Source organism: Benincasa hispida, chromosome 12 (genome assembly GCF_009727055.1).
Source record: "Benincasa hispida cultivar B227 chromosome 12, ASM972705v1, whole genome shotgun sequence".
In the NCBI taxonomy this organism is placed as follows: Eukaryota; Viridiplantae; Streptophyta; class Magnoliopsida; order Cucurbitales; family Cucurbitaceae; genus Benincasa; species Benincasa hispida.
The window spans coordinates 17,911,984-18,056,162 of NC_052360.1; the positions used below are offsets into that span (position 1 = coordinate 17,911,984).

At 33.9% G+C, this 144,179-nt stretch overlaps 6 protein-coding genes across 11 annotated transcripts in view; 2 read left to right on the forward strand and 4 right to left on the reverse strand.

Moving 5' to 3' along the window:
• The first annotated feature begins 3,029 nt into the window (after positions 1-3,029).
• On the forward strand, positions 3,030-6,939 carry LOC120067110 (gluconokinase). 2 transcript variants are annotated; one of them, XM_039018529.1, is made up of 4 exons: positions 3,030-3,143; positions 3,238-3,280; positions 4,561-4,640; positions 6,348-6,939. In XM_039018529.1, the coding sequence occupies exons 2-4, from the start codon at positions 3,240-3,242 to the stop codon at positions 6,785-6,787; spliced, it is 561 nt and encodes a 186-aa protein (XP_038874457.1). In that variant the 5' UTR covers positions 3,030-3,143; positions 3,238-3,239; the 3' UTR covers positions 6,788-6,939. The 2 variants fall into 2 exon arrangements, with proteins under 2 accessions (XP_038874457.1, XP_038874456.1); XM_039018528.1 differs by having other exon boundaries at positions 3,054-3,280.
• A 6,025-nt stretch (positions 6,940-12,964) lies between these two features.
• On the reverse strand, positions 12,965-15,601 carry LOC120067423 (boron transporter 4-like). Its single transcript, XM_039018989.1, has 4 exons — positions 15,431-15,601; positions 14,282-14,377; positions 14,052-14,183; positions 12,965-13,300 (listed from the first exon to the last, which is right to left on the reverse strand). Exons 1-4 carry the CDS (start codon positions 15,599-15,601, stop codon positions 12,965-12,967), a joined length of 735 nt encoding a protein of 244 aa, XP_038874917.1.
• A 20,627-nt stretch (positions 15,602-36,228) lies between these two features.
• LOC120067183 (serine/threonine-protein kinase TIO) lies at positions 36,229-69,075 on the reverse strand. Of its 3 annotated transcripts, XM_039018658.1 has the most exons (24): positions 68,868-69,075; positions 68,636-68,711; positions 68,228-68,318; positions 68,075-68,149; positions 67,509-67,601; positions 67,011-67,085; positions 66,788-66,880; positions 65,107-65,170; positions 64,681-64,765; positions 51,603-51,675; positions 51,448-51,516; positions 51,271-51,351; positions 50,425-50,521; positions 50,196-50,345; positions 44,010-44,148; positions 42,956-43,127; positions 42,045-42,143; positions 41,426-41,965; positions 40,165-41,319; positions 39,690-39,923; positions 38,378-38,521; positions 38,161-38,241; positions 37,658-37,846; positions 36,229-36,833 (listed from the first exon to the last, which is right to left on the reverse strand). In XM_039018658.1, exons 2-24 carry the CDS (start codon positions 68,650-68,652, stop codon positions 36,588-36,590), a joined length of 4,062 nt encoding a protein of 1,353 aa, XP_038874586.1. In that variant the 5' UTR covers positions 68,653-68,711; positions 68,868-69,075; the 3' UTR covers positions 36,229-36,587. The 3 variants fall into 3 exon arrangements, with proteins under 3 accessions (XP_038874586.1, XP_038874587.1, XP_038874588.1); XM_039018659.1 differs by lacking the exon at positions 68,636-68,711; XM_039018660.1 differs by lacking the exon at positions 68,868-69,075 and having other exon boundaries at positions 68,538-68,652.
• A 1,943-nt stretch (positions 69,076-71,018) lies between these two features.
• On the reverse strand, positions 71,019-71,465 carry LOC120067424. Its single transcript, XM_039018990.1, has one exon. The coding sequence runs from the start codon at positions 71,463-71,465 to the stop codon at positions 71,019-71,021; it is 447 nt and encodes a 148-aa protein (XP_038874918.1).
• A 15,636-nt stretch (positions 71,466-87,101) lies between these two features.
• Positions 87,102-98,486, reverse strand: LOC120068295 (ADP-ribosylation factor-like). Of its 2 annotated transcripts, none has more exons than XM_039020015.1 (7): positions 98,271-98,486; positions 97,185-97,275; positions 93,951-94,066; positions 90,167-90,226; positions 90,019-90,084; positions 87,405-87,606; positions 87,102-87,310 (listed from the first exon to the last, which is right to left on the reverse strand). In XM_039020015.1, exons 1-6 carry the CDS (start codon positions 98,325-98,327, stop codon positions 87,418-87,420), a joined length of 579 nt encoding a protein of 192 aa, XP_038875943.1. In that variant the 5' UTR covers positions 98,328-98,486; the 3' UTR covers positions 87,102-87,310; positions 87,405-87,417. The 2 variants fall into 2 exon arrangements, with proteins under 2 accessions (XP_038875943.1, XP_038875942.1); XM_039020014.1 differs by having other exon boundaries at positions 87,102-87,316; positions 98,271-98,485.
• Positions 98,487-143,942: 45,456 nt separating this feature from the next.
• LOC120092894 (65-kDa microtubule-associated protein 3-like) overlaps positions 143,943-144,179 on the forward strand; it is a 5,273-nt gene continuing 5,036 nt past the window's right edge. The window contains exon 1 of one of the 2 annotated variants that reach the window (XM_039051137.1): positions 143,943-144,136. The gene's annotated coding sequence lies outside the window, so the exon portion shown is untranslated. Of the gene's footprint in view, positions 144,144-144,179 lie in introns of both variants that reach the window. The other variant, XM_039051136.1, reaches the window with a different exon arrangement.

Consider the following 144,179-nt stretch of genomic DNA (forward strand, 5'->3'; position numbering starts at 1 on the left):
TTTGTAGGTTGACTTGCTTAAACATGGCTTGCCTGACCCTTAGTTCTCGATCTTTAGACTTAGAAGCTCAATGTATAGATTAAATAATGTACTTTGTTGAGAGGTTATTTATTAAAGAATTTGTCACTTTTGTGTTTGTTGAAAGTTGAGTTTTGTATACAAAAGCAATAGTTGAGATTTTATTTTATGCATGTACATGTGAAAGAGAAATATTGTTGTAATTTGTGAGGGGTATTCATAGTTGAACTATGGATTTTTAGTGAATATATTTAGTTGATAGATCTTAAATGTATAATGTTTATTTATTTAATGTAATTGTATTGTTGGAATACAAGGTAGAAAATGAGAAATATCGATTGGGGCATTTAATTTGAAAACAAAAAGACATATACTTGACACATAAAAAACGTCAAAGAGTATCATACTATACTTGACACTTGAATAAACTTGACATACCACCAATGTCAAATGTATTATCTTACTTGACACAAAAATTGTATCAAGAAATATATTACTTGACGTTTTTTTTGGAGTCAAGTTATCACACTATACTTGACACTCAAATAGTTGACGTTTTTATAAGTGTCAAGTATACCCTTTACTTGACATTGGAAAAACGTCAAGTAATCTAATTTCTATAGTAGTGAATATTAAATACTCTAACATTGAGGAATACATAGGATACTTCTTTTGGTTAATAAATGAATTCAATATTGAAATATTAAATGTGTTGAAAATTAAACTTTTTGTTTCTTTTTTTAAAAAATATATATATATAGATATACACAATATGTGACATTTGGGAATAGTTGTTTGTTCTTTTGTATAGAATATTTGGAATTAGGGAATTAAACCTCTTATCTTGATGTTGATAGTACATGTTTGATGTCAATTGAGCTACATTAATTTTAGTAAGACTCTTTTTGTTTCTTAAAGTGGTCTTTACATGTACAATTTTAGTTCTTATATTTTCAATAAATCTTAAATCTATTTCCATCACTAGTTTATTATTGATTTTTTAAAAATCTTTTTGTTATTTATTAGAATTTTTTTGATAACTTTTAAAAATAAATTATCATTATTATTTAATCAATTCTGATAAAAACCAATTTTGAAAGGCTAAAATTTAAGATAATTTATTGAGAGTTTAAGGACTATAATTAGATATTTAAAAGGATAGTAACTATAATTAAACAAATCTCAAATTACATAAACTAAAATGAATTTTTATGGTTTGATAGTGATGGAAGGTATAGGCAAATGTGTAGGGAGATTTTTTAAAACATATATAAGAATATGTTTTTTTAATAATTAATATATAAGAATTTGTTAATAAAATTTATACCTTCTTTGAGTAATTAGGTCAAATTAATATTTGAATTATATTAAATTTTGACTACCATAATATACCAATGTTTTTCCAACAAATAACATATTTTTAAAATTTCAGTGCACATATTTATTTATTGTGTTTTGAAGCTTGATTAGGCAAAATAAATAATAATAATAATAATAATAATAAAAATGATATGTTATAGGTTAATTTTTCATCAACCTGAAAATCAGTGATATCATCCTATTGATTCTCTTCAATAGCTTTGGGTTTGTTGAACTTTATTGTTTTTTGTTTTTATAATTAAAAATAATGACAGATCCACTTTGTAAATTGGAGTTTGTGGCTTCTTCATTTGAAACAAAAATGGTAAATCACATTCTTGGATGGATTGTTTTGATTGGTCCGAGAAAAAATATTTTTTTTAAAAAAATCATTTTTATTTAAATTCGTTTGATAAAAACAGTTTAAAAATTGACTTTAAAAGTGTTTTGAAAGTGAGAGAATCACAATATGAGAGAATCAAACTTCTGACTTCGAGATTGATAGTATATATTTTCATTTCAATCGTGTTATGCTCAATATTAGCCTAATACCAATAATTATAGGTATTTTTTTTTATTTTTTCCTCTCTTTTTTCGATCATCAAGTATTTTAGTCGAAATTGACTAACAACGGTAGTTGGAGTTGGTTGTCGAGGGACATGTGGTGAGGTAGAGGAAGATAAATGGGCGTCTGGAAGGGAGGACCGTAATCCATGGAGGAATGGCTGGATACTCTCCGATGGGTATGAGTTTGTAGTCTCAAACTTATTATCTATTTACAATCCAATCCTTTCCATTTCCATCCTATTAATTCAATAGTGGATCTAAGAATTTATGTTACGGGGACATAATTTTATATAAGGATAGAAGTATAGGACATGAAATTTTAGATATGTGTCTATCTAGTGCTTGAACTTTAAAAATTTTCTAATAGGTTCCTGGATTCTTGAATTTTGTGTCTAATAGATTCTTAAAATATCAATTTCGCATCCAATAGCTCTTTTACATATTAAAAATGTTAAAAAATGAATTTTAATTAGACATCAAATTTAATTTTGTACCTACTAAATATGATATTGGAGATTTTCTAAAAATTAGTATATCTATTAACTAAAATTTTGAAATTTGAAGGCTTAATTTTTTTTCTAATAAAATGGTTAATTTTTAAACACTTTTAGTATTTTTTTTAGATTTTTTAGATTTAAAATTCAAATTATTTTGTTCTATAAGATATTTTTAAGTGACTTGTTAGAACCAAAGTTGAAATTATAAAAATTTATTAGTTGCAATTTTTAAAACTAATATACTAAATTTATAATTTAACCTTCATATAAATGTAACTTTAAATGCACTAATATATGATATTGAGATTAAGTAATATTAACTAAAACATTATTATAAAATTTTATGGAATTATTCACATAAATATATAAATAAAAAATTAAACTTATATATCTATAGAAGTTTTTTAAAGTAGAAATGCCTTTTGTTATTCAATCAAGTAGATGTTGAAAAATTAGAAATATGTTTATTAATAAAAAAAAAAAAAAAAAGAAATTAGAAATAGGTATTAGTCAATTAAGTGGGAAATTAAAACAAAAAGAAATAAAAGGAAAAATAAGGGCCAAATTGGTAATTTTAACAATAGATATTAATTTTGTTCTCGTCTTCAATTCTCAACTGCCATCTCTCACCACTTTGCCCAAAAATTTCATCATTCTCTGTCCATCACCTGGCATAAGGATTCTAGCATCCAAATTTGAATGGTATTCTATTCGATTCTTCAATTTCAGGTCTCATAATGGTAAGTTTCATTCAAAATTTGAGTTTATTAATCTCCGATTCTTCTTCTCATTCAAGCTATGGCGATCGTGCTCATGGGCGTCTGCGGTTCTGGAAAATCGTAAGTCTCCTCTCACTCTCTCCGACCTATGTCGATTCTTCGTCTTCTCTGAATATATCGACTTTGTAAATCGATCGATTGATTGATTCAATTTAGAGTCTAGTAGTGGAGAAATTAGTTAGTTATCAGCAGAGATGCATTTTGAGTCGCTGATTGAATTTGATGCTCAAGATCTGGAATCCTTTCCGTAGAATTCGCCTATTCTCTGTGATCGAATGGACCCTGTTTCCCCTCTTTCCATGATTTGATGAGTTGTAGGCCTTAATTGTGAGATGAAAATATGGATAAAATGTCGTTGGGAAATTATAAGAACAAAAATTTCAAAAAATAAATATAAATTAAGGCTCAGTTTCGGAACATCGATGTCATATAAAATATCTAGGTCTTGATTTTATAGAAATTTCTGTAAAAATTTTGAAAAAATTTATAGAAATGGATGGAAATTGTTATAATTAGTTAATGGAACTTTGATTGTGGTTAAATTAGACTATAATTAACTATTTTTAATCATTATTTCTATAAAGTAAGACTACATTTAGATTTATATTGTATCATTTCTATAGTTGAGCTAGCATAGCTAATTGCTACGAAAAACTTGAAATTTTGAAATATCTATGGAAATATCGAAATATCAATGAAAATTTCAAAATTTTGAGAAATTGGAGGAAAATCGAAATTTCGAGAAATTGAGGGAAAATTGAAATTCCCCCTTACCGAAATTTTGAACCTATTAAAATCTTGAAATTTTGAGATTTCAATCGAAATTTCAAACTATGACTAGGGTTAAGGTTGTTATCAAATGTATGAAAATGAGCCAATTTATTTACAAATATAACAAAATATTACTGTTTCTAATAGACATCTATCCGTGTCTATCAGTTATCACTTATACTTATAGATATCCATGAGCGAGTAATAGACTGACATTTTATTATATTTGAAAATAATTTCAGCAGTTTTGTCATTTAAAACAATAATCTAATAAACTAGTAAATAAATATTTTATGATTTTAAAATAAGTTATAACATGTTTATTATTTATATTATAAAAAATTATTTTAATGACAAAACTGCTGAAAATATTTATGAAATAATAACAAAATTATGAACTGTATCTTTTATGACATAGATAGATACAAATAATAGTCTATCACGGTATATCGCAAATAGACAGTAAAATTTTGTTATATTTATAAATATTTTGATTCATTTTTATATATTTAAAAATCGTCTTTCTCAAAAATCATTTAATACTGGATGGTTGTGTGTGTGTGGTGCAGTACTATTGGTGAGATGCTGGGCAAGGCCTTGGATTTCACTTTTCTTGATGCCGATGATTTTCATCCAATCTCTAACAAGGGTACCACAAGCTCATTTCTTCACTTGTTTTATTTTGGTTTTGGTCCTTCAACTTATTTCTTTTTTCTTATACTTTCCTAAATCATTTTCATTCTTAGAACTAACATTTAGGAACGTTTGAGGTAAAGAGTTAGTTATTATAATCCTATATTATTATAGTTAGATTATAATAGTTTGTGTTTGAGATGTAGATTATTTTAGTTTGGATTATAATAGTATGTATTTGAGATGTAAACTATAATTAAAAAATAATTAAAAAATGATGAATGTAACTGTAACAAATAGTAAAAACGGTAACAAATGAGTGTTGATGGAGTATACAAAATAATATGTACTATAACAAGAAATGATTATTATAGTCTTAGAATAGTCATTGCATTAAACACATCCTTAAAGTTTAAATTATAATTTTGGTTCATACGAATAAAAAAATATATTAGAATTTAATCTCTATAGTTTTTAAAGTTAGAATTTAGTTTTTACGGTATGATAAAGAGATTAAACTAGAATTTAATTTTTATGATTTGATAAAAAAAATTTCCTAAATAAATAATTCTTATGATCTAATAAACCTCTTGTGTATGGACTATTAAGAGGAGTGAGGATTAAATTTTAATTATAAATTAGAGAGACTTAATTCTAGTTTTCTCCAAATCATATGGATATGGACTACATTTGTAATTTAACCTTTTATTTATTTAAAATTGGACAAAAACATGATTTTTTTTATTCATTTACTTAGATGATTAAGTATACAAAATCTTGACAATGTTGAGCGTTCAATTGATATAAAACATGTAATCTCGCTAAGAGAGGTTTAACTACACTTTTAGTTTTGAAATTTGTTCAATATTTGTTAAATTGTTATGGAAAATTTCAAGCAAAACTTTAAAAACTAAACTCAAAAAAGTTATCAAATGAGACTTAAAAGAGTATTATTTATTTGTTTTTTTCTAATTTTTTAGTCAACTTAAATATTAGTTAAGATATTGTTGACATTTTTCAATTTAGCTATTCATTGTTTAATGAATGTTTAGACTGATGATAAACTTACCTTTTATAAATTGTAGGTTAAATTACAAATTTAGTCTCCAAACTTTTGATATTTTTTTAAAAAATTCATAGATATGTACAAAAAAAAAAAAAAAAAGAATTTAATGTTTATACTTCTTTTAGATATAAAATTCAAATTTATAATCTAACAAATCCTAATTGAAAGTTAAAGGATCTATTAACACAAAATTAAAAGTTTAGGAAGTTATTAAATACTTTTGAAAGTCAACGTCTAATGATCAAATAAACATAAATCTCAAAATTCAATAGCTAAACTTGTAATTTAACTTAAATTCTATTTATTTATCCAAATTTTAAGAAAGCGGTAGACATTCTGAGTAATTCATTAAATTTTGTTCAGTTTACTAAGCATAAGTGTTCATCATCAATCAATTTTAGCATTCACAATATGGACTAAATTTGAAAATTTTAATTAGTAAAGTACTAAACTGAAACTTTGTAAAACAGAAGTAAATTGAAAAAGATGCTTAAACATTATGAACAAATAAAAGTAATTTTCAAAACTTCTATAGATTTTGGCTTCGAGTATTTTTTTTTTTTCGCAAGTGTTCTAATTGAAAAACAACTCTTCAAAAGTCATTTCAAACTCACCCTGAGATTGAAGCTAACATTTGTATATCACCATTATGAGCAGAAAAAATGTCGAAAGGAATCCCTCTCTCGGACGAAGATCGGATACCATGGCTCGAGAAGATTCGAGATACCTTGAGAGAAAACATAACATGTAGAAGAAGTGTAGTTCTTGGTTGTTCAGCTCTACAAAAACACTATAGAGAGATTCTGAGATCAAGTGATCAAAATTATGAAAAAATGGAAACAATGAAATGTGTGGTGAAGTTTGTTCTATTGGATGCTCCAGCTGAAGTGATTGCTTCAAGATTAGAGAAAAGAGCCAAAGAAGGGAACCATTTCATGCCTTCAACTCTTTTGAAATCCCAATTGGATTTGTTGCAAATTGATGATAGTGAAGGTATTATAAAAGTTGATGCTACTCTTACTCCACAAGCAATTGTTAGTAATATTATTATGTTGGTTTTTGGATCTTTGGTTTTAACTAACAATGAGAAATCATAGTTTTGATTTTCTCATCCTCTTCCTTCTTACAAATTTCTTGTTTCTTGGAAAAAGGAAACAAAAATGTGATTCGCAATTGAAAACTGAGATATTTAAAGGATGTTTGAAGTGCAAAGAGAGTTGTGAGGTTATATAATCTACGGAGTTGAATAGTTTGTGTTTGAGGTACAGTATACTTTAATATGGATTCAAGAAGCCTAGAATTTTTTTAATGCATTTAGGAAATATATTTTTGAAGTGCTAGTTTAACGTGAAGTTTTAATTTGATTGTTTTGTTCTATTTTTGTACTATAAAAGTAGTAATATGTTAAATATCATATTTTACAAATAAAAATGTAAAAGCTTGTAACTCCAGTTTTAAAAAATGTATGAGATTTTAAGTTACGATGTTCTATGTATCCATTTGGTCATTTTGGTGATGTGTCTATCCACATACTCTTTTGTTCTTTTACTCACACACACAAAAAATCATTTTTTTCTTAAAAAATTGTGTCTTATGGCACAATCTCATGGGGTGCTGGTTGGACAACACAAGAGATGAGTGTGACTCGATTGCACCTAAATTTTTTTTCATGTGTCAATATTGTTGAACATGCATAATGTTGGGTTTTATGTCCTAAAACTCGTGGTATGTAAACAATGGAGCTTATTCTGAAAATTCAATAAAGGTGTTATTGAATAGATCTATTGCTTGAATAGAGATCCAATAAACCTAAAAGTCCCTTATTTGATGAGTACTTGAACTTTGTGTGGAGACATAAAGGCGGATCAGGTTTGAGTAAATAGTCAAAATGATCTATAATACATGGATAAGATTAGGTACCTTATTCTGGTAACACTAATGGATACGACTTGCTCTGTAGTTGTTACAAGGAGTTGTAAAGTGCTACAAACGAAGTGATCCTAATTCGTTCATGTTGGACATAAGGAGGGGGTGTCCTTGTGCAAAAGAGTTTGTACAAGATCGGACCACGAAATGAGTCACTCTTACTCTATAACGTTGTTTATTGTTTAAAACTGACTATTTCAAAGCGATGACCTAGGTAACTTGATCTTAATCCTGAGCTAACTATGAACTCCTGGGATTGCCCTTAGATTTGCATAGGTGAGGGTTGGCTCAACAGCGCCAGCTCAATATGATTGAAATGACCGGATAGATAGCTGGGGACATAGGGTGCAAGAGGGAATTCACTTCTACCCACTTTAGGGATAGTAAAGAGGTTGTTCTTTTAAGTGCTGATTCTGGGGCTTGTCATTGGATCACAAAAAAATTGTTCATTAAGGGATTAGTGGGGACTTAGGGGACTTAAGGAACGAGAGGTAATTTCGGAAGTAAAACAAAGATTTGACCCAGCCGTTATTACGAACAACCTGTGAAGGGTTAACTTACTAATCATGGTTATATCGAGTGGACATAATATATCAGGGGAGTCAACTATGGGCTTTAGTAGAGTGGCCCATTAGTTAACGAATGGGGATTAGATCGGTCTAATAAGTTTAACCAATTAATCTCGGATCGTTGGAGCCCATGATTTATAGATCCATGAAGTCCCCCTACTAGCTCGGAAATGGGTTAACTCTAGAGTAGCGTGATAAGTTAATTTGAAACGTTCAAATTAGAATCAAACGAAATTGAAGAAAATATATTTAAATATGATTTAAATATATGAAGATGAATTTATGTAAATTTAATATTGGATATTAAATTAATTAGAATTATTTAAATTATTAACATAATTATTTATTAATTTTATTAGAAAATTAAATTTTGATTTTAAAAATAAAATATGATTTTAAAATCAAAATGGATTTTTAGAAATTGGAAAATTACACAAAACTTGAAAAATGAGTTTTCAAGTTCATCTTCAAAGTAGCTTACAAGAAACCCACCACCTCTTCCTTGATTTACCCCAAGCATGAGCTGCATCCCATGCAACACTTCTCTTTGCATGATAGTCTGTAATATATTGAAGAGATTAGAGTGAAAAATCAAGGAAGAACCGACTGAATTTTTGCTTAAAAATTCGGATGAAAAGATGTTCTTCAATGGGTTCTGTTCAACTTTCTTCATATTCCATTTGATTCTAGCTTATTTTGAGTCCCACAACTCAATCTAGAACATCAAGAGGATAGTAGAGAAGATCTTGTAGTGGTCTACACAAGGATTCGGAGGATTTTGAGTCCCACAACTCAATCTAGAAATGGAGATTTTGTTGGTTCGGCCAAGGTAAGTTCTTGAAACCCATTATACTCTGTTTTTAACATGTTTCTTTTCAATCAACATTAATGAATTAGAATGCTTATGGATCCTGATTTCTTCCACTGCGTGATGATGTCCATCCAACACATAATATGTGAGAATGTGTTTGGAATAACTTTGGGAAAAAATATTCTTTAATAAAATTGATCTTTTAATTCTACCAGCACCTAAGAAAAAAGAATGTGTTAATTTGAAGTGTGTTTAATATAGTTTGTTGAGTGATTTTAGATGATCAAAAAGTAATTCTAGTAAAACAATCCTTTGAGAAAGTAGTTTAAAAAATAGATTAATTTATTATTATTATTATTATTATTATTATTTTGAAGAAGCACTTGAGATGGATATATCATATGTTATTTTAAAAATTAAAAAAAAAAAAAAAAGAAGTCCTTAAATGATAGACAACTTTACATTATATTTGCCATAAACATTACATGGACAACTATATAGTATATTTTTTTATAACAAACATATAATAAATTTCTTATGACAATCACATTAAGCACACTAAAACCAACTATGACTGATGTTCATCATCCATTTGAACTTGGATTTGTCATACACTCTCTTGTTATTTTTCTGTCACTAAATATTGTACAATAGCCTTCAATCTATTTCGACTATTTCAGGATAGACCTGCATTACAACAAAAATGTTCACATTATAAAATATTAATTAATATGTTCTTCCAAGCATGCATACATCTAATTATATAATTATTTCACACCACCAAATATTTTTACGTTAAATTATACCAAATATCGTTCAAACTTCTGGGAGGTTTCAATGTATATTATCGTCTATGTGCACTTAACCCTAAACTTTTGTTGTTTTCATAGAGATTTTCGTTTCAAAATCAATATATGAAATGTGACATGACATATAGTTGATATATACAAAAATTGTAAAGCACATATGACTTTGTTCATAAAAATTAGCATGACAAAAAAATTGATTTTATGGAATGATATCATCAACGATATTGATTTTTTGAGTTGAAATGAAAGGTAAGAATGATTTTAATCTTATATATAGGTAGAAATGAGCATGATGTTAGTTATGTTTCTAATTTTTACCATCAACCACACTCTTCCATGTCATTAATTTTTAAGGGGAAAAGAGTCTTTCCTCTCGTATATTTTTTAAAAATGTCAAAGTCCTAAAGTTAAACCGAAACTTTTAAATCCTGTTTGGTAACCATTTTTTTATTTTGGTTTTTGTTTTTGAAAATTGAGCTAATAAACACTACTTCCACCATTAAATTTCTTCCTTTATTATCTACTTTTCACTAATGGTTTAAAAAACCAAGCTAAATTTTGAGAATTAAAAAAAGTAGCTTTCAAATAGTTGTTTTTATTTTTTAAATTTAGCTAAGAATTCAACCATTGTACTTAAGAAAATGCAAATCTTTATAAGAAATGTGGATGAAATGCTTAGTTTTCAAAAATAAAAATAAAAATCAAATGATTACCGAACAAGACCTTAAAATTCTATGAGAATAATTAAAACATGCCTCAAAGTCATTTATGAGTATGGGATATAATTTAACTAATATTTTACTATCACAATCTCAAATTGTGATTAAATTTCAAAAAGTTAGATTTAATTGTGATCTATTTCATACCTGACCATGTCCATCTTCATTGAAGCTTCTTGTTCTAATCTTCAACTCCCCTCTATTGTTGTTAACACATATAGTATTTCAGCATCACACATCTCAATATCATCACTATCTTCAAATATACGAGTAGAATCCTTTCCTTATTAGAAATCAAGAATCCAATATTATATTTTCATTCAAAAAACGAAAAAAAAACTTTAGATTCTAGCATATATATTATATAAAAAGGACAGATGATCAAATATCAACTTGAGCATGACTCAACTAGGTAAAAACAAGTACCTTGAAAGAAAAACTAAATGAGGTCTTCGGAGATCCTTTATTTCTTCATATTCAGCGGCGTTGAGCTCTCGCAAGTATCCAACTATAGGGAAACAAGATTTCAACTATAGGGATCCAACTATAGATTTTTCTCCCCTCACAGTTCTAGTTTGATGTTTTAATCCTGTAATAAGGTCAAACTCTATTTGACTAAATGATACTGATAACTCTCAAAAAGAGTTATTGGTAGAACCAAGAAATCGGAGTCAAACGGGACTAATTTGAAGTTATGAAACTACCACTATCGTAAGGTTGCAACACACTCTAAGGTAGAATGTGCAGCGTTGCAACGCTGCAAATCCGGAATTAAAGAATAAATTGATTATTTGTTGATTATTTTGAGTCTTAATACATGTGTTTCTAGTTCTTTCTAGCCGCTGGGGACCCAATTGCATCTAGGAACATGTAGGTTAGTTGAGGCACGAGTAGTTCAGTGATTTTATAAATTTTCCTTTGTTTCGATTTGAAGTCGAACTAACGACATCGATTCTCGATCCGAACAAAATGGCACCATTGTCGAGGATCAAACCCGAGTCACCCACGTGACAAGCGGGAATACTCACCACTATACTCACCATTTTGTTGGAATCGAGAATTGATGTCGTTAACTCGTTGTTAACATATCTAGTATTTCAGCATCACACATCTCAACATCATCACCATCTTCAACTATTTGAGTAGAATCCTTTCCCTATTAGAAATCAAGAACCAATATTATATTTTCATTAAAAAAAATGAAAAAAACGTTAGGTTCTTACATATATATTATATAAAAAGGACAAATGATCAAATATCAACTTGAGCATAACTCAACTAGGTTAAAAACAAGTACCTTGAAAGAAAAACTAAACGAGGTCTTCGAGGATCCCTTTATTTCTTCATATTTAACGGCATCGAGCTCTCGCAAGTATCAAGATCGGAGTAGTTTGGTAAGAATGTATTGTCTTATGGTAATGAGGAAGAAGAAAGGTAAGGAAACAAGATTCCAGCTATAAAGATCCAAGTCACTCCATAGCAAAGAAGAAGATACATAAGTTGAAAGAGAGTGAATATTGCTATATGTTTGAATGGCACTGACTTCACAAAGGAAGCATGGGCATTTTCTAGCACCTTGCCAAAAAGGTATTGAAATAATAAAATTAGCTATCCATCAACTACCAACATATTAATCTCAATCGAATTCGAAAAAGTTAACTTAGCATGTTGAGTTAGATTTACGGGTGACACTCGACATGACACGATAAAAGGTATAGGTCAAAACTCGATTAGACAAATGAGACAAAATAATTTGATCATAAACCTTAGACTCAATTTTACTTATCAACAAGTAATAAAGACGATTCAAGAGCTTCCCAGACTCTCCCAAGTCTCATCCATTAGATCTAAATACAAGAAAATAGCATAAAGATATATATCTCCCAACATAACCCTAACAACTTATATATTCACCACTCAACACCCCTTTAAATAACAATATTCTTTCAGGTCCACGACATTCTTCTCACGTATTCACACCAACTTACATATTCACCACTCTCTCGCTTCTTGTTTAGTATACAATAAGAAAATATTTGAGTATATCTCAAACTACACCTTATATCTCAAACTACACCTATCTTTGTGCAGCATATCCAAGTGTCTAATCACAAGTTATCATGTGACGATATATATATATATAATTTGTCCTTCGTAATTATAGGAGATGCATGGATATGAGTGTAAGACTCAAGACTACGTCCAAGTATTACTCATTAATTAGGGGTCTACCATTATTACTTGTTAATGTACTTCCTTCCATCACCTGTTTTCCTATCATTACTTGTTAGTTTAATTAATTAATGTATCATACCAACGTGAACTTATTGCGACAAATATATGAAGCCCTATATACATACGTTGATATGATTAAACTTATAATTTAATCGAAGACGTAAAGACAAATAGTAAAGACCGAGAGATAGAAGAAGAAAAGGTGTTACTTGTAACGTCGACTGGGCATGACGAAGAGGAGCAAAATCCTTTCCCAAAATTGGTTTCCAGGGAGACTATCAATGGCCATATAAGCAAAATATCCCCAAAGCACAGAAGTTGGGATGCTCTTGACCAATGGAATTGCAAAAATTAATGCAGCCACTAGGACTGATTGTAGCAGATTGCTCACTCTTTGCTCATTTACTCTAACTGGAAGATAACAATCAATGTGCTTCTCAAGATGACCAAATTTCTCTTCTTCATTTTCATTTTCTTTGTTGTTATTTTCTTTCATAACTGCCTCTTTTAAATCTTCTAGTTCTTTCACCACTACATCCATCTGCACATGCACAACATATATCTAAATCAAAATCAGAAGCACGGATACAGACACGAGACAGGTAGGTAATTATTAATTTCTTAAAATGTAAGCATGAAGAATATGTTCATATTGTATATATATATACTAATTGATTTGATGCTCCATAATGTAAGATACGTGAAAATTTTAAAGTACTACGAGGGGAGTGAAAGTTTTTTCCTACTCCCTTGCATGTTTTTTTAAAAAAAAAAATATAGAATTGGACGCACTAACGTTATATGAAGTTCAATAACAAATCTAGAGTATAAACAAATAGAGTATGATAATTAGGATGTTCTCTTTCAAACCTCAAATAATGTCCGAAAGTATACATGATCATCACGAATTTGACATGAACACCCTATCAAAAAGGACATTATAAAAAAATAATGTTTCATGAAAAGTTAATTATGGGGATGTTTTCTTATAAAATGGGTTAAATTATATGCAAATGCATTGAATTTATGTATGCCCTATACTTTTGAAAAGTTTTATTCTATGATTTGAATATTAAAAATCTTTCCAAGAGTATCTTTGGAGATGATCATCTTTAATTTCCATTAAAGTGAGCCTAAAAAATTTATATAATGTTGTCAAATCAAACATAGTTCAATTAACATGTGAGTGTATGGTTAGTAACCACGAGGTCTGTGATTTAAATTTTCCTATGTACTCTCAATTGTACTAAATTTTGTATAATTTAACCTAAAACGAGAAACAAGAACACTACCTCTAGTGGACTAGCAGCTGGGCTACCATCCATTTCTATGAACATATCTTGCATTTGGACATAGATTTCTGAGTTGGTAGCTTTCTTTTTTATGCTTTTCTGAGCACTTTCAACCATCTTTTTTCTTATCAACTGCAAAATAAATAATGAAGAGAAAATTAAGCTAATTAAACAAAATAACATATTATGATATATTATTACATTTTTGTGCTTAATCTTATATTAATTACCTGCCTCTTAAGAACTGCAAGGCTTTTAGTATGCATTGGAGATTGTGGTAAAACCCCATTTGAGGGAGGAAGCCCAAGTAATCCACAAAGTAAAGTCTAACATCATATTTATCATAGAAATAATATTGAAATTATTATTTTATTGGCCTATTTCTATTGTATTATTAAATGAGGGAATTACACTAAAAGTAAGAGCTCTACTATTATTTATTGTACAAGCAAGTAATTTTCTAGTAAATGGGATATTTTTACCCTACTTAGTGATGTAACAACATATATATGTTTAGGTTATAAATTTAAAAAAAAAAACCTCTTGAACTTTGTCTATTTTTTAAAAAAATATCCTTATAATTTCAAAAGTTGCAATATGTCGCTTTTGAACCTTTCATAAACATTTTAAAATTACCATTAGAATAGAAATTCTTTAGAATTTTAGATAAAAATTAAGATATGGAACAGCGTAGTGGGTGACCCTCTAATAAAGAAATTAAATAGGTGATTGAGAAGATCACAATTTCTTTATCATCGGATCATCACTACACCAGTCTATATGTATATCTATTTATTTCATGTATTTGCATTTATTAATATTCATGGGTAGGAAATTCGAGGGGTTGTGAGCTGAATTTAAACTACATAGATGAAAGGTTATGTCATGATTTCTTTGTGAACTCTTCATTTAGTATAAATAGGATTGTATTTTTCTCTTTTGAAAGAACAAGTTTAAAAAAAGTTCTCATAGAGTTTTCTTTATATTCTTGTATTCTTTTAAACAATGTATCTTTGTGTTTAGAATGCATGTTTAGAATTTTCAATTTAGTTTGATGAATTTGATGGTGGAGAGTTCAAAATCTTGGAGATAGAAATGAATTCTCATTTCTTCTTTATCATCGATCATCTATCCAAGTAAAGATGTTTAACTTCCTTATCGGGTTTTTATCATTTTGTTATTAAGAGTTATTCTTCTTATTGTTGTGGAACCACTTGAATAAGGAAATTCTCAAACATAGTTGAAGTAGTCCCTTAATTAGTAAATGCTTATAAGTGATAATGAAAGAGTCAAGGATAATAAACTAGGATAATAGTGAAACAAATCACAAAGTTCAATGTTGAATGATATATATAATATATATAGAAAGTGTTGTTTACCATAAATCCAAGCAACAAGATGTCATAGTGATATGCTGAAGGGTTCTTAAGATTAAACTCCTTTTGTTGTGCCAATTGAGAAGCAACACTATGATCAAAAAAGTAAAGCCCTGCAATCATCACAGCAGGAAGAAGAGCTGCAAAAATGTATGAAGGAGGGATTTTCCCCATATCCTGGGATAAAAACATGTTCAAGAAAACATATGTTTAATTCCATTAATTAAAATGAACCATATATATTTATATGATATGATATGAGTTTCAATTTTATATACATTACTTGTTAGATTTAAAAAGAAACCATTATTAGGACAATGACAATCTAGTGTGTATCTAATAGGTTTAAAAACTCTGAGATCCTAAACTAACAACGATCATGCTTGTGAGTGATTTTAAAATAGTTAAGATGACATGTTTGGAAGTGACTTTTGAAAATGGTAAAGTGGACACGATTGTCTTTTTCAAAAACCTCGAAAACAATATACTTTTGCATGATATATGTTGGGAGCGATTTTGAAGTTTTAAAAAATCATGTTGGAACATGTCTTTTAATTATTCAAAAATAAATTTAATGGAAGAATATATATATTTTTTTTTTTGGTTCTTAGGTTTTGGCCCGAGTTTCTATTTAGTTCTTAGGTTTTGAAACGTGACATGTTTAGTTCTTGAGTTTTGAGTTTGATTTCCAATTTAGTCCTTAGATTTCAAAATGTTACAATTTTACTTTTGATGTTTGAGTTTTGTTTCAATTTGGTCCATAAGATTCAAGATTTACACTTTTAATCTCACTTTTTTTTTTTTACTAAATATTTACTTTTAGTTTTTAGTATTAACGTCTACTAGTTAATTTAAAATAATTAAATTAATTAAGTGTCATTATTTTTCATCATAACTAAAATTGAATTTAAAATTTTTCATTTCTAATAATCTTTTTTATTTTAAGAATTAAATTTCATTTCTCATAAATTTATAACCTAGGGATCAAAAAGGTATTTTTCCTAGATTAATGTTTGGTTTTACACTTTTAAACGCTATATATTTTCACACAAACAAAATTAATTTTGAATAATTCAAGGCAAGTTTGAGAATGATTTTGAAAATGACTCATGTAATATGTGGCAAATATTTGAAAACCACTCACAAACATATCCTTAATCGTTCAAAAACTAATTTCTATTATATGAAAATAGTGTTTAATTAAAAGGGTAAACTTAAACATTAAGTTGATTTCAAATTATTAATAATCTCACATGTTTTAAGAGTAACTTAGAACGAGAAAAAAAGTGATTATATTCATTTTAAAATCATTCCAAAAACATACTCTCGAGATAAAAGAATGTACCTTGACCACAGTCCAATGATATAAAGAAGCAGATTCCCATGGCAAAGGGCTTAAAAGTCTTCTAGGAACTCCAGAAGGAAATTATGTTGGAGCACTGAATGATAATGCAGTCCACACTAGAACCATGAGAGGAACTCAACCACCCTAATATGAGAAAAAATGTGTTTAATTAAAATGAGAAAAGTAATGAAGAGCAATATAATTTATAAAAAATAATAATAATTTTAATTCTATGATTATGGTTTAATTTTTTTAGTACAGCCAAAATAGGGATTAACTTGAACATCTGACTTTAAGAGAATGAATACTAAACCATATTCACTTTCGCTACTATTGGTATAGCTTACAATTAGACAATTAGTTATTGGAAGGAACCAATAACAGCTATCACAATAACATATATTAGGTAAGTACTATTACACCGAAGTCCTATAGGTGTAGAATAATGACCAAAATAGTTATTTGTATTATTCTATTTAAGCTTAAGCTTGAGGTTTAGTTGAAAAATGTCGTAGCCTTTTAAATAATTGACAGCCTTTGTAATTTTAAGAAAGTTAATGGTACAATATGAAGTAAAATAGTGTTCGATAAGTTTCAATTTAACTTGATCAACAAGATACATGATTGATAAATTAACACTAATTAATTACCCTTGTTTAGTTATGATATTTTTTTTAGCCAAATTTAGTTATTGATGACTAGAGTAGATACATTGTTTTAGTTGTTTTTATATTTGGATATTGACATTAATATGTATATCTAAATTTATTATAAGAGAGAGTTAAAAATGCATATGATTTGAATTATGAATTATTTTGTTTGCTCTAAAATATTAGAATAATTATAAAAAAAAATGTGTTGACATAGTTGAAATGTTTTGGTGTACCTTCGGATTCCTCTTATCTATATTTATTTAAAAAATATATATACTATAATAAAAAAAAATAGTTGTTCTAAAATCCATAATCGATTAAGATTTTATTACAATTTAAAAACAAAATCATAAACAAAAGATAACAATAAATTTTCAAGGCACAAAAATTTTCAAGGCTAAATCATAAAAAATAATCCAATTTCATCCCCAGTAAAAATATTGAATTTGCAATATTATTTGACGTAGATTCTCTAACATTATTCCAATATTAGAGTAGAAAAGTCTTTAAAATGTTAAACAAAAAGTTGATATTCATACTTGATCGAAGTAAGCGTCGTAGTCTCAGCATCACAGTACTTCAGATTACCGCTTTATTGATGTTCTATCTACATTCTAAAGAACTTCTACTCTTCAAGAGTGTTGTTTTAAAATGTGTGTGAAAGGTTAAAGATAATAGTCTAACAACTAAAAGCCCAGTGATACTTTTGAAACAAATAAGCAAAGTTTAATTTAGGAGTATTTTTCATGTAAAAAAAAAATACTTTTAGTCCCCAAGCTTTCATGAAAGTAACAATTTAGTCATCCAACCTTGGTTTGTAATGATTTAATCCATGTACTTTCAATTTTATGACAATTTAGTTCTTAAATTTTAGAATGTAACAATTTTTAATCCTTGTGCTTTCAAATTTATAACAATTTAGTTTCTAATGTTAAAAAGTTCATCAAAATTAGATGACAATTTTATTATTTTATAATGTTGACTTTGCATTTTGTAAAAATATTGATTCTCTAATTAGCCTATCTATCTATTTATGAAAAAAATCTCATAAAATCGTAAAACCAATTTCTACCCTAGGGACTAAATCTTTAAAAATTTTAAAATACGCAAAGACTAAAAGTTATTATAAAATTGAAAGTATAAGTACTACATCGTTACCAACCAAAATATGGGGACTAAATTGTAATTCTATGAAAGTTTATAGACAATGAGATTTTTAACCTATTTTCAATAATGGGTGAAGCAAATATATATAAAATGATATTATTGAGAAGAAGAAAAAAACCTAGGTGCTCCCTTTGTAACACCTGTCTTGTGCATCCCAAGGATTGTCCAATAAAATTTTAACACGTGACAAATAATTTTTTTAAAACAAAGATATTATATATATATATATTGTGTAAGAAAGGGAGATGCATATAGTTAAGTGCAGCCGATTACATCTAATCATTACCCAATTGAAAAAGTATTTGTTGCATATAACCATTTGTGTAAAGCCAATGAAACTCATATTTCTCCATATTTGGATTCTCTGCTTTGGGAATTTTGTACTCACTTACCAATCCCTGCAATCATTCAACTCTTCAAAACTTAAACATTATATCATTTCAACGGTAAAATTCGATAGTTAAACTGAACATAACTCATGTTTAAAGAATTTTTTTTCACCCCTTCAAATCAAAGATTCAAATCTTCAAAACTCCAACCTCGTTCCATTAAAAAAAAACTCTAAGATATGATAGATAATGTAGTTTGAATGATTTAAAAACAATAATTTTTAAAAGGAAAAATAATTAATTCGAAATTTGGAAGCTGAGTGTAGTTATCATGTTTCAAAATTTTTTAATATTGCATATAAAATCTCAGATAAACACTAAAAACATGCATAAATATTTGCTTTTAAAATTTGATAATAAAATTCTTCAAAATACTACTTTTTTAAGTATTACAAAAAAAAAAAACGACTCTCAATGTATTTCTACAATGATATGATACGATACTCTATTATTAACCTTAAACATAAATCTTTTTTGCTTTACTTTTAGTTTCATTCAAAATGTCTCATACCATTAAAGATAGTTGTCCTAATTTATATATCGCTCTTATCAAGTATGAAACATAAATTAACAAAATTCAACTATTTAATTCAATAAATCTTAGGAACAAGAAATTTGAATTATTGGTGAATAAAAATATTGAAACATATATAGGTTGTTTTCAAATAAAGAAAAATAAGCTAACTTATTTACAAATATAGTAAAATGACCGCGATAAATTTCTATCGCTCGGTGATAGAAGACCATCGATGTCTATCGTTCAATGATAAAAGTGAAATGATCACGATCTATCATTGATAGACAATGATATTTTGCTATATTTGAAAATATTTTCGATAATTATACCATTTAAAGCAATTACTCATATATATATATATATATATATAACTTGCTTTGATAGCTTCTTGAATGAACAAAGCAGACATCAAAATGGCAAAAAGTTCTCCAGCAATTCTTATAAATCTGTTTATTAGATTACAAGCGTTGATTATCGCCAAAAGCATCAATAACATAGCCGTCCATACGCAAACCCTATCAATTATAATCAATCAATCAAACCAAATATTGATCTTTATAATTAACCATTTGGTTTCTTTTTCTTTTCTTTTTTTTTTTTTAATTTTTTAGTTTTTTAACTTATATATTTTTCTTCACTTTTTCTTCTATAAATAAATATTTAATTTTTAGCTAAATTCTAAAAGCAAAAATTGATTTTTTTAGGTCCATTTTGTTAAACATTAGATTTTTTGACTTTTTGTTTTTAAAAACTAAGCCTATAAACATACATTTCATCTCTAAATTTCTGGTTATTTTATCAATGTTTTATGATATTTTCAAAAATCAAGCCAAATTTTGAAAACTAGAAAGATATTTTTTAAAAAAATTTGTTTTTGTTTTTGAAATTTGACTAAAAATTCAACTCTTGTACACTAAAAAAAAGTATAGAACTTTGTAACCAACGAAAAAAATGGGTTTAATTTCAATAAATTCATAACAAAAAAATCGAAATAGTTAAAAATAGACGTTACATCTTAAGTAAACCTAATGAAAGTTTAGGGATACTACCATAATAAATCATTGGGCATAAAATGAAAATTTATTAACCTAAATGCACACCAAACATCAAGAACCAAAAATATTTTTTTTCCAAAATTAAAATTTTATCCCGTCTCTTAAGCCCCCAAAAATTGTTATGGAGTCTTCTACCTATTGATTGAAAATTTTTAAAAATTTAAACTAAATAATACTCTAAAGAAAAAACAAGTAGTAAGTAATTAAAATAAAGAAATTTTTTTATCACTGCAAATTGTGGAAGAATATTCACAATTCATCTTGAATGAAAATTATTTAAGAAAAGTAATTTTTGGGTCTCTAAGGCCTCATTTATTAATTATTTTGTTTTTTGTTTTTTTGTTTTTTTTGTGTTTTAAAATTAAGTCTATGTTCTTTTTCTTTTTTTACAATAATTTGTATCTTTATTAAGTACCATGGTTGAATTCTTAGTCAAATTCGAAAAATAAAAACTACTTTTATTAGTTTTCAAATTTTGGTTTAGATTTTTAAACCATTGGTAAAAAGTAGATAATTAAGAAAGAAATTTGGAGGTGAAAGCAATGTTTATAGGCTTAATTTTCAAAAATAAAAACAAAAAAATCAAATGATTACCAAACGGAACCTAAGTTTTTTTGTCTACTTTTTCTTTTAGTTCCTAGATTTCAAAATGTTACACTTTTATCTTGGAGTTTTGAATTTATTTTGATTGGATCCCTAAGCTTCAAAATGTTACATTTTCAAATCAATACTCCAATCAAAATGCAATTGAAAAATGTAACTTTTAAAATTCAAGTACAAAAAATAATATTATAAATTCAAAGACTCGAGAGTAAAAATGTAACATTTTGAAACTTAAGAACCAAATGAAAATTAGACTAAAACACCCATGACCAAAAAGGTATTTTCCTCAAAATTATTATTATCATTTTACCAAGCTTGATAAAAATTGACTTGAAATTAATTAAACTAACTAAAAGAACTAATTTGAAGATTTATTAAAAGTTTAGATACTAAATTTAGACATTTAAAAAATGTATGAAGATTCAAATTAAGATGAGACAAGCTAAAGTGATCAGCTTAGTTTAACGGTAATTGACATATTTAAAATTGTTATCAAAGCTAATATGTCATTGTATCCTACAATGACACACGATACGATATTTTTTATTTGTAATATATCATCATAATATGTGATCAATGTCAATTTAGAACTGACATCTAAGACATAAATTGTTATAGTAGATCTTCGATTCGTGATCCAACTATTTTTTGTAATTTTCAATAAGTCCTTACCATCCGGCCCAAGCGAGGAAGAGTTCTCTTCCCAAATCTTTCCTAACTTTTGCAAAGTTGAACAAATAAGTGTACATAACAATGGTGGGTTCTGCAACTCCTACAAAAAGAAGAGGTTGGCCACCAAAGATGGAATGAATAATGCCACAAATGGCTGTAGAAGCCAAAGTTTCAACTGTGCTTAACCTTCCATCTGTTAAAAAAATAAAAAATAAATAAAATAACTCACATTTAGCATAAGGATTTATACCCACATGTTGTCAATAGAGACGTTGAGATCTCGATTTTATAAAAATGTCGATAAAAATTTTGATAAAATGTGTTATGATGTAGTAAACCTTCAAGAATTAAAAAAAAAAACTAAATCAATACATAAACCTTTTATACACTTCTTAAATCAGTTAAAATGCTTGTTGTAATATTATATTCATGTTAGGTTATATTTGCTTGCTATTTTTTTGAAAAATTTTCAATTTTGGTTCACTTTTCATCGATATTGAATCTATGGATATGTAGAATAATCGATGGAAATATCAAGATTTCAATTGCTCGCCAAAAGCAATGACGGGCAACGTGGAAGCAAAAAAGATGTACATAGTTGGCGCCAAAATCCTTTCAACACAAGAATACCAAATGTGAGTTTTTTTTTTTTTTTTTGTTAAAATATTGGATATTCGTAATAGATAGAACAATAAGTAAAAAATTTTTAAAATATAGTAATCTTTAAAATATTTGCAAATATAGAAATATTTATTAATCAATTTTTGAATTTTTTTCTAATTTCTAATTTTGCGGTTTCTTGTTTTGTTGCATGCCTTCTTCCTTTTTTTTATTTTTTATTTTCTTTCATTTTCTCTAATTTTTTCTTTCCTTCCTTTTTTTTATTTTCTTTCCTTTTCTCTCCTTTTTAATTTTATTTTCTTTCTCCAATTTTTTGTTTTTTTAATATTCTTTCCTTTCTTCGATTTTTTATTTTTTTAATTTTCTTTGTTTTCTTCGGTTTACTTTTATTTCTTTTGTTTTCTTTTTTTTCTCCAGTTTTTGCTTCCATCTCCCAATCTCCTCATCTCTCCAAACATTACATAATACATAAATAGCAATAGAAAATATCATTAGTAATAATTATCAATGATATCCTTTATGACTATCAATGTAAAAGGATATCATTCTATATACCTATAAGCATCAATAACGACATACAAACACACTACATGTATCAATAAATTAATCAAAAGCCCCCGATTATTTACAAACAAGTATAATATAATATCAAATTCAAACAACAAAAAGCATCAAAACATTACAATGGTCTGCTCTCGATTCCTTACTCATTCTAACAAATGTCATATTATATTCCCATTAATCTTTATTACACTCCGGCCTCCCAAACAACCTCTAAGATCAACAGTCCATTTAGGGAAATAATTACGCTAGATACCAAATAACTTGAACCTTCGCACACACATAGTAGTGTCGTGAGGAACACAATTCAGTTTTGTCACAAAAGTAATTTCGTGGAAAAACCTTGCTACCTTTCTAACATTTTTAATTAAGCATTGGACTTCACACATAGATCTGTTGATGTCATTCTCTAGGCATGAACATTCCTCTTCATTTTTAACAAGCTCATCATGGATGAAATATTCTTAAATCGACCTACAAATCTAAAGATTTGGTTGCCGACTACTCTAACAGATCTGGAGAAATCACTTGAAAATACGTAACACACTATACAGATATTATATGTAACGTCCTAGTAAAGTCAAAGACAGCAAAAAAGCAACAGAGAGTAAATCAAGAATCAAACCAATAGCTTAAACACCAAACCAAATGTTTGTAGCTGCAGTCAATCTACCAAGCACACCAACCAACTCCCCCTTCTGGCTTGAAAAAAATATCATAAAGAAGGCCCACCCTGATTTTGATCAACAGCAGCATATCTCATCAGATTCATCAGCACGGTAATCTCACACTTTCGATCAAAGGCATGACCAATAACATCATTGAGCATTCTAAATTCCTCAGACAATTAATGCATAAGATGATGTTCAAAAGAGGACGTGACAAACTCAGCACTTAGTGTTGATAGAAGTATAATCGTGCAACATATGCATTCAGAATTAATAAACACTCTAATTACATTTAATTTGAGTTCTAAAAGCATGCAAAATAAATTTAAACACATACATTTGAAGAATTCCTCCAGTTCCAAGTTGCTTCTCCTGAATCCAAAGTTTCAAATCTTCAATGAACCACCAAGAGATCTTCTCTACTGTTCTCAGTCTTGAATTTGAATGGTGGAACTTAAGATTGAAATGAAATGAGAAGGGATTACAGAGGATTTGTGATGAAGATGAACTTTCGGCAGAAAACTCACTTTTCCAGCAATTCATCATCTTTCATATGAAAACTTTAGATGTTTTTAATACATCCAATACATGCAAAAATGAAATAAGAATCCAATTAACACTTAAATTGAAAGAATTTATGGACTAGATGTTTGAATATTGTCAAAACACATCAAATTATCCAAATTATCCAATATCTTGATTTCCATTTTTCATTTTAATTAATTAAACTTAAAAATCATAATTTAATTTCTGAAATTGAATAAAAATGAAATTAATTTGATTTTAATTAATTAAACAAATTTAATTAATTAAATAATAATTTAATATCAAATATTAAATTAATCAAACGCCTAATTTAAAACATGGATTCTATTCATGTAATTAATATTTAAATAATATAAACTCTCGAATTTTGTTTAATTTCGATAAATTAAACATTTAATTATATCAAATATAATTATACAAACCCTTTTACTCTAATTTGCAATTTGAACACTTCAAATTGAAATCATTTTAAATTCACTCAATTTACTAATTCAATTTGTTCATATTTTATGAGTTAGTAGAGGGACCTTATGGACCTACAGATCATGAGTTCCATATTTGAGATTAATTGGCTAAAACTCTTTAGACCGAATTAATCAATATTCGTTAACTACCGAGTCATACCACTATAGCTTGTTAGTTGTACTCTCCGTAGATATATTTGTGTCCACTTGATTTAACCATAACCAATAAGTCGACCCTTCACAGGTTTTTGTAATAACGGTTGGGTCAAAATGTTGTTTTATCCCTGAAATTACATCTTGCTCCTTAGGTTCCACTTATCCTCTAATGAACAATTGGTTTGTGATCCAATCACTAAATCGGATCCCTTTCAGGCCAATGAGAGGGTGGGGCCCTTGTTCAAGACTTGGATTCAACACTTAAGAGAACAACCGTCCTCCTATCCCTAAATCGGGTAGGCATGAATTCCCTCTTTTGCCCTATGTCCCCAACTATCTACCTGGTCTTTCCCTTGAAAAGGGAAGCTTATTGAGTCGACATTGTTGAGCCAAGCCTCGCCTATGCAAATCTAAGAATAATCCTGAATAAACCGAAGTTCATAGTTAGCTCTGGATTAAGTTCAAGTTACCAAGGTCATTTAAGTGGTCTTAAACAGTAAATGACGTTATAAAGTAAAAATGACTTATTTCTTGGTCTGATCTTATGCAAACTCATTGCATAGGATGCCCCCACTCCTCATGTCAATACATGAAAAAATCAGGATCATCTCATTTGTAGCATTTTACAAAAAATTGTATCAATACAGAGTGAGTTGTATCCAATAGTGTTACCAAAATAGGGTACCCAACCTTATTCGTATACTATAGATCGTTTTGGCTATTTACTCAAACTTGATCCATCTTTATGTCTCCACATAAAGTTCAAGTATTCATATAGTAGCCATGGATTTTAGTTTATTGGATTTACTCTTTATAAATGTAATTTACAAATTCAATAACAATTTACTATGAAAAGGTCGAGCTTTTAGGATAACAATATTCCACAAATCAGCCAGGGATACGCAATAGGTAATTGGAGAGCTTTTGAACCCATGTGCCTCTATAGTTGTCCAATGACAAATGCCTCATAGTCAAAAGTAGCACATTTTTCAATTTGAAATAATAGTGTAGCCATAGAAACTGATAGAACAGGGTGATGTGACGAAGGACACCATTTTGCAATCCCGATGCAAAACAACACAACATATTTTGCACTGAGATTAGTAGAAGTAAGTTGTCTAGCCTTGGGCCAAGCCTTTTTCAACCCTCCAGTCAGTTCAAAAACTAATTCCCTCATAGAAGGACGTAACTCTTGTGTGTTGGGAGGAAAGTTACCTACTAAATATTATTGATAAACATGTTTTATGTTAACAAAAAAATTAATTATTATTTTGTAATATTATAGAATTTATAGGATAAATTGAAATGTTAGACCCTTTGTTTGGAGAAAGAATTTAAGTATTATGGTTTATAATCTGAATGCATTCTCTATAGTTTGATAAAAACTTCAAATATAGTCCCTACGGTAGGAACTACTTAAGAGAATTTAACTATCATAGGGACTATATATGAAATTTTATCAAACCTTAAGGACTAATACCTTAAAACTTTCTATTTTCTGTTTAAAAATACCTATGAAATTTCAAAAGTTTGAAAAAATAGGCTTAAACCTAAAAAATAAATAAATAAATAAATTTCAAAAATACCATCATCATTAATTGTTTCAAAATTATTTTAAACTTACAAAATTTTATAAAATATCTTTAAACTTTAAGAGAAGTTAAAAAAAATATCCTACTATTAATATATAATATGAACAGAAACCAGGAACACGCATAAATACTTATAATTTCTCAAAATTACATTAATATCCTCATTTAAAAAAATTAAAAATGTTATTTAGTGTATTACACATCTCATCACTTCTCTAACAAGGGATCCGACGATACAACAAAACAATATGCACTTGAATAATAATAATAAAAAAAATAATTGTTGAACCGAGCAATAGCACCAAAGACTTGCATACAAAGAGTGTGACATTTGACATGGAGTTAGATCTGGATGGATTCGAACCATCACCCTCTCAATTCCCGTGAGCGCTCTCCCATTTTTGAGCTTACAGATCTATTATTTACCAAGTATCCATCTCAAAACACACACTTACAATACTACTAGTAATAATAATAAATAAAATAAAATAAATAAACACTTGTTACAAACTTACATAAGTTTGTTATATATATATATAAACTGAAATAAAATATATACAACAATAAAAAAAAATCAATAAATCAATAGATTTTTTTAAAAAGGTATTTTCTTAAAACCAAGATCCTCAATCCAAACGGAACCCCAATTTCCATCCCTCCCGCATTGGATATCAATTGAAGACCCATCTTACTGTCTTCCTCATCATCCATGGCCATTCTCCCCCGTCCATCTCTCCTTACCGATTCCCCTCTCAAATCTCTCCCAAGCAGTCACCCAGTTCACTCTACACTCCCAAGAAAGTTAGTTGGTCGTTGGTCGCTGTATCTCTCACACTTCACTCGTTCATTAATAGCTGTGGCTGTATTCTTTCTTGATCGAATTTCAAGTTCTACTTATAGAAAATGTGTTATACAGAACTAAATAAATTAAATTTATAAGTTATAAGAAAACAAATTTAACTCTGAGTTATACTGGAGAACCCTAGCTAACTCGGTCGAGTTGGTCCAAAAAATTGAACCCAATCCAAAATGAACCTAACCAACAGAGGCTTACATTCTCAATAATCTAACAAAAATCCAATCACAATGTACTCTTCACACTATTTTGATAAGCTGATCGTTCTAAATTCTTTTGTTACCTATAAAAATTAAACCTTCAAGAGTTTCTTTTCAAAAATCAAAACGAAATGCCCTATGGACATTATTATTCCGAAACCAGCGACTTCATAATTCACACCATTGCAACATAGTGGAAGGTACTTAGAAAATAAGTTCACTTTCCATCGAACTTTCATACTTTCGTTATTTGAATACTCTCTCTTTCACCGTTCTTTTCAAAGTAACAAAGTCACAGGAAAACAAAAGTTACTTAAGCAGAATAAACATGTAACAAAGACAAAATGAAACCAATAAACCTTAGCTTAGCTTAGCTTCATAAATCAGTACCTTAGCTTCATAATAAATCCACAAAGATGTTCCATGTCTACATATCAAAAGAACATAAATAAAAAACTGTGCTTCAAATTACAAGAAGCTTCTAAGAAATCTAGAATAACAAAGAAAATACTTCATAAATAAAATCTCAAGAAAAATCAATGCACTATTTGCGCAATCCCTAAAGGAAATCTTCTCTACAAACAAATTAACATATCATGAACATGACTATACTCTGATTTTCATTGGATATTAAGAAGTATTGTATTATACGGAACTAGAAAATAAATGATGAATTCAGATGCAGATAAAGATCAAAAGCATTATATAGACCTTCCATTTAAAAAAGACACGGCAGAAACGGGTTGAGGCTTCTTCCAGATTCCAACCTCCTTCCAACCCACGAGCAACCGTTCTCCAGGGCCAAATAGCTTGCCATTCCGCAGCGCATCTTGGCTATCGAGCAATTAGTGATGGAGTCTTCCAAATCTAATAATAAACATCTAAAGAAAACTAAACTACAGACATACATAAGTTCCGACGTACGCACATACTTCAATACTGAAAAACCTTACAAAATATTCACTCAACGGGAAGCTCGAAAGTACCAAAACTTTACAAGAGCAATATGTTCTTATTAAACCAATACTAGACAAGAAAAAGATTCCGAACATAATTTAACTGTAAGCAGCTAAACAATAAGTAGATCAACACAAATCGTTTTAACTTTTAAAATGGAAAATTTGTATGAATAGCCCAATATTTGAACCCAAAATATCAAATGAATTTTTTTAAAAAAAAACTAATGTCAAATGACCCTCTGTTGACGCCATACCTTACCAGATTAGGAAATTGCCCTCCCCTTTATCTTCCATACGCTTTTATTAAAATTGCTTCAAGTGTAACGACTTTCTTATATTGCTCATTCTATCTTCTATAATTCGAACGATCTCGCTGCATTTGAAATCCATCAAACATTCCTTGCAAAACCATCCATCAGCTGCCGATAAATCGAATCCTTGGGTAAGTAAATTTAATCTTTGTCGTGCATGTTGTGTCTGTTTAGGTTTTGGGTTGGAATCAGTCAGCCATTTTGAGGTTTAGTAGTCGGTTGTATCTTTATGGTTCTTGTTTATTTTTTGGATTTCAATGTGTTCAGTGGCATTGAGGATGAAGATGGGTTATAATTAGAGCCAAATAAGGTGAAGGACATTGAAGAACATGTTCAATAAAGGTGAGCGAGATCGGCGAGAGCATAATTTGAGAGAGCGATATTTACGAGAGTGATATACGCGAGAGCAAGATAAGCTAGAGCAAGACAAGCAAAAGTGTTACTAGTGAGAGTGAGCCTAGCAAGACCTAAACAAAATGTATGTTTACTGATTTTTTTTAAGAACCTGTTAACTGATTGATTGAATGTTTATTTCATGCAGAAGCAATTTAAGATGTCAAAAGGTTTCAAAATACGTGAAGTTGATCGATTTTCTGGACAAGTAATGAGTTTGGCTGATGTTGCAAATGTCAACAAGATTGTGAAAGAGAAGCTTACTCGACGACAGTTAGCGATGTTCAAGGGAACAATTTTTTGGTGATTCGTAGACATTGACATAGTATTCAACACCCATTTGTCCACTATATGCTGTTGTGGGAAGTGAAGAAGAAGAGAGTCGACCCGATCAGCTTCTTCGTTAGAGGAAAGGTCGTCACATTTTCAAAAGATAATTCTTTGTTAATTATTGGTTTGTGGCAGTTCCCTATACGAGTTGTTCGGAGTAAGGAGTCCTCACAAGAACTTGCAAAAAAGTACTTTAGTTCAGTCAATTTCAGACTCATTCCACATCAATTTACTAGAAGAAGAATACGAGAAGTTGGAGTTTGAAAACAATGATGATGTTGTTAAGATCACCTTAGTGTACTACACATAGGTTGCAATGATGGGAAAGAACAAGTAGAAAAGTGTAGTTGAATGTAGCCTATTTTGAGGACGTTGAGGACATAGATGGTTTCCATTGCACGCCACGCTTTATCGTAACTTATGTTTTAATGTTTCAACAACCATGCAGCAAAAGAAAACATAATCATTGAGCACTCTAATTCATCAATTTTAGCTTTAAACTAAGCATGTTCATCAAGCGAAAAGAGGATTTCGTAAATACCTATGAAGATCTTCTTGAATCTTCAAATTAACCTACAATCTTCTCCTCTTTCGATCGTGAACCATCACAAGGTCTTCCCTACTATCCTCTAGGAACCTTAGATTGAGTTGTGAGACTCAAAATGAGTTGGATTAAGGGAAGATTGAGGGAGAACACACTGGTTTTCATTGAAGGTTTGAAGAACATTTCTCTAAGATTTCTCAGCCTAAACTTTTTTGTGCATTGCCTCATTCTCTAGCAAAAACGGATGATTTTTTTCATACTACCCATGCAATCTGATTGCATAAACGGTAGGCACCTCTTACTTGAAGGATTAAATGGAATTTGGGGACTTGTGTGGAGAAAACCCACTTTGACTTGAAATTCAATTTTAAAACACAAAACCCACTAAATTAGGGGGAAAAAATTGATTTTGCGTTTTCAAAATTGATTTTAAACAATTAATAGGATTCGTTAAAACCCTATTTCAATCTAATTAAATAAAAAAAAATTAATTTTTCTAAATTTGAATTTTCACAAAATTCAAATTTTCAATTTAATTAATTAAACAATTTAATTAATTTTACTAATTTAATATAAAATATTAAATTAATTAAACACCAATTTCATTACCATTAATACATATTCATGCAATTTTGATATTTAAATTGGATTTAAATATCAACCTGTTCTCCAATTTCAGTTAATTCAATAATTAAACAAGTAATTATATCGCACATAATTACGAATTCCCTTAATTCGAATTTAAACGTTTCAAATTAACTCATTATGCTATTCTAAGGTTTATTCTGTTTGTGAGCTAATAGAGGGACCTAATAGACGATCATGGGTTCCAACAATGCGAGATTAACTGGCTAAACTCTTTAAACCAAATTAATCCCCATTTATTAACTATCGGGTCATTCCATTGAAGCCCAGTTTGCACTCCCCTCACCCAAAATTTCCTCTTGTTCCTTAAGTTCCACTGATCCTCTAATGAACAATTGGTTTGAGATCCAATCATCAAACTGAATCCCTCTTGAGCCAATGAGAGGGTAGGGCCCCTTGTTCAAGATCCGGAGTCAGCACTTAAAGAAACAACCTATCTATTATCCCTGAAAGCGGGTAGGAGTGAATTCCATCATGCACCTTATGTCCTCAGCTATCTACCCAGTCTTACACCTGAAATGGGAGGCTTATTGAGCCAGTACTGTTAAGTCAACTTTCACCTACGCAAATCTAAGGATAATTCCGAATAAACAAGAGTTCATAGTTAGCTCAGAATTAAGGTTAAGTTACCTAAGTCATCGCTTTGAAATATTCAATCTTAAACAGTAAACAGCGTTAGAAAGTAAGAGTAACTTATTTCTTAGTCCAATTTTATGAAAATTCATTGCACAGGACACCCCCACTTCTCATGTCTCTACATGAACAAATTAGGATCACTTCATTTGTAGCACTTTACAATGATTGTAACAACTATAAAGTGTGTCACATCCAATAGTGTTACCAAAATAAGGTACCCAGCCTTGTTCATATATTATAGACCATTTTTGCTATTTACTCGAACTTGATCCACTCTTATGTCTCCACATAAAGTTCAAGTGCTCATGCAATAGCCATGGATCTTTTAGTTTATTGGATTTATTTCTAAAACGAAATAAGCAATTCATATATTCAATAACAACTTTACTGAATCAAACTTCAATAACAACTTTTATTTACAAAATAAGTTTATCATTTACAAACCACGAGTTTTAGGACATAAAATCCAACAAACTCCCACTTGGACAAACTCCAGCGGTGACAAACATATGTATATATAATGTTGGGTTTTTTAGTTTTAGAGAAAAATACAATAAACTAGGGCATCACATACTCATAGTTTGCCTTAGGTATCACATATGATAGTTTTCCTTAGGTATCACATACCCATTGGTTTTTCACCATCTTGTCCTAGGTTATACAACTCACAGTCCTAGTCTCACTAGGTGACCCTTAAATACTTTAGCCAAGAGAATCGCTATAAATATATCAGCATATAGTCTACTTCTTATTCAGACAAAATTAAGGAATGCATCTTATATCCACAACTTCTTGTTACTCGATGCTCTTATCAAGAACTGATTACTTGAGTTTCCACTAAACCCAAATTATGGCTAGGCTGTCATACAATCCTCCCACTACATCGAGGCACCCTCAACTCTTTGAGTAAGATGCATCTGACTTGTCTTAACAACGTTTGTTACAAGGTCAGCTCAATTAATAACTCTTATTGATATTTATTTTGCATTTATGGAAATTAGATATAATAAATGATGATCTCTAAAATTTAGCATTTGTCGACACAAATATTTGATTTTCTTCTAAATTTGAAGAAGTACACCACTTTCTTTTTTAATGATATTCCAATACCTTAGGGTTCGACACTAACACATGTGCCGATCTTTTCCCATATTTCTGAAATTTGTGAACACCCTTTACATGTCATAAACAGCCTTTATGACCTCTTCATATCTCATGTGGAGTATTAAAAAACACCTTAAAATGGAATGATGCTAAAAAAAGTATATAACAATCACTACTGTGTATCCCCAAAACGATTAAGGCAACTAGGTGTAAAAAGTTTATTATTGGACTCCATGTTCTATCAAAAAAGTCCTGGAAATCTCATATTCTCTATACTCTATATCTCGATTTGATCGAACTGTTTCGATTTATTTTTACCTAATAGATTTTATACACCTTGAATCTTTCAAGTGTTTTAAATTTATGATTTCGGTAAACATAACTGTACGTTGAATAATCATCACTGAAATATTCATTCCCTTCCTTATGCTTTGACATTCACCAGACCATGAAGATCTAAATGTATGAGCTTAGGGTTCTTTAGTTCTTAAAATTTTTGGTCATCTTATCTCCAAGATAAGTCACACTATGGTTTGTCTTCTAACTTATTTAGATGACCACTTTTAACCTTGTCATTAATCCTATTAAGACTTACATGACCAAATTTTAATTGTCAAAGATATCCTGAAGAAACCGTTGCCTTTTTGTTTTTCAGCCATTTAAATATCTAAATATTTGAAATGGTTTTATCTTAGTTGGTTTTAACATAGAATTTGCTTCATAGTAGAACAAATATAAAATATTTCTTTTGCTAATGAATATTTTTTTTGCTAATGAATCAAACTTCAATAACAACTTTATTAATTTACAAAATAAGTTTATCGTTTACAAACCACGAGTTTTAGGACATAAAACCCAACATGTATATGTCACACTTTGCCCCTTAGTGAGAGCATAGGCAGTTTTCCTTACACGCCACGTTTTGTCGTAACTTGTGTTTACGTTGTACTCTTTCCTCATATCCTCAATGATGTGACGAGATTTATAAACACATCCTACACCTATAAACTTTTCTTTGATTAGCTAACCAACTACCACGGTCGTTTCTTGTCTATGGTCATGATTCAGAATTCCAATAGAACATATATCACACCTGAACATATATCACACCTTAAGATTTTCTTGCACGAAGGCTCCACCTACAAGTCTCCCCTATTCATTTGACAGTGAACAATGACTTGCTTAACTTCCTGACCTTATATTCAAAATTATTGTTGATGGACAGAGTACATACTTTCATTTTCAAGTAATTTGTATTTAAAAAAAAAAAGTTAACAAACTTCAAATGAAGAGGTACCAAGCATAATCAATTCTCTTCTACGACATGAAGACATAGATTGTGGAACCACCAAAGTCACTGCATGACCATTCACCTCTGTAGGACCACAATCTATTTCATTCAATCATGTCAATTGGTCATTATCATCCACTGAAGGACCACGCTTCTCTACAGGACCACAATCCATTGAATTCAACTATGCTAATCTCCCATTACCACATACTAATCAGTTACACTGAGTTTCTCTTTCCAAGTTCCATGAATTAGTGCAATCATTGTCTATTGATAATGTTGATGGTAGAACATTCTTAGATAATAGAATATCATCCTCTTCCCGATTAAACTCCCTTGTATTGTCTGTCTACACCTGTATCATCATAATTCATATTCACATTTTCGTCATGGTTCGATTTTAACGTCACAAATAGCTAAACTCTACATAGATCTTCTGGAAATAGAAGGAAGCAGACATCACCATTGTTCTGTATGTACCGTGGAGGTACTTCATAGTCAAGCTTTTATTTAACTCTCATGATAACATCAAACTCTGAAGGCCTTACGTCTATAACCTTGGGCTTTAAGTTCTTCATACTTCAATGTAATAGGCACAATGGTCCCTATCAGCTCGCCTCCAATATACAAATTTTGGTTCTCATCCCAATCACCTCTGTAACGAATGAGTAGACACTTTTCTACCATCATATAAAGCAAGAGAACATTTGTCATTAAGTTGTACAAGCAAGTGAATATCAATCCAATATATAATTTCAATTATGACCTCGCTTTCGTTTTCTCTCGCTCTCTCTCACTTTTTCTCTCGGTGTCTCACTCAAACCCTAAACTAACTTTTGGTAATGATCTCTCACTCTCACTCTCCCACTGGTTTCACTCAAACCTTTATTCTCGCTCTCACTCTCCCACTACACAATTTCCCTTTCGTAATATGCTCTTTCAATACTTTTTCTGAGAGAACACAGCTCCAACAAACACCTAAAGAACTTGCCAACACCTAAATAACTTTTAGTTCTAAATCTAACTTTATCCAAACCGTAGAGACCAAATTTGCAATTTAACCTAATTTATAATACATTGCATAATAAATATTTTATTTTAAAAAAAATTAATTAAATTTATAATATGACATATTGTATTTCTAAATGTTTTTATCTTTATTTAATATAATTCTACATTTTAAATTTTAAAATTCAAATTCTAGATTTAATGAAAACATAAAAATGTTGTTTCTCAAAATTTGCATTGTTTGGATACATAATCCGATAACAATTTTCAAGACCAAAATTCAAGTTGTCTTATTTGTCAACCAAACAGACCCTGGATTTTTCAGAAATGACTTTTTTTTAGTACAAAAAAAATTGTTATAATATGATTAAAAAAAGTATTATACATAAAAACATGTGTAACATATATAATAAAATATACTTATTTTTACAAAGTTGACATTATATAATATAACTTTTTCATTTTGGTTGTAACAAATATTACATGTTTGATTATATATATATATGAGTTATATTATATATCCTCTAAAATTATGGTTGTAGTATACATCATCATACGTCTAAACATGAAACGTGAAGCAAACGAATTATATTGCAAAATATCACAATTGTAATTTGTAAGTAACCTAAATGGAAATTAGGCTGGTATAATGAACATTAATTTGCAAAAAAAAATATATAGTTTTTTTTTCCCTTCTTTTTGTAAGTACAATTGAGATTAGGAGAATCAAACCACGAGGTTCTGAATTGCTAATATATCCATTCATCAATTGAGTTATACTTATTTTGGCAAAATAATATGTAGTTAATGAAAAATTTACATATGATAACATAATCTAATAATAGAAAAAATCAAAACCAATAAGCTCGTTGACATATAAAAATATCAAATAAGTCAAGAGAAAGTAAAAGTCAAAATGCACATAACTCAATCCACATATAGATGTATTAACAACTAAGAGATCTATATTTCGAACCACTACCCCTATTAGTACAAAAAGAAATTGAAAGTAAAAATTTGCAGGAAATCGAGTCAATCTAAAGCTAATTTTTTAAAAAATAAATATTGACATGTGTGAAATATGTTAAGAAACAGGCTATTTAGTATAATTTCCAAAAAGATAAAATCAAATAAAAAATAAAAAGTTTAAACAAGGAAAAGTTTCCCCATAATTAAAAGAATAATAACACTCCATTTTTTCGTTTTTTTCTTAGACATTTTGATTGAAAATACAATAAGTGGCATGGTAAGAAGCTAGGCCACTCTACTCTTGGTGATTTTTTAAACCAAATTAGTTGGTTTCATTTGATCAAGTTTCGAAACCTGAATTAATAATAAACCTCAAAACTGATTAGGAACCTTACTAGAAACAACTACAAAAAGAAATAATGAGACTTTCTAGCACAAAATCTCCAGAAAGGCAACTACAACCCAAACAAATTGGTTTAGATTTGAGTTGGATTCAATCAATGGTGTTGAAAATGTCTATCTCTACTCTACCCATTCAGAATCAGCTTTTAGCCACCCAAAATCAATGCGATTAATCATATGCTAAAAACTTATCTGAGATAAGTCTAAGGTGATTCACAAGACCATACTTTTCCTAACAAGAAAAAACATTTAACAAACATACCCAATCGACTAGTCTCTAACAGGCAACTTTGTTACAAATGTGTCTTCCCTTCCTCACATTGCACAACTACGAGTGGAATCAAGGCTAAAAATAGTTATAAGAGTACCTATACTATACAGACTGTACATTCAAGCTATGGCTCGATAGACGCATAAAGAATATAACTGACCTTTACACTGTAAGCTTCAGCTTCAAGCATTCTTGTAAGCTTTAAAGAGATGGCAAGGAGATTGGTAGAAGTTCAAGTTTCAGCAACTTTGCTGACAATTACAGAGGCATATTTGGCGATTATTGACTCTGGGGATTGCCGAAGCTGCCCAATCACAGGAAATAGTTTTGATGAAAGAAGGAACTGTCGGCAGGGAGCGTGTGCGCACATCTTTGCCAAGGAAAACAAGGCTATCTTGAGAGGAGACTCATTTGCTGCATCTTTTCTGCTTGGATTCAAGGCTACTGCCGAACAGTCAGCCACCAACTTCAACAAAGCCTGTATAATTCCGTTGTGAATCATTTACAGGTCAGGAAGAGAAATGAGTGGAACTATAGCTCTGAAATGACTATATTTATCAGTAAACCAGAGTATTGATATATCATAATTTCATTGAAAGTCTGGCTCTATTGACAACAATGCTCTTCCATAAACATCAGAAGAATTTGTGTTTCAAAGCACTAAGAAAACAAAATGAATAAATGATGTCAAAGTCCAGGTAGGTTTACTTAAAATTAGATCAATAACAAAAGTTCCCCATGTAATTGGAGGCAACATTTCCATCGAGCCTGTAAAAATGATGTGATTTGAAAGATTACTTGATTTGAATAATGTGGAAACCCCCAAAACATCAAATTCCGAGGGAGATTGACTTGTGTTTTCATAATCGCTATTCTTCTTTTTTAGGTTATTTGAAACATTATAGGCACAATGGTCCTATGGCTAAAATGTGAAATTTTAACCAAAATCCAGCAAAATCAGTCTTAATTTGGATTTGCAAGATGGGTTTTTTTTCTTTTTGTCAAATTTTCAACCAGGATCCAACTCTGACACATGTACATATTTCAAACTTCTACAAACTTAAACGAATTACGTACTCTTAAAGTTGGAAGATTTGGGTAAATACACAAATTCATTGACTATTAAGTTCATAAAATATCTTTAAATAGGTCTAGTCAATGCAATCTTGAGAAAACTTTTGAATTTGGCTCTTTCAATTTCCAAGTTTTATACTCTACTTGTAGCAAGGACGGCAACTTTATTAGGAGGAAAGTAAACAATAAAACAAAGGTATAAATAGACTAATTAAAAGCTTTGCAGACCTGCATCGCCCCTCTGGAAACGACATCCTCGCAGAGCATGCTGGAGTTGCGAACAAGGTTACTTAGTGCACCTGCTGCATTTGCTTTTGTTTTGTCTTCCTCCGATGATACCAATAAATTTGCTAGCTGAGGTATTGATCTCCTGAGTTCTCCATACAACGTATCATCATGGTAGGCAGCATTTCCAATCTGAAGAAAAGCTTACGTTGCTCTTACATAGCTTACGTTGGATCACTGTATCAAGTTTTAAAACTAAAGTACTCTAGGGATTTTAGGTAAAAGATAAAAATATGTGGTTTTGGTTCAAGAATGGGAGAGAAGAAAACAGAAATATTAAATTAAATTTCTAAGATAAAAATGTGTACGCCAAAGTTCAGTGTTTCAAACACACTAGCAATTAATGAGTAAAGAAAGTGCATTTACAAATTTCAAATGAAGATATTAAAAGGATTTCAGCCCTATTAAAAAGCTAATAGAGAGTATTCGAAAGGAATAAAACTTACAGCAAAGCATGCAAACTTCCTCGTCCGTTTGTCCGCATCAGAGCATCTATCAATTAGAAGATTGATTATTTCATATCTTGCCTGCAAGTTTCACATAATAGGTTGAATATATTTGAAACAAAGGGTGACACAATTAAATAAAAGTCCACAAAGGGTTGAATATAAGTCCACAGAACACAACCACAAAGGTAATAGTAATCTGCTTCTCAAAACGTACCAAGGAACCATAAAAGTAAGAACTATGCCTACACATATTTCCCAGGGCACTGCAAGCCTTTGCACGTATATTTGGATCTTCATGTGCAAGGAATTCCTTTAGGAACTCCAAAATAGATGCTCCATTGATGTATTCGTAAAATGCCTACAATGCAAAAGTCATCAACATTGTCAAACAGGAGGTTTTCAGATCAACCACCAATGTTGAAAAGTATCATATCAAGTATTATTCAATAGGATCCCAAGGTAAACTATTGATCAGTCACGCCTGAAAGACTTAAATTTTTACAAAAACCCTATTTTAAAGTATTTAGCGGAGCCACAAGGACAGTATGAAAGAAAAATCTTTTACCTAAAAAAACATCAAGTTATACATAGTGGGAAAGAAAGATGTTTGTCAATCAGGGACCTTCCTAGAGTGGATGTATTTTATATATCATAATTGCTTTCTGTTAAATCACCGATCAACCTAATACGGTAAAGTTAATCTTTTATCAATACTTTAACATTCTCCATCATTTATGGGATTGAAAATTTACAAGAGATCCAAGAAGTGAATATTAATATTAATTGAGAAGAAAATAACATTAGAGAGATCTAAACACAAGATATCTTCCTCTAATATTATATTAAATTACTAATCAAACCAAAAGCTTAAGCTAATGGGCAACAGTAGATTTAACCATCATCAACACTTTGACACTTTCTTTAATATATGAATTATGACGTTTATAAGAGATGATCCCAATTTCTGCCATTATTATGATATTCCAATCAAATTGGTACTACCATTTCATCTGGCATGCATAATTTTTATTTTCCAATGGTGATGGTCGGCCCCAGAAGGGGGCCACAACCAATAATGTGGGACTACTGACATGGTTAAAGCTTATGTTATACTATTCTCTAGGTAACATCTTACTTAATTGGAAACCCTTTTTCCGTTGGGGGAGGGGGTGTTGTAGGCTCGATTTTTTGTTTGCTCTTGTATTCTTTCATTTTTTTTTTTTTCCAATGAAAGTGGTTGTTAAAAAAAACATTTGTTGCAACCAAAAGTATGCCTAGAAGTTGATTTCTTATTTTTGCAAGATTCTGCTAACCTGACTCACCCAGCCCCTTCTAACAACAACCATGCACCTCAAGCATAGATTATTAAGAGCGGCTGATTTCTTTGAATTAAGGTCCCCTTAAGTGGGCTTTGCTATGAAACACACCTAGACCCAGGCCTATGAACACTTCAAAAGAGTGGCCAACATCATAGAATCAGGATGTTAGCATGTACTGGAGCACCAAAAATGAATAAAGATACTAACCTTATCCATACGTGCTAGATCAGATATAATCATTAAGATATCCAGTAAAATCTCCTTTGCATTTGAAGTGTGGAGCAGCCGTCTCATCCTGTTTGCATCCAATAGACCTTTACCTACAAGTTGAACAGCCAGAGGTCGATGACTGATCATTTTAGCAAGAAAGGCAACAGGCCTTCCAATATCCTTGAACTCCGAATAGTCCAAACATCGAATGACAATACCAGGCACTCCCACCTAAAAAATTAACAAGAAATAAATATAAATATTCTCAATATTGGATGGGATTTTTTTTTATCAATATACTTCTTCTGGTAGAACAACAAAGTGAAGAATCAGGAATGCTGAATGAGTTTTTTTTTTTTTTTCTCCAAACAATGTATTTTTCCAATGCAACAAAAAATACTACAGTAGACCAGGCATCACCTCAAATTTCAAATATGAAACCAATTTTCAAAAACAATGTGCAAGATCTAACCTCTATAAGAATTTTAATATATTTTCCCAAGTCGTCCTCTATAGCTTTCACCAGATCCTTGTCATCCATGCAAACTCTCCCCCCTGGTGAACCCATGTTGAGAAGGAACCCACTGTTCACAGAAGCAGTGGCAGACGGCAAGCCTGGAGCATTTTGTACAGCAACAAAAGGAAATGCAAGAAGATCAATTACCACGTTTATTATGTCTCTGACTCCACTCTTGCCTCCACCTGGCCCAGCCCAACTCTTAACAAGCTTGAGATGAGCATCAGATATCAAGTCAGACATGAGCTTGACATTATCATTCCTAATCAAAATCTGACGGAAAGTTAAAGACCCGCCTAAAAGACAATGTGATATTGATGAAACTGTCCATGCAAGCCCAATAGGTGACAACCCAACTTGATCGTTCTTGATATCCATTCCTTGAGGAGCACTTGAACCATTTTTGGCTAGCATAACAAGCAAGTAAGGTATATTACTAGCACACAACTGTTGAACAGCTAAAGGTCCACCCCACCTCAGCCTAGCCTCTAATAAGCCAACACATCCATCCATGCAGCCATGCCAGTGTGAAAGGAATTGACGAAAGTCATTTGTATGTCCATCATTGCTACCTAGTGATGAAATTTTGAGATAATCGCATAGTGTTGCCGTTCTGGGAATTAGAGGAATAGACATTTCAGACACTGAAGACTCAACTGAAGCTCCAATTTCAAGCGAGAGAATGGATGCAAGAGCCAACATGCCAGATGCACAATGAGGTAAAACAGTATTCCTTATCTTATCATCAGAAGAAAAACTATGGGCAAGGACTGTAAGTCGTGAGAGCTGTCTTTTTGGAGAGGTGGTCAACATAAATAATGCAGAATTTCTCCCCATTGCCTTTAAACATTGAGCAACTGTAGCTAGAAGGAGGCATGAATGCATAACCAAGGAAGAAGGATTGACTAGTTTGCACTTCAAGTTACTAATATCACCTGTTTGTGAATCTTTATTTGAAACTGAAATACATAAAGATAATACATTGAATGCTTCTGCTACTATAGTACCATCCCCTCCGCCACTTACAACAGTAGTTACCGGTAGAGAACTTGGCAAACCACAAAGAACGCCTGGAACTATTGCATTATGCAGGCAGCATCTGAGGAGAATCTACAATATAAAGGTAATGTACCTAAAATTCTCTCTTGTTTAAGTAAAAGAAACCTAAAAATATGTTCATCACAACTAAAGGCTCTAAAATATTTGACATAGATACCTGAATACAAGAAGACAAGGCAGCTTCATGTCGTTGATGGAGGCAATAGTAAATAGAAACCTGTATTGCATTTGATCTAAGAAATGCCCTGGTCACTGCATCAACAACTTTTGTAGAATCTGATCCCTGTAAGGATCCCTTTTCATGATCCCTAATGTCGAGCCGGAGTAGAGAATGACTTCTAAAAGCATTCAGGGGAAATAAATAAGTGTTCTCCTTCACAAAAAGAATTTCGAATGACTCTATCAATGACCAAAGAGCTCTACAAGCTTCACAAGCAGCTCGCAGTAGAGTCGAAGAACCTGAAATAAGGCTTGCTCCTGAAGTAGCCAAGCAGAGACACAATTGGTCTACCAGACCAGATGTCTTGGCATGATCCAAAATTTTTCTCAATATTTCATTAGGAGCGCAAACTACCTCAGGACCTGAACCGGAAGAAGATGCTTTAAGACCTTGAGCTACTTTAGATAACAGAACAGCAACACAAGCAGTGGATTCACACACAACTTCTCCAGATAAATCTCCACTAGAACATATAACCTACAAATTTAACAAAATTAGAGAATTGAAAGCAACTGAGTTACTATTTAAGCATTAATATTCATTGAATAACATAAACCTGGGAGAATATTTCTGCCAAGGTGACCCAGTGTCTAAAGCTCAAGCTTCCCATGACACCTCCAGACTTACTCACCAATGTTCTAACAATTGAAAAACTCTGCAATCAAAAGCAATTTAAGTTAATTGACCCTGCTTTAGATTAGGAATGAAATACATATTTCTAAAGAAAAAGCTTAATTAAGACTACATGGCACAAATGGGTTTTAAAAAAAAATGAATAAAATCAATAAGTAAATCTACATGGCACAATGCATTTAACTAAATCATCATAAAAATGTTCTAGAAATCTAATTGTTATTCAAAATATAATTGTTAACATAAAGTTTGTTTAGTATTTAAGCAATTCCTAGATAGGTAAACAAAAAGATTCATATTCATTCTACACACCCTTATATCATTTGAGGAGCATAAATTGTAAGAAATTGCAGTATTGGCTTAGTTATGGAAGTATTCCGGTAATAGAAAGATGACCCTCAATAAAATATTTCTCGAAGTATTAAGTAATGGAGAGGCAACCCCTCTATAAAAGCACGCTAGCAAAAAAGAGAAGAAATTGTTTGTTTGAAAAATAAGAAAATTTGTAATGCATGTTGATGACAGAATTAAAGAATGGTAATAAATTTTATCAAAAGCAAACACTCGAGACTTCGAAGAGGCAATTGAATAGAATAGAACAAACCATCACCATCATTAAGATCCTAAAATTAGGAAATTTGCAATGCATGTTGATGACAGAATTAAAGAATGGTAATAAATTTTATCAAAAGCAAACACTCGAGACTTCAAAGAGGCAATTGAATAGATAGAACAAACCATCACCATCATTAAGATCCTAAAATTAGGTCATCTAAACATGCAATGAATAGATGGAGATCTAACTAGCTCAAATGAAACTTCAAAGAAATATACCTTTATTATCAAATCATTAACTTCAACCGATTTCAGGTTTACAATAATGCTAGTGAAAACAAGAAGTTCATGTGTAACTTCTTCAAATTGCCCAGTGCATTGAATGACTCCAGCAGCTACTAAGTTTGAAAGGATTCTCAATGATTGGCTTGAACTAAGTACAGCTTGCTCCCTGATAAGATTTAAAACAGAAAAATAGACTGAATTAGGAGAATGAAAAGTTGCAACAAAAAGATTTGCTAACATAATGTCATAACATAAAATAGAAGCAAGACTACCATGAAACTATAATTGAAAAGTGATACCATTGTTATTAGACCCAAAGACCAAGACAACCTCCCCACCAAATCAAGTGGGAACCACATCCTCCTCAACACCTTCCCCAGAAGAAATTTTTTCCAGATTTTTGCTAACAGAAACCAAGAACCTAATCAAAGATAAGAAACCAAAATCCCACATCACCCACACTCTTCTCTGCAACTGTTGAGCTAAACTCGCATATCTTCCTTTCAACCCTCAGGACAAGTGGTTTCCCGCCTAATCTACGGTATTCTTTTAGTTTCCTCTCTCTCTTTTTTATCACCCACACTCTTATAGCTGAACGGCATCTCTTTAATTATCCCCAATTAGAACTTTATTTTCAGATTTCTTTAGCATATTCTGTCCCATCAATGAAATAGTTTCCATTGCCTATCAAAGAAAATGGGCACTATCTACACACTGCAAAATATAACTCGGAATTTACTATTTAAGATACTCTGAACAAAGGAAATAAGTCAAATTAGAAAAATTGGAAGTTGTGCCCCGATATGACATTTTTCATTCCCTCATTGCGGTGAAACCCAGCAAAGCAGACAATTTAATAACAAACAGTATCCTAAAATTTAAGAAAGCTTTTATTGAGAGAGAATATATAAGAATGATGTACATCCCAATAATTGACCTAATTTGAGGCATTAATCCTCTTACTCAAAAGATCAATATTGAATAAACACAGAAAACATGAAAACATGAAAATTTGGAGTAAAATGATAGAGAATTTATGTTGCATAACCTGCAAAAATTTTGGGACATTTCAGACCATTTTTGTAATTGTCGCAAAATGTGGCTTAATGCTTCAGTATCTTGGCTAATAACTTGTGCACCTTTCACAGTGCGCGAGTTATCTTCCAATTTGTCCAATGTCTGACAACCTGAATAAAAATAGTAAATACAAACAAATCCACTTAAACAACATTTATTTTAGTTGATTCAAAGAATGGAAACATACCAACAAAAGAACGCTCAACATGAAAACTAAAATTTTCAATAAAGAAAAATAAAATCATATGTATAGTAAGCATAAAAGATATTAATTATCAGCCGGATTTTATAAAGAAAAATCAGGATGAAGACAACCTGAAACAAAAACAAATGAAAAAACAAGATAAAGACAATGAAACAAAGACAAATATAAATCGATAGGTAAGAGAGGCTTGAGATTTATATCTATTGAAAAAATAGGGAAAAAAGAAGATAAGATTTAACGTGGAAAACCCTAGACCAGGAAAATTTTATTAATTTTTGTTACACCATACAAAGCACCTAGACTCAGATATAAATAGCTCAATGACAGAAACCCTAAAACAGTAGACACCATGTAAAAGACAAAAATGCCCTTAGGGCAAAACCAACATTTTCAACACTCCCCCTCAAGTTGCTAACACATGTGTCAAAATTCTGTCTTAGTAAACCTTTGATGAGAACACCAGCAATCTATTGACTTGAAGGAATATAAGAAATACAAATACTGCCACTGTCCAGTTTCTCTTTGATGAAGTGCCTGTCAATCTCCACATGTTTAGTTCTGTCGTGTTGTACAGGATTGTTGGCGATATTGATAGCAGTCTTATTATCACAGTAAAATTTCATGGGACCATGGACTATCCTGATTAAGATTAGACAACTTTTTTCAACCATATTTCTTCACATATTCCCAGGCTCATAGCTCTGTATTCTACTTCAGCATTACTCCTAGCAAAGACGCCTTGTTTCTTACTTCACTAGGTAACCAGATTTCCCCACACGAAGTTACAGTACCTCGAAGTGGAATTTCTATATGCGACAAATCCTGCCCAATTTGAGTCAGTGTAGACCTCAAAGCACCTTTTGTCATGCTTCCTGAACACCAAGCCTTTTCCAGGAGTAAACTTCAAATACCTCAGAATCCGGATAACAACCTCCACGTGTCTCTCATAAGGAGCCTATATAAACTACTGCATATGATATATCAGGTCTGGTCCGAGAAAGGTAAACAAAATGAAACTTCGACAGCATCTCCCAGCTTGCTATTAACTTCCCCAAGCGTATCTGCAGGTTTACACCCAATCATTCCTGTTTCTTTAGAGTATACTTCCGTTGAGAAACAAATTTTCCTTCTTTTGATCTCGCTACTTTCATCCCAAGAAAATTCCTCATACTACCAAGGTCTTTGATCTCAAATTCATCTGCCATCCTCTGTTTTAACTTGACAATCTCAATAAAATGATATCATCAACATAGACAATTAGAACAGCTACCTTCCCTGATGTCGATCTCTTAGTAAACAAGGTATGATCAGAATGCCCTTGGACAAACCCTTGGGATTCAACAAAAATAGTGAATCTATTGAACCAAGCTCTCGGAGACTGCTTTAAGCCATATAGATATTTCTTTAGTTTGCAAACTTGATTATTAAACCGTGCTTCAAAACCTGGAGGTGTGCTCATATAGACCTCTTCTTCTAACAAACCATTTAGGAATGCATTCTTTACATCCAGTTGATGTAAGGGGCAGTCTCTGTTTACGGAAATTGAAAGGAGAACTCGAATCGTGTTAAGCTTCGCCACTGGAAAGAAGGTTTCTGAGTAATCTACCCCATATGTCTGAGTAAACTCTTTTGCAACCAGTCTGGCCTTGTATCTTGATCAAGAGTTCCATCATATTTGTATTAACAATGAACACCCACTTTCACCCGACGGTTTTATGGCCTTTAGGAACAACCAAATCCCAAGTTTTATTTGTTTCAAGCACTCTCATTTCTTCTATAACTACAGCTCTCCATTTGGGAACTTCCATGGCCTTATGCACACTGCTTGGTATCATCACAGTATCCAGGTTGGTAGTAAAGGCCTTGAACCCCGAAGATAGATTACTGTAGGAAAAGAAACCCTGCATAGAATGTTTGATACATGATCTAGTTCCTTTTCGTAGGGCAATTGGCATATCAAGAGTAGCATACTCACCAGGTTTTTCTACCTGTTTATCAGTACAAGGCTGGTGGTGAGAACCACGCTCATCCTTCTATTGCATGCTTTCAGTTTTTTGTGTATCACCTAATAACTCATTACCATCACCAATCTTGACTTCATCCGAGTTCATCACATTAACTACATCACCCTCAACCACATCACCCCCAAGACACTCGTTATCATCAGAAGTAGAGGTACCTTGAGATGGTTCCGGTTTCTGACTCTTGGACAACTTTCGGTGGAGCAACAAGGGGAACTATTTCCTTTATAAGATTCTTCCTATACTAGGTTATCCAGGGCACCTATTTCATAGGAAGGACAGGATATGGTCTATAGGATCAGAATATGTGGATGTGTTAGCCTCTTCACTAGCAGTCTCCCCCTGAAGAGGACTAACGAGAAAAAAGGGTTTATCCTCGAGGAAAGTGGCGTCGATAGTGGCAAAGTACTTCTGGGAGGAAGGCTGAAAACACTTATAGCTCCATTGATGAAGTAGATATCCAGAAAACACACACTTCTGTGCATGAGGAGCGAACTTACTCTAGTGAGGGTCGTGAGATTATGAACAAAGACGGTACACACCTAAACACCCTAAAGGAACATCTGGGAAGAGACGAGTGGACAAGAACGACTTTTTAAAACACTCAAGGGGTGTTTGGAATTTAAGCACACGGGAGGACATTCGATTGATGAGGTGAACTGCAGTAAGTACAGCATCCCTCCATAGATATGAAGATAAGGACACAGGAAGCATGAGAGATCAAGCCACCTCAATAAGGTGCCGATTTTTCCGCTCAACCACCCCATTCTGCTGAGGAGTATAAGCACAAGAATTTTGATGGACGATATCCTTCGAAGTCAAAAACTCACGAAGAGTCTAATTAACAAACTCCCATCCATTGTCACTTCGAAGAATGGTTATTTTAGCATTAAACTGAGTTTCAACGGTAGTGTAAAATTATTGGAACACAGACGTCACTTCAAATTTGTCAGTAAGGAGAAACACCCATGTAAGACGGGTGTGAACGTCAATAAAGGTGACAAACCACCGTTTATCAAACACAGTCGTGACGTTAGACGGACTCCAAACATCACTATGTATCATCAAATGGAAAAGGTTGGGAAGGTTTATAAGGTTGAGAAGTAAAAGAGACCCTAGGTTGTTTCGCACGAATACAAACATCACAAGATAAAGAAGAAACATTCACATTACAAAATAAATGCAGTATTTCATATATTATGAAAGCTTGGATGTCCAAGTTAAAAGTGCCATAATAAATAATGTTTTCAGAAACAATAAAAAACGATAACAAGCTAATCCTAGACAAACTCCTAGAGGAAGTATCATCAGAAAGAAAATAGAGTCCCCTATCATGTCGGGCAGTGCCAATCATCGTTCCCGAGCTCAGGTCCTGAAACGAAACATCATCTGGTGAGAAAATAACTCTGCAGTTTAAATCTCTAGTTACTTTACTTATAGACAGCAAATTGTAAGAAATCTTCGGCACATGCAATACATTCCTGTAAAATCAATCCTTGAAACGGAGAGAAGTGACCTTTCCGAGCAACAAAAGCAAATGATCCATCTGCAATTCGAATTCTCTCATTTCCAGCACTTGGATAATAGGAGATGAATTGATCAGATGATCCAATTAAGAGATCAGTCGCTCCAGAGTCAAGTATCCATGATTCATTTAGATAAAGAAACTAAAGGCCTGAGAAAAGTATCTGATTAGACAACAGTGTCGATCCAAACAGTACCTAAATTAGCAGAACTAGTCACCTGGGATGCAGCATCAACAGTTTCACTTATGAGAGCACAGCTGGACTTAGACTTGTCATTTGATGGGTGATGTTTGCCATTTGGGGGTCGACTGTATAGTTTCCAGCATTGGTCCTTCATGAGCCACGATTTCTTGCAGTGCTCACATATCGGAAGAGACTTTCCATTCTACTTGTCACTATCAGATCCAAAGGACTTGACCCTAAAAGAAGCAGAGTCCATAGTAGAAACAACGGAACCATTCATAGCACTTGTCCTGCCCTCCTCTAATCGGACTTCAGAGCACATCTCTATAAGGGACGGTATCGGTCTTTGTCCCAGAATCCGACTCTGAACCGTGTCAAATCTCGAGTTCAAGCAAGCCAGGAAATCATAGACATGGTTAGCTTCCTCAATCTTTGAATACTAGACTCCGTCAACCGGGCAATTCCAGACAACTTCACGACAAAAGTCCATCTCTTGCCATAATAGAGACAATTTATTGAAGTAGGACTTCACATCCATGGTCCCTTACTTGCATTCATGGACTTGTTTCCGCAGCATATAAAGTCGTGAAGCGTTCTGCCTTTTCGAATACAAATGTCCCGAGCAGTAGCAGAATAAAGTCGGGGCTTTCCGATCTGAGGTTCCATGCTGTTTATCAATATCAAAAGGGGCTTTCCGCTTCCCCATTCCAGATCCGCTCCTAAGGGTCCCCAGGGTTTGGTCTTGGTATCTCCCCAATCAGATATCCGAATTTATGTCGCCCCTCGATGGCCATTTTAACAGATTGAGACCAGGAGAAATAATCCTGGCCGTTTAGTTTCTCTCCGATGGTTATCTCTGCAGAGATTCCCCCATAACCAGACAAAATATTCGCAGTAGGTAAAGTAGAGTAAGCAGTTACCAGGTTTTCCGAGTATAACGAAAGGCCAGAAGACAAATCTGGATGGGAATTTGTCGGATGATTCGTTGTGGTCCCACACTATGCCCCAAGTGCTGCAATCTATTGTTGGAGGCTAGCAATTTGTTGTTGAATTCCAACCAAAGTAAAGCCCAGTGGTCCAGGGTCTACCACGACTGATTGACCCACTTGGAACAGAGGCTGTAGGGTGCTGTCCGATAGGAACAGAAGAAGAATACTGACCAATAGGCACAGCATGCTAGGCGGCATGGATCTAAGGTTGGATCAGATATTGTAGGTCAGCGGTGTGGATCTGGTGTTCTGGACGAGTCGCAACTTGGAGGCCACTGGAGAAGACAGTCAAGCTCGTCGAATGCAGGACTGGAGCCGCGCTGGAAAAGGGGGCAGATGGGCTGAAGTTCGTCGAAAATCGAACCGGAGCCGCACTGAAAGAAGGGTCAGACGCCCTGGGATAACGCCTGAACGGATCGACACGCTGGAGATCGACGCTGTAACTCGTCGGCGAGCTGGCTTGGGTCGTCTGATCTGCAACCGACGGTGCGCTGGAGTTCTGAAGCGACATGATCGGCTGGTGCGCGAAGGCTGTGCTGATCTGCTCTCCAAACGGCGGCTGGATCTGGTGCGGCGCAGTTGAGCTAATCCCAAACAGCTGTTGTGACTGGATTGGGTTGAGAATCATCCGAAGGTATTGATTGATGGCGGCTTGAATTGTGGCGGTTGTTGATGCTTTTGCCATTGTTTCATCCTCTCCTAATGTTGCTGATTGAATTTCTTAAAGTGACCTAGGATTTCGTCACCTTGCTCTGATACCATATTGAAAAATAGGGAAGAAGAAAGAAGACAAGATTTAACGTGGAAAACCCTAGACCAAGGAGAAAAAACCACGATAGAGAAATTTTTATTAATTTTTATTATACCGTACAAAGCACCTAGACTCAGATATAAATAGCCCAATGACAGAAACCCTAAAACAGTAGACACCATGTAAAAAGACAAAAGCGCCCTTAGGGCAAAACCAACATTTTCAACAATATCAGCTATCACTTAGTAAAAGAACTGTGATATTTTCATATGCAAGCTTTAGTAGGATGTTAAGAGTACAAATCAACCTATAAGTAAACAAACCAAGAAGCAACAACAACAACTAGGTCCCAGGAAATTAGTGTTTCAAATAATACAAGACAAATTTTGTGGAATAAGAGATCTTTTGACCATTGGAACACAAAAAGATGAGCGTGTTCATTGCCTTAATAGTTTTAACTTACAAAACAAGTTGCTTCATACCTGAATGTTTAACATCATTGGGACTTACAAAACCTGGGAACTCCTCAAGATGGGAATTATTTCCCTTTAACGAGTTTGGATTGTTAAGTTGAGCATTAGGGGTGTTTACAGTGCTCTTCTCCTGGAAACCAGCTGGGGCATCAATTCTACCTTCGATATTGTAAAATGATGGTCAAATTTCAGTGGTTGATGAAGATGTTAATTCTAATAAGTATAGATGTGAACTTACCCCCAGGACTGGGAACATTTGAAGCAAGACTAGCATTTCCTTCTCCCCTCCAAGTTGGATTGCAACCTCTGGTTGTAACAGATGTAGCATGCAACTCCTGGAAACAGTTTTAGGATGTTATAGCTTTCGTAATTTCACATTCAAGCATCTATTAAAGATTTTACACAAAGAGACGTCTTATCATAATGACAAGGACCACTGTGTAATAGTAAAATGCTAGTTGGTAGTAGGTCAACCTCATCACCGGCTTGGCCCAACCCAAAGAATCAAAGGCCCAACCCCAAGCCCTAATTTGGATCGACCCGTCGAGCTAGCCTAAAAGCCCAATCCAATATAACAATATATTTTTTACATATAATTACTAATACTAATTAATAAATAATAATACCTTTAAAATTTTAAAAGGTCAATTCAACAACTAACTAAATTTCATCTACACATGCATGAAGGTTAAAACCAATAAATGAAGGGATTAAGTGCAAGGGTGGGTGGGAGTTGGTAAGTGAATATGATTTTAAAATCACTCTATAAATAAGTCTCTTCAAGGTTATTTTTAAATTTAAAATAAAAATTAATAATATAAAGAGTCAGTTCGAGCCCAATCCAAAGAGTCAGTCGAGCCCAATCCAATTTTGGCTCATCGAGCAAGGTCCATGGATTGAGCTATGGGCCTATGTATAAGAGGTTGGGTTGGCCCAAGTCTGGTACAATGTTAGTTGGCAGTGGCACAATTTTAATACTCTACATATGTCGTGTCTTGCCAAGATCTTGAAGCAAATGCATGATATACTGCTTCCCAGATCATATCTATAACCAAGTTGTTGTAACCAACAAGAAATTCATCACCTTCATTTCCAGCTCATCTGAAGTTTCTTTAACAAAAGGATGTTCCAGAAGTGCAGGCCATGTGAGTCGATTTTGAGGTACCTATCCCAAATTCAAGCACAAATCAAGTAAAAATGTGAAGTTGCAACACATTAGAAAACTGGTCAATTGAATCAGGCATTGAAACTTCAGAAGAACCTTGTTGAGCAGTCCTTTCAAAAAGGTCTTGAAACTTGAACTCATATTATCAGGATATTTAACTGGATCCTGGTTTATTGAATGTAAAATTAGCTAGCACTTTAAATATTTTGGAAAAAAAACATGGATAAATATTAAATCGTGAGATAGAATACCTTTACGATGTGCCGAATCAATGCATACACAGAGTTAGTGTAAAATGGTGGTTGGCCAACAAACAACTCATACCTGTTTCAGCCAGTATTCATTTTCCGTGAACTTAAAATGGTGTAGAGGCGAGGAAAACAAAATCACAGAATAAGGCACAGGTAATGTATAAGGTCATAAAATCCTTAAAGAAGGTGTTTTTACTAAAGTTTTCTACCAATGGATGGGTTTTCGATACATATTCCAACATTTTGTTTGTCATGGACTCATGAGAGAAGTGAAGCAACCAGTACCTAACCAATCCATGGAGTTTTAGAGCCATCTTAAAACTATAAAATTTTTCATTTTCCATGTGCATGGATAAGGGCCAGAGGGCCTATTGATTAAAAATTAATTTACAATTAATCTACACTACCTAAATATCATTCGTTATAAGTTAATTATTTTATTAAGTACCAACTTAATTTAATTGAATTAATATACTAAATCCTGATTAATTATTATATTTATTTTAATTAATTTTGATTGATTAAGTAGTTTAAATTTTATTTACTATTTTTTTTTTTTACTATTAAATATCAACTTTGATTCACTAATCAACAACTTAATTTTGTATTGACTTATTATACAAGTTAGTTAGAACTTCTTAAATTTTGTATGTTAATCTTTATAGAAGCAATTAATTCATTAAATGCACAATAATGGACAATACTCGAAAAAGATTCACATGCAAAACTAAATACAAATATCATCTCGTCACCAATAGCTAGTCCTAGCATGATATATACATGCAACCATAGGAACAAATAACCGCCTCTAGATGTTCAACATATTTAAAACGCAAGGTTTTCTGCCTTAAGTTGTTTCATACCATCATTCATCCCCATCAATATATACATGCAACCATAGGAACACAATTTGATTAGGCCTTCACAAGGGAGAATAACCGTGTAAACTATCAAGTTCCCAATAATTGTATTGTTGGGCATTTGATCACTATCTTCCATAAATATTGCATGAACGTCAACAAAATCAACGACGGAACTTGAAATTGGGAAATCCATCATTTGCCGTTATGAACCAATCTTCTACTTCCTAAGTACGGGAATTACCCCAAGTAGAAAACAAAGACTGCTTTTCTCCATTATGTATGGCTTTGTAATAAAATGCAGTATGTGAACGTGATAGACCTTGAGCTTAACCATAAAAGAATGCACAAGGACGATTGATGCAGTCTTGTAGTATCTTGGGTTAATCTTGTAGTATCTCGGGTTAATCTGGCATGTTTTTTGGGATATTTAGTCATTCTTAGGTTAATTAATTTTTACCGTGGGCCTTTATGTTTAGTTCTTTAAAGAGTTTTTATTTCGCGTTAATGCTTTAGAACCAATCTTGGTTATTCTGTTTTCTGTCCAGCAGATTAGTTAAAGTTTTTCTAACACTAATTAGTTGGTTAGTTGGTCTTAAGCTCTATAAATAGCTTGCTGTATTCATTTGCACAGATCAGTTTTTTAATAAAATTCACTTCCAGACTTCAGTTTCTATCAGAACTGGTATCAGAGCTCTTCGAGAAAGGGACTCTAATGGCAGGTAAGAAATCTACCACTGCTTCTGAGAAAGATAAGGCTGCAATGACATCCCCACCAGCTTTGGTCTTCAACCCAACGCTTTTCTGTTGGTTGAGAGAGGCCTTGAAAATATGGAAATTTCATGGCCACCATTGGCTGCACACTTGGAAAGAATTCGCTTGCTGTATTCATTTGCACAGATCAGTTTTTTAATAAAATTCACTTCCAGACTTCAGTTTCTATCAGAACTGGTATCAGAGCTCTTCGAGAAAGGGACTCTAATGGGCAGGTAAGAAATCTACCACTGCTTCTGAGAAAGATAAGGCTGCAATGACATCCCCACCAGCTTTGTCTTCAACCGACGCTTTCTGTTGGTTGAGAGAGGCCTTGAAAATATGGAAATTTCATGGCCACCATGGCCGCACACTTGGAAAGAATTCGCTTGCTGTATTCATTTGCACAGATCAGTTTTTTTAATAAAATTCACATTCCAGACTTCAGTTTCTATCAGAACTGGTATCAGAGCTCTTCGAGAAAGGGACTCTAATGGCATGGTAAGAAATCTACCACTGCTTCTGAGAAAGATAAGGCTGCAATGACATCCCCACTCCCAGCTTTGCTCTATGCATTTGTCTCAACCCGACGCTTTCTGTTGGTTGAGAGAGGCCTTGAAAATATGGAAATTTCATGGCCACCATTGGCTGCACACTTGGATGAAGAATCGAATCAAGATTGGATCAAGTTCATCCACCAAATCAACCAAGAAACCAAGATATTGAACAACCTATAGGAGAACATCAGGAAGAAAACCCAGCAAAGATTGGACAGATTGTACAGCAGAGACAAGCCATCCTACAGATTGTACAGCAAAGAAATCACAGGGAACGAGATCCACCAAGAGAACAAGATTGGGATTCATCTAGCGAAGAAGAAGAATTTCTACACTGAGGCCTTCAACACGCAAAAAATCACAACTTCAGACGCCATGAAGGTTATGTACAAAACCATCAACCCAATTGGAACTCCAGCGATTACAAAATAAAGATTGATCTTCCAAGTTTTAATGGAAATCTTGAAGTAGAAGACTTTCTTGATTGGATCAAGAACGTCGAAAGCATCTTCGATTACATGAACACTCCCGAAGAAAAGAAAGTCAAGCTTGTAGCCTTGAAATTTGAAATTAAAGGGAGGTGCATCCACCTGGTGGGATCAATTACAAACAAACCGCAGAGCATTTGGAAAGAGGCCAATCAAACTTGGCCAAGAATGTCAAGCTACTCAAAGAGAACTTTCTGCCAATCAACTATGAGCATATACTCTTCAACCGTACCACCATTGCAAGCAAGGATCAAGGACAATGAGGGATTACACGGAAGAATTCCACAGATTGGGAGCTCGTTTGAATCTGTCCCATGGTGAAAGGTGTTGAAATATGATGTATTTGTCGTCCTAAGGGCACTTTAGTCCTTTTACTTTGTTTCTACAGCATGGTTTTTTCCTTAGTCTTTTTATATCTAAGTCTACGGTGTTGGGTATGTGACAAAAAATCAATAAAAATCTCTCTATTGTGATTTTTTCTCCTGGTCTAGGATTTTCTACAAAAAATTTTGTCTTCTTTCTTCTCCTTCTATTTTCAATATGGTATCAGAGCAAGGTGATGAAACCCTAGCTGCTATGGAAATTCAATCACCCTAGCCGGCAATGAAAATACATCAGAAGCAACCAATACCGCTACAATTCAGGCTGCTTCGACCGGTTTCTCCGATCCATCCTCAACCCTACGCAGTCACAACAGCTGATTGGAACCAGCCAAGCCACGTCAGAAGGGATCCCTCCAGCCGCATAGGTTCTTCCAGCCGTGCAAGGGATCGACAACATTCCTTCAACCGCACAGGTGATCGGTGCTGCCCAATCACACAAATCCACTGTTGGTCCTCTTGCCGTGCAGCCAATTGGGATCAGTAACACTTAGAGCCAACAGCCGGTCGCGCCTTTTTCCAACTTTGGCACCAGGTCCTTCGAGCCCCATCCGGGGCTGCCCACTCTATCCGACACCATCCCAACCATGCCACTCCAGTCGTTGTGATGTAAGAAGAATAGGGGTTAATTGGGTAATTAGATAATATTCTAGATTAATTCCATTTTTACTCCCACTTGTAGTAAAACATAGGAACTTTCCCCTCTGGTATGAAATACATTATTCATTCTAATAAAAGATCAACAATCTTGATTCTTGGAGAGAATTCTCTTCTTTTATCTCCTAGGCTACATCAATTTGGTATCAGAGCATCTGTCTGAGCCAATATTAACTGTCGCCAATGGAATTTCGGGAAACTCTTGATGACGTTGATCACAAGAGGGAGCTTCGTGAGTTGTGCTCGTTGCCAAACAACACACATCTAATTAGGGGAAACCCTTGAAATTCCAAGAAAGAAAGAAGAAACCAAAGATTTTTCAAGATTTTGCAAGAATGGACTATTACCGACCAAATATGGCGTCCAAGAAAAAATACAACAATTGGTATGGGCAGGAAAATCAAATTTACTTCGCAAAAGAGTGCTGGAATTTTGATTCAAGTGATTTTGAAGAAGAATTTCAACAATTTTGCCCATGCTCGATTTTCTCAAAGAACCTATCATTATCCACATTGGAAATTTGATTCTAGTGATTCTAGTGATTCTAGTGATTTGATGATGTATCAAGGGCAGTTTGGGATGGAATAAGAAGGCGACAATATCGGAAAAGGTCCCAAAGATCCAATCAAACCCATTTTTCAAGATATCAATGTAAAGATTGGGAGTTAGATGAATTAAATAATCATCAAGAATGGATTTTTACAGCCCAAGAGAAACGTTCAAGACTCAAAATTACTCTTTTGATTATGAAACACGATCAAGAAAGGTTGATTCAAGAGAATCAATGGATGAGTCCTATACCCATCATGAGATTAAAACATATTCAAGAATCCAACAAAATGACTACCTAGATCCTATAGCATTGGAGGAAATAAAGAAAACAACAAAAGAAATCCAACATTCATTGGGGAAAATGACTCAACATATTGACATCTACACCCCAACTTGAGGGGGAGTGTTGAAATATGATGTATTTGCCCTAAGGACATTTTAGTCCTTTTACTTTGTTTCTACAGCATTATCCAGAGTCTTTTTATATCTGAGTCTGTGGTGTTGGGTGTGTGACAAAATTAATAAAAATCTCTCTATCGTGGTTTTTTCTCCCTAGTCTAGGGTTTTCCACGTAAAATCTTGTCTTCTTTCTTCTTCCTTTTACTTTCAATAAAAGGTACAGGATTGTACGTTATGTTTCAGGCCTAAGACAAGAAATTCAAGAAAAGGTGGAACTCCAACCACTTGGACGCCTAGCTGAAGCTGTGACTTGGGCCAAGAAGATCGAAGGTCAGTTAGATAAGAAAAAGAAACAACCGGATAAAGGAAGTTCGTGGGAAAGACCAACTACATCTTATAGAAGAAACCAAATGGACAGTGCAAAAACAAGTCAAGAATTTTCAAAATCTAGTGGCCAAATATCCAACCAAACAATTGAAGTCTCGTGAAAAAACCACCAATGAAGGGAGAAATGTGGACTCTACAGCAAGAAAAGCTTCAAATCCCTACGATAAACCAAACTTAGGTAAATGTTTTTGCTGTGGCCAGCAAGGTCATTTATTTAATAATTGTCCTCAAAGAAGGGTTGCAGCCGTATTAAATGAAGAAGAAGATGTAGAAGAAGCTTCGGAAACAGAAGAGGAAGAAGAAGCCTTACCTAAAATCAGATGATGGGGATCGATTGTGTTGTATTGTGCAGAAAATTTTGTTGACTCCAACGACTAAATCTCAACACCAACGACATGCCCTATTCCGAACAAGATGCACTATTGAAGGAAAGGTTTGCAATGTTATAATTGACGGTGGAAGTAGTGAGAATATTGTCTCCAAGAAGTTAGTCACTGCCACTGCCCTCAAACTCAAAACAGAACCTCACCCTAATCCTTACAAGGTTTCTTGGATTAGAAAAGGAGGAGAAGCCCTTGTGGCTTGTTATAATTCTATAGTTAGGGTTTTCCATTCTTGTAAATATTTTGTGATATTTTCCTTTTCTATGCTTTGTACACTTGTATATGATCTTTGGTGAATGAATAGAGTATTCTGATTCTTTCTCAAACCTAAGAATTTGACATGGTATCAGAGCTGTCTAAACAAATTTAGGGTTTTGTGAACCTTAGGGTTTGAGAATTTAGAACCCGTTTGTGATACGTTTAGGGTTTTGTGGAGAGGTGAGTTTACACTTTTGCTCACAATCGCCGTCTTCGGTTCGTTCACCGTCGTTAGCCACCACCACCGGGGAAAAAAAAAAAAAAGAAGAAGAAGAAGAAGCTGTTTTTTTTCGACACTGCCCAATCCAACAAGGAGCCCAGCCGCCGATCTGCAAAACCCCAAAGTCCGGTTGCCATCTGACTAGCGCGTGAGGCTCACGTGCCGCTTGTTCCAACCTGCTGTTCGTCCACGCGCCGGCACGTGTAGGCACGTGCGCCATCATTTTTCGTCCGTCTTCTGTGGGTTTCCTCAGTGTTGTTGGCCCTTCTTGGTGGTGTATTTGTTTGGGATACATAGATATACTCACCGCTTGTAAAGACATCTCTTCAATAATTTAGGGTTTGATTCTCTGCTCTCTTGTGTCTATTTTTTGAGGTAATGGCTGATAAGAAACCAGTAATGTCTGAGATTGTTCCTATGGTGTCAAACGTAACTGAACACAAGTTGAATGGATCCAACTACTATTCATGGAGATCAAATCCAGGAGGTGTTGTTTGCTATTACTGTCATAAAACTGGCCATACGAAACGTGAATGCAGAAGATTGCTAAATAAAGGTCAGAGGATGCCATCACCCTCTGCACATGTCGCCTTTACTCTTGATAATCTTAACAAGTCAATTACGATTTCTGCAGAGGAGTTTGCTAAATTTCAGCAGTATCAAGAGTCATTGAGGGCATCATCTTCTACTCCCATTACGACCATCGCAAAGACAAGTAATATTTTTAAATGCCTTCTTTCCTCCACGTCAAAATAGGTCATCGACTCTGGCGCTACAGACCATATGACAGATAACCCAAGTTTATTCTCTAACCTTTGCACATCTACCTCTTCACCAAATGTCATTATAGCTGATAGAACCTCCACTCTTGTTTTAGGATCAGGAACCGTCCATCTCACTGAATCAATTTCTTTGTCATCAGTTTTAAATTTACCAAACCAAGCTTGTGGGCTCTGCTTTAATCCATACAAGGATTTACGAAGGCGACACACCATTCCATTCTCCCCCTGAGCAACAAACCCTGGTGGTTACTCCATATACACCTCTTCTTGAAGATTACCATGAAGAAACGCATTTTTAATATCAAGCTGATGTAAAGGCCAATGATTGATTGAAGCTAATGAAATAAACAACCTCACAGATGCCATTTTTGATACAGGAGAGAAAAAGTATCAGCATAGTCAAAAGTATCAGCATAGTCAACACCATAAGTTTGTGCGTAGCCTTTCACTACGAGGCGTGCTTTTAACCGAGCAACAGAACCATCAGGATTGACTTTAACTGCAAACACCCATTTGCAACCAATAGCCTTCTTTCCTGCAGGGAGAGAAACTAAATCCCAAGTACAATTATCATCTAAGGNGGATTGACTTTAACTGCAAACACCCATTTGCAACCAATAGCCTTCTTTCCTGCAGGGAGAGAAACTAAATCCCAAGTACAATTATCATCTAAGGCAGTCATCTCCTCCACCATTGCGGCACACCAACCCGGATGAGACAAAGCCTCATGAATAGTTTTTGGGATGGATATAGACTCTAAGGATGCAATGAATGAACATGTGGAAGGCGACAAATGGTTATATGAAACAAAAGAAGAAATAGGATCAGCACATGTACGTTTACCTTTACGAAGAGCAATAGGAAGATCATCACCCGTTTCTGGATCCAATGATGAAGAAAACTCTGGTACAGGGCATGGAACTGGAGGAGGTTGTCGTCGAGTATAGACCTTAACGATGAGAGGAAGAGTAGAGGTAGCCACAGGTAGAGATGAATCAGGAAGAGGATCGGAAGGAGAAATAACTGTGTAAACAAGGAAATCATCCTCTAATTCCTTATGCTCTCCCTGACTCTTATTCGAAGAGAAAGACGGTGATGAAAAAAATGGAGTATGTTCAAAAAACGTGATATCAGGAGAGACTAAATATTTATTTAGACTAGGACAATAACACCGATACCCCTTTTGGACACGAGAATAACCAAGGAAAATACATTTTAAGGACTTTGGATCCAACTTGGTATGCTGAGGCCGAACATCCTGAACAAAGTAGGTACAACCAAATATTTTGGGTGGAATGGGAAACAAATGTTGCTTGGGGCATAAAGTACGAAAAGGTATCTCACCCTTAAGAATGGAAGAGGACATGCAATTTATTAAGAAACAAGCTGTGGAAACAGCATCAGCCCAAAAGAATTTTGGAACATGCATCTGAAACAGCAAAGCTTTGGTTGTCTCAAGGAGATGACGATTCTTTCGTTCGTATATATGGAGCAACCATTAGGGTTTGTTGCTCAGGGGGAGAATGGAACGATGTGTCGCCTTCGTAAATCCTTGTATGGATTAAAGCAGAGCCCACGAGCTTGGTTGGGTAAATTTAGTCAGGTGATTGAAAGCTTTGGAAAGCGGAAGAGCAGGTCAAATCATTCAGTCTTTTTTAAGAGATCTGAGAGTGGTGTCATCTTGTTAGTCGTATATGTGGATGATATTGTGATTACTGTGATGATGTTTTAGGGATCCAGTCTCTAAAGACCTTTCTTCATAGTCAATTCCATACAAAAGATTTTGGCATGTTGAAATACTTCTTAGGAATTGAGGTAATAAGAAGCAAGAAAGGAATTCTATTATCACAGAAAAAATATGTACTTGACTTGTTGACTGAAACAGGAAAGCTAGAGGCTAAGCCATGTAGTACCCCAATGATGCCCAACTTATAGCTCACAAAAGATGGAGAATTGCTAAAAGATCCTGAAAGATATAGGAGGTTAGTGGGAAAACTTAATTACCTTACGGTGACTCGACCCGACATAGCATTGTGAGTCAGTACATGTCATGCCTTACAGTTGATCATTGGGTTGCATTGGAACAGATTCTTTGTTATTTGAAGGCTCCTCCCGGGCGTGGTTTATTATATAAGGATTACGGTCATACTAATATTGAATGTTTCTCAGACGCTGATTGGGCAGGATCTAAAGAAGACAGAAGATCAACCTCAGGGTATTGTGTTTTTGTTGGTAGTAATTTGATTTCTTGGAAGAGTAAGAAGCAAAATGTGGTGTCACGTTCAAGTGCAGAATCAGAATATAGAGCAATGGCACAATCTGTGTGTGAATTGACTTGGATATATTGAAACTTCCTTGTGAGTTGGGATTTGAATCACCACATCGACAAAGTTGTGGTGTGATAATCAAAGGCAGCACTTCATATCGCGTCTAATCCAGTATTTTCATGAAAGGACTAAACATATTGAAGTTGATTGCCATTTTGTTAACGTGAGAAAATTCAACAAGGGGTTGGTATCTACACAGGATATGTGAAGACTTGAGAACAATTAGGAGATATCTTCAACGAAAGCATTGGATGGAAGACGTATAGATTATCTATGTAACAAGTTGGGCATGATTAACATATATTGCTCCAGACTTGAGGGGGAGTGTTATAATTCTATAGTTAGGGTTTTCCATTCTTGTAAATATTTTGTGATATTTTCCTTTTCTATGCTTTGTACACTTGTATATATTCATATCTTTGGTGAATGAATAGAGTATTTTGATTCTTTCTCAAACCTAAGAGTTTTACATGGTTGAAACTTGTTCTATAACTCTATCCATTCGGAAATCAATACAAAGATCAGATTTCTTGTGACATTATTGACATGGATGCATGCCATGTCCTTTTGAGAAGGCCTTGGCAGTATGATGTTCGAGCAACCCACAAATTACAGTGGATGGGGAAGAAAATCATCCTTCTACCAATTGGCAAGGATGAACAACCAAGAAAGAAAAAGTCCATTGAAGGAATGCAAAAGCAATTGTTCTTAGTTATAAACAATTTTATGCTGATCCTAAAGACACATGGGCTTTAGTAATTCAAGAACCAGAAATTGAAGAACATAAAAGAAACCACGACAAGAGAGTGGATGAGCTATTGACAGATTTCACACACCCTCCCTCCTCCTCTAAGGGAAATACAACATCAAATTGATCTTACTCCTGGAGCTACAATACCCAATTTACCCCACTACAAAATGAGTCCCAAAGAATATGTCATACTACAAAAGGAATTACAAAATTTACTTGATAAGGAGCATAAGTCCATGTGATGTACCGGCGTTGTTAACCCTTAAGAGAGATGGGACTTGGCATATGTGTGTTGATAGCCGAGCAATTAACAAAATAACTACCAAGTATAGATTCCCAATACCAAGAATATCTAATTTGTTTGATCAATTGGGAGGAGCCAATATTTTTCTAAAATAGATCTTAAAAGCAGTTACCACAAAATTCGTATTCAGCCAGGCAATGAATGGAAAACAACCTTTAAAACAAATGAAGGCTTATTCGAGTGGCTTGTCATGCCATTCGGCCTTTCCAACGCACCTAGCACATTTATGTATTTAATGAATCAGGTTCTACTTCCATTCTTAAATAAATTTCTTATTGTTTACTTTGATGATATTCTTGTGTACAACAGAAGTGTTGAAGATCACTTGGAGCATTTAAGAAAAGTGTTCAACAATTAGACAACTACATGTTATACATCAATCTAAAAAAAATGCACATTCCTTGTAACAACCATACACTTCTTGGGATTTGTCATCAGCAACAAAGGCATCACCACAGTCCCAGCTAAAACAACAGCCATCTCTGAATGGCCAACTCCAAAAACAGTAACGGATGTACAATGCTTTATGGGTTTAGCATCGTTTTATAGAAAGTTCATTAGACCTTTAGTTCTATTGCCACTCCTCTCACAAATTGTTTAAAGAAGGGTAGGCTCCAATGGACAAAAGAACAAAATGATAGCTTTGACTTATCAATGAAAAAACTAAGCAATGCTCCTGTTTTGGCATTTCCAGATTTTAATCTCCCTTTCCAAGTCTCAGTCGATGCATCTAGTGTAGGAATAAGAGCAGTATTATCACAAAATGATCACCCAATTGAATATTACAGTGAAAATTTGAGTGTCAAGAGCAAAATGTACTTATGAGAAAGAGCTCTATTCACTTGTTAAGGCTCTAAAAAATCTGGGCACATTATTTAATAAGTAAAGAATTTATCTTATTTACTGACCATTTCTCTTTAAAGTTTCTGCAAACTCAAAAACAGATCAGCCGCATGCACGCTCGCTGGATCACATTTATCCAACGTTTTGACTTTGTTATAAAACATAAATCAGGAGAATCTAACAAAGTAGCAGATGCCCTTAGCCGAAAACACCAATTGTTGGCTATTGTGAAAGGGAAAGTGATAGCCTTTGAACAATTAGCTAAATATTATCCTACTGACCCCCAGAATTTGCTACCATATGGAGAGATTGCAATGCAAATGTCCATACAGGGGACTTTAATTTAATTGAAGGATACCTACAAGGGCAATCAATTATGTATCCCTTTTTGGATCTCTTCAAGAAGCATTGCTCCGTGAAGTTCATGCTGGTGGCCTCAGTAGACATTTTGGACAAGATAAGACTCTTGATTTACTTTCAAAACGTCTTTATTGGCCTAAATTACGTCGTGATGTGACTAACTTTGTTAAAAGATGCTATGTTTCTCAAACATCTAAAGGATCATCCCAAAATACCAGTTCTCTACAATCCACTGTCGATCCCTAATACTATTAGAGGATTTATCCATGGACTTCATCCTGGGACTTCCTAAGACCCAACGAGGATATGACTCTGTGCTTGTTGTAGTAGACCAATTTAGTAAGATGTCTCACTTCCTTCCTTGCAAATAAACTTCTGATGTAGTTTATGTTGCTAATCTATTTTTCAGGGAGATTGTAAGACTACATGGCATCCCCAAATCAATAGTTTCGGATCAAGATGTCAAATTTTTGAGTTATTTTTGGCATACGAGAAAAAGTTTGAGACAAACTTCAAATTTAGCACTACGAGCAATCCTCAAACGAATAGACAGACGGAAGTTACCAATAGAACTTTGGGAACTTAATCCATTATTTAGGAGGAACCAAACCTAAACAGTGGGATCTTTCATTGGTTGGTTCAAGCTAAATTTGCGTTTAATCATATGAAAAACAAATCAATAGGGAAGCCTCCATTTGAGATAGTATACACTCATCTCCTCGGTTAACCGTTGACCTTGCTAATCGTCCTTGTACTTTTCATGTCAGTATGGAGGCTGAAGAAATAGCTGAAAGAATAGTGGAGCTACATAAAGATGTTCGTGATTAGCTTGAAAAGGCAAATTCTTCTTACAAATCAACTGCTGATAAATGTCGACGAGAGAAAACCTTTGTTGTTGGTGACCTTGTCATGGTGTTTCTACAAAAAAAGCCGATTACCTACTGGACACCAAACAAAACTTACTCCTAAGAAGATTGGTCCTCTTTAGATTTTACGAAGAATTAGAACTAATGCCTATCGGGTTGAGCTACCACCATGACTAAACATTCATCCCACCTCTTGTGGAATTTCATAACCCAGATTCCTTAACTCTCGCCACCTGCTCTTGTGGACGGGTTCAATTTTGGAGGGTTGGAATATGATGCAGTCTTGTAGTATCTTGGGTTAATCTTGCATGTTTCTTTGGATATTTAGTCATTGTGGTTAATTAATTTTTACCGTGGGCCTTTATGTTTAGTTCTTTAAAGAGTTCTGTATTTAGCATTAATTCTTTAGAACCAATCATGTTATGCTGTTTTCTGTCCAGCAGATTAGTTAAAGTTTTTCTAAGACTTAGTTGGTTAGTTGGTCTCAAGCTCCATAAATAGCTTGTTGTATGCATCTGCACAGTTCAGTTTTTTAATAAAATTCACTTCCAGACTTCAGTTTCTATCAACGATGCTCAACTTACATACAAGCAACGGTGATTGAGGATTTCATTAGATCAATAAAACTCAAGTATATACGTGACTGACCTTCTTCACCATAAGTAATCTCTTAAGACATAGGGATCATGAAAAGTAGACAATCTATTAGAACATTGCAAAAAAAAAGTAACACAGCCTCAATTGTCTATTCTATGGAATAATAGCATATGGATGAAAATTGAACAAAGACATAAAATCTTAAACAGCCAATAGGATGAATAAGAGAGTAGCCAAAGAGATTATTCAACTAACAATTAAGAAAAATCAGATACAACATAAGAATGAAAAATACGTAATTTCATAATAGAAGATAATGAACAGAAATAAAATTGACGGAAATAATCCACGTACAATATCACTCCCAATGACCACAGGTCTGCAGTGTGATTATAGGGTTGCTCACGGACCAATTCTGGAGCCATGTACAAAGGCGTGCCTAAATAAAGTCAATGACAAAATATTAATAAACAAACAGGGAGTGTGACAACTTTATAATAGTTTAGTTAAAACCGGAAAGCCTCGAAACACATTCACATCATATAGTTATCAAAAAAACTTTACATTTTACAATGCAATAAGGCAGATGAATGGAAAGTACATTATTGCTCAAAATCATAGCAACTCTAACAATCACTGGTTACCAAAGGATAGAGCATAATAAAAGATTCCCTCTAACGCAAAGAAAAGGAGGAATGCCTGTATTTGACAACCAGATGCAAATTGTCCTTTTCAATTTCTGGTAATCATATAAAGCATATAGAAAACAATTCAATTTACCTTTTATTGACCGCAAAACGACAGTATTTGTTGACATTGCTCGAGCAAACCCAAAATCACAAAGCTGAGGTAAGTAAAGCATAAAAAGAGTAGGGGGTGTCAGTATATGACTAAAATAATTAAGTAAGAAAAATTGTATCGCATTGTGTAGTTGGATTGTTAAAAGTATGGAATGTGCCAAAAATAATAGCATATAAAGCAAAATTGAATGAGATAAACTGGTACTGATAGTACACAAAAACATTCAATCAAATTATTTCATCAATGCATTACAAAAAATGCGGTATAACTTATATGAAAAAAAAGGTAATTTTAATAAATTCACACACCTATGTACTGAATTGATGTAGAATTAAAGCAAGCTGCTTAATACAAGGGGAAAAAACAAAGAAATATGTAACAGAAGCCCCAAAAGTGGAGCTTCAAAATAAATATACTTTTTCAAATGTCAAGAGTGCAAAAAACTTTTATAAGAAACAAGGATGAAAATATCAACAAGTATGCCTTGGATTTAGGATCTGCCAATGGATATTTGGATGACAGCAGATACTTCACAAATAATCATGGATATATATAATAGATAGTTACAAAAATTGTTCATAAATTTAAGTCGTGAGAGTGTAGAGATAAATGCATAGCATTGAAGACCGAAAGAGAGAGACAAATTAAAAGTAGAGAGATGAGCAAACCAAAAAGGAAAAACTCAAGAGAGATAAAAAGACCACGAGAGAAGGGAGAGGGAGTGCTAGAACGAAAACAATTTAATTGAAGGAAAAAGATAGAATAATTAGACAAAAAAATTAGGGGGTGTTTTGGTGTTGAGTTGAATTACGAAGTCTGTTATTAGTATGTTGGATTTAGGAAGTTTATGTGTGAAGATGGAATTCCTCAACAAATGTGCAAAAGAGAGAAAAATGGGGAAGATGGAGTTTCTCGATAAATGTACAAACTCTATTGAAGTTTGTTGAGTTGAGTTATTTAACACCGACTTATGAAGTCGGTAGACCAAGCACCCCCATAGAGTTAAGACAGCTGAAGCAAAAGTTGAAATGAGAGAAAGGGTGGTAAGTAGTCAAGATAAAATAAGAACAAACATTAAATAGAAAGGGGAGGCCAAAAGACAGGGAGAGATAGAAAGAGAACTAGAACAGAATAATAAAATGAGGGAGGGAGGAAAAGCTACAACAAAGTAGATAGGAAGTAAGGTGGCGAGAGAAGGACCTAAAAGTGAAACTGGAAAATAGTGGAACAAATAGCCTGTTATTGTCTCCCTTCATACGATCATATCAACTATATTTATTACCAACTCATACTGACAAACTCTTTGGCTAATTACTAATGTTTACTTAATATCATTTTCTACATTGATGTATGTTCATCTACCAAATATTGTCCTGATAAATTATCCTATAGTGGCAAGTCACACATATATTATACGTCACCAAACTTGCACATCTCCCTGCCCACTTATTGATGCAGAACATTCGAAATTTTTGACTTATCAACAACATTGCTAATATTCTTCCATAATTAGAATACATCTACATCGTACTACCGAAACAAGTTTGACACTATAGAACACTTAAAGAAGTTCAAGTTACTACTATTGAGTTACAGAACACTTAAAAACATATTACTAGTAACAGACAGATACGGTCAACATGATATGGTGAGGACAAACCTTCACAACAGATCCAGCTCCAATAAGAATATTTTGGGGCTTCATATCACGGTGGATTATACGATTGGAGTGCAAATAGTGCAATGCTCTTACCTGAAAGTTTTTGTTCTAATCAGGTTAAGAGAATATTCAAAAACTCATACAATTGAACGATCCTATAAAGTCTTGGTAACCTAACCTAGAATAATAATTGACCAAGAAAAGAGATAAATTCAGGAATTACCAACTGTTTCGCAATTGCTTGAACTTGCTCTTCGGGAAGGCATTTATCATCCTCTAGGATCTCAAAAAGTTCACCCTAGCAATCAGAAATTGTCACATGCATGAAACTGATTTTGCATAAGCTAGGTTTGGTTATAAGTTCCTTTTGTTAAGAAGCAAGCTTCATTTCTATCGAGAAAAGATTTGCACATTACTTGTTCTACAAAAACAGATTTCACTTTCTATCAAGAAATGTATGTCATTCTGTTCTAAGTGGAAGTCCCTTTTACTTTGTACTTTGCAACGTAATCTTGTGGATTTCGGTTGAATATTTATTAAATAGATTTTGGTTACTGTACCATAATGTTTCAATCATACAGGAAAAGTTCTGATTCCTTTTATGTGTGTGTGTGTGTGTCATTACTTCATGCAGAGAATTTTGCAATCTACAATAAATGGGCAAAAATGTATGCTATAGATATATTTAATCAATATCAAGAGAAAAAAGAAGATGAATTACTTGTGCAAATTCAGTGACAACGCAAAACTCTTGCGGGCTTTCAAACGAGTCGAGCATTTCGATGATATTTTCATGCTTCAGCTTTCTTAATATCTGCAACATTATGAAAACTAGATACCTTAATTTAATGGAGGAAATGAAATAATAAGGATTAATCTCACAAAATAATGGTCATTCTTCACTTATTATACGTGATTGCATAGAAATAGAAAATACTATAAATAAAGAAGCGAAAAAGTATTTCTAGCACCTTAAATTCTTTTAAATATGAAATAGAAAATTTGAAGTGTGCCAAGCAACTTAAGTTCCTTATTTTAAGAAATAAAGTACAAAAATAGTAGTATGCGACTATGCATTGCACCTTAACTTTCTTTCTACCAATACAACAATCACCAAATGTTACACCCACCGGAAAAGTAATTTTACTTCCTCTGAAGTATTTCCTTCACCAGATCAATTGGGAACACAGAGAAACAAAATATGCAACTAATATAATCACAACGAAGAAACGATATACAAAATTACAGACAGTGCATGTAGGAATACCGAGAAAATTAGTCGTGTACCTCAATTTCCTGTCTTAAATTATGAATGTCTTTCTCGCTTTTTCCATGCTTCATAATAAACTTCATTGCAACGGTCTGAGAAGAGCCACAAACAACTTTAATTAATAACCTTAACGAGCAAAGCAAAAGAATTATAATAAATACACAATTCACCTGGCCTGTGTTCTTTCGCCTCCCCTTGTACACTTTACCAAAAGACCCCTCCCCAACCAGCTCGATTACATGGTAATTTTCAACACCCATTCTGTGAATAGAACAGAATAAAAATATATCAATGCAATGAATGGGAAAACGATATATATATATACGTACATATAGATATACATACATACATATACACACACATGCGCACACACACATATATATACAGGGAAAATAAACAAATGAAAATGGGCAGAGAATTATGATTCGTATCATGGAACTGAGGCGAGAATAAGTCACAAAGAAATAGTAAATGATTTACAGATATTTGACGGTAACCCTTCAACAGAAATACAATCGATATCGAACAAAAAATCACAACACAAGTAGAGACCCATTAATCCAATGGTCTCAAATTACGTCAAGTCATAAATCATGAAATCATAGAATGCAAATAGTGCCCCGATGAGTCCGAAATGCGTCCAGTGGAAGTGGGCTGGAAGCAAACAGTGAATAAAATACTTTAGACAAGCAACTAAGTAAGCAATTGAGAGCGACGGAGGGCATCTAGAGGAAATGGTCTTGAAATTCAAGTAGTCAAACAAAGGGGTCAAGAAATTAAAAAGAGGACGAAAGAGGAGTGAGGAACTACCTGCGCTTGATGATTGCAGAAAATTGTTGCTGACTTTTTCTTATCTGATCGAAAATCAACTCAAAGCAAGTGTATCAGAGATCGATAGTAGATCGAAACTTGAAATGAGATTACAGATACACGGAGCAAAAATAGAGAGAGAGAGAGATTGATGAAATTGGGGTTTCTTCTTCTTTCCCCCGTTTATGTATTTCAAAATTGAACTACAACGTTCGGATTCGGGATAGATAAATATCTAATAACAATATATTTAAAGCTACAACAAAGTAAATAGGCTTCTAGATTTGGGCTCATGGGCTGTGGGTTGTGGGCTGAATATGGACTGGAGTATTTAAAATGGGGTTTCTACCCATATAGCCTTAATTATAACTCAATATTATACTTATATCTTGAATTTTTCATTTTTTCATAAATGTCACGGTGAACTTCATATTTTAAAAAAAAAAATAAGTGGTCTTTTATTATTTAACCCTCTAAGCATTAAAAAAATATAAAAGTGGAAAAACTTTTTATATCTCACTCGCCTCCATTAATGATTCTTTTTAATAATTTCGTTTCTCTCCCATCTTTTCATATCCAAACCACATTTCATCTTTTCATATCCAATTCACACTTCGTCTTCTTCAATTTCTCTCTCATCTTTCCATCTATGTCTCTCTCTCTTCGTCCACCTTGCCACCGTCACCACCTCTCTCTGTCAGTCCATCGTTGTCATCTCCTTTCGTCTGTCCACCTTGCCATCGTCGACAAGGCGCCTACCAAGATCTAGTTGTCACCTTCTTCCTCAGATCCGACGCATAGAGCAAATCTTCTGATGCGGGACAAATAGATTCAGCACATCTTCGGCATGTGGCGAGCAGATCTGGCGCGGGGCATTTTTTACAACGTTGGGATGGGAGATTTTGGCGTGGGTGATTTTTCCGGCCTAGGCAAGCAGATTCGGCGTGGGTTGTTTTTCCAATGTGGGGCGAACGGATCCAACACGGGATGAACTATTTGCGTAGGGTTCTGGATGATGACGGTCGACGGTAGTATATAGGGTGGTTTTTTTATATATACTATGATATATATTGTCATATGGGGGTCTTTATGATACATACTGTCGTATGGTGATTTTTCGTTTTCAATATATAAGATGGTTTTTTTTATATGTGTTGTGATATATATATTCTTGTTCAATATATACTATGATACATATTTTCGATTTTTTAGTTTGAATATTTGCAAACATCTAAAATGATGTTCGAAGATATAGAAACATACATATCAAAGCAATAAAATATCAATACCTAATTATAAGTGCATATATATCATAATACTTGGGATATACACATCAAATAAACAAAAAAAAAAATATTGACATACATGTCAAAAAGTATTTGAGTTCTAAGGTATATTTAAAAACAACCATTAATATTTGAGTAGATATAAAATATATTTACCAGTATATTTCATAAATTTTTTAGAATGTTTCCAAATAAACAATGTAATATATTACATGTACAAATGAACAAACATGAATTGATCACTAAGATCGACATTAAAAACAAAATGGTGATTTATGTCAATAATTGAATCAATCTCTAATTTATATATTGTGGTATATTTCATATATTTGTTAGAATATTTTCAAATACCTAACAAAGTGTTACGAGGTATATTTTAAATAACCATGAATCCGAAAACAAATACGTGAAACCAACGAAAATAGAAAATAAAATATCATAAAATGCATTTTATCTCTCCAATTAAATTAGATAAATAAAAAAATTTCAAATTCTCTGCCTCCATTTGAAAACGTTAAAAAATCATATTAAATGCATCTTATCTCTATGTAATCAATGCAGTTTCTCTCTTCATCACTAATTCAATAACAAAAAACGAAAATAAAAAAATAAATAATTATACAAAAAAAAAAAACAATTATGCACGAAAAATTAAGAAAAGGTAGATCTGTCCACAAAAATTACAAAAAACATCCATTGAATGGTAGCATAAGTGATAACTCTTCGACGATCGTGATGATAACTCTTCATTGAAAAAATTCAAAAAAATTATAAGTGATTTTGTTTATAATAGCATTTGTTCTGAACGGTAGATAACTCTCCGAGAGAGATTCTAGTATCATGCTTACTTGACTCGTCTCATCTATCATCGCCCCTCGTGAGCCTTCGCAACATTAAAATGAACCATCATATCGAGAGCATGTTCTCTTACGCTGGTTCCATCTTTCATGCGCATAACACAGATATACGTAATGACTTCATGTCTAACAGAGAATGACGGTTGCCCATACATCTCCTGTAATGATACCATTGTCTCACGGGCGGTGCCCATGACCTCATACTTCTTATTGAGTACATCAGATATACTCGCTAAGATATAGGCCCGAGCTTTCCCATTAGCCCTCACCCACCTATCATAGATGTCCAAAACATTTCGGGTGGCTGTTGAACTAGGAACCGGAGAACATTCCTCTATCAACATAAACCTCACATCGTCTACAACTAATATCGTATTGATGTTTGATTTCCATTTTGAATAACCATCTCTATTAAATTTATCGGAAGCTCGCAATTGTATGACTGAGTTCGACATTGCTGAAACATTTTAAACAAACTCTATTAAATATGCATCTAAATCTATTTTTAGCAAAAATAAAGTACCAAATAAATCTTTATTTATTTGCAACGATACTTTAACGATTTAGAACAATTGCTACTAAAGGGAAGTCAAGAATTCCTTCACAAAAGCAAGACAATTCTTAATCAAATACTATATCAGAATAACTTCTTATTCTTATAGCTCTTTTGGTTATCATTTTCAGTCAAGATCTTTACTAACAATTAGTAATTCTTGTAAATGTGACCCGCCATTTTCAGATCTTATAGAACGGTATGAATATGCCTCCGAAATAGAAGACAATACATAAGACGGAACTATAAGACACTATTCATTTTACTGAAGTCTGGGTTGTTCCGAATCCTATGTTACAACCCTCTGAGGGGATCGTCGCGGTTAACGACTAGCAGTGCCGCCTAAAAATGATAGCAAACACAACATAGGAATCTCACGGTTCAGACCAATGGAGGAGACCGTAGGGCAATGTTGACACATTTCCTTCACCCACTTAATATGAACTACCTCCCTCATTCACCTTGTTATTGACCCATGCAAACACTTTCCGAATTGAGCAATCGTGGTAAAAGCGACACGAAGCAGGGCATGGATCTCATGGTGTGAACTCTTGAGGACATGAGAGCTAATAACTATATATCGAATATATTTTTAATCTTCCACTGAAGTGTTCTATATGTTTGGGTATTTATTTAGGTGTAACGACTAAATTTAAACAACCTAAGTCTAAGTGGTTTATCCAAGTATAATGCTTATAATTGGATTTAACCTATAATGTCTAGGTGATAAACCATTTTATTATCTCACGTCACTCATGCAAGCTCATAAAATTAGTTAACAATGCTAAATCTTTCAATCATAATCCCCCAGGTAGGAGATGTTCTGTAAACCGTCAACTTAAGTACCCCCAACCTTAGACAGGTTTATGAACCGATATGAGTTTGTAATCAAATTTTATAAGGTAAAAATTTATTTTAACGATTAAAACTAGTTGTTGACCTAAGTGAGCATGCAACTGTTCTTTGTTATGGATTTTAAACATTTAACCCAATTTTATAACAGCTTACAAAATTTGTAGACATGTTAAACATCCACAACATTCAACAAAGGCATTCAACATCTAATATAACCCTAACATGCATACTATATATTATATAACATTTATAACATACTTTCAATGCATGTAACATGCTTCCTACAGTGGGATTTTAAATCTACATGGCATATTGTATGCACATACATGAATCATTTAATTATTACATACATCATATGTATAAATAATTAAATACTAACTTATGTAGTTTTAGTTTTGGCATAAACAAGCAAACAGAAGCCTAACTTTTACAAACAGCTTAAAAACCGTCTTTGAACCGCTTCACATCGAACTCAAGCATCTTGAACTAGACTGGATAAGTCTGAACCAGACCAACAAAATCTGAACTGGACCAGTTAAAAACCTTTTGAAGCTGAACCAGATTGGACCTCGAGAAAACCGATCGAACCGGCTACTCTCGGTCAAACCTCAAAATCTCGCTAAGGTTGATCGTGTAACACTGAAGGCTATCGTCTAACACCATCACCTAGTGTTGGGCAAAGATACACGATCGCTTAGTGTCTTCTGTATATCACATAGTGCAATCGTTTAGCTCTCGGGTAGAACTACACGATCGCTTAACACCATCGCATAGCGCTTCTTGTCATCATTTAGTTTCCACTGCAGCTACATGATCGTTTAATTCCATTACATAGAACTTCATCGCATCGTTGAGTGCCGCAGCTACACGATCGCTTAGTTCCATCGCATAGAACTTCATTGTATCGTTTAGCTCGCGACGTAGCTACACGATCGTGTAATGCCATCGTATAGCACCTCTAACACATTGTTTAGTTCCCACGCAAAGCTACACGATCACGTAATGCTATTTCATAGAATTTCAACACATCGTTTAGCTCCCGCAGGTACACGGTCGTCTAGCATTCAACATCACAACGACCAGCGCTCATAGCTATATGATTGTCTGAATTTTCTTCACATCGTGTAATGCCTGGAGCTAGATGATCGTTTAGCGTCTGAACCTTAATGACAATTTTGAGTAGAAGCTGGAAAAAACTGAAAATGCAGCTCGACCTTCTTCATTTGTTTCTTCAATTATGGCTTAATTTCAACTTTAATGACTCCAAATAAATTATAAACTCTTGATAACAAATATAAGCTCATGAATCAATAGCCAATTATAAATTTAATTGAGAAATTAAAGAGAAATAAAATGTCAAAACTCAGAAAGCCATATAAGTGATCAGTTTCATATATCCCATGAAAAACACCCACTACAACAAAATTAAACCAAATTGAATGCTTATATGACGCTCTGATACCAATTGTAAGAGTGTATTAACATGCAACAGAAACAATAAGGATCAATAAACATTCAAATTCACTAATTTTGGCAGAAATAAATGCATGCTCATCTAAATATAAGAGTGTGTGTAGTCATACCTTTGTAGAACTCTTCAAGATCTTGATCAATGTCAGTTGTCTCCTCTAAAGATCACCATGAACCACCTCAAGATCTTCCTCACTATCCTCTTGGAGCTTTAGAACGAGTTATGGGACTCAAAAACAACTTGAAGCAATGAAAAAAACAAGGAGAAGCTCACAGCACCACACAACTTGAAGAACTCTTCTTCAACCTAAAATTTTCTCTAAAATTTCATTAGAATGCATGCCTCAAATTTACTCCAATCTTCTTTATTTATTGCAGGTGAACATGTAAAGAAGATCATTGCATGAGTTGTAGCTATGAATTGCAGCTCATGCTTTGAGTAAATGAGGATAAAGTAAATGTTGTTTGTGTGAGCATGTAGAAGATGGGTAATTGAAAACTTATTTTTCCATTTGTGTATGTTTCTAGCTTTTCAGTTTAATATTATCAAAACCGATTTCAAAATCAAATTTGATTTTTAAAACTAAAAATTCATTTCATAAATTAATTTAATATTAAATTATTTTTTGCACAAATCCATATTCATATATTTAAATCATATTTAAAAATAAATTCTCCTATTCCGTTTAATTTTAATTTGAACGTTTCAAATTAACTTATTAAGCTACTCTAAAGTTTATCCATTTAGGAGCTAGTAGTGGAACCTCGCAAATCTACAGATCATGGGCTCCAACGATCCGAGATCAATCGACTAAACTCATTAGATCGAACTAACCCCTATTTGTTAACTAATGGGTCACTCCACTATAGCACATAGTTGAACTCTCCTCACTGTAGATATATTATGTCCACTTTACATAACCATAATCAGTAAGTCGATCCTTCATAGGTTGTTCGTAATCACAGCTGGGTCAAGATAACCGTTTTACCCCTATGAATATTCCTTAAGTTCCCACTGACCCTCTAATGAACAATTTTGATTCATAATCCCTATGAATCAAATCTTTTCTCCATCATGAGAAGGCGACACCCCGATTGTTCAAGACCTGGAATCAGTACTTAAGAAAACAACCTATTTGTTAATCCTAAATTGGGTAGGAGTGAGTTCCATCTTGCAGGGCTATGTCCCTAGCTATTCGTCCAGCCTTATCCCAAAATGGAAAGCTTATTGAGCAGTGTTGTTGGACTAATCTCATCGTTTGCAGATGAAAGGATAATCCCGGACAAACAGGAGTTCATAGCTAGCTCAGGATTAAGATCGAGTTAACTAGGTTATTTAATAAATGAAATAATCAGTTTTAACAGTAAACGGTCGTTATAAAGAAAAGTGACTATTTTCGTGGTCCAATCTATCTGCCAACTTATTATTATTGATAAATAAAATGTTTAACACGAACTGCAAGTTCTATGACATTCCCAACAAATATGATATATTATTAATATTGTTATTATTGTTATTATTTTCTCTCTCTATATGATATATTATTAATATTGTTGTGAAGGAGAGAGAGATTTGGGGCGCCTAAATGAATAAGATGAAATTTAAAGTTTTTGTTATTTTATTTTATTTAGATTGTTGAGTAATAATAATATGATATATTATTATTATTATTATTATTGTTATTGTTATTATTTTCTCTCTATATATAACTCTAATTAAAAATTTATAAATTCTAAATATTTTGTCTAACTTAATTCAAAATTTTCAAATCTCTTATCAAATAAATTTAAATTAATTATATTCTAAATTATATCAATTATGACTCTAAAAAAAATTAAAAAGAAACATAACCTATAAGTGGGATGTTTAAACTCTACAATTACACTATATGTGTAAATGTAGATAAGTTAAATCTCATCGTTTCATATTACTATTGCATTGTATGTGTAAATGATATTAGTTAATTACCGGAACATAACGATGTTGGTGGAGAAATATCATTAAGTATTACAATCAGTAATCAAGAAAACTTATGGTTAAAACCTCATAACTTCATATTACAATTACATTATTGTATGTATAAATATAGGCTAGTTAAATTTCATAGTTTCATATTACTATACATTGTATGTGTAAATATATATTAGTTAATCATCCGAACATACTAGTATTGCTAGAGAAAAATTAATAAGATATAATACATAAATTAAATGCTTATTTATGCGTGAAGAACAAACACTTTTTTTAAGATATTGATAACCAACCATGGATTTTTTTTAAGATATTGATAACCAACCATGGATTTTTTTAAGATATTGATAACCAACCATGGATTTCAAATAGCTAAAAATGGTATAATAATATAATAATATAGTGTGAGATAAAATATGACAAAGAATATACACAAAAACTGAAAAAAGATTTTTTTTTTTTTAAACGAATCTAATTATATATATATATATATCACATTATGAAAGAAAGAAAAATCAAATTAACTTGATAACAATATCTATAAAGTAATGAAAAAAGATTTAGATACAATTGAATCTAAACAAATTTAAAGTTAGTTAAAGAAAATCAAATTTGATGATAAAAGATGAATTTCGAATATAAATTGGGAAGAAAAATCATAAAGTTTTTATTTATTGTGATTAATTCGAAAAGTAGTTAGATAAAATCTAATTTGATCATAAAATATAAATTCGAATATAATTCGGGTGGAGAACCATCAAGGAGGGAGCTTGTTTATTTATTTATTTATTTTAATTGATTAGGTCATAATTTTATAACAGAAGTTTCATTAATTACATTGTATTTATAATTCTATTTTCACTTAAACTTCAAAAATTACACTGTATTTCTAACTTCATCTATCACAAAACTTAAACCTATGAACCCATAAAGAGAAAAAACAGCATGAAGTCTAACTCGTAATAAAGCCATAGCAAAAACAACATGATTACAAAAGTGTTACTTGATTTTGTTTGTCAAAGAGATAGATTTTTATTAAGATACTGATAAAACAAAATGTATATAAAAAATTTTAAAACGATATAAAAATATATAATAAGATGATAAATGATAAAATGTGATAAAAAATTAAAAAAATTGAAAATCTTGAATGAATATACAGTTTGTTTGATGAGAATATTCATAAAATAATGAACAAAATCTTGATGGGAATTAAATATATTAATGAGAATTTAAAATAATGAAAAATTTGAAGATTCATTACAAATTAAAATTTGGAGATATAAATGTTGGGATTGGTGTCCTAATTATCTCGGAGTCTCGTTGTTTGTGATTATACACATTGTTTATGAATAAAATATGTGTTATTTCATTTTGACATTTACTCATATCCAATAAATAAAGCTCCATGGTTATCGTACGTAAACTTAAGCATGTATATGAGATATACAAGAGGATCATGCCTTAAGTGATAATTTAAATAGGTCTGTAGTATAAGGATTAAGATTGGATACTTGATCCTAGTGATACTACGGATACGACTCGCTTTGTAGAGGTTTGCAAGTGTTGTAAACTACTATAGATGGTAGATCCTGACCATTCATGTGGAGACATGCGAGCGGGGGTGTCCTATACAAAGTATTTGTATAAGATCGGACCACGAGATGATCCGTCTCTGTATATAACATCGTTGATATTTGAGACTTTCATCTCATCTAAACAACCATGGGTGACATGACCTCAATCCTGAGTGTTTTGAGAACTCATGCCTTTAGGGTGATCCTTTAATTAGTATGGGTGAAGATGGCCAGATTGCCAACTCAACATGCCTACCTTTTTGGGACTTTTCTGATTTGGGAGCTGGGAAATCAGTTATACAATATGGAATTCACTCCTTCCCCGAAGTAGGGGTAAATAGATAGATTTCTCCCTTGGCTGATTCTGGGGCTTGAAACATAGTGACCACAACTTCAGTCATAGTAGGACTATGACTTATGTTCATTAAAGGGATCAGCGATACTTAAGGAGTTAGATGTAACTACAGGGGCATAACACCTATTGGCCGAGCTGTACTTACGAGTGATCTGTGAAGGGTTGTTGCACTGTTGATTGGTTAAGATTGACACATAATAATCTGTGGTAAGGAGAGTTCAACTGTCGGTCTTTAGTGGAGTGCCTAGCAGTTAACAGATGGTGGATTCCGTGACTAAAGAGTTTAGTCAGTTATTCACGTACCGTTGGAGCTTCGAGCTACATGTCCATAAGGTCCCCTTGGTAACTCAATAGATTCAAGCTAAAGATTAGTTCTTGGTGTTAATTTGAAATGTTCAAATTGACAAAGAGGTAATTCGATTATATATGATATTGATCAGTATGATGTATGAGATACACATTAGTGGAGGATTAATGTAAATGAGATTTACATTAATTGCCATGAAATAGAAAAAGAACAATGATTTATATATGTTTCGTGAGATAAAATATTAAAACTATAGGTTTAAAATATAGTATGGTAAGTTGGTTATCATTTATATTTATAATAATATTAATTATTGGATAATTATCTCTTTTTCTCTAATAACTAATTGAGTGGGAGGTTATTGGTAGTTTCATGGTAACCGTGAGATAAAAGGAAAAAATATTTTCCTAAATTTAGGTGATGTTAATTTGAGATTTCCACTATCGGACAGTGCTCACGAAAGGTTGTCAAATAAATCAGATTTACTAAACGACAACTTGGAGAGACTAGACGATCGTGGAGAGTTTCTATACGATAGATTCTCAGCTGACCGATGAACTAAACAATCGCATAGCTTTAGCTAGACGATCACATAGCTTTTGTTAAACGATTGGGCATCGTTCTACTCTAGATTCTCCCACCAAGAATACCAGAGTAACCTTTTTGGTGGTGTCATACTCAACTCGACATAGTTGAGGTTCTGTGGAGGTCGTTCTTGGTGTTCAGAATATTCGTGACCTTAGTAATCGCTTTGTTTGAGTTCGCTGTGGATCGTGCAGTGTAGCAGTCGTGTTGTACGAGCATTCAAGTGGTACATTGTTGCTGATTATTCGTCGTGATCAAGGGTCTTAAAGACGAGTCTTCAAAGTTATGTCAATTCTTCCCTTGATCATTTAGTAAAGCATGTTGTACCTTCACTTTATGCATAACTGTATGTTTCTATTTGTGTACTGTAATTGTTAATGTTCGAATACGATTGAAATTTGGGTCGATCTTTTCGCTGCTCATGGAAATCCTCGTGTCCGATTTCCTTCAATAAAAAGCAGAGATTGATTCATTTTGAATGAATTTGAAGAGTGGTTATACAAATCAAATGTGATAAAAAAACTATCAATTCGTAATTCAAACATGCTGAAAAATGTGCCATTTTTTCCCCTATAAAATCCGTTCTATCTGAAACTGATAACCAAATCAATATACGCTATAACAATTAAAATTTATTCAATATTGTTGTTGGCTGACCATATTAAGGCAACTTGGTATTTTAAAAGTCGACATCACGTGACTGACATACGTTTTTGCCAAAAATCTTATTATTTTGGATTTTATCATAAATTTAAATGAATCACCAAATTTGGTTGTTTTCTCAAATTTCCCATATATAAGAATATTGTTTTGTTCGATTTTAAGTGATTTTTTGAACTCCTAAACCGAAAACCAAATCGAACCAGTCGTTCTCTCTACTAGTAAACCAAATGTTCAAGGATCTTGGAGAAAATTGGAGCGAATTAGCCGATTTAGTCCGGTTCGTTGGTTTGGTCCATTTTTTGCACACCCTTGTTGGATTTTATGTCCTAAAACTCGTAGTTTGTAAATTAATAAACATATTCGATTTCGTTTTTCGATAAAGTTGTTATTGAAATTGTAATCTTAAATCCAATAAACTAAGGTCCTGATGTTATTTAATGTAGTTTAAACTTTATGTAGTGGCATAAATGTGGATCAAGTTCAAATATATAGCCAAGATGGTCTATAGTATATGAATAAGGTTGGGCGCCTTATTCTGGGGACACTATGGATGCGACCCACTTTGTAGTTAGTATAAACGATGTGATCCTGAATCGTTCATATAGAGATATGTGAGTGGGGTGTTCCTATTGAATGAGTTTGCATAAGACTGAACCATGAAATAGTCACTTTTTACGTTCTAAATGTCGTTTTATGTATAAAACTGACTATTTCGTTAATTAATGACCTAGGTAACTTAATCTTAATCCTGAGCCAATTATGAACTCCTATTTGCTTGGAATTATCCTTAGATCTGCATAGGTGAGGGCAACTCATCATCGCTGGCCCAATAAGCCTCCCATTTCAGGGGTAAGATCGGATGGATAGCTGGGAACATAGGGTACAAGACAGAATTCACTCCTACACGTTATAGGGATAGTAGATAGATTGTTCCCTTTAGTACTGAATCCAGGTCTTGAACAAGGGGCCCCACCCTCTCCTTGGCCCGAGAGGGATTCGGTTTATAGGTTGGACTTTAAACCAATTGTCATTAGAGGGTCAGTGGAACTTAAGGAATAAGATTGTAGTCTCAGGGGTTAAACGGTTTTTATTGACCCAGCCAAGATTAAGAACAACCTGTGAAGGATTAGCTTACTAATCATGGTTATATCAAATGGACACAAATATATCTATAGTGAGGGGAGTGCAACTACGGGACTATAGTGGAATGACCCGTTAGTTAACGAATGTTGATTAACTCCGTCTAAAGAGTTTAGCTAGCTAATCTCGGATCGTTGGAGCCCATGATCTATAGGTCCATTATGTTCCCTTACTAGCTCATATGAAATAAACTTAGAACAGTATGATAGAATAATTTGAATTGTTCGAATTAGGTGAAAAGAGAGAAACCGACAAGTATATATGATATAGTGGTCGGTTTTCAGTTTAGAGATATAACTTTAATATTTAAATGTGATTTAAATATCAATAATATGAATACGTTCATATTCGAAAGCTCGGAAATAATGGAAATGGTCAAAGATGTAAAAAGTCAAAGAGTTGACTTTTGACTTTGAAAAGTCAAACTTTGGCTGACCTTATATTCAAATGTGATTTGAATTTCGAGAAAATGAATGCGGATTCATGCTCGGGAGGTCAAAATTAGTCAACACGGAAAAAATCATAAAAAGTCAAAATGTTGACTTTTTTTATTATCAAAGTTTGACTTTGACCAAATGACTATTTTGCCCTTTGACTATAGTTAGTGGGAAAATCCAAACTTTTGTTGGATAATTTCACTAAGAAAATAGTGGGTTAGGTGTTGGCTTATAGTGGAGACATTAAGCCCACTAAGATAGTGGATTATAGGTGTTGGGTTTTTATGGATTTGGTTTATGCAATTGTTGCATGGCTTTTTTCTATAAATTGAGCTTTCTATTTTGGATTAAAAAGTTTTGTCAATTTTGCCAAATTGTTTTCTAAAATTGGGCTAAAAAAAAACCCAAACCCTACCCAAATTCCATCTTCTTTTTCCCATATCTTTCTCTCTCTTAGTTTTCTTCATCCACTGGGTCCCACAATCCGGTTCTGAGTCCAGAGGATAGTAGGTCAACTCTAGTGGTAGTCCATTCGTGTTTGGGTCGAGATTCAACAAGGAAGAGTGGTTTTCGGGAGCTACAAAAGTAATTTTAATTACTATTTTCCCTTCAATTGCATGCATCTTTTCCTTTAAACTAAAAGTAATTAGAGGGTAATTAGATCATAATTCCGCTGCGTATGTCTCGTGTTCCATCAACCCTAACTTCAAGTTGATAGTCGGTTCGGTTTTCTTAGTTTTAGATTTATCAAAAACCAAACCAAATCGATTGATTTAAAAAAATAGGAAAACATCAATGATAATCTGAAAAGTGGGCCCAAGTTGATTACATTTATTATTAATTACCTATGTTCATTAACTCTAATGAACTGTGTGGCCCGCCTCCAAATCTATAATCAAAATGCAATTTGATTAAAGAACTGAATGTGCTCAATCTGATTGTATCGTTGGCCTCACTACCTTTACTGTTACTGTTACATATATTATTACTGTAACGTTATAAGAATTAAGAGTTTTACATTTACATACCTCTACCATTACCATTACCATTAAAATCATTTGATAATGATAATGATAACGATAACCATAAATACGATAGATTAATAATTTTAAGTAAACACAATCAAGAACAATCAAATAATGTTTACGATTCAAGCCCATTACGATTGATCCATCAATCGAATCTCATTACGTTTCAATTTTCATTAAGATTGACAAACGTGATCTCAAATCGATGCCTAATAAAGTACAAAACCAATTATTCGATTGGATCCATGTTAGTTTGGTTTTATATTTTGGGCTCAATTGGGTGTTTTTTTTTATTATTATATTTTATTTCAGCCTTGGTTTTGAATTTAACATTTTTTGTTTTTCTTAAATTAAAATTTGGCTTCTTTTAGATTAAAATTTGGTATATTTATATCGTTTCTTTTAGACCAATGGATCTTTTCCTAAATAATAAACACACATACACCATAATAATTAAAATATTGGAAGTAAAAGTAATGTTATAGTTCATCATAGATCCAACAAAAAATAAAATATTAATGATACATTATCCATCCAAATTCAGTTTTGACTATTTTTTTTTTCAATAAAAGTCAAATCGATCCCTCTAAATATAAATCAATATGTTCAATTTTATACTAAAAGTCTAATCAAACTAGTGAATTAGCTTGGATCGGTCCGATTTGTCAAATTTTTTGCTTTTTTGTTGCACTCATATTAATACTAAACTAGTTGGTTTGACTAAATTGTAAGGTAAAAGCTAAAAATATTATTTTGATTTATTATTCATTCTATTTTTATCTATATATTGTTAGTTGTCTAATTTTATTTGTACTCTCAATCAATCTTAAATTTAGTCATTCAAAGTTAATTTCTTTTAAATTTGGTTGAATGATAAGAATAAATTTTTTGGACTAAGAGACTATATGAATGTGTTTTCAAATTTAAAAAAAGAATGCTAATAGGTACTTAGAAAAAAAATTTTAATAGCAGAAACGATAAGATCTATTGAAAGTATGTGGATTAAAACAAAATGAAATCTAAAGTATAAGAACCAAAATAATGATATTAAACACAAAATATGATAAATTTTATAAGGCAAAAGAGATTTAAGACCACTTTTAAATTTGGCTAGATTATATAGAAGTACTTGTGATTTTTACACCTTGCTCCAATAATAGATATGAACTTTTAAAAGTTGCATTAATAACCTTAATCTTTCCAAAAAATAAAAAATAAAAAATCCATACCATTAGTATACATGAAAACCGTATGTACGTTGTTTCAATAATACCTATGGACATTCAAATTTGCATCAATACTCTTAACATTTTTTTAAAAATAAATAAATAAGGTTTTAAAAAAGATCTTACCATTAGTGTCTGGATAGAAACTATTTATCTACACCATTTCGCCTCTCTCTCTTCCATTCCCCTTTTTCCTCTCTACAACAATCTATGACCCAATACTTTCCTAGCTATTTTCTTACCTTTTTCTCTCGCTTCTCCAATGCCCTCTAACTCCTCTCCATCTATTCCCCAATCTCTTGGACTACCAACTTCAATCAAAGTGTATATACTATGACAATGTGAAAGATAACTAATGGAATAACCAAGAGACCTTGAAACTTAAATGTTTTAACAAGATTCTATATTAGTAGTTGAGTAGGAATGAATATATTTAGTTTTTAATACACATAAGGAGAGTCAACATTGAGAATTCGAACACAACTTCGAGGATAACAAGTAAGCAGGAGTGAAAAAAAGATAACATGTGCATAATCAATGAGGATTTGTTCATCTTTTTTGCACTTAAAATTAATATTTATTGTGGTTAGTTCAAAAAGTTCCCTTATAATTGAAGATGATATTTCTTTGTTGGCCCTTTTTTGTGTTTGATGATTCATCATTACGTTGAGTTTTAAGGGGTGATTGTCATTTTGGAGCTTTATGGGATTTGATACTTTAATTGAATTTAGGTCATGTTTGGTTGCTCAAAAATTAGGGTAAGAATTATATAAACAAGGGGAATTGAGAGTGTCTCAATGAGTTGTTCAAATTGGTTCTTTCCAAATTGGAGATAACTTCAAAAGATTGATTATTCAAGTGTTAAAATTTCTTATATTTATGTTTGTTCATCTCAGAATTGAGAGAATTTATCCTTTATTTAAAGTTCTATTATTGAAGAAGAGGAAGGAAAAAATGAAATGAGATAGGTTTTAGAGATTGAAGAATGACAAAAATGGATCAAGAGCTATTGAAGAAGAGGCGGAAGTACGAAAAATGGAAGAGTTTGCGGTCATAAATTGAAGCGAAAGAGAGAGGGGAAGCAGAAAAGGGATTCGGTGGAATGATTTTCATCTATATACTAATGGTAGGGAATACTTTTTTTAAAACTTTTTTTTTAAGTCAAAATATGAAACCTTGAAACTTTAAAGGAATTATTGAAATGAAGTACAAAGATTTTTCGTTAATGGCAAGAGTATTTTTTAACATTACGAGTATTAACACAACTTCTAAAATTTGAATACCATCTAAACAAGGTACAAGGTAGTCAGGACTTAAATATATAATATATATATATAATATATATATATATTATATATATTAATATATATATATATATATATATATATATATATATTATAATCAGCCTTTAATATTCGAAGAGTGAAGGATGAAATGTTTAGTGCGCCCTTAGAAATGGGAACTCTAATCCCCACCAATTTCTCAACTCACATCTTTCTAACTAAGTTTTTGGGGTAAGGAGTGGAGTTCTGAACTCCATTAAGTTATGAAGCTCGAGATGCATAGTATATATAAAATTGATGTTTTTTTAGTTGTGAGTATATATAAAATCTCGTGTAAAGATATATTTGGATTTTAATTCCAATTTTATATTTTTCAAGATTCATCCACCCATATATGTGCATAAATCTCGAAGGGGCATTTGTTGAATGAGAAATTTTAGACCAATCACAAATTGTCACGTCATTCATGACGAAATTCCAAATCATCAAATTTGGGACCATTGGAGTTGAAGGCAAATTCTGATGATGCCACATGTTTCCTTCGTAACCGTTGGATTGAATAAAATTACTTCGGTCCAATTTGATATTATTATTTGGGCTAAAAGTCTAATTTAGCCCAAAAATAGACTTAATTTGACTAAAATGTCAAATAAGGCCAAAATCCAATTAGTCAGGCCCATGGACCGACTAAACCCAAACCCACAAGGTCCAACAGAGAACTCTATAAATAGAGGAGTTCTCCTCATTTGTAGGGGTCAACAATTCTATATTTCAGAGAGCTTATAGGGAATTCGTCTTCGAAGATACAAGTATTGATACAAGCAATTCTACATTCAGAGAGCCCAGAGAAAATTCATCAACAAGCAGAAGACTCCCAAGACTCCTGCACTCCTAGAAGACCCTGAGACCCTTGAAGCCCAAAGACCAATCGTTTAAGAAGATCAACGGGCTTAAAAACTATAGTTTATTTTGAAAGCATCAAAATATTATGTACTAGAGATTATACTCACTTTCTATAAAATTAATACAAATACAAAGTTCAAGTTCCACGAAATAAATTTTTGTTAAAATCTCATGTGAACAGTGAGACCTGCAAATTCCTTAAACCAAACAAAGAGTGGAGTTCACAACTCCGTGCTTTCTAAATCCTTGAGACACCCCCTAATTACAAAAACTTCAACACAATTACCCAATTAACCTAAACATTAAGCAATGAACTCGACAACATCGACGATAGAACTCAAACGGTACATCAAACTCGATGGCTAGCTTGTTGGCAACAAACTTAGGCGATAGGACTTGAATGAAGAAGCTCGACGACTATTTTAGAGAACTCGGACTTATTGACTAAAGAGACTTTTGTATGACCCAAACTTCACATCCAAATTAAAACGATGAAGAATGACCTTTCATTGTTATCAAAAATCACTTTTCAACACGTGAATTCTCCATAATACCCCATTTACATTGCAGATTGTCATTTATCACAAATTATAGTTTCATCTAAAACGTGATTTCCCATTTAGGGAGTTGAATTGGTAATTATTATAGGAAGAGAGTAATTGGAAGAGTTGATGCGAATAACGAGGTGAGAAATGTGAGTTAATGCTAATAACGAGATTATAAACTTTTTTAATAATTGATGAACTAGTGGGTGGATTTTTTTTTACCCACCCAATCCAATCCAATTTGGAGGTCAAACACCCCCTTATTGTTCTATCAATCTCGCCACCCGATTTTTTATCTGATGGAGGCTCGCCCATTGTTGGTCAATCACAATAGTGCTATGTCACACTCACAATTACGGTATTTTCTTTTTTTTTTTTGTTTAAAAAAAAAAGCACGAAGCAAGCTCAAAAGAAATTTAGGCATTTACAGTATTGAAGTAGTACATAATAATTATTTTTTTCCAAAGTTTTTGTAAATCAAATTGGTGTGAGTATCCAACAAAATACAACAGGAAGAGTCTTAACTCTCTCTTGTCCATTCTGCATATTACTTTTCCCAAAACTTTTACACGTACTGTACGACAGTTTGTAATATTAGGGTTCATGAGGAGGATGTGTTCATTATCACTAACTCTCTTGTTCACTCCTTCCACAATTTTTTTTTTTAAAAATGTAGTTCAATAATTTTAGTAGTTGATAGTAGTTGATTACATGTTGCTTTGCTTTATTGAGACCTACGTTCCAAGAACGATCACATTTGGGAGTATTGAAATGACTTGAATCTCTTGATTATTTTTATGTTTCATTTATTGTTTATGATAAGATGAAAATGTCAATTTATTCCTCATACAAACCCATGAAAATGTGAAAATGTCAATAGAAATGTCCACAAATCAATGGAAATTTAATGCCCAACAGATTCTATTTAGTCCCAAGACATTTATAAGTACTTGCTTGCAACAGTACCATCACAGTATCAAAAATATTCTAGACAAGACACCAATTATCATACTAAAAATTTAGGGTCCAAACACCAATTATCATATTTAAAAAACTGGTTCTCTCACACTCAACCGTGGGTTATACAGTGAGATTTCTATCATCTGACATTTCTTTCAGCATTTCAAAATAATATATTAATGTAAAGAGAGATGGAAGGATGGAAGCAAGGGAAATTATGTGCAAAATCTTCTAAAGAAGATAACACTAATTAGGGGCAAACCTGCATTTTGGATATATATATATATATATGGATATATATTACATTCTAGTCAGTTAACTTTCAAAGGTCAAGGCCAAAGAGTAGGCACCTGATAATTTCAAGTTTGATAAGGGAAACAAGACATTCTGATTACAATTTGAAATCTGCAAAGTGGAGGAGTCAGCTTTTGACCAGCCAACCTGGACCTACAACAAAACACAAAACAAATCTGAAAAAACAAGTTGGAAAGGCTGGAATGGCAAAAAGGAGGATTAAGGGAAACTTGAATGAAACCTTTTATATCTCTTTAAAATGATGTTCCTACTGAAGAATATCCAGCAGCTCTCATCTCCTTGAGGGTTCCAGCTAACCAGTCTAAACCCTCGTAAAGTCCATCTCCTCTGAGAGCACACGTTCCTTGTATATGCCATTTTCTGTGTTTGAGATCAAATAGACCTAGTCCTTGACATACTTCCATTGGCGTCATGGCTCCTTTCTGGATCAGCAAAATCATTCAAACTTGGATTAGTATGATCTGAGAAAACATCAAATTCATTATTGATACTAATGCTGTTGCATGAGAAACAAAATGTGGATGAAAGGAAAAGCATGTTGCAAGAAAACAAGCTCCAGCGATGTCTTGTTTGTTTAAAGCTATTTGCATTTTTATGGATTGTTCTAGGTGTTAGATTTTAAATTTTCATTTGCCTTGGGGTCTTGTTTCCCTCTCATGAAGGCCTTTTCAAAGGTTTTAACCTTTTGCGGTGCATTCTTGTCAGATTTTTTGTTTCATGTTTCTACGCGTTTGGCCTAGTTTGTCTTGGTTAGGTTTCTCTTACGAGGGTTTTTGTGGATCGAGTGGGCTATTTATAGCCTATCCCATGTTTCGGAATCTAATTATAGTAGTTGGTATTATCAATTATTATAACCTACAATTAACTATGGTTATTACTATTTCAAATCTCTCTTGGTTACAGTATTTTCTATTTCCTACTCATCCTCTCTTTTCCTATTTGTTACAGTATTTACTATTTCCTACCCAGAATAAAATAGTTTGCTCCCCAAACACAGATTATTATAACTCCACACATTATGATGACCACCAACTAATCATCCCAAATGGCCCTTTAGTTTTTTATAAGACTCTCTCTAAGTTTCTTGTGCTTCTTAGTTGAAGAATTTCTTCTTTTTGACATGTGTTCTTCATTAGTTGTGTTTATCTCCTATTTAGAGATATTGTGTTTTAGAGCCGTAGTCTCCAGGCTCCACTGGTCTGGTTATATACGGAAGAGAACTCTTTGGTTATGAACATAAAAGGGACGAATTTAAATGTGTTAAGGCCCAAACTGCCAACCCCAAAAAAGTATTCCAGTTTCTCTGATGCAAAATGCTCCACGAGATAACCAGAGTAGCAACTCACCAGAGAACCTCTCTTATCCTAAAGGAGGAAAAAACCACCTACTCCAACTTTTAAATGAAAAGTCCCGTATGAGCCAAATGCACACCAAAATTCTCCGAAGCTTAATTTGAATGAAAAGCACAAACTGATATCTCCATGGTAAATATGCCAATTTCAAGTCCTCTAATTGAGATCCCAAGGCTATAGCAGAAAACCTGGTCAAAATAACTGTGATAGTGATAGTGTGTTTGGAATAACTGGGACGACTGTTTTTAAAATAAAATTGATTTTTCTATAAGCACCCTTGAAAATGAAAACTAACTTATTTAGTAATTTTAGAATACCAAAATTTGTTTTTTTTTTTTTCTCTAAAAAAAAACTTAATAAATAAGTAGTTAAAAAAAATTAGATTAACAAAAAAACCTTTTTAAAGAAACATGTGAGAGATGGATTATCCAAAAATGACTTTAAAGTGATTAACCCAAAACGCAAAGTAGTCAGAAATAAAAACATATCTAGAATGCAACCAAATAAATGTCATTTAAAATAATTTTAAATAAATGCAACATTTTTAATGAAAATATCTTTTTAAAAAAATATTTCAATGAGAAAGTCTGCCAAACAGAATAGCAACTCACGAGAGAACCTCTCTTATCCTAAAGGAGGAAAAAACCACCTACTCCAACTTTTAAATGAAAAGTCCTGTATGAGCCAAATGCACACCAAAATTCTCCGAAGCTTAATTTGAAATGAAAAGCACAAACTGATATCTCCATGGTAAATATGCCAATTCCAAGTCCTCTGACTAGGCTGGTGTCTTATGGCTTCAAGAACTGGCTTTAACTGCTATCTATTGCTAATAAGAAACGAAACTTTTCATTGATAAAATGAAAAGAGACTAATGTTGTCTATATTCATATTGTGACCCTACCATTCACAATATGTTTTTTGAGATAGGGATGACACAAGGGCAATCAGACAGAGACTTGAGGGGCTAGAAGCAATCTCTAGATCGCATAATCTACCTTATACCCTTCATCACCATCAAGGTAGATAATTTTCTATTACCAGTTCTTCGCCCTCTGCAAGTAGGAAAGCATTTCTGCTATTTTTCTTTGACCAAATTTAAGGACCTAATTTTTAAGACGACAACTAAAAATCAAAACCTAAAAGTATTCGTTAATCTAAACTAAAACAAAACCAATTGTCCAAATAAATATCAAATACTCAGTATTCAATATTCTTATCCACTATTCACGTCAGTTACAGGCCCTTTTCACAACTTGGGGTTTTGTTAGAAACTAACCTTTTTCTTTTATGTGAGAATGTGTATTTCAAAGAGAGGAAAGATACTACTATTACGCCAGTTCAGACCTTTATCACGTAAGCACCAGGTACTTTGCACATTAGTGTGAGTGTGTGAAAAGGAGCAGGTTGAAGAGTTGATCTTTGTCTTCCCAATCCCAAATATATAATAAAATTATGGATATAAAACATTAATTGACATACCATATCCTGCTTATTCGCAAAGACCAATATGACACTGTTCAGCATAAATGGATCGTTAATGATGGCCTGAAAGTAATATTACATATCAGCAAACAAAGGGTTGCCCACAATGCCATAGTTAAATGCACAATGTGCCTTGGGCTATAACCTGAAATTCTGTTTTTGCCTTTCCAATTCTCTCTCGGTCCAAGGAGTCTACCACATAAATCTGCATGAATAAAGCTGTCAGTACAACAACTTGTTTCTGTTAGATAAATATTAGGTGATGGGCTTCTATCAACAAGAAAGGAAGTCATTAAATAAACAATAACTCCAAAATGATATTTAACATTCTAAAATCATATTGAATATTAAAAAGAAACCTGAAGAATAAAAAGCTCAATTACAATAACTCATTGACATCCCGTACTAGTTCTTAGCTCTTAATTATGGGAGGATAGAAAGATATTCATGTATTAAAATATGAAATTTAGGTCCTTTTAAAAAGGAGAGAGAACTATTACAAACATTGAAAAAAGAACAAGACAATAAAGGACAAGTTCTCTCCAACTATAAAACAACAACCCAAGGTAAATATTCTATCTCCTACCCAATCTCAATCAGTATAAACTTCTATTTGGAAGTGATTATATCTTTTGAATAAGATACCTTTCCTAGATCCCCTTTAAATACCTCAAAATTCTATATGCAGCTTCAAAATGAGTCAGTCCAAGTGCATCCATAAATTAACTTATCATGCTTACAACACATATGAGACAGATAAATTAATCTTCCAATAAGTCTCTACTATCATTTCTAGTCCTTTATTTCTTCTACTTTTGTTAATTATAATTTCATATTAGGTTCAGAAGTTTTTGCAACTTTGCAGCCAAGTAATCATGTTTTTTCAAGTAAGTCAAGAACATATTTTGTTGATTAACATAGATACCGTTCTTTAGTTTTGCAAATGTGATCCCTAGGAAATATTTCAAACATTCTTAAGTCCTTAATTTGAAACTCACTTGCAAAGTTTTTCTTAAGATCAACCTTCCATCATCATCGATGAGAATAATAATATCTAAAAAAGTAATCAAAATTGAAATTTTATTATTCTTAGAATGTTTTAAAATATAGTATGATCTACCTTATATATATATATATATATATATATATGAAAGAGAGAGAGAGAGAAACCATGATAAGACCACACTAATATGATTTGGGCCAATGTTGGCCATAATAGGTTTGACTATAGATAGCATGCCCAACTAATTCAATCCAAATATGGCCAGAATCCGTGTAGGTAACAGGGAAAAGAGGAAATCAAAAGAACCAACTGATTACCTCGGCAAAGTTGCCTTTTAGTATGATCTACTTTACTCTGAAAAAATTCAACTTTTCCAAAATACTCAAACCAAGCTCTTGAAGACCATATAAGACCATAGACATACTTTTTTAAATTGTAGATTTTACAAATAATGAGTTCCTTCTCAAAACCTAGTGGTGAGCTCATAAAAACCTCTTCTTGAAGATCACCATTGAGAAAGACATTCACATCAAGATGGTAAACTACTAGAGACACAGAGAGAGAGAGAGAGAGACCAACCCCTCTAGTAGAGTGAGCAAATGTTTCCTATGATCAAACTCGTGTCTTAATGAAGCCTTTAACTACTAGTGACCTTGGATCTTTAAGGAGGTGTCGGGGTGGAGTTGTGAACTCCTGAGTCCACAACGTGAGGAGTTAATGAGGTATAAAATTGATGATTTTAATTATGGGGTCCACAAACTCCTTAGGCCAAACAAGGAGTGGAATTCACATCTCCGCGCTTCCCAACTCCTACTCACACCTCCTTGGCCCAAACACCCCTAAATAAACAATAACTCTAGAATGATATTTTACAGTCTAAAATCAAATTGAATGTTAAAAAAAGAAACCTGAAGAATAAAAATCCAAATTACAATAACTCATTAACATCCCGTACTAGTTCTTAGCTCTTAATTTTGGGAGGATAAAAAAATATTCATATATTAAAATATGAAATTTAGGTCCTCTTACATAGAAGAGGTAACTACTATAAATATTGAAAAAAGAATGAGGACAATAACGGACAAATATTTGTGAATGGTAGAAATTCCAACACTTAAAAGCTAGTTTAAAGATGTCTTCATAGCCCACTTGTCAATCAATTTGTCAAATTGCTTCTTTGGAAATTCTTTAGTTAGTACATCAACAATTTACTCTGAACAAATCTATAGTTGGACAAAATTTTTCCAAAATGCTCAAACCAAGCTCTCAACAAGACCATAGACAAACTTCTCTAATTCGCAGATTTTACAAATTCTGAGTTCCTTTTCAAAACCCGTGGTAAGATAAATAAAACCTCTTCTTCAAGATCACCATTGAGAAAGGCATGCACAACAAGTTGGTAAACAAGCCAATCTAAATTGAGTGTAAGAGAGAGTGAGAGTGTGAGTGAGAGAGAGGGAAAAAAAACTCTAGTAGAGTTAGCAAATGTTTCCTAATAATCAAACTCATATGACTTAATGAAGCCTTTAACTATTAGTGCGACCTCAGATCTTTCAATACTACCATCTAATATGAAGGATCAACCATCTACTCTAGGTTCCGTTGATTGATTTATCTTCTAGGGTAAAATATAAGCTCAAGAACTTGATCAGCAGAATCATTTTGTAGTATTTCTCCCTCTGCTTGAGAGGTCTCAACATTTAGCATCGAAGGACTAGTAGAGGTAAAAAGTGAGACTCCCAATTGTTCATACATATTCAAGGAGGGGTAAGATGGAAAATGTGGTATGATCGGTAGTACACCCAAAAGCATTGATAGGTAAATCAGAATATATTCAAGGTATGGAAAATTCATTTTTAAAGCAACCAAAGGGAGTTTTTCCCCCCTTTTTCTGGAAAAGGAAACAGAAATTTTCATTGAAAAGATGTAGAGAGACTAATGCTTAAGATACAAAAAATAATAAGACAACAAATACTTTTACAATAAGCATTCATCGATGCAAAAAACTGAAACAATTCAAATAAAACAAGAGATGACAAAACTGTAAGCAATCTCAAACCAAAAAAACCAAGAAACGACTAATCTTGAAAGGCTTGGAGAATTCTTCCAAAGCAAAACTCCTCAATGTGATTTCTTCCCAAGTGAACAAAACAACTAAGGAAAATCTAGAAATTTAAACCAATGGGAGATTTAAATTTCGAGACCTTACCAGTCATCCTATTTATTAAGTAGACTGCTATGGCCTATGAGAACTGCTTTGCTCCCTAAATATTTAGGAATACGCATGGAGCATTTCCTTTCAATGGCCCTGTTTGGTCAAGGAGTATCCCGACAAGTATACTGATGAACAATACCTTAATTTTTCTAAAAACTCATTAAAATACTTTATTCCATTTCATTTATTCAATGAAATGTTTCTTATCTAAAAAAAAAAAAAAAAATACTTCATTCCATTTAGAGATGGTGACTAGGGTTCGATGACGATTAGTATAGGTGGCAGCTAGGCTTTTGAAGAGATCTAGGTTTATTGTTCCAATGCCTTGTTAAATCACCACCGAACCCAAAAGCTCAAGTTGATAATTTATGATAAATTTAAACTTATATCATTACTATAACACTCCCTCTCACTTGTGGGCCTGAAAATTTTTAAAAAGACATCCAAGTGAAAATCAATATTACTTGGGGAAGAAATGTCATTATAGAGTTTGAACACAAAATCTCCTACTCTGATATCATTTTAATTTTGGGAGGATAAAAATATATTGATATATTAATAAGAGCAATTTAGGACTTTTTATATTGAAGGGAGACCTCACCTGTTACAAACATGGAAAAAAAGGCATACGGACTATAAAAGAAAATAGTGGACAATTAAAATTTAGACACCAATATTTGTAAATAGTAGAAATTCCAACACAGTCATTACCAGTCCATCTGTGTTATTAAAGTAGTGCCTCCACAAGGGCCTCAATTTCTCTTGTCCTCCAACATCCCAAACAGTGAACACGACATTTTTATACTGGACTTTCTCCACATTGAAACCTGCATGGAAAATGACAAACCAATTTACTGCCACATTAACAGAAAAATCTACCAGGCATGATTCCAAGTACCAATGTCTATGAATGCCATAAAAAACATTAGTAATGCCTAGTAATAATGGCACAAAGAATTGAAACAACTAGTAGCACAATAAAGGCCAGAAAAACCCACACAAGAAATCAGATGACCATCCTACCATGTGAGGGATATAAGGTCTTATGTACTATTGTGGAAGTATTAAGTTTAATTGATAATTATACAGGAAGCACAATTATCTATTAGTGAGGATGCGGTTCTAGCTTTTTCTCTTCTCTCTTCAGCCCTTTCCCTTTCCCCTCCCTTCCATCCTTTCTCAATGATTTTGTACTCGCCACAGCAAAAGAAATTTTGAGATTATTTCATAAAAGTACCACTTTTTACAAGAATGAAAGAACAACAGAAATGAAGTCATAAAGAAATACAATCCCAGCCCCCAGAAACAGGAAGACTCCCACAAACTTGATTGAACCTCCATATAGATGTGTTGTCAGAAGCACAGGATCAACACAATGAAAGCCCTGTAGTGGGGTTTATGGGGGAAAAAAATACCAGGAACTTTTAAGAAAAATGATGTCCATGGAAGAAAGCCTAGATCTCTATAAGTTATGAACCTTGGCGTGTTCTTTCCAAAAAATTTTCATAATTATTTATTTTATTATTATTATTTTTTGAAACATTAGATGGGTCTTTGTTTTGAATGAGATGTAAGTGACTCTGATATTGTAAAACATGTGTACAACTTTTGGCAATGAATGAAAAGAGCACAAAGAAACAAACAGAAACAGCAAGCAAAAATACTACAAGCTTTTCAAAAACATACATAAGAACTCTTCATCATAAACCTTTTTTTCTCTCAGACAAGGGTCCCTCTATAATGTCCCAATGTCTACAATATTCATTGATTAAGAAAGATGGATGGTCCACCCTAAAGAATTTCATCCCGAGAATGGAAAAGTGGGTCCAATTAAACAGGGCAGAGTCAGTGTTGTTCCTTCCTACTGAAGTTGAGAAGTTTTAAGAATCTCCCTCCGCATATATGGAGCTTGGAGACCTTATGTTAGATGATGCTTGTGGGAGTTCCACTGAATATGCTCCCAACCTTCAAGCTTAGAACAACATATAGAAGCATATATAAAAATCCAATAAGACTGCTGTCTTCATTCCATCCAAAGTCAATTTGGTTAGGATGATGAGTATAAATGTATTATATAGTCCACATGGCTCATTCCAAGATTGGGAGTTTTGACCGTATAGGATGGTTGGGGTTGAAGGCTTAACGCCAAAGCAGTAAGCGTTTCAATCTCTCCAACAGAAGAAGAGAACTATGGTTACAGAAGCCCATTTAAAGGGTGCTCCAATAGAGAGGTAAGAGAAAAATAGCACCTCAAATTTCCAAACCATTCCCATTTATTCCTTGAAAAATCTCCTATTACCTTCAGCTAGAAATATCTGAAAATATGAAGCCACAAGATTTAAGGATTTACAAAAGGCAAAAACACTAAGCTCCAAGCTTCAAAGAAGACCCAGCTGAACCACGGAAACATTAAACAGTTACAATAACAAAACCAATATAGGGGTCACCACAAGAGCAAATAATTGAAGCCTCATAAATATATGGAGCACCGATCAGAGGGAAATAGCTACAAGAAGTTTCCCATGACAGGGAAGTGGTGGTGGGAGTCATGGTGGTTGGAGCTAGGGGGACTGAACGGGGGGAATGGAAAAGACCTTATGGTCAATGAGGACTAAACAGGTGGAATGGTTGGTTCCATGGAAGGGAGGTGGTGGTGGTAGGCATGGTGGTTGGAGCTAGGGGGACTGAACGGGGGGAATGGAAAAGACCTTATGGTCAATGAGGACTAAACAGGTGGAATGGTTGGTTCCATGGAAGGGAGGTGGTGGTGGTAGGCATGGTGGTTGGAGCTAGGGGGAAGGGAGAGGGGAGAGGGGAGAGGGGAAAGGAGAGAGGGAAGAGCAATTTACCCCTAACATAAGAGTCAATCGCTCCATCTCTCTATGATTTCAATTCCCTTTATCAGATATATATATATCTTCTGCATTTTCAAATTCGTCCCTTTCTTTCTAATAAATAAAAAGGTTAAAAGCCCATGGTTCCAATTCCTTGAAGAACATATACACTAGTAATGAATGATATCAAGCCACAAGGTGTGCTCTAAGCCAATAAGTTACTTTGTTTGGAGGTAATAAGCGGATAGGAATGATATTAGGATAGAAATGGGGATATTAGTAGATACTAAGAGTATTTTAGTAATTAGTTAAGAAGTTTGTAAGGAAACTTTGGTGATAAATACAATGAGTGAAAAAGGAGGAGGTATGCATTATTTTATTGAGTGCTTTAGGACTTGAGAGAGAATTAAGGGTACAAATACCTTGATTACTTGTAAATCTCGTAAGCTATTTACCTTTTATATTGGAATACAAAGAAATTCCGTTTTGGTTTCTATCATAAACATATAAAAGGCATAGCCTTAGTGAGATGAGAGACGGCACTTTCCATAATATTAAAAGACTGGAAAAGACAGAATTGTATGCAATAAATTGGTGATAGAATACTCTATAACATAACATAAGATATACAAGTAGGTATTAATATATCCCTTTCCAATAATTCAATCAAAATCTGGCAATGGGAAAAAGATCTTTTTTCTTTTTACACTTTAAACACTCACTGACACTGTATGAAATTAACTTAAAGATATTTTTATTGGGTAATTACTTGAACGCCCTCTTTTATTTTCAAAGGCTCATGACTCCATAATTAGAAATAATAGTCAAATGTGTAAAAATGTCATAAACATTGCGTTTTCTTTTTTCCCACTAGAGTAAACTGTAAAAGGAAATAGAAAATCAGAATGCCACTAAGGCGAGCACATCACTGGAGGTGCTCACCATGGTTGACTGCCAAGTGCAAGTGGCTTACCCCCACCTTGTCATCTGGCATTATCTCAAAAGCATTGCACTGAATCCTTGATTCAGGGAAGAAATATATAAGCTATGTTACCACAAAATAGAGATAGTGTTTTGTAGGAGATTTTCCGTTTAATTGTGCAGAACCTACCAATTGTAGGAACCGTCGATAAGACTTCCCCAATGTGCAGCTTGTACAATATAGTTGTCTTGCCAGCCGCATCCAAGCCAAGCATGACAACCTAAACCACCTCAATAGCAAGGAGTAAAATATGTGATAATTTGTAACAAAGAAGATAAACAATAATAGAAAATCTAAAAGGCATAGGCAAATATAATCCATAGTTCGCGCTCGCTATATAATGTGAACAAAGTAAAAGCCCAAGACCTTTTACTTACATCACAAAATCATCTCAAAGCATCTCATTGGTGTTCTATCTCGCAATCCTCAGAAGCACATACACTACCAAATAGTCCCCAACTTGCTCTAGATAATATAAATTACAACATCTCTTCCTTGGGTTGTATGGAAATGTTAAACTTTATGCCTATAAATCAATCATGATTTGTTGAGAACAAATTAACATCTACCACTTAGTTCAAGGACATGGTTGTACAATCTGTAGAAGAGATCCTGTTCTAGTAAGATAGCAAATTAACATCTACCACTAAATTTGGGTCACAAATGGACCATTTTCCTATAATATAACGTCTGTGCAATCGATCATGAGCCCATAAGACTGACTTCTTGTCAAAGTCAAATTGTACAGGATTTCCGATTCAGGGACCGACATCGATGAAATTTCAGAAGTACCACTTTGACACAAAAGTTCGACTGGAAGCTCCATCTCGATCAAATTAGACATCAAACATAACCGAGACATATAAATGCAGTGACTATAATAAGAAGAGAAAATCCCACAAATCAGAAGAAAGTTTCAATTACCCAGAACTAGTATTAGCCAGATGAAACCAAACCTAAACCATTTAACCAAAACTCCATGCACTTCCCAATCCCGCTAGCATTCAGTTCTGTGGCTATAGTACCGCTAAATATAAAGTAAATCAACCGACTACAATTGTAAGCCAACCGTGGGAGAAATTTAACACCAGAAAATGGCGGAAGAAATCAAGAAGTTGCAATAATCAACAAGATCAAATGGGGCACATAAGAGTACGAAATCCAATTGTAGAAAATACTTTCGGAAACAAAAGATAAATAAAGAAAGTACGGTACCCGCATCTCAGAGTTGCCGAAAAATGTGTCGAAGAGTTTGCGAAAGGCTTGACCCATGTTATTCCGATTTCTGGCTTTCAACTCCCGATCTCTGTGTTTAAGTCTGAAACAACATACAGGAAAATGGTTTGAAGTTTGTTTGTTTTGTTTACTTTTCAGATAGAAAAAAACGGTGAAAAATTGAAGAGAGGGGAGAGAATGTTCTGGGAAGAAACCTTCAAGAAAGAGTAGCGTACGAATGGTTTTTTATTTATTTTTTATTTTTTTATTCGTCTTTTTAATTTTAAAATTTTCACATAAACTTGATAAGTTAAATCAATACTCACTATAATTTTCGCCAAACAAAAATACAATCGTTCGTTAGTTGGGTTGAAGGTATTTTTTTAGACTAGCAAGTTCGGATTGGTTAGATTGGCAATTCAAAATACCAAAATAAAATCTCAAATCCAACCCGACCCTTAAAATTTGGGTTGGATTGAGTTGTGGGGTTATAATTTTTTTTAATTAAAAATATGTAAATTTAACTAAGATCTCATCGAATGTCAATTTTAACCACCAAACATCTATGATATTTATTATAAACTTTAAACAAAGACAAATATCATAACAATTATAAAAGAAATTAAAAACTCACAATTAATCAAAATAAAAGTAACCAAACTTTAGACAAAGAGAAATATATATACTTTTATTAATATATATATATATATATATATATAACTCGGGTTAGGTATTGTTGAACGATAAATTTTGAACCAATCACAAACGGCCACGTCATTCATTACATTAATGACGAAATTCCAAATCATCAAATTTGGGACCAATTAGGAGCGGACATGTGTCATTTTGGTTAAAATTCAATTAAGCCTAAAAATAGGTTGAATTTGAATATCTGAAGCCTTAAGCTCCAAGGATTTGAAGAACATGACTCCTCCAAAGCTTTGAAGATCATAAGACATTAAAGCTCTGAAGATCATATGACATATCAAAGCTTTGAAGATCATAATACACTAAAGCTCGGAAGATTAAAAGACATATAAAAAAACTTTGGAGATCAGAAGACAGTAAAACTCTAAAGATCTGAAGACATATTAAAGCTCTGAAGATAGCTCCCAAGATCCAAGACTCGAGCTCTCAAGTGCTGAAGACCGAAACTTCTCAAGCTTCGAAGACTGAAGTTCTCAAATTATGAAGAAATGAAGATATAAACTATTTGAAGCTTTGAAGATTAGAAGATTTCAATAAACTAACCGTATCTTCACAACCTACAAGCTGAAGATTCAATCTCCTCAAACCCAAGGGTCAAGCTCAAGCCCATCTGTGAACTGTATAAATAAAGAAGCTTTCCTCATTTGGAGGGGTCAGCAGTTCTACATTCAGAGAGCTTATAGAGAATTCATCAACAAGCAAAAGACTCCCAAGACTCTTGAAGTTGCACTCCTAGAAGGTAGAAGACCCTTGAAGACATAAAAACTCTTCCAAAACTTCTACTTTAAGAACGTTCGGTGTCTTTCCTCTTGAGTCAAGCTCATCCACTCAACCGAGAGAATCGGAGGATAAAATACTAGAGATTGAACCACATCGTATCAGATCAATATCAACATCAACACCTCCATAAAACAAGTTTTTCCGGAAGCCTCGTGCGAGCACTGATCATCCAAGAAGATCAACAAGCTCAAAGGTCGATCATCCAAGAAGATCGTCAAGCCCAAAAGCCGATCATCCAAGAAGATCGTCAAGCCCAAAGGTCGATCGTCCAAGAAGATCATCAAGCCTAGGAGCCGATCGTCCAAAAAGATCAACAAGCCGAAGATCTATCGTCCAAGAAGATCAACAAGCCCAAAGGCCGGTCATCCAAAAAGATCAACAAGCCCAAAGGCCAATCATCCAAGAAGATCAACAAGCCCAAAGGTCAATCATCCAATAAGATCATCAAGTCCAAAGGCTAGTCATCCAAGAACCCAAATATCATCAAGCCCAAAGGTCGATCATCCAAGAAGATCAACAAAGCCAAAGGTCGATCGTCCAAGAAGATCAACAAGTCCAAAGGTCGATCGTCCAAGAAGATCATCAAGCCCAAAGGCCGATCATCCACGGAAATCAACAAGCTCAAAGGCCAATCATCCAAAAAGATCAACAAGCCCGAAGGCCGATCATTCAAAAAGATCAATCAGCTTAAAGACTATAGTTTATTTTGAAAGCATTAAAATATTATGTATTATCGATTGTATTCACTTTCCATAAAATTAATACAAATACAAGGTTCAAGTTCCACGAAATAAATTTCTTTTGAAATCTCGTGCGAACAGTTATGTCAACCCAATTTTTTTTAACCAACCCGCAACCCAACCTAACCCAACAAAAATATAAAAAAGTTTAACCAAAACCAACCCAATAACAAAACTAACTCAACCCAACCTTTACATTTTAGGTTGGGTAGTCCGGGTTGTTTGGGTCGTCGAGTCATTTGAACACCCCTACAATGGTATTAAATTTTATGATCGAATTTTCAAAATTTCATTATTCAACATGTACATAAAAAATAAATCAACATTTCTATTATTACGTTAAAAATCTAAAACATAACATGAAAAAAAGATAATAAAATGTCATTAATATAAATAATACATATTTTAACTTGTTTAAATTACGTAATTTAAACATTTTAAAATTTGACTATAACCTTTTTCCAAAATATTTGTTGATATCCACTTGTTATTGATATTTTCATCAATTTGAGATTTTAACATTTATGTCAAAAATAGAGATGTCCAATTTTCCCGTGGAACGAGGCAGAGATTCCCCGATTAAGCGAAAAATGGGGAAAAGAGTGGGAAAAAAGATTCTTCGTGAGCTAAACGGAGACAAGGATGAAGAACACATTCCTTATCCCCGTCCCCACCCCGACTAACCTCTATTTATTTATTTAGTATGATTATTTAATATTATGTTGTTATTATTATTATATAAACTTTTCATTTAAGTTTCAAGTTTGATTGTTCATTGGTCAAGATAATGAGTATATTTAAATTGAATATTTACATTTAGATTATATATGTGAATAATTTGATTTATATGTATTTATTTCTACTAAAAAGGTTGATTAGTTTTTTTAAGCCAAAATTTAAGTAATTTATCTTTAAATTCAAATTGTCGTGTAAAACTAACAATGGGAAACAATTTAGTGATAGAGTTAATTATTTAATTAAAATTTGTCCACATTAGTTATTTAAACTAATCGACTTTTTCAAAAAAAAAAAAAAACCAATAGGGAAAAGTTCCTTGTAGGGGACCCGATCTCCGCGAACGCCCTGATCCCCGTGGAGAATTTCATGGGGATGGAAATGAAATGGGGAGTAAGGATGGGATGGGGAATGGCATCCCTGGCCCCGTCCCGCCCCATGACATCTTTAGCAAAAGGGTTCATTTGTTTTGGTGAGATATAAGATTCACATATAATGTACATTTGTTTTGCTCTTGTTTATTTTAGGTAATATAAGATGTTCGAGCATCTATAGATGCACATAAATCTTAAGATGTCTTTATAGGTAGAGACGTTCATTTTTTGGTTGAGAATGATAGGAGAATGGGAGAGTGAGTGTGTGTGAGTGGGGAGGGGGAATTTGAAAGCTAAATGGGAATGTGGACGGGAATATATTCCCCACTGGTTTTACTCTTTTTTAAATTTATTATGATAATTGTTGTTATATTATATTTTATTATATAAATATTATATTTAAATTTAAAGATTTATTATTTAATTACCAAAATAATGTATATGTTTGGATTGAATATTTAAATTTATTTATGGAATAATTTGAAAGTTAATTATTTCATTTTATTACAAAACTTGAAACATTTCAATAGTAATTATTTAAGTTAATTGTTTAAAAAAACAAAATGGAGAAAATTTTCAATCAAAATTTTGCAGGTAGAGGGAATGAAATGAGGACATCTTTGGGCCCGCCCCATGGACATCTCAAAATTTTTTGATACCCTGCTTTAACATGGGTTTTTTAGATTATCATGTTGAGAATATTTCTTTTTTATTTTTTCCCTTCATTTTACACGTTAATCTTCTTTGTTTTCATTTTATAATTTAAAAGTCAATATATTCATTTAGTAATAAACAATTATTGGAGAAGAAATTTCAACCAATTATAAATGCCACGTGTCTTCCATCTAGCCATTCGATCACAATAATGGGCTTATCAACTTCAACAACGATGAAACCTAGACCACAATTGATAAATTTAACTAGAGGTTCAATTGAGTTTTAAATTATAAAATGGATTGGACTGAGTAATTAAAATTACTCGAGTCCAAAATCTGACCGAATTCAGGCACACGGTGAAAAGTTTGGGCAAAAAAAAGATTGGGCTCAAGCCCAACTTTAGCTAAACCCAAGGTAGTTGGGCCCATGCCCAATAGCCTAAAAGAAATTGGGCTTAAGCCCACTTAAAAAACTCATGGAAGTTCTCTATAAATAGAGATCTTGCCCTTACATTTAGAGGAGAAGAGGAGCCCTGAAAGATAGGAAGCTCTGAAGATTGTAGTTCTAAAGAATTGCAGACCAAAGCTCTCAAGATCTGAAGACCAAAGTTCTTATGACTTGAAGACTCAAGTTCTCAAATTCTAAAGCTCCAAAGTCCGAAGTGTTGGGATTGGTGTCTTAATTCTCTCGGAGTCTCGTTGTTTTTGTAAAGATGCACATTGTTAAATGAATAAAATAAGTGTTATTTAATTATGACATTTACTCATATCCAATAAACAAAGCTCCTTGGTTATCTTATGTGAACTTAAGCATTGATATGTGATATACAAATGGATCATGCATTAAGTGATAACCTAAATCAGTCTGTAGTATAAGGATTAAGGTGGGATACCTGATCCTGGTGACACTACGGATACAGCCTGCTTTGTAGAGGTTTTTAAGTGTTGTAAACTACTATAGATGGTTGATCCCGACCATTCGTATGGAGACGTGGAGTGGGGGTGTCCTATACAAAAAGTTTGTATAAGACCTAGACCACGAGGTGACTAGACTCTGTATATAATGTCATTGATACTAGAGATTTGCATCTCACCTAAACGACCATAGGTGACACGACCTCAATCCTGAGTGTTTTATGAACTCCTGCCTTTGAGGGCGGTCCTTTGATTTGTATGAGTGAAAGTGGCCAGATTGCCAACTCAACATGCTTACCTTTTTTGGGGACTTGTCTGATCTAGGACCTGGGAACTCAATCCACAATATAGAATTCACTCCTTTCCCGAAACAGGGATAAATAGAGAGATTGCTCCCTTAAGGGCTGATTCGGGGGGCTTGAACATAGTGGCCACAACTTCTATTTGGAAGAGAAGACTCAGTCATAATAGGACTATGATTTATGTTCATTAGAGGGATCAATGGTACTTAAGGAGACAGATGTAACTATAAGGGTGTAACGGTTATTAGCCCACCTATAGTGAAGAGAGTTCAGTTGTCGGTCTTTAGTGGAGTGCCTAGCAGTTAACGGATGGTGGATCCTGTGACTAAAGAGTTTAGTCAGTTATTTACGTACCGTTGGAGCTTCGAATCTACAGGTCCATGAGGTCCCATTGGTAGCTTGGATTCATGTTGAAGATCGGTGTTGATTTGAAATGTTCAAATTGACAAGAGGCATTTTGATTATCTATGATATAATCGGTTTGATGTATAAGATACATCTAGTGGAGGATTGATGTAAATGAGATTTACATTAGGTACCATGGAATAGAAAAAGAACTATGGTTTATATGTTTTCATGAGATGAAATATTAACACTATAGGTTATAAAATAGTATTGATTAAGTTGGTTATCATTTATATTTATAATATATTTGATTATTAGATAATTAATACTTTTTCTTTTAATAACAAATGTAGTGGGTGGTTATTGATCATTGGTAACCGTGAGGTTTTAAAAGGAAACTGGTTTCTTATTTTGAAAGATAAGTTTTTTTTTACAAAGTTTGAAAAGATTGAGTTTTTCTCTCCGGTGAAAAGAAACTCACGAAAGTCGCCAAGTAAATACAGAGTTATTATAACGGACGACTGGGCTTAGATAAACAATCGTGCAGGTGCTAGCTAAACGATCGTGTAGTATTTACTAAACGATCGCATAGCTTTGCTAGGACGATCGCTGGCCCAAGGTAAACGATCGTGTAGAATCGATCGAGCCTGAACGATAAAGCTAAACGATCGCATAACTTTTTGCTAGATGATCGCATAGTTTTATCTAAACGATTGGGCATCGACCTATACGATAGGTTTCCAACTTCTCCACTTGCCCAGTTATGTCACGATCTTCTTTCCTCCATTCGTCTGCCTCACACTAAGCTTGAACAGAGCCAACCTTTGGATTCTCACACCGAGAATACCAAAGTCATCTTATAGTGTGTGTCAGACTCAACTTGACACCGTCGAGGTTTTTCGGAGGCTGTTTATGGTGTTGTGGAGGAGATCGTTGAGGACGAGTGCGAAGTGTCATGCTGTGTTGCGGTCGTGTAGATCGGGCACTCGTGGTCACTGTGATTTATCAGAGCACGCATCGGAGCGAGGAGACGTTACTACCTTTGTTAGTATAGTTTTGTCCTCTATACTTTTATTGTATCATGCTGTAATTTCTCTGTAAATTGTATAACCGCTTATATTGAAATCGACTGTAAATGATTTGTTGATTCATGTTTGTAATTTGGAGTAGTCTTTCTTCCGCTGCTCATGGAAATCCCGAGTGTCGATTTCCTTCACGAAGTTCTCGAGACTTGAAGAATTGAAGAACGGAGCTCTTGAAGCTCTCAAGCTCTAAAGACTAAAGCTTCCAAGTTCTCAAACTCCAAGACCAAAGCTCCCAATTTCTCAAACTCCGAGGAATTGAAGATTAAGACTCTCAAGTTCTGAAGAACTCAAACTAAAGCTCTCAAGTTCTAAAGATCTGAAGACCAAAGACTTAAGAGACTAAGACTCCAAGCTCCTGAAGACTTCGAAGCTGGAACTCTAAAAATATTTGGAAGACTTAAACTTATTGTATCATTTGAGAGAAATAATCAAATGAACATATATTAGAGATTGTACCTACATATACTACAAATCAATACAAATACAAAATTCGAATGCAGTGAATTAAATTTCTTCGAAAATCTCATCGAACAATTTGGCACGCCTTATGGGACCAAGAATACGTTTGTTGAAATATTAAAAGATGATGCCATTCCAATTGTTTCTACACCCCAAACAAATACATGTGCTTCATATTGTATATCGATATCATTCACTGAGAAAGATTTACTACTTGAGTCAAAGCTTCACAATAGACTTTTATTCATGTCATGATATATCCAAAAGAAAAAAACCCAGCCAAATCCTCATCGATAATGGTTCAACCGTCAACATTCTGCCAAAGTCAACACTAAATTAGTTGGGTATTTCAATGGAGGAGTTATCAAGTAGTAAACTAGTGATTAAAGATTTCAATCAAGGAGCATAGCGAGCAATGTACACAATTCGCCTAGAAATCACCATATGGGATTTGAAAGTAGGTACTATATTTCACTTGATCGACTTAAGGACCACTTGCAGGCTATTATTGGGGCGTCCCTAGATTCACGAAAACAGAGTAGTAACCTTTACTCTCCACCAGTGTTTTAAATTTTATCAAAGGGCATTAGAAAGGTTGACATTAACACTAAGTCATTCTTAGAGATGGGTCTCATTTTGCTGATGCAAAGTTTTATCTAAAAAACGATAATATCAGTGAAGTTATATCAACATAAGTTCTTGTGGCCAAAGGCACTTATAAGCCTAAGCAACAAACGATCACAACAACGAAGTCGAGTGAAGTGGATGCTTTCAACAATTGAGGGAATGATGAACCGACCACTTAAATCAAATATGAGGCGTCAAAGAATGAAAAGATGATAAACCCACAAGAAAATGTCTCAAACCCTCCTATCTTATGTTATGTTTCTCTTTCTCAATGCAAGAAAGGTGAATCACCATTTGCAGAATGCTCCAAAAATCTAACAATCGGAGACGCCGAAATTTTGAAGGAAGCTTCACCACACCACTTACAAAGATGGATAAGAAGAAGTAAAAAAAGACTGAAAAAGAAGAGACAAAAGCAATCCTTCCAGAAAAATGGACAAAAGATGGGTTCGATTCAAAGACATATAAGTTGCTAACAAAGGCAAGTTATGACTTCATAACTCATACCGAGCTTAAAAGCCTAAAGATATTTGACGAAAGGCTCGAGCTTTCCCCGATGCAAAAGGATGAAAGAATCGAATTCCTCAATGGAAGTGTGTGAACACTTATGCAATTAAAATTCATTTTGAAAATTATGAAAACCAGAGACACATACATTACAGGATAAACATAAATTCACATAAGCATGCTTTTACAGAATAAAGAGGACTTACCCTTGAAAATGATCTTCTTGGACATCCTCTCTATGTCACGAACACCTTGTTCCAACTTAAAGCTTCTTCCAAGAACAAGAACAAGCACGATCAAGGACACCACCACTTAGAAACCTATTCTCAAACAAAAATCAAGATGTTGAGATCTCAATGTAAGGGGAAAACATTTTTACATGATGAATGGTTCTGTAAAAATCCTTTTGAGAGTGAGAGAGAATTTTGTTGTGTATAGAGAAATTTTTGTGAGATTCTTGCCCAAGAGAACACTTGTCATTTTATCAATAATACATAATATCTTCTGTGAACTACATGTGAGAGGGGAGATAACTCCCCTCAATCTCACGTTAACTCCCTTGCTAATTGTAGGGGAGTTAACTTTTATATTTAATTTAATATTTAATTTAATTTAATTTAATAAATATTAATTAATCCCATTAATTAGTATCAATTAACTAAATATCATATATTTAATTAATGTCACATTTGGACCATATTCAAATATATTTACTCTCATATAACATATAGTTTTAATATGAATCATATCCATATTAATTTTAGCTTATAGTTTTATTTGAATCTCATTCATATTTATTTCTCTCATATCATAAAGTATAATTTTGAATCCTATTCAAAAGTAACTTTATAGTATAATATATCTATATATGTTATATTAATTATATCTTATACAAGTAATTCTTTTATTTAATTTGAACAATTCAAATTAATCCAAAATAAATTGATTTTTGTTTTACCTTTAGTGAGCTAACAAGGGGACTTAATGACCCTACAGACCAGAAGCTCCAATGATACGAGATTAATTAATTAAACTCTTTAATTAATCAATCAACATTCATTAACTGCATGTCACTCCGATCGTTTTAACCCTATAATTACATCTAACTCCTTAAGTCCCACTGATCCTCTAATGAACAATTTATTTATGGTTCTACCATAAACAAAACCCTCTTGGGCTAGTGAGAGGGAAGGACCCCATTGTTCAAGACGCAAAGTCAACACTTAAGAAAGTAATTCATCTGCTTACCTTAGGAATGAAATCCATTTTGTAAAGTTTTGCTCCTGACTCCCTATTCGGACAAATCCCTAAAATGGTAGGCTTATTGAGTCGATGAATCTAGCCACTTTCACCCATAAAATCAAAGGACTGCCCTCATAGACAGGAGTTCATAACTCATTTAGGATTAAGGTCGAGTTACCCATGATCATTCTATGAAATATTAATCTCTTCAGTTAATGGTGTTATAAAGAGAGATTAATTATTTCGTGGTTCGATCTTATACAAACTCTTTGTATGAGATGCTTCCACTCGCAGGTCTCCACGTGAACGATTAGGATTAGCTCATCTGTAACACTTTACAACTTTTGTAACAATTACTAAATGAGTCGTATGTTGTTGGGATCAAATCCCGAGTGGACGCATATGAACGTCTTGTATCTAGAAATTCCATTTTTAAAGAAACAAAAAACAGTGTTCTAAATAGAATATAGAAAGATAAACATGTTAAAAGTATGCTTGAGAAGAAGGGAAATAAGAAGGAAGAACCATTCTTACTTTTGAGGATTCTCGAGCTCCTAGAACAATCATCTCGTTTTTCCAATGAGCACGATCTTGAACACAAACATCTCCTTGAATAATATTGAACACGACCACGAGAATGACCTTGTTATTCTCTAGGATTCCAATAGAGGATGGGTGGTATCCAACTATTGGAAGAGGGTGAAGAGGAGAGAATTCTTTGGAGAGAATAGAAAGGATTTCTCTGGTGGCTAGGGAAAAAATTGCAAACTATTTTTTTTTTTTTTTTTTTAAAAAAAGGGCCATAAGGAAGACTTTATACGAAGAAGGGTTATCCCATTTTCCAAGTCTTTCCTATTTTACCCTTGTGCACAATTAATTGATTAACACATCAATTAAATAACCCTTTATACATTAAATTCAATTTAACGTATCTATTTAATTACCATAAACATCCTATATCTATGTGCAACATCTTTCTATTAATTAATTAATTATTTATGAATCTTTCCCAATATGCAAGTGTGAGAAAACAATTCTAGTACCCAATATAGCCCATCGAATGTTCACATATTGACAAAATCCCGTTAGATATGCTCGAGACACGCTACCCAGGATACAATTCAGATTTCCAAACAAATCCTTATAAGCATGCTATCAAGCAAAAGCAAAGTTACACAGTCATTTACGTAAACCAATGAAAGTAACTTAAATCTGAGAAGACATATTTTCTGAGCATGCCAACCTTACCAAACCATACATATATATACATAACATATACGTATATAGGTACAACCAAAATATTTGAAAATAAAACCATTCACAGTTCACTTGCAGAAGTTTCTTTTTCCCGAGCTTTTCCTGCTTTCCTAGTTTTGAATCTATGTTAATCCCCAGAATCAACTTAGAATCCTATGTTCCTGAGATAAAATAATTTTAGAATACCTTTTTGGCCTAAGCCTTATCTTACTAACTTCAACAGATGTTAATTTACACCTTAAAATAAACCAAGAAAGCTGTGGACGCAAGGGTCACTTTTCTGCAGACTGGTTGGTGCATGGAACTCTTCTTCAATGCAAGGTAAGCCTGATCAACACATAGTAGCCCCTCATCAATGCATAGGCCTCTCCTTAAACTTCTCAAGTATCTCAATCTTTCTCTCTCTTTTAGTCTTCTTGAGGAAATTTGAGTTGTGAAATGAAATGGTCTCCCCGGGTATTTATAGGCATTAAAAAGGATCCTTTTCATCCTTCTTATGCTCCCAATGTATGACACCCCAATTGCATGGTAAGTCTTATGTGTCAACATCATGCAAGGTCCAACACATCCCCCTTGACACCTCCTCCTTGCATGTAGAGTTTAAGTGTCTTCATCATGCATGTGCCAATGCATAGCTACCTTGAAGGTGTCATTCCGACCTTTTACATGTCCTACTATGCGCCCACCTCACCCTTGGATCAACCAAGACTTCACTTGGTTGAGCCACGTACCCCACTATGCCTTCAAAACAACCTTGCTCCCCAAGTTTATACAAATCAACGCATGCTAGCTATATTGGGCACATGGTTGCTTCACCAATCACCATATATGCATCCAACAAGCTTCTTCTATGCATCCATGAGGTGATCAACGCATGGTTCCCTAGCTATGCTCCTAACTTGCCTCTTATCTCATAGTATAGCTTCTTCCTTTGGCTCATAACTAGAGTATGTGCCCAACTAGTGTTCTTGATCTACCTTGGTGTAACTCTTTCCTAAGGGTTTATCTCGTGCTTCCATTTTGCTACCCATAGACCCAAAAATGGAATCCACAAGGCCCTCTAAGTGCCAACCCTAACCCCATATGTCCAACTTTCCTTTTCTTTCTTATTCCTTGGTTTATATCTTCTTCTCAAAGCATAGCTTCCTTTCACTCTCAAAGGCATAGCCATGTGTCCTTCTTGCCTTACTTTCCTCCAAGCATGCCTCCATCTATGCGCCCACATGGCTCTCTATGCGTCCAACACTATATTCTTTATGGTTTCCTCCTTTTGTAGTTGTTGGGTTTTATGTCCTAATACTCGTGGTTTGTAAACAATAAAACTTATTTTGAAAATTCAATAAGTTTCTATTGAATATATGGATTGCTTTTTTTGTTTTAGAAATAAATCCAATAAACTAAAAGATCCATGACTATTACATGAATACTTGAACTTTATGTGGAGACATAAAAGTAGATCAGGTTTGAGTAAATAGTCAAAATGGTCTATAGTATATGAATAAGGTTGGGTGTCTTATTCTGGTAACACTATCGGATGCATCCCACTCTGTAGTAGTTACATTTTTTTGTAAAGTGTTACAGACAAAGTGATCCTAATTCATACATGTCATGACATGAGAAGTGGGGGCGTCTTGTGCAATGAGTTTGCACAAGATCGAACCACAAAATAAGTCACTCTTACTTTATAACGATGTTTACTATTTAAGACTGACTATTTCAAAACGACGACCTAGGTAACTTGACCTTAATCTTGAGCTAATTATGAACTCCTCTTTATTCAAGATTATCCTTAGATTTGTATAGGTGAGGGTTGGTTCAACAATGCCGACTCAATAAATCTCCATTTCAAGGGTAAGATAGGGTAGATAGATGGAGACATAGGGTGCAAGATGGAATTCGCTCCTATCCGCTTTTCGGGATAGTAGAGAGGTTGTTCCCTTAAGTGCTGACTCTGCGTCTTGAACAATGGGTCCTACCCTCTCATTGGCTCGAGAGGGACTCGGTTTGATGATCGAATCACAAACCAATTTTTCATTAGAGGATCAGTGGACTTAAGGAACAAGAAGTAATCTCGAGAGTAAAATAGTCATTTGACCTACCCGTTATTATGAACAACCTTTGAAGGGTTAGCTTACTAACCATGGTTATATCGAGTGAACAAAATATAACTACAGTGAGGGGAGTGCAACTCTGAGCTTTAATGGAGTGATCCACCAGTTAACGAATGAGGATTAATTCGGTGTAAAGAGTTTAGCCAATTAATCTCGGATCGTTGGAACCCATGATCTGTAGGTCCACGAGGTCCCCCTATTAGCTCACAAATGGATTAGCATTAGAGTAGCATGATAAGTTAATTTGAAATGTTCAAATTAGAATTAAGGAAATTAGTAATTATATGTGATATAATTACACGTTTAATTTTGGAATTAAATGAAACTAGAGAATCAAGTAATATTTAAATATGATTTAAATATTAAATTTATGAATAGGGATTCATGATTGTGGAATTAATGTTAAATTAATTTAATATTTGATATTGAATTAATTAGAATTAATTAAACTGTTTAATTAATTATTTATTATTAATTTTATTAGAAAATTAATTAATGAAATAATTTTGTAAAATTAATAAAGTTTCATTTTTTGAAAAATTGATTTTAGAAATCAATTGAAAAATCAATGATTAAAATTGAAAAAAGAGGAAAATGGAAAATCCCAAAAGTGGGATTTCTCCACTTTCAAACCAAGTTGTTCATGTTGGGGTTGATGCCCTAAATCTCGTAGGGTCTTGTAGTTTGTAAACACGTGTATGAACAAACATTTGTAATGTAATAATATAAGATATTTTGTTCACTATTGTCTATTAAATATGAGATATTTTAGTTGTATTAACCACAAACTTATAAACTAAGATCCTTAGTTATCATTGTAACTTAAGCATGTATGTGGAGACATACAAGTGAATCATGCCTTAAGTGATAACCTAAATGGTCTGTAGTATATGGATAAAGGAGGGAAACCTTATCCTGGTGACACTACGGATACGACCTACTTTGTAGATGTTACAAGTGTAGTAAAGTGCTACAGATGGTCTGATCTTGATCATTCACATGGAGACATGCGAGCGAGGGTATCCTATACAAAGAAGTTTGTATAAGACCGGGCCACGAAATGTTTAGTCTCGTTATATAATGTCGTTCATGATAGAGACTTACATTTCACTAGGATGACTATAGGTAATATGACCTTAATCTTGAGTGAGTTAGGAACTCCTGCCTACGAGGGCGGTCTTTTGATTTGGTGGATGTGAGTGGCCAGATCGCCGACTTAAATCTACCACTTTGGGGATTCGTATGATTGGGGAGTTGGGAACTCAGTTACACAAGACGAAATTCACTCATTCCACGAAGCAGGGGTAAGTAAATAGATTGCTCATTTAAGGGTTGATTCCGGGGCTTGGACAATATGGTGCCACACCTTCTCATATCCCAAGAAGACAAAATTCACTCCTTCCACGAAGCAGGAATAAGTAGATAGATTACTCATTTAAGGGTTGATTCCAGGGCTTGAACAATGTGGTGCCACACCTTTTCATGGCCCGAGAAGATGAAATTCACTCCTTCCACAAAACAGGGGTAAGTAGATAAATTGCTCATTTAAGGGCTGATTACGGGGCTTGAACAATGTGGCACCATACCTTCTCATGGCCCGAGAAGTGTTCACTCACAGTAGAACTATGATGTATTGTTCATTAGAGGAATCAGTGGTACTTAAAGAGTTAAATGTAACTATAGGGATAAAACGATAAATTGGCCCAACTGTACTTACAAGAGATTTATGAAGGGTCATCGTACTGTTGATTGGTTGTATCCAATGGACATAGAAATATATCTGTAGTGCGAAGAGTATAGCTGTCACTCTTTAATGGAGTGTCCGACAGTTAACGGATGGTGGATATCGTGATTAAAGAGTTTAGTCAGTTATTCACGTATCGTTGGAGCTTCACGCTATAAGTTCATAAGGTTCCCTTGGTAGCTTAATGGATTCAAGTTGAGAATCAGTTTTTGTGTTAGTTTGAAGTGTTTAAATTAACAGGAATTTGATTATATATGATATAATTAAATTAATTCAATAATATGTGATATAATTGATTTGATGTATTAGATACATTAATGATTTATATTAAATAAAGGAGAAAAGAACTATGATTTATATATTACATACGATGTGATATTAAAACTATAGATTATAAATATAATTTCATAAATTAGTTATTATTTATTTATAATAAAAACAATTATAAGATAATTGTTTGGTTGGTTATTTGTTTCTCCTTTAACCGTGAAGTGGGAAGTTATTATCAGTTTTAATAACTAAAGAATAAAAGTGAATTTTTTCTTTTTTATTTTTTAGAATCGCATCACATTTGATCGAGTGAAAAGAAACAACTATATGATAGCCTTTGAGAGAGTGAACGACGAGCAAGTTTACTAGACGACTGCCTCTCGTTTACTAAACGATCAAGTATCCAACTCTATACGATAGAGGTTTCTCATTTTCCCACTTACTCGATCGTATACATCCTCATTCCCTCTACCAAATTCACACAGAGCCCACTCCTCCTGGATTCTCACATCGAGAATACCAAGGCAACCGAGTGGTAATGTCGAGTGTTGCTGTTCGAGGGTCGAGGATCGAGTCTTACTCGATTGGGTTCAAGGATCTGTCAATTCGTGGAATTACACTGGTTGTTCATTGTGTTCGTGCTCGTGATTGAGTTTACTAGGACGCATGACTAGTGTAGATCGAGGGAATTCACGAAGAAGAGTTCTTCAAAGGTATGTCACTCGATTCTAGTTGTTTTTAAGAAGAAAGCATGCTATGATTTACTTTATTATGCATAACTGTTCTTATATGTTTGTAAATGTTTTATTCTTTCACAATGGTTTTGGAACAATCTTGCTTCCGCTCAATCGTTCTCTTGAATTAGATCGAGGGAATTCACGATCTTGCTAGGATGCGTGACTAGTGTAGATCGAGGGAATTCACGAAGAAGAGTTCTTCAAAGGTATGTCACTCGATTCTAGTTGTTTTTAAGAAGAAAGCATGCTGTAATTTACTATATTATGCATAACTATTCTTGTATGTTTATAAATGTTTTATTCTTTCACAATGGCTTTGGAACGATATTGCTTTCGCTCAATGGTTCTCTTGAATTAGAGTTCCTTCAATTGGTATCAGAGCCAGGTTGTTCTGTATTCCAAATCCATTGATGTATTGAATTGAATTTATATTTTTGGTGGGTTTAAAGCATATCTACATTGCGTTTAAGTGTTAGATGTATTTGTGGATGTGAATTAATGGAGTTTCTGGGATGATTGCCTCTGTTTATTACTTTCTTTTACATTTCAAAGTTAATTTGCAAGGGCCCTTATGTTTTTCGGCATATTAACTTGCTATCAAGTCTGTATTCAAAGTGTTTGATCTGTAAGAGTCGTTCGTGATGAAGCTTCAAGGCATGGAAATGCGGTTTACTTCGAGGAAAAAGAAGACCAAATGTTGGTCAAATCGTGTATCCCAGGCTAAAAGTTCTACTCAATCGTGTAGCATTTGCTAAATGATCACATGGCTGATTAACGAACGAGTAAAGTGTTTACTCGATCAGTTTGCGTTGGCTACTCGATCGTGTAAACGATTGCTGAGTATGGGATACTTATTGCATGGTAGGTGTGCACACTAAACAATCGAGTAGGCCAACATCCTTCATTACATAGTCACTAGCTACTCGATCACTCAATAAGGGTTACTTGACACTTGCTCCTCAATTGTTTAGACAATCATGCTTCATCGCATAGTTGTCGTCTACTTGATCGTTTAGGCACGTGTTATACTCGGTGTGTTGCATGATCGAGTGGCCTTCATGCTTCATCGCATAGTCAAAGGCACTAGATCCATGCTACACGATCGTGGCTACTCGACCAACATTACTCGACGATCAAAAGAAAAAGCTACACGATCTTAGAGCAAGGCTTCGCCTGGACGGTTCAAGACCCGGTTCGCCTGTTTGAACCGGTTTGACTCGATGGTTTATGTAATAAATAGATTTAATTTCTGGTTTTTTAGGCTACTCATCCCGGTCCATTAATTTTAATGAATGTACATGAGATGTATGTTTAAATTATATGTCATATAGTATGCCATATAGTTTTAAATCCCACCATAGGTTATGCATTTATTCATGCATCATCATTATTTTATAAGAGTTATAATATAGTAGCTTGCATGATTAAATTACTTTAAATCATGCTCATGCATTACATAATATAAGAGTTATAATATAACATGCATTACGCATATTCATGCATCATCTTTATATTATAAGTATTATAGTATAAGGGTGAAAGCATGTATGCTTGGTTCGTTACAATTTATATAAGAGTTATATACAGTAATGAATGGATATTGCATGAAACATGACACATAGGTTAATTTATAAGAGTTATAAGTACCTAGCCTAGCGTAGCTATGTGAATGATTTTAATTGTTTCCTTTTATAAGAGTTATAATGGAAGTTAGAAATAAAATCAATAAGAAAGACATGCATGCAAACTTAGGTTGAATCATGCTTTAAAAGAGTTTTAAAATTTGATTGAGACAGACCTAAGATCACGGTTCTAATGAGATTAGAAATCGAAGTTTAATCTTTTAATCAGTTTAATAGGATTAAATTGACTAATGAAAGATTAAATATGTACCAAATCTATCTATAAAGGACCTTTTGTCTAAGGCGGGTTCTGTCTAGGTTGGGGTATTTAAGTTGACAGAAACGGAACACCTCTACCTGTGAACCTACCTAAAAAGTTGAATTGGATAGATTTGCTGCATGCATGCAAATTTGATGATAATTTGTTAAAGTGTTTAATGGGACTTGATTCAAACTTTTTTAATTATCAAAAGCAAGAGTTGTTTTTACACAAATTAAACTCGCACTTAGATAAAATCAATAGCCAGATTTTCTAAGTTAATGAATCCCTAGGTAGAACATTCAGCGGTAGGTACTTGGGGTATATGATACTTCACTTAAACCTCTACATGTTTCTCCTTAAAGTTCACACTGTGAGATCTATCCTCGGCCTCGAAGCACCCTATGAGTGTCCCCCTAAAGGATGGTGTTTGGGTAGGTCAATACCAAGGTGAATGGAGAGAATGTTCATAGTAAGTGGGAGCGAGACGTGTGACAACATATCCCACGGTCTCTCTCATTAGGTTGGATAATGTTTTATGCATCGCCTCGAGGCGCCCTAGGAGTGTCCTCCTAAAGGATGGCAGTTTTGCACAACTCTTTATCTGATCTCTTGTCCTAATCTGCTTTTTCCCTACAGTGGGAGCATTAGGGCAGGACTCTAAGGCCTAAAATGAGGGGTTACACTTATGCGGAATCGTTAAAGGTGAACATATCTTGGATCGAAAAATAGTGACTGTTAGAGTCAGTTACAAGAGTTGTTTCTGTCTAATGGTTGAGAATGTCTCATCCTAGTGAAGGGGCACTTGATCACCCCACCGGTGACATTTATCCTGCCTCGCTAGGGCATCATTGCAAAATAGATGTCATTTCATTTAGGGTACATTAGAACTATTTTGCTAAAACCTAAAATTGATATTAAAAGTGGTAGTGCAAATAGACTTATTAAATTTGTTCATGTTTTTCAGTAACTTTTAAAAATGGCAACCGCCACTTTAGCTCTATTATCTGCTGACAAATTGATTGGCGAAAACTATGCTAGTTGAAAGAACACGATTAATACAATTCTTAGCATCGATGACCTTAGGTTCATCCTTACGGAGGAGTGTCCTTCTATTTTAACTCACACTGTCGCTCAAAATATTCGAAAGGCATATGAGAAATGGACGCGAGCGAACGAGAAGGCTTGAGCTTACATCTTGGCCAGTCTAAATGACATCTTGGCCTAGAAGTATGAGCCCATGGTCTTTGCGCATGAGATCATGGAGTACCTCAGAGGAATGTTCGGACAATCGTTCGGGCAACTCAAGCACGAAACTCTTATGTGCATCTTCAACTCCAAAATGGAGGAGGGTACATCTGTTCAAGAACACATTATAAACATGATGGTCCACTTTAACATGGAGGAGATGAATGAGGCTCGCATCGATGAGGGCAGCCAGGTTAGCATAATTCTGCAAACGTTGCTAGAAAGCTTCCTGCACTTTGTCAGCACTGCTGTGCTGAACAAAATTGATTATACTATTACAACTCTCCTCAACAAGCTGCAAACATTCCAATCCTTGCTGAAAAGCAAGGAGAAGAAGGTTGGTAAGGCAAATGTTGCTTCATCATCTAAGAAGGAGTTCGACCTCATAAACTAAGTCTACACCTTCTACTTCCAACACTAATAAGTGGAAGAAGAAGAAAAAGGGTATTAAGGAGAAAGGGAAGACACCAGCTAACCCACAACCTGCCACACAGCGAGGTAGGCGACCAACGCCAGTTGAAAAAGGAAAATGTTTCCATTGCAACGAGTATGGGCACTGGAAACGGAACTGTCCTCACTGGTTAAAGAAAAGGAAGAAGGCTAAGGCCAAGGCCAAACAAGGTAAATGTGATTTACTAGTTTTGGAAACTTGTTTAGTAGAGAATGATGATTCTTCCTCCGAGGCCACTAATCATGTTTGTTCTTCTTTTCAGGGGATTAGATCCTGGCGGAAGCTTGAGGCTAGTGAGATGATGATGCGAGTAGGCACCGGGCACGTCATCTCAACTGTGGCAGTGGGAGGCCTCCAGTTGACTTTACTAATAGATTTATCAATTTACATGATGTATATGTTGTTCCCGAGTTAAAGAGGAACTTAATTTCTGTAAAGTGCTTGATTGAATGTAAATATACTCTCAACTTTTTGGTGAATAAAGTGTTTATTCTGAAAGATGGTGTTGAGATATATTCAGGAAAACTGGAAAACAATTTGTATGTGTTAAGGCCGTTAGCAACAAATTCCCTCCATAGCATAGAGATGTTTAAAACTGTCGTAACTCAAAATAAATGACTTAAGGTTCTCCTAAGGAAAATGCCCAACTCTGGCACCTTCGATTAGGGCACATCAATCTCAATAAGATTGAGAGGTTGGTAAAGAATGGACTTCTAAGCGAGTTTGAGGAAAATTCTTTACCTATGTACGAGTCATGCCTTGAAGACAAGATGAATAAAAGACCTTTTACTGGAAACGGTTATCGAGCCAAAGAGCTTCTAGAGTTATTGCATTTAGACCTATATGGTCTGATGAATGTGCGAACGAGGGGAAGCTACGAGTATTTTATCACTTTTACTGATGATTTTTCGATGCATGGGTATGTTTATTTGATGCAACGTAAGTCATAATCCTTTGAAAAGTTCAAAGAGTTAAAGGCTGGAGTTGAAAACACATTAGATAAACAGATTAAAACACTTCGATCAGATCGAGGTGGAGAGTTTTTGGATTATGAGTTCCAGAACTATATTGATAGAACATGGAATCATTTTCCAACTCTCAGCACCTGGTACACCTCAGCAGAATGGTGTATCGGAGAGAAGAAACAGAACACTGGTTGAAATGGTTCGGTCGATGATGAGTTACGATTCCTTATCGGACTCGTTTTGGGGTTTTGCAGTGGAGACTGCAACTTATATCCTCATTTGTGTTCCTTCCAAGAATGTTGCTAGAACACCTTTGGAGTTGTGGAACGGGCGTAAAGCTAGTTTACGTCACTTCCGTATCTGGGGTTGCCCAGCACATGTGCTTGAGGCTAATCCTAATAAACTAGAACTACGTTCGAGGTTGTGCCTGTTTGTAGGCTACCCTAGAGGGACACAAGGGGGTTAATTTTATGATCCCAAGGAAAACAAGATGTTTGTATTAACAAACACTACCTTCCTTGAGGAGGATCATAGGATCATATAAGGGAGCACAGTCCACATAGTAAAATCGTGTTGCGTGAACTTTCCCACAAAACTATTGAAACTTCAACAAGAGTTGTTAAGGGGCTTGCTACATCAACAAGAGTTGTTGATGGAAGTTCATCTAGTAGATCAAATCCACCTCAAGAGTTGAGGGAACCTTGATGTAGTGGGAGGGTTGCAAACCCACCTGTTTGCTATATGAGTTTCATTGAAATCCTGGCTATGGTAGCTGATGGCGAGGTTGAGGATCCATTGTCTTACAAGAAGACAATAGAGGATGTTGACTGAGATGAATGGGTCAAAACCATGGATCTCGAGATGGAGTCTATGTACTTCAACTCATTATGGGATCTTGTAGATCAACCTGATAGGGTTAAACCTATAGGTTGTAAATTGATCTACAAAAGGAAACGGGGTGCGAATGGGAAGGTGAAAACCTTTAAGGCTAGATTTGTGGCAAAAGGTTATACCCAGGTGGAAGGAGTTGACTATGAGGAGACTTTCTTGCCTGTTGCCATGTTGAAGTTTATCTGCATCCTCCTATCCATTGCTTCATATTATGAATATTAGATATGATAAATGGATGTCAAGGCTACCTTTCTTAATGGTAATCTTGAGAAGACCATTTATATGGTGCAACCTGAGGGATTCATAGCCCAAGGTTAACAGCAAAAGGTTTGCAAACTGAATCGGTCCATTTATGGGCTGAAATAGGCATCTCAATCTTGGAACATAAGGTTTGATACTGCGATCAAATATTATGGCTTTGACCAAGACGTTGATGAACCTTGTGTCCACAAGAAAATCATCAACAGTTCAATAGTTTTCTTAGTGTTATATGTAGACGATATCCTACTCATTGGGAATGACGTAGGTTTACTGACTTCAGTTAAAAACTGGCTAGCGACCCAATTCCAAATGAAAGATTTGGGAGAGGCTCAGTTTGTTCTTGGGATTCAGATCTTTCAGGATGGAAAGAACAAAGTGCTAGTGCTGTATCAGGCATTGTTCATTGACAAGATGTTGATCAAGTACTCGATGCAGAAATCTAAAAGGTGCCTACTGGCTTTTCGGCATGGAGTTACTTTTTCTAAGGAACAGTGTCCTAAGACACCTCAAGCAATTAAGGAAATGAGACGGGTCCCTTATGCATCTGCCGTTGGCAGTTTGATGTATGCAATGTTATGTACTAGACCTGATATCTGCTAAGCTGTGGGGATAGTCAGTAGATACCAGTCTAATCCAAGATAGAGTCGTTGGACTCTGTCAAGAACATCTTCAAGTATCTTCGAAGAACGGAGAACTACATGCTTATGTATGGATATAAGAATTTGATCCTTACTGGATACATAGACTCTGAAGTTCAGACTGATAAGGATTCTCGAAAATCCACTTCAGGATCAGTGTTTACTTTTAACGGAGGGGTTGTTGTATGGCGAAGCACTAAATAGGGATGCATCGTTAACTCCACGATGGAGGGCGAATATGTAGCGGCTTAAGAAGCTGCTAAGGAGGTTGTTTGGCTCAGGAAGTTCCTAATTGATCTGCAACTTGTTCCAGACATGTCTAGGCCCATCACCCTTTATTGTGATAATAGTGGTACTGTGGCGAATTCTAGGGAGCCTAGGGAGTCACAAGCGCGACAAGCATATGGAGCGGAAATACCATCTCATCCGCGAGATTCTGCATCGAGGGGACGTGATAGTCATGAAGATAGCTTCGGAGCACAACATTGTTGATCCGTTTATGAATGCTCTCACGGCTACAGTTTTTTAGGGTCACCTATAGAGCATGAGTCTACGGGACCGATCACGGCTGGACTAGGGCAAGTGAGAGATTTTTTACTGGGCCTTAGTGCCCTAGTTTATAGTTTTGTACTTGTTTTGATCTTGTACACCCCATTAGCTTTAGGATAAGTGGGAGATTGTTGGGCTTGATGCCCTAAATCTTCATGGGGTTCTATAGTTTGTAAACACGTGTATGAACAAACATTTGTGATGTATAAATATGAGATGTTTTCTTCATTATTGTTTATGAAATATGAGATATTTTAGTTGCATTAACCACAAACCAATAAACTAAGATCCATGGTTATCGCTGTAACTTAAGCATGTATGTAGAGACATACAAGTGGATTGTGCCTTAAGTGATAACCTAAATGGTCTGTAGTATATAGATAAAGGAGGGAAACCTTATCCTGGTGACACTACGGATACAACCCGCTTTGTAGATGTTACAAGTGTTGTAAAGTGCCACAAATGGTCTGATCCCGATCATTCATGTGAAGATATGTGAGCGGGGGTATCCTTATATAAAGAAGTTTGTATAAGATCGGACTACGAAATGTTTAGTCTCGTTATATAACATCGTTCATGACAAAGACTTTCATTTCATTAGGATGACCATAGGTAACATGACTTGAATCCTGAATGAGTTGGGAACTCCTGCCTATGAGGGCGATCTTTTGATTTGTATGGGTGCGAGTGGCCATATTGCCGACTCAAACCTACCACTTTGGGAATTTGTCTGATTGGGGAGCTGGGAACTCAGCTACACAAGATGGAATTCACTCTTTCCTCGAAGCAGGGGTAAGTAGATAGATTGCTCATTTAAGGGCTGATTTCGGGGCTTAAACAATGTGGTGTCATACCTTCTCATGGCCCAAGAAGTGTTCATCATAGTAGGGCTATGATGTATTGTTCGTTAAAGAAATCAGTGGCACTTAAGGAGTTAGATGTAACTATAGAGGCAAAATGGTAAATGGCCCAGTTGTACTTACGAACGATTTGTGAAGGGTCATTGTACTATTGATTGGTTATATCCAATGGACATAGAAATATTCTATAGTGCAAGAGTGCAGCTGTCGGAGTCGGTCTTTAGTGGAGTGTCCGAAAGTTAACGAATGGTGGATATCACGATTAAAGAGTTTAGTAAATTATTCACATACCGTTGGAGCTTCAAGCTACCATAAGGCCCCCTTAGTTGCTCAATAGATTCAAGTTGAGAATCAGTTTTTGTGTTAGTTTGAAGTGTTCAAATTAAAAAGAGGGAATGTGATTATATATGATATAATTAAATATTAAATTATAGTGATATAATTTATTTGATGTATTATATACATTAATTGGATGAATTAATATAAATATAATTTATATTAAATAAAGGATAAAAGAACTATGGTTTATATATTACATATGATGTGATATTAAAACTATAGGTTATAAATATAATATGATAAATTAGTTGTTATATTTTATTTATAATAAAAACAATTATAAGATAATTGTTTGGTTGGTTATTTGTTTCTCCTTTAATCGTGAAGTGGAAGTTATTATCAGTTTTAATAACTAAAGAATAAAAGTGAATTTTTTCTTTTTTATTTTTAGAATCGCATCACATTTGAATCGAGTGAAAAGAAAGAGCTATACAATAGTCTTTAAGAGAGTGAACGACGAGCGAGTTTACTAGACGACTGCCTCTCGTTTACTAAACGATGAGAGTATCCAACTCTATATGATAGAGGTTTCTTATTCTCCCACTTACTCGATCGTATACATCCTCCTTCCCTCTACCAAATTCACACAGAGCCCACTCCTCCTGGATTCTCACACCGAGAATACCAAGGCAACCGAGTGGTAGTGTCGAGTGTTACTGTTCGAGGTCGAGGATCGAGTCTTACTCAATTGGGTTCAAGGACTTGACAGTTCGTGGAATTGCACTGGTTGTTCGTTGCATTTATGCTCATGATCGAGTTTGCTAGCACGCATGACTAGTGTAGATCGAAGGAATTCATGAAGAAGAGTTCTTCAAAGGTATGTCACTCGATTCTAGTTGTTTTTAAGAAGAAAGCATGTTGTAATTTACTATATAATGCATAACTGTTCTTGTATGTTTGTAAATGTTTTATTCGTTCACAATGGGTTTGGAACGATCTTGCTTCCGCTCAATGGTTCCCTTGAATTAGAATTCTTTCAGTTCACACATTCTCCACAATTTTCTTGAGTTAATCTTCTAAGCATGAGGTGCAATTCATGCAGCAATTGCATGATAGTCATGCAATCAATGAAAAAGATTGAAGTAGAAATTGGGCCTGCATTTTTATAGTTTTTGCTGAAAAACTTGAGGTTGAATAAGGTCTTCAACTGTGGTGATGCAATAACCTCTTCTCCATTTCCCTTCAATTCAAGCTTATTTTGAATCCCACAACTCAATCTAAAGCACCAAGAGGATAGTAGGGAAGGCCTTGAGGTGGTTCACAAGCAGATTCGGAGGAGATTTACAGCTAGAATTCGAGTTTCAAATGAATCTTCAAAGGTATGTCATGAAACCCTCTTATTAGTTTATGATCATACTTACTTTAAAGCCAAAATTAATGAATTAGAATGCTTATTGATCCGTTTTACTTCCGCTGTATATTTTCTAACTCTAACAGTAGTGTCCTAAGTTGTCCCACACTTAACCAACTTCTCTCTCCTGAATCCCTTATGCACTCACCAATCTTCCCTTATGCGTTTAACCCTAACTTCCCTCCTTGATGGTACATAGTTCAGTGTATGGTCTTCCAATACTAAACTAATTCTTTTCCCATATTTTCATTTAGTCCTAAACATCTCCCAGTAATACCTCCCATGTGTCCAAAACCCCTTGGTATGCGCCATCACGTCCAATCTTACCCTAGTATGCATCTAAGTCTTCCTTCTTCTCCCAAAATATGTTCCACTTGAAATTTATTATCCAAAGTTAAACCCCTACTCCTTATATCCTTGGTAGTTAGCTAATTTTTCACTTCCTTAGACCAACTTGGAGTTCCTTCAAGTTCACATCACAGTTCAAAGACTTAGCTAAATTTCCTACAATGTTATGAGTTCATAGCATAGTTTACATACTTAGCCAAAATCCTACTTCATACTATTGTGCCTCCAATACTTAGAAATTTTCTAAAGCACGTTTACTTCTTCCAAGGCATAGTTTTGGATACTTAGGTTTCTTTTCCTTCCAATGCTTGAATTCTGAGCTTTTCTCTCTGCCTAAGGAATCCTGTGAAGGTTCAGGTGTGACAATATACTTATATATAGAGCTAAAGATTTGATCATTACAGGATACACAGACTCTAATTTTCAGACCAATAAGGATTATAAGAAATCCACATTAGGATTAAAGTTCATTTTTAACGAATGAGCTAAAGTGTGGCGAAGTATGAAACAAGGATGCATCGCAGACTAAACAATGGAAGTTGAATATGTAGCTGCTTGTGAAGCTGCTAAGAAAGTTGTTTGGCTAAGGAAGTTCCTTACTGATTTGGAAGTCATTCCAAACATGTCTTTGCCTATCACACTTTATTGTGATAACAATGGTGTTGTGGCAAATTCAAAGGAACCTAGGAGTCATAAAAGAGGTAAACACATTGAAAGGAAATATCACTTGATCTGGGAGATTGTACAACAAGGTGAAGTGATAGTCATGAAGATAGCTTCAGAGCACAAATTTGGTAATCTATTTACGAAGGATCTCACGGCTAAAGTGTTCAAGGGTCATCTAGAAAGTCTAGGTCTATGGGATATGTGACACCTTGTCTAGGACTAGAGAGAGATGATATTGGGTATAGTGTATGCCCTAGTTTATTGTATTGTGTACTTTATTTGTATTGTACATCCATTAGCTTTAGGAAAAGTGAGAGACTATTGAGATTGGTGTCCTAAATCTCTTTGTTCTCATAGTTTGTAAACTTGTATAAACAAATTGTTATTAATAAAATAAACGTTATTTTGTTTGTGCATTAACTCAATCCAATATACTAAGATCCAAGGTTATTTTATATAACTTAAACTTGTATTTAGTTGACATACATGTGGATCATGTTTAAGAAATAACTTAAATGGTTTGTAGTAAATGGATTTATCCTGGTGACACTACAGATACGACCCACTTTGTAATTGTTATAATTGTTGTAAAGTATTACATGAAGGAACTCTTATCCAAAAGTACCTCTGAGCGGAAGCGGATCGTTCCAAATACATTGTAACAAAATTTCCACATTTACAATCTAACAGATAAGTTATGCAATAAACAACAAATTACCGACATGATTTTAAACTAAAAAATAAGAGAACAAGAAATAGTACCAATTGAAGAACCTTTCTTCACCAAAATCTCGGTCTCTCCAAAGGGACTGCTCCTGTCGCTCTCGCTGGACCGTCCATGTAATCATTCACCAAAACCATCGGTCGTCTACTTACAAACGATCTCCACACGAACAAGAAAAATGAGGATGACACCACCATTTAGAACCATCGGTATTCTTGGTGTGAGAATTCAAAGTGTGGGCTCTGTTGGAATTTGGTAGAGGGAAGGAGGAAAGAAGATCGTATACAATGACAGCGCAAGTGGGAGAAGGTGGAGTCTATCGTATAGACAATGCTTGATCGTTTAGAAGAAAGTACATAATCGTGTAGTAAATAGGCTGCAATCGTATAGACGATCGTTTAGTAAACGCTCGAGCGCTAGACGATTGTTTAGAAAGAGGTGCGCGTGTATGCGATCGTGTAGCAACGATGAGCTATCATGTAGTCTCTCGGTTTGCTATACGATAGGCAGTATACACTTTACTCGAGCGAATCACTAATCTCTTTTGCAAAATGAAAACGATTTTCATTTTATTATTTAGTTACGAAAACTGAATTAAATCTCTTACTAACACACGATTACGGAGAAAACATGGTACAATTATCCCATAATTGTCCAAAATTAAATAATACATATAATCATATTATATTCATTAACCTATGGTTTAATATCACATATATACCATAGTGTTTTCTCCTCCACTAGATATAAATCATATTTATATCCATTTTTCTCCAATTAATTGAAGGATCTCTTAAACAAGAGTATCCAATGGAAGCAATTCCTCTACGCTCCTTATCGCCTAGCAAATAGTCGTCTAGCAGCACCACGGTCGTCTACACGAACGACAATGCACGAACAAATAGCAACGGGGGACGACACCACCACTCAAAGCCCTCAGTATTCTCAGAGTGAGAATCCAAAGGGTGGACTTTGATGGAATTGTAGAGGGAGGAGGAAAAGACAATCGTGTAGAACGAACAAGCAAGTGGGAGATAGTAGATGACTATCGTATAGTCGGGTGTTTATCGTTTAGAGAAAGGTACACGATCGTGTAGATTTTACTAAGCGATCGTCTAGTAAATAGTAAGCGATCGTTTAGGTTTGCTTAACACACTAAGCGATCGTTTAGAAAAGGTAAGCGATCATTTAGAAATCGCGAGCGATCGTTTAAGACGATGGGCATTATCGTATAGGTTCTCAACATTAACCGATCGTATGGAAACACACCGTGAGCGATTTTCTTGCATATATACCAATATGAAAACAATTTTCATTTTTATTCTTCAGTTACAAGAACTAAAATAAATCTTCCCATTTTCACACGATTTCAGAGAAATTCTTGGCCAATTATCTCATAACCGCCAATTTAATTAAATAATGAATATAATCATATTATATTCTTAACCTATAGTTTGATATCATATATCTACTATACTAATTTTTCCTATACTTGATATAAATATAATCGAACTCCCTATTGTCAATTTGAACATTTCAAACTGACCTAAAAACTGATTCTCAACTTTATCCAAGCTACCAAGGGGACCTTATGGACCTATAGCTCGAAGCTTCAACGGTACATGAATAGCTAACTAAACTCTTTAGCCACGAGATCCATCATTCGTTAACTGCCAGACATTCTACTAAAGACAAGCAGTTGAACTCTTCTAACTACAGATATATTTCTGTGTCCATCGGATATAACCAATCACAAGTACGATGACCCTTCACAGATGCTCGTAAGTACAGCTGGGCAAATTTACCGTTTTGCTCTTGTAGTTACATCTCACTATTAATTCCTCTAATGAACAATACAACATAGTCCAACTATGTGTGAACACCTCTCGGGCTAAGAGAAGGTGTGTGGCGCCACATCGTTCAAGCCTTAGAATCAGCCCTTGAGGGAGCTATCTATCTACTTACCCTTACATCGGGGAAGGAGTGAATTCCATTATGTGTAGCTGAGTTTCCAACTAAAAATTAGACGAATCCCCAAAGTGGTAGGTTTGAGTCGGCGACCTGGCCACTTGCACCCATAAAAATCAAAGGATCGCCCTCAATGGCAGGAGTTCCCAACTCATTCAGGATTGAGGCATGTTACCTATGATCATCCTAGTGAAGTGAAGTCTCTGTCATGAATGGTGTTATATAACAAAACGTTAACACTTCGTGGTCAGGTCTTATACAAACTCTTTATATAGGACGCTCCTGCTCGCACGTCCCCTACACGAATGATCAAGATCAGATCATCTGTGACAAGCCACAATGATACGTGATGTTATGCGATGAAATAATGATAAAGGATGTGATGGTGGAAAATGCGTTGTGCAAGTAAGTTTTCTCAGTAAGATCCAAGTATAAATCCTACTGAGTTGCTTGGTAAGCCCAGGGTCGAACTCAGGGACTAAGGAAAACAATATGCTATGGTAATTTTTAGATCACCTTGCGGGAGCAAATAAAATAAGGAGTTGGTTGGTTTGTTGTTTACAGTATAAAGTGTATGCGGCGGAGTTGAGAAAAGAGTTAATAATACGAAAGATGCGATGAGTATGCGGGGAATGGGTTGAGAAGGGATATAGCTAACACTTCCTGGGAATGCGCCCATGTTATGAGATCATGCTACACACATACAACAGGAAGTCATCTCTCAATGTAAATGTTATGGCTTATAGTTTTAGAACGTATGCAATGTATGCAATGGTGTTTATAAGACCTAGGTTTAAGCCTCTATTCTTTTCTATGCGATGGTGAATGACACACACTTACACAAGGTGATCGCATACTATCCTAACCTATCTCTAGGGTACATGTAATGCATGATGGCAAACAGAGCTTATCTCTAAATCTCTATCTCTTGCTTATGCAGATCTAATCTTGCTCTCTCGAGTCTAGATTCTAACCTAGCTCTCTCAAGTCTTAGGTTCTTTCTTTAGACTCTTTCTGGAGTAGCTCTAAAGGGTGATGGGTGCAACATAAGACAAGATGATCACATGCAATGAAGATCCTAGGTCATGCTAGCTAAGTACTTCTCAACCCATTCGACAATTTTAGCTACTCATGCGTATTTTACAGAGAGTGAATAGATGTAGAAAAGCAAGTTCCAGTATATATATATATAATCAAAGTACATAATGACAATGTAGAATAAGAATAAAGAGTCTGGTAGCAATTTCTTGCTTCCCAAGACTTTTACACTGTTCTTTTCTACTATGTTCAAAAGATATTCTTTCTCTCGCAAGAGTCGGCCCTCTCTCTGTTTTTCCACGCTCCCTGGGTTTTCTCTCGAGCTGACTAGGACGATCTTCCGACAGCTTATCCCTTATCTCTCTTCCGCCTTCTAAGTATAAGAAAACTAAGAACAAGGCTAACTATCCTAACTCTAAGATTGAGCGAACTAACTGAACGAACTTCTTCACTGAAGATAGCCTTCGGTATTTATAGAGCTCCAGGGTGAAAAACTTCTTCTCTCTTATGATTGCACTGATGGGATAGCATTAATTCTCTGTCTGATGTGCCGAATAATTGTCACAAAAAAGTTGAGTGTATTTGCTACAGTAGGTCGTTAACGGCTTGTCAACTTAATTCAGAATCGACTGTCATCAGCTATCTGTCCCATCGTGATTTATTAAGCTTTAACCCAAATGCGCCGGCTCTATGCGGCCACCTTCTTGAGCAGATATTCATGAGTGCAAATGATCGCATAGCCTTGTGGCCGCAATCTCTTAATGTGCTCGGACGATGATTTCTTCAGATCGCATTTTTGCCTTGCGTCAACACATTTTTCTGAATAAAATACATAACTTAGCTGTTTTAATGCGATGGACGCATGCGATTACAATATTGTGAACTTAATGCTTTTAGATGCAATATTGTATATTTTTACCATCGCAATCCCGCATTGTTTTATAACTTTGCATTGTAATAAAGTGCATTTATGCCCGTTATCACACAACACTTGTGACCATTCCACAAAGTGGGCCGCATCTGTAGCATTACCAAGATAAAATTTCCTTCCTATATCCATATACTATAGACATTTTGGTTATCACTTAAGACATGATCCACTTGAATGTCTCCACATACATGCTTAAGTTACATAATGACAACTAGGGATTTTAGTTTATTGGTTTGTGGTAAAGAAAATAAAACATCCAATGTTCAAAGACAATAAATGAAGAAAATATTATATATTATGCATCATAAGTGTTTTCAAAACTGTGTTTACAAACTACAAGACACGAGAGTTTAGGGCATCATCCCTAACAATCTCCCACTTGTCCTAAAGCGAGTAGGGTGTACAATAAACTAATACAAAGCAATAAACTAGGGCACTAAGGCCCAGTACATAAATATCTCCCACTTGCCCTAGTCTATCCGCGGCGGTCCCGTAGACCCATGCTCTGAAGGTGACCCTTAAACACTGTAGCCGTGAGAGCCTTCGTAAATGGGTCAGCAACGTTATGCTCCGAAGCGATCTTCGTGGCTATCACGTCCCCTCGATGCACTATCTCGCGGATCAGATGATACTTCCGCTCTATGTGTTTACTGCACCTGTGACTTCTGGGCTCCTTGGAGTTTGCCACAGCACCACTATTGTCACAATAGAGGGTGATGGGCCTAGACATGTCTGGAACCACTTCCAGCTCTATCAGGAACTTCCTGAGCCAAACGACCTCCTTAGCAGCTTCACAAGCCACTACATACTCGACCTTCATCGTGGAATCGGCGATGCACACCTGCTTAGTGCTTCGTCACACTATTGCTCCTCCGTTAAGAGTAAAAACTGACCCTGAAGTGGATTTCTGAGAATCCTTATAAGTCTAAAAGTCAGAATTCGTATATTAAGTAAGGATCAAATCCCTAGTTCTATACACGAGCATGTAGTCCCTCGTTCTCCGAGGATATTTGAAGATGTTCTTAACCGCGGTCCAGTGACCCTGGCCTAGGTTAGACTGATACCTACTGACTATTCCTACAACATAGCAGATGTCTGGCCTAGTATAGAGCATCACGTACATCAAATTACCAATGGCAGATGCATATGGGACCCGTCTCATCTCCTCAACCTCTTTAGGCGTCTTAGGACACATTTACTTAGACAAAGTAACTCAATGCCTGAACGGCAGTAGGCCCCTTTTGGAGTCCTGCATTGAGTACTTGAGCAACATCTTGTCAATGTACGATGCCTGAGACAGCGCTAGCACTTTGTTCTTACAATCCCAAAAGAACTGTATACTTAGAAAAAACTGAGCCTCTCCCAAATATTTCATTTGAAATTGGGTCGCTAGCTAGGTCTTAACTGCAGCCAGTAGTCCTACATCATTCCCAATGAGTAGGATATTGTCTACATACAACACTAGAAAACTACTGAACCATTGACGATCTTCTTGTAGACACAAGGCTCATTAACATTTTTGTCAAAGTCGTACGATTTGATCGCAATATCAAACTGAATATTTCAAGATCCAGACGCCTGTTTCAGCCCATAAATGGACCGATTCAGTTTGCAAACTTTTTGCTCTTGACCTTGGGCAATGAATCCCTCGAGTTGCACCATATAAATGTTCTCCTCAAGATTCCCATTCAGAAAGGTTGTCTTGACGTCCATTTGTCAAATCTCATAATCATAATAAGCGGCAATGGACAGAAGGATGCGGATCTACTTCAACATGGTAATAGGCGAGAAAGTTTTCTCATAGTCAACTCCTTCCACCTGGGTATAACCCTTTGCCACAAGTCGAGCCTTGAAGGTTTGCACCTTCCCATGGGCACCTCGTTTTCTCTTGTAGAACCATTTACAACATATAGGTCTTACCCATTAGGCTGATCTACAAGATCCCATACTGAGTTGAAGTACATCGACTCTATCTCGAGATCCATGGATTTGACCCATTCATCCCGGTCATCATCATTCATTACCTTCTGATAAGATAACGGATCCTCAACGTCGCCATCGGCTACCATAGCCAGGATTTCTGTGAAACCCAGGTAGCGAACAGGTGGGTTCGCAACCCTCCCATTGCTTCAAGGTTCCCTCAACTCCTGAGCTGGAACTGATCTACCAGATGAACTGTCATCAACAACTCTTGCTGATGAAGTAGGTCCTTCAACAACTCTTGTTGAAGTTTCAGTATTTTCGTTGGAAAGCTCACATAACACGACTTTACTACGTGGATTGTGCTCTCTAATATGATCCTCCTCAAGGAACGTGGCGTTCATAGAAACAAACACTCTCTTTTTCGACGGATCATAAAAGTAACCCTCTCGCGTACCTTTGGGGTAGCCTACAAAGAGGCACAACCTCGATTGTGGTTCAAATTTCTTTAGATTAGCCTCAAGCACATGTGTTGAGCAACCTCATATACGGAAGTGGCTAGCTTTATATACCGTAGTCTCCACTACAAAACCCCAAAACGAGTATGGTAAGGAAGCATAACTCATCATCGAACGAACCATGTTCAACAAGGTTTTGTTTCTCCTCTCCGCTACACCATTCTATTGATGTGTACCTGACACTGAGAGTTGGGAAACGATTCCATGTTTTATCAAATAGTTCTGGAACCCCAAATCTAAAAACTCTCCACCTCGATCCGATCGAAGTGTCTTAATCCGTTTATCCAATGAATCTTCTACTTCAGTTTTGAACTCTCTAAACTTTTCAAAGGATCCAGACTTCCGTTGCATTAGATAAACATACACATACCTAGAGTAATCATCAGTAAAACTCATAAAATACTCATAGCCTCCCTTGGCTTGAACATTCATAGGACCACAGAGGCCAGAACGCATTAACTCTAGAGGCTCTTTGGCTCGATAACCTTTTCCAATAAAAGGTCTTTTAGTCCTTTTACTCTCAAGGCAAGATTCGCACACCGGTAAAGAATTTTCCTCTAACTCACTTAGAAAGCCATTTTTCACCAACCTCTTAATCCTATTGAGATTAATGTGTCCTAATCGAAGGTGCCAAAGTTGGGCATTTTATTTTGGAGAAACACATTGATGTTTATTTTGAGATAGACAGTTTTAAACATCTCTATGTTATGGAGGGAACTTAATGCTAACGGTCTTAGCACATACAAGTTATTTTCCAGTTTTGCTGTACAAATTTCTACTCCAACTTTATGAATAAACATTTTATCCACATTAAACTGAAGAGTATATTTATATTATAACAAGCACTTTATAGAAATTAAGTTCCTTTTCAACTCAGGAACTACAAATACATCTTTTAAAATAAGAAATCTATTCTGTAAAGTCAACTGGATTCCACCCACTGCCATAGCTGAGACGACATGCCCTGTGCTTACTCGCATCATCATCTCACTAGCCTCCATCTACCGCTAGGATCTAATCCCTTGAAAAGAAGAACAAACATGATTAGTGGCACCCGAATCAATAATTCAGGCAGAATCATCATTCTCCACTAAACTAGTTTCTAACACCAGTAAATCATATTTACCTTTGTTCGCCTTGGCCTTAGCCTTGGCCGCCTTCTTTTCCTTCAACCAGTAAGGAAAATTCCTCTTCCAGTATCCGTATTGGTTGTAGTTGAAACACTTTCCCTTGTCAACCGACGCTAGACGCCTATTCCGCTGGGTGACAGGTGGTTGATTAGCAGGCGCCTTCCACTTCCCCTTACCACTCTTTTTCTTCTTCCACTTCTAGTGTTAAAAGTAGAAGGTGCAGACTTCGTTCCTGAGGTTGAACCTCTATGGAACTGCTTTGATGACAAGGCAACATTTGTCTCACCTCCTTTCCTCTCCTTACTTTTTAGTAAAGATTTGTATGTCTGCAACTCGTTGAAAAGAGTTGTAAGGGTATAGTCCACTTTGTTAAGAATCGCATTGCTAACAAAGTGGATGAAGCTTTCTGGCAACAAATGCAGGATTATGCTACCCTAACTACCCTCATCGATCCTAGACCCATTCATCTCTGCCACATTGAAGTAGACCATCATGTTAAGCACGTGCTTTCCCACAATAATACAGATGGTGTTCTACGTACACATTTGGTAGGTGTGATTCCTGTATCTTCTAAAGGAGCCTCGTGCTGAGTAGTCCAGACGGTTGTCCGAACATCCCCTACAGGGACTCCATAATCTCACACGCTGAGACCATGGTCTTATGGTTCTTGGCCAACACGTCACTAAGACTTGCCAAGGATATGGCTCGGGCCTTCTCGTTCACCCGTGTCCAACACTCGTACACCTCCCAAACATTTCAAGCGGCGTTAGGAGCTGGAATAGGAGGATGCTCCTTCGTAAGAGCAAAACATAAGATCCTCGATGATTAGCATTGTCGTGATCATATGTTCCAACTAGCGTAAGTTTGCCAGTTAACTTATCGACGCTAGCAAAGCAATTGTGGTTGTAGCCATTTTAAAACCATTGCTGAAAAATGAAAAAAGTTTTATAAGTCTTTTGCTAAACCACATTTTAACACCAATTAGTTTTAGCAAAATAGTTACCAAGTACCCTAAGTGATAAAGACTTCTATTTCACAATGATGCCCTAGTAAGGTAGCAACGTCAACGTCTACGATAGGGTGATCAGTTCCCCCTTCACTTGAATAAACACTCTGAACATTAGATAGAACCAACTTTGAACTACCTAATAGTCACCATTTATTTGGTCCAGAACTATTAACCCTTAATAATTTCGCGTAAGTGTAACCCCTCGTTTTTGGCCCCAAGGTCTCGTCCTATTGCATCCACCTATGGAAGAAGCAGATTAGGACAAAGAGACTACGTATACCTTATCCTATACAAGAGATCAACTAAAGAAACGTGCAAAGCTACCATTCTATAGGGGGACAACTCCAGGGTGGCTCGAGGCGATGTACAGAAACTTTATTCCAACCTAATGAGAGAGACCGTGGGAGTTTTTGGGAGTTTTGGGAGTTTTTCTGAGTAAGGAGCTGGGAACAACTACTAATACAAGATGGAATTCACTCATTCCAGTTCTAGGATAAGTAGATGAATTTCTCCTTTAAAGATTGATTTCTGAGGTTCGGAAATAATGAGGCCCTCACCCTCTCATTTGCTAGAGAAGGGTCTAGTTTATAGCTGGACTATAACTAATTGTTCATTATCTAGGAATCGATGGTACTTAAGGAGTTAGATTATAACTACAAGTTGGTAAAACGATAATTTGACCCAACTGTAGTTACACGCAATTCGTGAAGGGTCGACTTACTGTTGATTGGTAATATACTCGTGGACATAGAAAATATATCTATAGTGTAAGAGTACAGTTTGTCGATCTTTAGTGAAGTGATACTAGTAGTTAATGTTGTTGGGGTTGATGTCCTAAATCTCGTATGGGTCCTATAGTTTCTAAAACATTGTATGAAACAAACTCTTGGTGTGATTAATAATATATATGATATTTTTATTCACTTTGTCTATGAAAATTTGATATTTTAGTTGCATTAACCATAAACCAATAAACTAACATCCAAGGTTATCGTTGTAACTTAAACATATATGTGGGAGACATACAGGTGGATTAGTGTTTAAGTAGATAACCTAAAATAGGTTTGTAAGATATAATGGATAAGGGTTGGGTACCTTATCTTGTGACACTACGAGTATGGCCCACTTTTGTAGGTGTTACAATTGTTGTAAATTGCTACAAATGATCTGATCCTGATCATTCATGTATTAGAACAATGCAAGCGGGGATATTCTATGCAAAAAGAGTTTGTATAATACTGGGTCACGAAATGTTTAGTCTCATCTAATATAACACCATTCATAATAGAGACTTTTCATTTCACCAGAAATAACAACATAAATAACATGACCTTAATCCTGAGTGAGTTTGTGAACTTCTGCTATGAAGGCTGTCCTTTGATTTATATGGGTGAGAGTTAGTATCCAGTCACCCTCTCAATAAGTTTACATTTTGGGGGTTCTTCATCTGATTGGGGAGCTGGGAACACAACTACACAAGATGAAATTCACCCTCCCCAAAGCAGGGGTAAGTAGATAAATTGGTCCCTAAAAGCTGATTTCGGGTCTTGAACAGTGTGGCGCCCACACCATCTCCTGGCCCAATAGGGGTTTAGTCATAGTGGGACTATGATTTATTGTTCTATTAGAGGAATTAATGATACTTACGGATTAGATGTAACTTAGGGGCAATAAGACGGCTAATTTGGCCCAATGTACTTACGAGCAATTTGTAAAAGGTCATCGTACTATTGATTGGTTATATCCAGTGGACACAAAAATATATCTGTAGTTGCGAAGAGTGCAGCTGTCGTCTTTAGTGAAGTGCTCAACAGTTAAACGAATGATGGATAATGTAATTAAAGAGTTTAATTGTATATTCCATATGCCATTGGAGCTTCAAAGCTAGGTCTATAAGGCCCCCTTGATAGCTCAAAAGAATTTAGATGATAATCAGTTTTTGGGTTAATTTGAATTGTTTAAATTAATAAGAGAAATTTAATTATATATAATATAATTAAATGATTTAAATTATAACGATATAATTGTTATAATGTATTTGATACATTTTAATTTGTTTGGAGGAAAAAATATTTGAATGGGATTCAAATATATTACTATGAACGTGATCATAGTGTTAAATTTAATATAAATATAATTTAGAAATGCCATAAAATAAAGAAAATGAACAATAGTTTATATTATATATGATACAATATTAAAACTATAGGTTTATGTGTTATATTTGATTATAACATATAGTTTAATATAAATAACATATGATAAGTTAGTTATAATGTTTATTTATATTATTTTTTATTATTTTAAATAATAATTCTTTTTCTTCACTTCAACCACCTTGGTGGGTAGTTAATTGGTTTTGTGCAAATGGAATAAAAGAAAATATTTTTCATTTATTCCAACACGACAAGGCAACTTACACAATTGAATTTTTCTATACGATAGAGTGAACAGAAGCATTATGTCCTCCTCAATCTTCATCTTCCTCCAAACTCAAACAAACCCTCCAAACCAAAATAGTCAGACATCACCACTCTTGGACTATCATCCTGAGAATACCAAAGGCTATCTATGATAGTGTCTACTTTTGGTTCGAGATGTTCATGAAGAGGGTCTTCAAGTTCGTTGTTGTTTTTGAGTTCATGATCATTCAAGGGATTTACAAGAAGAAAAGTTCTTCAAAGATAGTATCTTTTGAACCCTTTTTTCTTTATAAAAAACATGTTGTAATATGTTTATGAATGCATATCTTGTATGTTTACTGTAAATTTAGTTTTCAATAAAAATGGAATTTGGACGATCTGCTCCCGCTCAAGGATTTCTATAAAACAAGTTCCTTCAAATATATGTTGGTTAATTAATTTAGCTTTTAATCTATAGGTCCATAAAGTCTTCTTGCTAGCTCACTAAGGATAAAACAAGAAATAATTGTTTGTTTGAATAATTTGAATTGTTCAAATTATTTAAGGAAAATTTTATATTAATATGATTAAATAAAATATAGTATATATATGAATGTAATTTATAATTAATGAACGAGGGAATTAATATAATATATATTGATACATTATAGTTAATTATGAATATGGTTCATAATTAATAAGAGAGATAAACATTGAATAAGATTTAAATTAATATGATGTACATTGGTACATTATATCATAGATCATATAGGATTATAAATATGATTTACAATACTATATAACATATGAATGTGGTTCATATAAATACTATAGGTTAAAATTAGTATGAATGAAATTCATATTAAAACTATAGTTTATAAGAGAGTATTGCATTTTGATATGATTAAAATGCAAATTATATAATTAATTAACTTAGGGTTAGTTAATTAATTATATAACATTAAATATTATTTTTATATAATATTAATAACTCCCTATGGAGTTATCTTGCATATTTTTTTCATGTAGGTGATAATTAACTCATTCCTCCATCTTCTACTATATAGTTTTGGTTTTCTAGATTGAGAATATAGAGATGTGGTCAAGAACACAACGTGAAAAAATTCCACAAGAAATTCCCTCTCGATCTCTCTTAATGCTCTATGCTTTCCTTACTCCCAACAACACAAAAAAGACTAACACATCTTCATCTCTTGTCCTGAGAATAGCAAATGCTATGAGTGGTTGTGTCGAAGGAAATTTGTCACTACATTATCCTATTCAAGGGGAGAATTACTCTACATAGAGTTCAGAGGGTGATTTTGTTTGTAGTTGTTTGTGGCTTGGCAAGGAAACTCAGTGAAGAGTGTCTTCAAGGATAACTGTCTACTATTCTCTTTCCTCTCTGTGTAATTTATTAGATAGCATGTTTAGGCGTTTATCATTGTTTGGTTTATTTCTCTATTTATTTTAGTTTGTTCCAAAAATGAATTCAGTGACATAAAGACGATCACTCGCTTCTGCATTGGAATCCTATCCTTCACTTCTTATTTGTAGGTCCATTAGGTCCCTTTGCTATCTCACTAAGGATAAAACAAGGAATAAATGGTTTTGGAATAATTTGAATTATTCAAATTATTTAATGAAAATTTTATATTAATATGATTAATAAAAAGTATAATGTATAATGATACATTATAATATATAGTTAATTATAAATATGATTTATAATTAATACTATATATAAGAGAGATAAAAATTTGAATAAGATTCAAATTAATATAATACATTGTAATATATAGTTAATTATAGATGTGGTTTATAATTCATACTATATAATATATGAGAGTAATATATTTGAATAAGATTCAAATATTAATTATATGAATGTGATTCGTATAAATACTATAGGTTAAAATTAATATGAATGAGATTCATATTAAAACGATAGTTTATGTGAGAGGATGTCATTTTAATATAATTAAATATATGATATTTAATTGTTAAATAATTAATATTATTAATTTAATTATATATTAAATGGGATTTAATATATATATATATATATACACACATTGGGATGGGACAGTAACTGTCTCTTATACACATCTAGATGTGTATAAGAGACAGATTCTGCACTCTCCCAGCAGCATTCGTCCGTCTGAACATTGGGATGGGACAGTAACGAGCAAAATGCCCCACTCCTTTTTTTGGATAATTTTGAAATCTTAGCACCCCAAAAGTCTGTCTGTACAAACAATCTAGGCCTGTATTCGGTGATCGGTCGTTCAAGACCGAAGCACTTTCGAGTGTGCGCTTTAGTTTTTGAATGTGTCGTTCGAATCCTCTAACTATGCCGGTACCCACTTTATCTCTTGACTTTCCTTCGGGTAGACTAAGGGACCTTCTCTTAAAATCCTTTCTACAATTCCTTTCATCTTCCAAAACGTAAAAGATCCCACAATCTCCAATCCTTGCCTGAGAATAGCAAGGAAGTCCTTTTGGTGGTGTCTCCTGTTTGTGACTGATTGTATTCGTAGGAAGTTCTTGCAGTACATTGAATTCGAGGGATATTGTTTGTGTTATCTCGGAGGAGGAGAGGTGTTACATGAAGAGTGGTATTTAAGGGTAAGTTTCGTTTTATCCTTTCTCCTCTCTGTAGCATGTTGTATAACTAAATGTTTATCATGTTTTTGTCTCTATATTTCTTTGAATTTTGTGCTTTTCAAAATTGTTTAAATTGGCACTGCGTTTACACGCTTCCGCTAAGGAATTCAATTCTTTTATAAATTTAGGAGGACTTAATGACCTAAATCGAAAAATATTGGGTTGGGTTGGATTGGGTTGACCCTTTTTAAAGAACCGAGAGTTGCATAAATAGAATTCAAGCCCAAAATAATAGAATATGTAGTACAATGATAAAATAATTGCATATATAGATATAAAAATGGTAAAAGACTAAAAAACTCATGTCTAGCCACCATTTTGCTCACTTCTTCCCAGTTTTCTCAAATTGAAAGCTATCGCTGATCAACGATAGCTTTCGATTTGAGAAAAATTAATATAATATTGAACTATTAGCTTTTATTTTGATATAAATTACCAGTAGCTATCATTGATTCACTTTTATCAATTGAATCAACCTTAAAATATCAATACATAAGGCTATCAGTGGCTATCATTGATAGATTTATAAATAGTGATCAACTTTGAAAGAAGACCAACAACTTTGATTACCATAGTTGCTATCACTAATAATATTTTATCATGGCTATCATTGATAGCAACTATTAGTCGCTATCACTGATAGACTTTCATCAATTAGAATCAACTTTGAAATACTAACACTTAAGACTATCAATAATAGACTTTTATAACTGGTTATCACATTTGAAAGAAACTCGATATATAAATATCATCTAAGTTCTATCACCGATATCACTAACATCAGTCATATTGTGATTATTAGTGATAGCTTCTCTCACTGATAAGATGTTATCAATGATCTCACTGATATCATGCTATCAGTGATAGTTCTCTATCACCGACTACGTGCTATCAGTGGTAGCTTCTATCACCGATAACGTGCTATCGGTTAGCTTCTATCATCAATAACATGCTATTAGTATTAGCTTCTATCACTGGTAACATGCTATCAGTAGTAGCTTCTATCAATCATAGCTATTGAACACTTTTTTGCCCCTTTCTTGTCCTTGCCAAATATTTATAAGCCCCTTTTATTTTCGATGATAGGTTCTATCACTAATAAACATGTTATTAGTGATAACTTCTAGGCATTCGACTTACATTTTAATTCAAGTTTCAACTTTATTAATTAAATTCACTAAATTGGCTATCAATGATAGATTTCTATAAGTGGCTATTAACTATGAAAATATAATCAAGGATTAAGCTATCAATGATAGAAAATATTAGTGGCTATCACTGATAGACTTTCATTTACTATTTATATTTATTATTTGTTATAATAATCAAACGTGATGATTTGCTTGTTGGTGTTAAGTCACTTAGGGAAGAAGCAAAAATCAGAGAAAGGAAAGAAAATAAAATTTTAAAAAAAGAAATAAGAAAAAATCGAAGAAAGAAAAGAATTTTTTTTAAAAAAAAAAGGAAAGGAAAAAAAGAAGGAAATGAAAGAAAATAAAAAATAAAGGAAAGAAACAAAAATCGGATAAAGGAAAAAATAAAATTGAAAAAGAAAAAAGAAAAAGAATAAGTAAAAACTAAGAAAGAAAAAATGAAAAAAAAAATGAGGGAAGAAGCAAAAATCGAAGAAAAAAAATAAAAATACTAAAAAAAGAAGGTGTACAACAAGATAAGACAATGGAGGGCAAAATTGAAATTTTAAAAAAATTCAAAGATTGACTAGTCAACTCATCAATGTTTACAAATATTTTAAAAATGTAATATATTTTTACATTTTTTCTCCTATTATACTATGTATTACAAATATCCTTGTATATTTGACTAACCCGAATTTTTGGATTAGTCTAAGAAAAACCCTTAACCTGGCCCAACCTAACTTGTGTACACCTCTAATGTGTAACTCGGTCGTTCGGTTTGAGCCTTTCTTACACTCACCAACCAACGTCAATTTTTAATATAAAAACTGACCACCAACCATTAAAGCCATGAAACTGGCCAATCGGTTTGGTTGATTTTTATTGGTCAGCTCAATTCTTCAATTTTTTTTACTCACCCTTACCAACTATAAACCAAGTCTCTTTCGGATCATTGATAAGGTGTGACCCCATTTTTCAAGTCCTAAATCAGAACTTAAAAGAGCTACTCATCTACTTTACCTTATGTGAGAAATAGTGAATTTCATCTTGTAAAATTATGTTCCCAGCTCCATATTTAGTAAAGTCTCTAAAATGGTAGGCTTATTAAATATACTGCTCAAGTCATTCTCACTCGTGCAAATCAAAGGACGAGCTTTCATAGGCAGTAGTTCATAACTCACTTAGGATTGAAATCGAGTCGTACATGATCATCCTGTGAAATATCAATCTTTTCAATTAACAAATTGGTTCAATCTTATACAAACTTTTTATATAGGATACCCCACTCACAGGTCTCCACACGAATAATTTTAATCATATCATCTGTATGAATTAGAAAGTGAGTTGTATCCATAGCGTCATCAGGATAAGACACTCAGTCTTATCCATATACTATAAACTCTTTAGGTTATTTGTTGAATATAATATACTTATATGTCAACCACATATTGTCCAAGATTACATTTTATAGCCTTGAAATTTTGCCTAAAAATAATCTTAAAATTTTACTGTAATGGATAATTTAATATCATATAAAATAATTAAATTAAATATTTATTAAATTACATATTAATTATGAGACTTTAGGGCGCAAATTTCAAGATTTGAAGCTTAAAAAATGATAGTCATATGCTTCTTTCTTAAGATACATCAACATTTTGTTAATGTTCCTATAACATTTACCACATTTGCAACTAGAAGAAAAAGACTATTAATCTCTACATGATTTTCACTTGAAAAGTCTCTTGACATATTGTTTGCCCTGTCATAACCTTATCCTTGCAAACTAATAATGTGTCTGACCCTATGTCTCAAAGCACGTGGTTTGGTCGAGTTGACCAAGGCAAGTGGGCTAATATCACACTCAAGACTGACAATAGGTTAATAATAAAGGTGCTCATGGTGCAAAAAGACTATTTGACAATAATTAATCCATGTATAGAAAATAATCCATCAGTAGCTTTTTTACGCGATAAAGAACTTATACCAGTAACATGTACTATACTTATAAATTGTTCAATCAAACATCCTTTTGTCCACATATCTTAACACAATTATCATTTGCTACTTACGAGATATTCTGTCGTTCAACAATCAACATTAAATGAAATCTATCATTAATACCTCTTATGATTACTCTGACAATTTCTACTGCAGTATAATTTATACATCTTTTTTTTATATATGATGTAGATAGTTTCAAGTTTTCAAGAGCATTTCTCATTACATTGACTTTAATGGTCTTATTATAGTTGCATAGTCATGGTAAGAGTTCAAGAAACTTACATATCCATAGAGATGGAAACCTTGTCATTACCAAAACTAGGCACAAATCAATGGTTGCACTTAATTGTGTTCGATATACAATTCTTGCTTGGTGAGAAATCGTTTTTGAAACAATGTTGAAATTTGTTATTTTTGCTTAAGAAGAACTTCATATTTACCCCAAATTTAGTTATATGCACTATTTGATCCTCCGATATGAGTTTTCAATTTTTCTTTTTCTTTTTTTTTATTTGATTAAAAATTTCTTCAATACAATGATCACATCCTGAAACTTTTGATTTAAATGAATAACAATATAAACTAAATTCATCATCTTTTGAAAAACTATATTCCAACAAATTAAGATATTCAATAAACCATATTGATTATAAATAATACAAAATTTTCCAACAAAAAGTATGACCACGATGATGATAGATTCCTTTTTGTAGATATCCTTTGCGAATTTGATCTCAATATTATAATTGTAATTAATAACATTGTAAAAGCAATAAATAAAAAAGAGATAGACCACATACCAACAATACCAAATAGGAGTATCATACATTAGACAGTGAAATTTAGTTAGTTTGCATACTATTGAGATTCTTCAAATTATATCAGAAAAGAAACTAAAACATAAAACAACTATCGAGTGGTTGTCAAAGAGGGGGATCCACCTCCTAGAAGCAAAGGGGATTGTGGAAGGTTTAAAAGCAATCATCCTTGAATGGTTTGGAAGTAACCCGCCGTATGTGATGGATTCCGATTCGCTAAAGGTCATAAATATTGTTAATTGGGTTGAATTCTCTCTACTTGTGATTCGGGTTTTTATCGGGATATTATTTTTGTTGAGAAAGTTGTTAATGCATTGCGTGTTTGTCACGTTCCTTGAGAGAAGAACAAAGTTGTCTATCCCTAATGACTTTAACATCCTTTCAAATAGAGATGTGCAAAAACCGTCCAAAATCGACGATCTGACTCGACCCGACCTAAATCGACTAGTTCGGTTTAGTTTTTTTTTTATTATTATTTATAAAAGGGTAACCGACGGTTCACTGTATACCAAACTTGAGGGGTTTGGTTCGGTCCACCGTTCACAACCTCAAAAAACCGTAGAAAACCGACTGAACCGAGATATTTAATATATATTAATAAATATATATAATATATTAATATTATCTATCAACTCAAACGAGTCCAACCCCGTCCAATCTTATTCTTATATTTTTAGGGTCCATCTTCTTATCTCATAGTTACTCAGCCCAACTTAAAAAAAAAAACACACAAAACTTTATTTTTTTAAACAACCCTTAAGCAAACCAATAGTATAGAAGGAAATCAAAAGAGAAAACATAAAGCGAACCATTGGTTATAACTAAACTGAAACGGATGAAAATTGGTTCCTTCGACTCTTCTTCACTATGAATCGAGGGGTTCGGTTCGGTTCGATCCTTGGTTTAGGCCAAAATCGGACTGAATTGAACCATGCATACCCTACTTTCCAGAATATTTTTTAATTTAGAATTTTTTTTTCAGATAATATTTCTATTAAATATAAAAGTTGTAATTCATTACATAAAAAATCAAATTAATTTTTTCCCCCGAAACAATCAAATTAGTGGTTGAGAGTTGAGCCAGCCGTTTCCTTAATGTTGGGCCTTTGAGTTTTCGAATTGCTAGATCTGTTAGTCCATCTCACTGGCCCACGGGCCTTGTATTTGTACGTATCCTTACTGTGTGGCCGCGACACACCAGATCCCAACCTCTTATCTCTTTCTCCATTTTAAATTCAAACCCTTTTTCTAATTCAACACAATAAATATATATTATAAAATAATATTAAATATATTTTCTTTCACCAACGGTCCAATTTTCCTAACGTCTCTCTCTCCCTCTCTCTCTTACAAATTCAAAACGCGAAACAGAACGAACATTTTCTTTACCTCGAAAAAGAAAGAAAAAAAAAAAGGAAAAAAAAAAAGAACAGATCTCAGGAGAAAATCATAATTCCTTTTCGCCACGGGATACTTTCGGAGCACCGATTCATCAGATTTTGTGTTTAAGCTCTCTGATTTCTCTTCTCACTCCATCGTTAATTGAGGAAAAGAGCACTGTATGTGGTGAGGAATGAGGAATTTTGTTGTTGTTATTGTTGT

What these genes read in the sequence shown, in the direction of transcription:
- LOC120067423 (XM_039018989.1), bottom strand. Translation starts at nt 15,601, where the DNA reads ATGGGGAAAATCCCTCCTTCATACATTTTTGCAGCTCTTCTTCCTGCT. An exon ending in TCTTGTTGCTTGGATTTATG is followed by an intron (nt 14,378 to 15,430) that starts GTAAACAACACT and finishes ATATGATGTTAG; the next exon opens with ACTTTACTTTGTGGATTACT. An exon ending in TTGCAGTTCTTAAGAGGCAG is followed by an intron (nt 14,184 to 14,281) that starts GTAATTAATATA and finishes TTTATTTTGCAG; the next exon opens with TTGATAAGAAAAAAGATGGT.
- LOC120067424 (XM_039018990.1), bottom strand. Translation starts at nt 71,465, where the DNA reads ATGTCGAACTCAGTCATACAATTGCGAGCTTCCGATAAATTTAATAGA.
- LOC120068295 (XM_039020015.1), bottom strand. Translation starts at nt 98,327, where the DNA reads ATGGGTCAAGCCTTTCGCAAACTCTTCGACACATTTTTCGGCAACTCT. An exon ending in ATCGACGGTTCCTACAATTG is followed by an intron (nt 94,067 to 97,184) that starts GTAGGTTCTGCA and finishes TTTTCCATGCAG; the next exon opens with GTTTCAATGTGGAGAAAGTC. An exon ending in TTGCGAATAAGCAGGATATG is followed by an intron (nt 87,607 to 90,018) that starts GTATGTCAATTA and finishes TTGCTGATCCAG; the next exon opens with AAAGGAGCCATGACGCCAAT.
- LOC120067183 (XM_039018658.1), bottom strand. An exon ending in TGGTCATTGGGAGTGATATT is followed by an intron (nt 51,676 to 64,680) that starts GTACGTGGATTA and finishes TGGCTGAAACAG; the next exon opens with GTATGAGTTGTTTGTTGGCC. An exon ending in TGGCAGAAATATTCTCCCAG is followed by an intron (nt 41,966 to 42,044) that starts GTTTATGTTATT and finishes TTAAATTTGTAG; the next exon opens with GTTATATGTTCTAGTGGAGA.
- LOC120067110 (XM_039018529.1), top strand. Translation starts at nt 3,240, where the DNA reads ATGGCGATCGTGCTCATGGGCGTCTGCGGTTCTGGAAAATC. An exon ending in GTCTGCGGTTCTGGAAAATC is followed by an intron (nt 3,281 to 4,560) that starts GTAAGTCTCCTC and finishes TGTGTGGTGCAG; the next exon opens with TACTATTGGTGAGATGCTGG. An exon ending in TCATCCAATCTCTAACAAGG is followed by an intron (nt 4,641 to 6,347) that starts GTACCACAAGCT and finishes CATTATGAGCAG; the next exon opens with AAAAAATGTCGAAAGGAATC.